Source organism: Pristiophorus japonicus, chromosome 4 (genome assembly GCF_044704955.1).
Source record: "Pristiophorus japonicus isolate sPriJap1 chromosome 4, sPriJap1.hap1, whole genome shotgun sequence".
Lineage (NCBI taxonomy): Eukaryota > Metazoa > Chordata > Chondrichthyes > Pristiophoridae > Pristiophorus > Pristiophorus japonicus.
This window is the reverse complement of record NC_091980.1, coordinates 162,357,366-162,501,544: the sequence shown is the minus strand read 5'-3', so window position 1 is coordinate 162,501,544 and position 144,179 is coordinate 162,357,366. Positions and strand designations below refer to the sequence as shown.

The 144,179-nt window shown below is 49.4% G+C and overlaps 2 protein-coding genes across 2 annotated transcripts; one reads left to right on the top strand and one right to left on the bottom strand.

Moving 5' to 3' along the window:
* Positions 1 to 39,672: 39,672 nt before the first annotated feature.
* LOC139262249 (probable G-protein coupled receptor 139) lies at positions 39,673 to 51,786 on the top strand. Its single transcript, XM_070877394.1, has 2 exons — positions 39,673 to 39,745; positions 50,885 to 51,786. The coding sequence occupies exons 1-2, from the start codon at positions 39,673 to 39,675 to the stop codon at positions 51,784 to 51,786; spliced, it is 975 nt and encodes a 324-aa protein (XP_070733495.1).
* Positions 51,787 to 70,412: 18,626 nt separating this feature from the next.
* On the bottom strand, positions 70,413 to 113,658 carry LOC139262248 (intelectin-1a-like). Its single transcript, XM_070877392.1, has 9 exons — positions 113,617 to 113,658; positions 110,787 to 110,862; positions 103,605 to 103,711; positions 102,514 to 102,639; positions 89,737 to 89,984; positions 84,333 to 84,491; positions 78,266 to 78,386; positions 71,147 to 71,250; positions 70,413 to 70,779 (listed from the first exon to the last, which is right to left on the bottom strand). The coding sequence occupies exons 3-9, from the start codon at positions 103,672 to 103,674 to the stop codon at positions 70,627 to 70,629; spliced, it is 981 nt and encodes a 326-aa protein (XP_070733493.1). The 5' UTR covers positions 103,675 to 103,711; positions 110,787 to 110,862; positions 113,617 to 113,658; the 3' UTR covers positions 70,413 to 70,626.
* Positions 113,659 to 144,179: the final 30,521 nt, after the last annotated feature.

Here is a 144,179-nt window from a genome sequence, read left to right as displayed (position 1 = left end):
TTTACAGCACATTCTGTCAACATGCACCCTTCTACCAGCAGTCGTCAGATAGTGATCAGGTGCTGGAATATTTCCTCACCAACCCAAAGAGGATGAATTAATCAAAACAGTTCAGAATGTTCAACAGTTTAACATTTGACACTGAGGCAGAAGTTGGTGAATGATCTTGAACTTAAACTTGCTTGATAATTTAGGTGACTTTTGTGCCTTGCAAATGGACTACTACAGCAGATGGACAACCAAATAGATTTGAACTATTTGTTCTTCAAGGTGGTAAAGATGGATTATAAACCTGTATCAGACTGAGCATTTCGAGAAATTTGAGCTGATTACAGAGAGCCAACATGGATTTATAAAGGGTAAATCAAGTCTAAGGAACCTAATTGAATTTTTTGAGGAGGTAACTAAAGTAGCTGACAGGGGAATGTCTTTGGATGTAGCTTATATGGACTTTTTGAAGACATGCGATAAGGTTCTACATAAGGGACTGTTGGCTAAAATTAAGTTCATGGAATTGAAGGTAAATTATTGACTCCGTTAGGTGATTGGTTGGGAGGTAGAAGACAGAGGGTAGGGAATAAAAGCAGAAAGTGTGGCAGCATCAGTGGAGAGAGAAACAAAGTTAACGTTTCAGGTCGATGACCTTTAGTCAGAACTGCCAATGGTTAGAGATATGACATGTGTTAAGCAAGTACAGGGGCAGGGAAAAGTGGGGAGGGGAGGAAAGAACAACAGGGAAGGTCTGTGATAGGGTTGAAGGCAGGCGTGATTGAATGACAAAGGGGATGGTGGTGCAGGGCTAAAGGGGGTGGAAATTGGACAAGTAAAGATACAAGATGGGTCTACAGGAGCTGTAAAAGGCAACAGCAGGATATTAACCAGCACCTCCCGTCTGAAAGAATGGGAGCAGTGGTTATGGTCTGAATTTGTTGAACTAGATGTTGAGCCCCGAAGACTGTAAAGTGCCTAATCAAAAGATGAGGTCCTGTTCCTCGAGCTTCTGTTGAGCTTCATTAGAACAGTGTAGGAGGCTGCAGAGAGAGGTCAGAGTGGGAATGGGATGGATATTTAAAATAACAAGTGATCAGAAGCTCAGGGTCACGCTTGCGGACTGAACTGAGGTGTGCAGCAAGGTGATCACCTAATCTGCATTTTGTCTCCCAAGGGTAGAGGAGACTGCATTGTGAGCAGCAAGTACAGTATACTAAATTGAAGAAGTGCAAGTAAATCGCTGTTTCATCTGGAAGGAGTGTTTGGGGCCTTGAATGCTGGGAAGGGAGGAGATGAAAGGACAGATGTTGCATCGTCTGCGCCTGCCTGGGAGGGCACCGTGGGAAGTGGAGGGGGTGTTGGGGGTGATTGAATAGTGGACCAGGGTGTCACGGGGGGAATCACTCCCTTCAGAATGCTTAAAGAGGAGGAGAGGGGAAGATGTGTTTGGTGGTGGCATCCTACTGGAGGTGGCAGAAATGGCAGGGGATGATCCGTTGAATGTGGAGGCTGGTGGGGTGGAAGCTGAGGACAAGGCGAACCCTATTGTGGTTCTTGGAGGGAGGGGTAGGGGCGAGGGCAGAAGTACAGGAAGTGGAACGGACACAATCGAGGGCCCTATCAACCACGGTGGAGGAGAATCCTCGGTTGAGGAAAAAGGAAAACATATTGGAGGCACTGTTGTGGAAGGTGACAGTATTTATTGTCTCTTGAACAACTCTTAGGTTAAATTTAACTCTCTTTATCCTGGAGCTCAGTCAGCAATGTGCAGTTAAAATGGCGATCCTCATTCACACGAGGTTTCCCGCTGCAGTTCGAGGGTGATATGCCTCCTAGCTAGAGGACGCTGTACCTTCTATCGTTACACCTTTCCTTTCAGAAGAAACAAAGTGGATTACAGTGAAGTTCAATATAAACCAGTAATTAACTTTTTATGAATACATGTAGTAAACAACTACAAGTTTAGCAAACAACAAATACAACCTTGTCTTACTGTTTTTTTATCCAAGTTTCCAGTGTCCATGATTTCTTATTTCTGTACATAATGATCCAGGTATTTTGGTGTTGTGCAGATTCTGCTGCTTTGCCTCAAACTGTTTCAGTGGTGTTCTGTGCACTGATCACTTTAGTCCCTTTTTCAGTGTTTTCGTGTGTTGTCGTTGAAGTGCTGTTTCGTGTGTTAGTTGGCTGTGTTGGCAGCGGAACATGTGTGGAACACTGAGATCTCTGGAGTTTCGATGAATGTCTCAGCGCTCTTTCTCAGATGTTTCCTATGTCGGTGATACTCACAGCCATCTTCTGTAATGACCTGATATGACGAATGCAGACGTGTTTCTGAACCTGAGCTTTTTGCCAAACTTTGCTGTCTTGCGTTTGTTTGAGTCTCACTGTTTCTCCTTCCTGCAGTGTAGGAAGTGCTGTAGCACCTCTGTTGTAGGAGTGTGCTTGTTTGGCACCGTTCTTTTCTTTGTTGATGTTGATGCCCTGTATGATTCTTGGTTTGAGTAGTTCATTTGCGATTGGAATAGAAACATAGAAACATAGAAAATAGGTGCAGGAGTAGGCCATTTGGCCCTTCGCGCCTGCACCACCATTCAATAAGATCATGGCTGATCATTCCCTCAGTACCCCTTTGCTGCTTTTTCTCCATACCCCTTGATCCCCTTAACCGTAAGGGCCATATTTAACTCCCTCTTGAATATATCCAATGAACTGGCATCAACGAGTCTCTGCGGCAGGGAATTCCACAGGTTAACAGCTCTCTGAGTGAAGAAGTTTCTTCTCATCTCAGTCCTAAATGGCCTAGGCCTTATCCTAAGACTGTGTGCCCTGGTTCTGGACTTCCCCAACATCGGGAACAATCTACCCGCATATAACCCATCCTATCCCGTCAGAATCTTGTACGTTTCTATGAGATCACCTCTCATCCTTCTAAACTCCAATGTATAAGGGCCCAGTTGATCCAGTCTCTCCTCATATGTCAGTTCAGCCATCCCGGGAATCAGTCTGGTGAACCTTGGCTGCACTCCCTCAACAGCAAGAATGTCCTTCCTCAGATTAGGAGACCAAAACTGAACACAATATTCCAGGTGAGGCCTCAATAAGGCCATGTACAACTGCAGTAAGACCTCTCTGCTCCTATACTCAAATCCCCAAGTTATGAAGGCCAACATGCCATTTGCCTTCTTCACCGCCTGCTGTACCTGCACACCAACTTTCAATGACTGATATACCATGACACCCAGGTCTCGTTGCACCTCTCCTTTTCCGAATCTGCCACCATTCAGATAATATTCTATCTTCATGTTTTTCCCCCCAAAGTGGATAACCTCACATTTATCCACATTATACTGCACCTGCCATGCATTTGCCCACACACCTAACCTGTCCAAATCACTCACCGTGCAGCCTCTTAGCATCCCCCTCACAGCTCACACTGCCACCCAGTTTAGTGTCATCTGCAAACTTGAAGATATTACACTCAATTCCTTCATCTAAATCATTGATGTATATTGTAAAGAGCTGGGGTCCCAGCACTGAGCCCTGTGGCACTCCACTAGTCACTGTCTTTAATTGTGAAAATGATGCATTTATCCCGACTATCTGCTTCCTCTCTGCCAACCAGTTCTCTATCCACATCAGTACATTACCCCCAATACCATGTGCTTTGATTTTGCACACCAATCTCTTGTGTGGGACCTTGTCAAAAGTCTTTTGAAAGTCCAAATACACCACATCCACTGCTTCTCCCTTGTCCACTCTGCTAGTTACATTCTCAAAAAATTCCAGAAGATTTGTCAAGCATGATTTCCCCTTCATAAATCCATGCTGACTTGGACCGATCCTGTCACTGCATTCCAAATGCGCTGCTATTTCATCCTTACTGATTGATTCCAACATTTTCCCTACCACTGATGTCAGGCTAACCGGTCTATAATTACACACATTCTCTCTCCCTTCCTTTTTAAAAAGTGGTGTTACATTAGCTACCCTCCAGTCCATAGGAACTGATCCAGAGTTGATAGACTGTTGGAAAATGATCACCAATGCATCCACTATTTCTAGGGCTACTTCCTTAAGTACTCTGGGATGCAGACTATCAGGCCCTGGGGATTTATCGGCCTTCAATCCCATCAATTTCCTGAACACAATTTCCCATCTAATAAGGATTCCTTCAGTTCCTCCTTCTCACTAGCCCCTCAGTCCCCTAGTACTTCCAGAAGGTTATTTGTGTCTTCCTACGTGAAGTCAGAACTAAAGTATTTGTTCAATTGGTCTGCCATTTCTTTGATCCCCATTATAAATTCACCTGAATCCAACTGCAAGGGAGCTACGTTTGTCTTCACTAATCTTTTTCTCTTCACATATCTATAGAAGCTTTTGTAGCCAGTTTTTATGTTCCCAGCAAGCTTCTTCTCATACTCTATTGTCCCCTTCTTAATTAAACCCTTTGTCCTTCCCTGCTGAATACTAAATTTCTCCTAGTACTCAGGTTTGCTGCTTTTTCTGGCCAATTTATAAGCCTCTTCCTTGGATTTCACACTATCCTTAATTGCTCTTGTTAGCCATGGTTGAGCCACCATCCCCATTTTATTTTTACTCCAGACAAGGATGCACAATTGCTGAAGTTCACCATGTGATCTTTAAATGTTTGCCATTGCCTATCCACCATCAACCCTTTGAGAATCATTTGCCAGTCTATTCTAGCCAATTCACACCTCAAACCATCAAAGTTACCTTTCCTTAAGTTCAGGACCCGAGTTTCTGAAGTAACTTTGTCACTTTCAGGTTGGCAATCGATGGTTGGTGGTGTGCCACAGGGATCGGTGCTGGGACCACAACTGTTTACAATATACATAGATGACCTGGAAGAGGGGTCAGAGTGTAGTGTAACAAAATTTGCAGATGACACAAAGATTAGTGGGAAAGCGGGTTGTGTAGAGGACACAGAGAGGCTGCAAAGAGATTTAGATAGGTTAAGCGAATGGCCTAATGTTTGGCAGATGGAATACAATGTCGGAAAATGTGAGGTCATCCACCTTAGGAAAAAAAAACTGTAAAAGGGAATATTATTTGAATGGGGAGAAATTACAACATGCTGCAGTGCAGAGGGACCTTGGGGTCCTTGTGCATGAATCCCAAAAAGTTAGTTTGCAGGTGCAGCAGGTAATCAGGAAGGCGAATGGAATGTTGGCCTTCATTGCGAGAGGGATGGAGAACATAAGCAGGGAGGTCCTGCTGCAACTGTACAGGGTATTGGTGAGGCCACACCTGGAGTACTGCGTGCAGTTTTGGTCACCTTACTTAAGGAAGGATATACTAGCTTTGGAGGGGGTACAGAGATGATTCACTAGGCTAATGCCAGAGACGACGGGGGTTACCTTATGATGATAGATTGAGTAGACTGGGTCTTTACTCGTTGGATTTCAGAAGGATGAGGGGTGATCTTATAGAAACATTTAAAATAATGAAAGGGATAGACAAGATGGAGGCAGAGAGGTTGTTTCCACTGGTCGGGGAGACTAGAACTAGGGTGCACAGCCTCAAAATACGGGGGAGCCAATTTAAAACCAAGTTGAGAAGGAATTTCTTCTCCCAGAGGGTTGTGAATCTGTGGATTTCTCTGCCCAAGGAAGCAGTTGAGGCGAGCTCATTGAATGTATTCAAATCACAGATAGATAGATTTTTAACCAATAAGGAAATAAGGGTTATGGGGAGCAGGCGGTAATGTGGAGCTGAGTCCACGGCCAGATCAGCCATGATCTTGTTGAATGGCGGAGCAGGCTCGAGGGGCTAGATGGCCTATTCCTGTTCCTAATTCTTTTGTTCTTATGTTCTTATGGTCTCTCCATCCGAATAAAGAATTCTACCATATTATGGTCACTCTTCCCCAAGGGGTCTCGCACAACAAGCTTGCTATTAGTCCTTTCTCATAGCACATCACCCAGTCTAGGATGGCCAGCCCTCTAGTTAGTTCCTCGTCATATTGGTCTGGAAAACCATTCCTAATACACTCCAAGAAATCCTCCTCCACCGCATTGCTACCAGTTTGGTTAGCCCAATCAATATGTAGATTAAAGTCACCCATGATAACTGCTCTACCTTTATTGCTTGCATCTCTAATTTCATGTTTGATGCTGTCCCCAAACTTGCTACTACTGTTTGGTGGTTTGTACACAACTCCCACTAACGTTTTCTGCCCCTTGGTATTCCGTAGCTCCACCCATGCCGATTCCACATCATTCTACATGAAAAAGAAGGGCGGCAAGAGAAGGGATAACCAGCCGTGGATAACCAAGGAAATAAAGGAAAGTATCAAATCAAAGACCAATGAGTATAAGGTGGCCAAGATTAGTGGGAAACTAGAGGACTGGGAAAATTTTAAGCAACAGCAAAGAATGACTAAAAAAGCAATAAAGAAAGGGAAGATAGATTCCGAAGGTAAACTTGCGCAAAACATAAAAACAGATAGTAAAAGCTTTTACAGATATATAAAACGGAAAAGAGTGACTAAAGTAAATGTTGGTCCCTTAGAAGATGAAAAGTGGGATTTAATAATGGGAAATGTGGAAATGGCTAGGACCTTAAACAATTATTTTGCTTCCGTCTTCACAGTGGAAGACACAAAAACCATGCCAAAATTTGCAGGCCACAGGAATGTGGGAAGTGAGAACCTTAAGACAATCACTATCACTAGCAGGGTAGTGCTGGACAGGCTAATGGGACTGAAGGTAGACGAGTCCCCTGGTCCTGATGAAATGCATCCCAGGGTATTAAAAGAGATGGCGGAAGTTATAGCAGATGCATTCGTTATAATCTACCAAAATTCTCTGGACTCTGGGGAGGTACCAGCGGATTGGAAAGCAGCTAATGTAACGCCTCTGTTTAAAAAAGGGGGCAGGCAAAAGGCAGGTAACTATAGGCCGGTTAGTTTAACATCTGTAGTGGGGAAAATGCTTGAAACTATCATTAAGGAAGAAATAGCGGGACATCTAGAAAGGAATAGTGCAATCAAGCAGACGCAGCATGGATTCATGAAAGGGAAATCATGTTTAACTAACTTACTGGAATTCTTTGAGGATATAACGAGCATGGTGGATAGAGGTGTACCGATGGATGTGGTGTATTTAGATTTCCAAAAAGCATTCGATAAGGTGCCACACAAAAGGTTACTGCAGAAGATAAAGGTACGCGGAGTCAAAGGAAATGTATTAGCATGGACAGAGAATTGGCTGGCGAACAGAAAGCAGAGAGTCGGGATAAATGGGTCCATTTCCAGTTGGAAATCAGTGGTTAGTGGTGTGCCACAGGGATCAGTGATGGGACCACAACTGTTTACAATATACATAGATGACCTAGAAGAGGGGACAGAGTGTAGTGCAACAAAATTTGCAGATGACACTAAGATTAGTGGGAAAGCGGGTTGTGTAGAGGACTCAGAGAAGCTACAAGGAGATTTGGATAGGTTAAGCGATTGGGCTAAGGTTTGGCAGATGGAATACAATGTCAGAAAATGTGAGGTCATCCACCTTGGGAAAAAAAACAGTAAAAGGGAATATTATTTGAATGGGGAGAAATTACAACATGCTGTGGTGCAGAGGGACCTGGGGGTCCTTGTGCATGAATCCCAAAAGGTTAGTTTGCAGGTGCAGCAGGTAATCAGGAAGGCAAATGGAATGTTGGCCTTCATTGCGAGAGGGATAGAGTACAAAAGCAGGGAGCTCTTGCTGCAACTATATAAGGTATTGGTAAGGCCGCACCTGGAGTACTGCGTGCAGTTTTGGTCACCTTACTTAAGGAAGGATATACTAGCTTTGGAAGGAGTACAGAGACGATTCACTAGTCTGATTCCAGAAATGAGGGGGTTACCTTATGATGATAGATTGAGTAGACTGGGTCTTTACTCGTTGGAGTTCAGAAGGATGAGGGGTGATCTTATAGAAACATTTAAAATCATGAAAGGGATAGACAAGATAGAGGCAGAGAGGTTTTTTTCATTGCTGGGGAGACTAGAACTAGGGGGCACAGCCTCAAAATACGGAGGAGCCAATTTAAAACCGAGTTGAGAAAGAATTTCTTCTCCCAGAGGGTTGTGAATCTGTGGAATTCTCTGCCCAAGGAAGCAGTTGAGGCTAGCTCATTGAATGTTTTCAAGTCAAAGATAGATAGATTTTTAACCAATAAGGGAATTAAGGGTTACGGGGAGAGGGCGGGTAAGTGGAGCTGAGTCCACGACCAGATCAGCCATGATCTTATTGAATGGCGGAGCAGGCTCGAGGGGCTAGATGGTCTACTCCTGTTCCTAATTCTTATGTTCTTATGTTCTTACCCAAGCTAATGTCCTTTCTTACTATTGCATTAATTTCCTCTTTAACCAGTAATGCCACCCCACTCCTTTCCCTTTCTGTCTATCCTTCCTAAATGTTGAATACCCCTGGATGTTGAGTTCCCAGCCTTGGTCACCCTGGAGCCATGTCTCCGTGATGCCAATTCCATCATACCCATTAACTGCTATCTGCGCAGTTAATTGTCCACATATTCCGAATATTCCTTGCATTGAGTCACAGAGCCTTCAGGATTGTCTTTCTAATACACTTTGCCCCTTTAGAATTTTGCTGCAATGTGGCCCTTTTTGCTTTTTGCCTTAGGTTTCTCTGCCCTCCACTTTTACTTTTCTTCTTTATATCTTTTGCTTCTGCCCCCATTCTACTGCCCTCTCTCTCCCTGCAGAGGTTCCCATCCCCCTGCATGTTAGTTTAACTCCTCCGCAACAGCACTAGCAAACGGTCACCCTTGGACTTTGGTTCCGGTCCTGCCCAGGTGCAGAGCGTCCGGTTTGTACTGGTCCCACCTCCCCCAGAACTGGTTCCAATGTCCCAGGAATTTGAATCCCTCCCTTCTGCACCACTCCTCAAGCCACATATTCATCTGAGCTATCCTGTGATTCCTACTCTGACTAGCACGTGGCACTGGTAGCAATCCTGAGATTACTACTTTTGAGGTCCTACTTTTTAATTTAATTTAATGTTTGTCTTTGTGCAGCGACTGACTAAGCATTGTGCTGGCGAACTATCAAGGCCTTCACTTAGTGTGTTTTGCCAGATGAGAAGGTTCATGTAGAAGTCTCCGCAGTCTTTTTTTGCCTTCTTGATTCAACACTTTGCGAGCTTAACCACATTCTCAACCTTTCCATTGCTTTGGGGATATTCTGGGGAGCTTGTTATGTGATCGAATCCATATTTTGTGGCAACTTTTGTGAACAGTTGTGAGTTGAAGGGAGATCCATTGTCAGATTGAACCGTGTCTGGAATACCATGATTGGAGAAGTGTTTCTTGAGGTGTTTGATGATAACAGTGGCATCCTTCTTTTGGTGCAGATTGTCTATCTCGAAATAGTCCGAGTAGTAGTCCACTGTGCATAAGTCGTTGGCCATCGAGTGTGAATCTGTCGATTCTTAACCCATGTTCACTGAGGGAGGTCGTGACTTAGCAATGGCTCTTTTGTTTGACTCGATTGATAGGTGTTGCATGTTTCACACTTTGAAACATAGTCTTTTATGTCACTGTTCAGTCTTGGCCAGTAAACGTGTCATGTATTCAACTGTCATTGTAACCCATGTATAAACTGACCTAAGCTGTACACTGAGAACATTGACCACTAGGTGGTGAACTTGTGGGAGGCACTCCTAACCTGGACTTTCAGGTATAAAAGGGGAAGCCCCACCCACCTTCATCACTTCAGTGCTGGCTGAAGGTTACTGGTCACAGAGTGACCTTCTCTCAAGTATGGGCCTCGTGTGCATTTATATTGTATAGTAAGAACATATTATTGGCGATGAGAAATTGGGATTTAAACCACATTAGCATGGCAACTAGCAGCACAGACGAGAGGTACTGTGTTGGTGATGATTGGGACGATTTCATTGAGAGACGACAGCAAAATTTCGTCACTAAGGAATGGCTGGGACAGGATTTGGCCAACAAACGCAGGACTCATCTCCTGACGGTTTGTGGATCCAAAATGTACTCCCTGATGATGGATCTTCCAGCGCCAGAGAAGCTGGCAGACAAGACTTTTGAAGAGCTCAGTAAGTTGATCGGGGAACACTTTAAAATGGGGAGCAGCATGCACATGGCGAGACACCGGTTTTACACACACCGGTGGCGAGAAGGGCAAAGCATTCCAGACTTCATGACAGACCTCCAGTGACTGGCGAGCCCATGTAAGTTCCCAGATGCATGCAGAGCGGAGATGCTGCGAGACTTTTTTATTGAGGGCATCGGGCACGCTGGGGTTTTCAGGAAACTGATTGACACCAAAGACTTGACCCTGGAAACGGCGGCTCTAATAGCCCAGACATTTATCTCAGGGGAGGAAGAGACCAGAATGATGTTTGACAAAAATCTTGGTTTAAATGCAGCAAATGGACAGTGAGTCAACATTGTTAACGCGACACACAGTTCTCCAGGCAGACAGGGGCAATCGGACATGCCCGAGCATGCAGTCGAACCTAAAGGGGGAATTCAACAGAGACAATGGCTAGCTGAACAGCGATTCATGCCATCGCAAGGGACAATGCAGCCAGTAATGGGGCCATCAACACCTGTCAATGGGGCACTTAAGAACAGTTACAGAGACAGTCAGAGACGATCGACTGGTAACGGACCTTTTGTTTCCAACAACAGCTCATGTTGGAGGTTTGGAAGCAAACACACAGCAAGAGCTTGCAGGTATCAGCAATATACCTGCAGAAATTGCAACGTCAGCGATCATTCGGCGCGTATGTGCAGGAAGCCTGCAGCCAGGTTGATGTACGAGAAGGATGGGGACGATGTAAGCCCTCCGAGGCCAAATAGACACTGGGGGAAATGGCTGGAAGCTGAAGTTCAGCGAGTTCATGTGGAGCACATGTACAGTTCATACACCAGGATGCCACCGATAATGATGAAAGTGCTCCGCAATAGCATCCCAGTATCAATGGAGCTAGACACTGGGGGCCAGCCAGTCCCTGATGAGTATCAAACAGTTCGACAAGTTGTGGGCGTCCAAGGCCAGGAGGCCAAAATTATTGCCAATTGACGCAAAGCTTTGGACATATACAAAGGAGATCATTCCGGTGCTAGGCAGCGCCACGGTAGTCGTTACCCACAAAGATTCGGAGAATAGGTTGCCACTCTGGATTGTCCCGGGGGACGGTCCTGCACTGCTGGGGAGGAGTTGACTGGCTGTCATGAACTGGAAATGGGGCTATGTCAATGCAGTTTCTTTCGTGCAGCGAATATCATGCTCACAGGTCCTGGACAAATTTGACTCACTATTTCAATCCGGCATTGGCACTTTCATGGGGACCAAGGTAGTGATTCACATAAACCCGGACGTCAGGCCAGTACACCACAAGGCCAGAGCGGTGCCGTACTTGATGCGGAAAAAGATAGAAGGCGCATTGGACCGCCTGCTGAGGGAAGGCATCATCTCGCCAGTCGAATTCAGTGACTTACCGAGCCCGATTGTGCCGATGCTCAAGGCGGATTGGTCGGTCAGAATATGTGGTGATTACAAGGCCACCATCAATCGGGTGTCACTCCAAGACCACTATCCGCTACCGAAAGCAGAAGACCTCTTTGTGATGCTATCCGGTGGCAAACGTTTATCAAAATTGGACCTGACCTCAGCTTACATGACCCAGGAGCTGGTGAGTGAGTCGAAGAAGCTGACCACCATCACGACACACAAGAGGTTGTTTGAGTACAACAGATGTCCGTTTGGGATTCGCTCAGCCGCCGCGATCGTTCAACAAAATATGGAAAGTCTCCTCAAGTCGATTCCAAGGACAGTGGTTTTTCAAGACGACATCCTCATCACGGGTTGTGATACTGAAGAACAACTCCGCAACCTGGAGGAGGTGCTACGCAGACTGGACCGGGTAGGTCTGCAATGAAAAAGGCGAAGTGTGTCTTCCTAGCTCCAGAGGTAGAATTCCTGGAGATGAGGGTAGCAGCAGACGGGATCAGACCTACTGCGTCCAAAACGGAAGCGATCCAGAGAGCACCCAGACCCTGTAACACGACGGTGCTGCATTTGTTCCTGGGGCTCCTGAACTCTATTGGAAACTTTCTTCCTAAATTGAGCACGCTGTTCGAGCCACTACACGTGCTCCTACGCAAAGGTCGCAAATGGGTCTGGGGGGACAGCCAGGAAAAGGCTTTTGATAGAGCACCAAATTTGTTATGCTCCAACAATCTGTTAACGCTATATGACCCATGTTTTAACATGCGACTCGTCGTCCTATGGGGTCGGGCATGTGTTGCAGCATGTTAATGCCAAGGGTCAGTTACAGCCGGTAGCTTATGCCTCCAGAAGTCTGTCCCAGGCAGAACGGGTTACGGGATGGTAGAAAAGGAAGCGCTTGCATGTGTATATGCTGTAAAAAAAATGCACCAGTACCTGTTTGGCAGGAAATTTGAGCTGGAGACAGATCACAAACCCCGAACGTCCCTTTTGGCTGACAACAAGGCCATAAATGCAAATGCATCAGCCCACATACAGAGGTGGGCACTCACATTAGCCGCCTATGGCTACACAATTCGGCACAGGCCGGGCACTGAAAACTGCGCCGATGCCCTCAGCAGGCTCCCACTAGCCACCACTGAGGGGTCTACCGAGCATGCTGCTAAGATGGTCATGGCTGTTGAAGTTTTGAAAGCGAAGGCTCACCCGTGACAGCCCGTCAGATTAAAGTTTGGACAAATAGAGACCCGTTACTGTCTATAGTCAAGAAATATGTCCTGAATGGGGACTGAGCAGCCACGTTCAAACCATTACACAGGCGCAACGATGAACTCTCGATTCAGGCTGATTGCCTACTATGGGGAAACCGCGTAGTCATGCCCCCAGATGGGCAGAGAGATGATGATCAGAGAACTCCACAATGAGCACCCGGGCATTGTCATGATGAAGGCAATTGCAAGGTCACACGTTTGGTGGCCAGGGATAGATGCAGACCTGGAACTTTGTGTTCACTGGTGTAACACGTGTGCTCAGCCGGGCAATGTGCTCAGGAAAAAGAATGGCAAAGCGTTCCAGACATCGTGGCAGGCAATGGAATTAACCATGTCAGAACGGTACCATTCAAGCCGGCCTCAAACGGCCAGGCAGAACGAGCAGTGCAGATAATCAAACACGGGATGCTCAGAATCCAAGGGGGTTCCCTATAAAGCCGCTTATCACGCTTCCTGTTGGCCAATAGATCCCGACCACACTAGCTCACAGGGGTTCCACCCGCAGAGCTGCTAATGAAAAGGACACTCAAAACCAGGTTATCCCTTGTACACCCCACCATGAAAGAAATTGTTGAGAGCAGGCACCAGTCACAATGTAAATACCATGACAGGAATGCGAGGGCGCGATGTATTGATGTCAATGACCCTGCCTTTGTCCTCAACTACACTGCAGGGTCTAAATGGCTCGCAGGCACTGTGATTGCCAATGAGAGGAATAGGATTCTGGTAGTTAAACTTACCAATGGACAAATCTGCCGCAAACACGTGGATCAAACAAAAAGGAGATTCAGCAACTCCACAGAAGAAGCAGAGGAAGAACACGATGTAGAGTTCACTCCTCCACAGGTGACCGAACACCGGAACCAAGCGGAGGAGAGCCCAGTCACTGTGGGCAGTCCGGACAGGCCTGAGGCACCGCAAACAGCAGACACTCAAGCCAGCGCCCAACAACCGGAGCCCGAACTCAGGCGCTCGACAAGGGAGCGTAAACCACCAGAGAGACTTAACCTGTGATCCCAATAAGACTTTGGGGGGGGAGGTGATGTCATGTATTCAACTGTCATTGTAACCCATACATAAACTGACCTAAGTTGTGCACCATGAGAACATTGACCACAAAGTGGTGCACTTGTGGGAGACACTCCTAACCTGGACTTTCAGGTGTAAAAGGGGAAGCTCCACCCACCTTCATCATTTCAGTGCTGGCTAATAAAGGTCACTGGTCACAGAGTGACCTTCTCTCAAGTATGGGCCTCGTGTGCATTTATACTTTATAGTAAGGACGTATTAAACCGGATTCCCTGGCACGTCGAAGAGTGCTCTCGATGCCAGTGTGAGCAGCATGAAGTCGCTGATGAATGTCGGATCTCAGGGTTCTTGGTATGACACAGTGATAGCCTTTGAAGACTATGCCATCCTGTGTTGTGAGTTTGTCACAAACTTAAAGTATGCATGTATTTCAGGTGGGCATTCATGTGTCGTTTCTGGCCAACCCGTGGTGATTTGTTGTATGAACAGTTGTAGTGTGGAGTCGCTTGCAGTTGCGCATTGTATGGTAGTCAGTCCTTGTTTGGAGTGTGGGAGAAAGTCCACCACGTGGATGCATTCCACTGCAATTTCAGTTGGTGATCTCTCCATGTTTTTGAGGTATGTGCATGAGACGTGTCTGCTAGGTACATTTATTTTCCTGGTTAATACTTTATTTCGACGTCATATTGGTTGAGCCGAATCGGCAAATGTTGTAGCCACTTGGGTGCTGCAGATAACAGTTTGCGTTGTATGGCAACCACAGGCTTATGGTCTGTCCATAGCCTAATTTTGCGACTGTATACATATTGATGGTTTTGTTCCATTTCGAAGACTTCAGCGAGCAGCTCCTTTTCAATTTTAGACTACCGTGTTTCTGCTGGAGTGAACGCTCAGCTCGCGTATGCAATTGGTTGACCCTGTTGCAGAAGGACAAACCCAAGACCCTTGCTCAAAGCATCTCCTTGACCTTCGGTTGCAAGCACTGGCGAATCTGTCGCGCGTTGTTTGATAGCTTCAAACGCTTTGTCTTGTTCTTCAGTCTATTTCCAGACATTGTCTTTATGAGTAAGCTGTCACAGAGGCTCGCTGAGGTCTAAAAGATCTGGCAAGAATTTTGCAAGGTACTTTGTCATGATGACAAATCGTTGTACACCTGCGACATCCTGCGGTTTCTGCATTTCATTGATTGCGATCACATTGCTTGGGTTGGCTTTGAGTCCATCATTAGACAATATGTGTCCCATGTATTTCACTTGGGAGCTCTAGTATTTGAACTTATCGAAGTTTAGTTTGATGCTTCACTTTCTACATCTCTGCATGAATTTGCGTAAGTTTGCATCATGATTGGCCTCTTTGTCTCAGTGCGTCTAGTGATCAAGATATTGTCTGCAATCTTGTCGACTCCATCTAAACCCTCAAGATTCTGGTCTAGTTTCTGCCGGAAGATTTCCGAGGCAGGACTGGCATTCTATTATATCGATATCATTGCAGTGGAGTCTGGAAGGTCGTGAGGTAGGAGGATTCTGTGTCTAGTCCACATTGCAAGAAACCTTCCTTGCAGTCTGCTTTAGTGAAGACCCTTACATTTGACATCTGTGGCAAGATGTTATTGATCACAGGAAGTGGATAGTGTCCATGTTTCAGGGCATTGTTCAGATGTTGAGGGTTGATACATACTTATAGCTTTCCATTTGGCTTTTGTATAGTCACCAGACTGGATACCCAATCTGTCATTTCAACAACTTTCGTGATGATTTGTTGTTCTTCCAAATGATCGAGTTCCTCTTTCAGTGTTTGTTTGATCACTATTTGCACCTGTCTGGGTAGCAGTACATCTGGTGTCGCTGATTCATTAAGTTCAAGGTGAACTGTGCCTGACATGTGTCCATGTCTCTTAAATACATCCAGATGCACATTGTTGACATCAGTTTTTGACACGAGTGAGATGTTTGCATTATGCATAATTTGCGACTTGCATGGTTCATTTATCACCACAATATTCTGATGCTGTAATTGTATCAGTTGCAGTGGTTGAGTAGTGCGTGAGCCAATCAGTGGTGCACTTTGGCCCTCAATGATCACAAAGGGCACAACACACTTTTGCTTGTTCTTTGTATTCTCCAGTAGCACCTTACAAGTTCCTACCACAGGAATAGTTGCATGGTTGTCATATAGTGACAGTGTTGTCTTAGATTCATTTACCTTTAAGCCTTTAGGTAATTAGCGATGACATAGTACATTGCATGTGGCCCCACAATCTATTTGCATTTTTACCATTTGACCTTAAATGGAGAAGGTAGCCATAATCTTGTTAGGATACTTTCTATCAGCTTTGTCCTCGAATTTGTGATTAATTTTAACAAGCATCTCCACAGTCATGACTTCAAAATCAGAATTATCACTGTCTTCATATAGTGCATGAACTTTTGACTTGCCCTATATTTAGGCGTATCTGTAGACTTCTGCCTCAATCCATTCTACCTGCACTTTTGAGAAAAGTGATTTTGTTTGCTGCAACTTGTGCAGGTCTTCCCATATGCTGGGCATTTAGTTTTTTGACTCATGTCTTTTGCCACGATGTTTACAATTGTTTGTGAACTCTTTGTCTGTGAACTCTTTCTTGGGTCGGCATTTCTGTCTGACAACTTTGACATCTTCAGAGTCTAAATCTGTTCTAGTGAGCTTCATGGCTTTCATTTGTGCAACTGTGGCCTCTGTAGCTTTACAGAGCATCGCACACTTATCTCGTGTTAGGCTTGATTCTTGCAACAGCCTCCTATGCAGAGTGTTATCAGATATTCTGTAGACTATCCCTTAAATTGTCAAAATCACATGACGATGCCAGCTCCCTCACTTTATTGAGATATCTGTCAAAACGCTCGTCCCCTTGTACACGGTTATTAAACTGGTACCGTTCATGGATGATGTTGGTTTTACCTATACAGTCTCTTCCCAGAGCTTCAAAATAATCTCAATTTCCAGTTTGGCTTCCTCTGATTTGTCGGGAAGATTATTGTGTAAATCTAGGGCATCTCTGCCAATGGCAGTGATAAACGTTGCAACCCTAATTCTATCTGGTTTTTCCATAATATTCATGATAATTTAATAGCTGTCCCACAGCTGTTTGAATTTTTTCCAGTTGGCTTTCAAATCGCCAGTCACCTGCAATGAGAATGTGTGCGGAAGTTGGCACTATGGTGGTCATGATAGCACACTACTGTTTAGGACTTTGAATATGTCACTTAAATGTAAACATTTCAAATAACCAGAGGACAAGAACAAGTCTAATTAGTAAAATATCATGGCCATGTAGTTGTAGAAATACTTTTTCAATCGAGGCTCTACAATATCTTATGCTACCTTAAGTTTATTTTACTAATACTTCTAGAATACTCTACAAGCTTATGCCAACTTATCGTCCTTTGAGTCCATTGATGTTGTTCATTTTGCAACCATTCCATCCATCATGGAATAGGTACATACAGTTTCATGGTCTCACGAGCAATGTCTACGACGCACGCTTTGCACTGCACTGCTCAACGTTGATTTTGACCGGCTCGAAAATGTCTTACAGTTCCAATATATTGATCGTCGATGCGTTTGTCGAAAGATCGGAAGTATCTGCTTCTGATACCATGTATTTTGTTATCTCTTGAACAACTCTTAAGTTCAATTTAACTCTCTTTATTCTGGAGCTCAGTCAGCAATGTGCGATCCTCATACACATACCAGCTTTTCCGCTGCAGATCGAGGGTGCTATACCTCCCAGCTAGAGGGCGCTATACATTCTATCATTATAGTTACATCATCAGAACAGATGCGACAGAGACTGAGAAACTGGGAGAATGGAATAGAGTCCTTGCAGGAAGTGGGATGGGAGGATGTGTAATCAAGATAGCTTCGGAGTCAGTGGGCTTATTGTAGATATTTATTGACAGCCTAGCCCCAGAAATCGAGATAGAGACATCGAGGAAGGGAAAGGAAGAGTCGGAGATCGATCATGTGAAGGTGATGGGGGTGTGTGGAATTTGGAATCAAAGTTGATGAAATGTTTTAGTTTGGGGTGAGAGTAGGAAGCGGCACTGATACAATCATTACTGTAATGGAAAAAGAGATGAAGGAGTGGACTTGGGTAATACTGGGCCAAAGAATGTTCCACTTATCCCACGTAAAGGCAGGCAGAGCTAGGAGAGTAAGGATAATGGGTATGTACTCGAATTGAAAGGAAGTAGTGAGTGGTGTCCCACAAGGATCTGTGCTGGAGCCTCAACTATTCACTATATTTATTAAAGACTTAGATAACACCATAGAGAGTCATATGTCCAAGTTTGTCGATGTTACAAGATTTGGTGGTATAGTAAGTAGTGTAGTCGGAAGCATAAAATTGCAAAGAACCATTGATGGATTAGTGAGTGAGCAAAACTGTGGCAGATGGATTTCAGTGCAGGTAAGTGTGAGGTCATCCATTTTGGACCATAAAAGCTTATGGAGCCAAGGCGAATCAATAGAGTTAAGATACAGATCAGCCATGATCTCAATGATTGGCATAACAGGTTCGAGGGGCTTAACGGCTGACTCCTGTTCCTTTGTTCCTTCCGATGTTGCCTTTGTCGCACAGATTTGCCAGATTTTCCTATGCTACAGATGACTAGCCTTTTGTGAATTGCAGCTGTAGTTCCTCTGCCTGCTGATCAAACTATTTCAACTCACTCCTGGCTGGCCTCCCACATTCTACCCTACGTAAACTTCAAGTGATCCAAAACTCGGCTGCCCATGTCCCAACTTGCACCAAGTCCCATTCACCCATCACCTCTCTGCTCGCTGACCTACATTGGCATTTAAGCAACGCCTCAATTTCAAAATTCTCATCTTTGTTTTCAAATTCCTCCATGGCCTCACCCCTCCCTATCTCTGTAATCTCCTTCAGCCCTACAACCCCCTGAAATATCTGCGCTCCTCTAATTCTGCCCTCTTGAGCATCCATGATTATAATCGCTCAACCATTGGTGGCCATACCTTCTGTTGCCTAAGCCCTAAGCTCTGGAATTCCCTGCCTAAACCTCACCACCTCTCTACCTCTCTCTCCTCCTTTAAGATACTCCTTAAAACTTACTTCTTTGACCAACCTGCCCTAATTTCTCCTTATGAGGCTCAGTGTCAAATTTTTGTCTCATAATACTCCTGTGAGATGCTTTGGGACATTTCATGATGTTAAAGGCGCTATATAAATACAAGTTGTTGTTGTAGGTTGAATGATGTTTACATTGTGAAGACATCTGTCGAATGGTCCCAATTATAAAATGGAAGCAAGCACAGGTACAAACAGCAATCAAAAAGGCTAATGGAGTGCTGGCCTTTGGGCTAGATTTTATACTTTTGGCCAGATCGCCCAAAAATGGGCGGTATTTCCGGCTTTGGTGGTAAAAATGGGTTTTCAGATAGCCAGCTTCTCACCCATTCTCAAAGCCCCTAGTCTCCATTTTTGAAATTTGGCATTACTACGAGCGATATGACATGGGCGGTAGTTTTAAATCTCTCTGTCCTTGTGCCGTAAAGTGTCACCATCCTTAGCAATGGCATGGCAACGCTCGATTCCCATGATTCAGGAGGTCAAGGGTCATCATGACATGTGTAGAAGAGGAGACCGAGAGAGATTGAGCTGAGAGGGACTGAAAGCATGTGTGGCTGTGGTGTGTGCTTGTTTGGCTGTTGTGGGAGGTGTGAGGGAGATTCACCAGCAGCAAAAAGCTTACTAAGCACCAAGAACATAGTTTGCACCGAGTTTTTGTCCAAGAAATAATATATAACATGGAAGGGATGGAGGAGGCCCTGGAGCTGGTAGCCAGGAACACTGGTGGCAGAGGGCTCCCAGTGGTCCCGGAGCGCGGCACTGCACCCCAAGGTGCCACACCCCCATTGCTAATGACACATGAGAGCCAGGAGCAACATCTTGCTTCTGGCTCGAAGCACGTTCCCACCTCGGGACAGTCCTCTCCCGTATCCATCCAAGCACCGGATCGGCCGTCATCTCTCCCCCTCCCCCAATGAAGCATTGCCTGAGAAGCTCCTCGGCCAGGCAGCTTGGAGTCAGGATGGGAAGGGGAAGGGGTAGAGATGGGGAGGAGAAGCGGGGTGGGGTGGGGCAGGGGTGGGGGCAGTGGGGAGGGGAAGGATTGTTTTTTACAGATATACTTATGATTTCAGACAAATGTTCAGTTTAAATGTTTTTTATTGAACAAAACCCTGTTACGCATTGGCTCATAAATCTGCACCGTTACACACTGGTGATTCCTTCACATGAAAGGGTATAATTACACTTAACCTCAACTTTATACTGCTGAGGATTCATTGTCATCGAGTTGTTTAACATGATAAATGGATTCAATAGGGTAGACACAGAGAAACTATTTCCTCTCGTGGCGGCACAATCTTAAAATTAGAGATAGGCGCTACAGAAGTGAAATCAGGAAGCATTTTTTCACACAAAGTGTAGTGGAATCTTGAACTGTCTCCCTCAAATGGTTGTTGATACTGGGTCAATTGATATTTTTAAGACTAAGATTGATTGATTTTTGTTAGGTAATGGGTATTAAAGGATATGGAACAAAGACAGGTAAATTAATTTGAGTTACAAATCAGCCATGTTGGGACAGGCTTGAGGGGCTGAATGGTCTGCTCCTGTACCTATGTTTCTATGTTCTATGAGGGCAATTATAGTGACCCTACTACAATCCTCGCTGAGATCAGTCAACTCAGGACAGAGCAGGGATTGAATTATGGGACCATCCTGGACGTTATGGCTCAAATAGCTGAGCCATCAGTGACGTGAGCATCAGATAATTGGGGACCCCTCGTTGGTGTTCCTTGAAGAACTTTGAAGTCGAGGTAGAATTACTGATTCCTAACATTGAGTATTTTAAACTGTAAATGGATTCAACAAACAGATACAGGCCTAGAAATTCGGTTCCGTATCGCTCGTTGTTCGGTGCTTTTGGTGCGGGCCGCGCCGGATGCCATCTTGGTGGGGGCAGTAGGGCAGCCATTAGAAGTGTGCGCGAGAAGCATTGTGACGTCAATCAGGGTACAACGTTGATTTGACACCATTGCTGCCATTTTCATCATCATTGCTGGAGCTAACGGTCTCTGAACATCGCACAGCTAAACTTACATTCAGCAGCAGGAAGGATTCTCGCTAATGTTCCCTTTAAGCTGTGCAGCGGCTCAGTGTTCTGGAGGTCCCGTGCAGACAGCTCACGCTTTTAAATGGACAAACTGCACATGCGCGGAATTCTGAAAGGGCCGTACAGCCTGTTAAAAAATAATTAGGGGGAATATTCACCCTCACCGGCGCTAATTAAGGGGATAATCAACAATATTCACGTAACTTGCTTTTTGATTTCGAATGGCTCTGCGTAAGTTTCTGGAACTGTTTGGAGCTTTCTAGAGATCTTCAAAGTTAATCAGGGGACAGGGAGTGGTGCTGCAAGTGGAGAAGGCTTTGTTTCTGACTTCAAGGCTTCTGGTCAACCACTTGCTCCCAGCTCTTGTTATCCCCTGCTGCCTGCAGCATAACAGGGATCTCGAGCAGAGGCAGCAAGGAAGAGGACAAGCTGATCGTAGAGGAGTGGAGGAGGAGGGGGAGAAGGTCTCAGCAGGAGGCCTTACCACAACCTGAGCTAGGAGCAGTGGGTGAGACGTCTGTGTTTTACGAAGGAGGTGCCCACAGAACTCTGTTGCCTCTTGCAACCAGACCTGCAACCTCCAGGGCAAGGTCAGCGCTGCCAGCAACTGTGAAGTAAGCATGGCCCTGAATTCCTTCACGTCGGGATCCTTCCAGGCTGGAGCAAGCAACATCTGTAACATCTAGCAGTTCACCATCCACTGCTGCATAATATCATTATTGAAGCGGGAAATAAAGAGTAAAACACGTTTTAGATTAGAAAGGCAAAAACACAATTGGCTGATGTGGTGAAATTGGCAATTGCAACTGTAGGACAATGGTGCAATTCCTGTTATTCAGAGCTAATGTCATAGGCCTACAAAGTGACTTCTTGTGGCTCTCGTATTGGACTGTTCAGCCACCTAAGGACTCATTTTAAAAGTGGAAGCAAGTCTTCCTCGATTCCGAGAGCCTGCCTCTGATGATAATAATAATGAAACACATGCCTGCATGACCCCTGACCTCCCGAAATGCAGGAAAATCTTTTTACCAAAAAAAACATTTGCACAGAATGCCGTTGTTAGGGAAGCTTTGCCTTCCACATCACTGGGCTATCACTGGTCCTGTTTCACATCACTGGGCAATCACTGGTCCTGTTTCACATCACTGGGCAATCACTGGTCCTGTTTCACATCACTGGGCTATCACTGGTCCTGTTTCACATCACTGGGCAATCACTGGTCCTGTTTCACATCACTGGGCTATCACTGTCCTGTTTCACATCACTGGGCAATCACTGGTCCTGTTTCACATCACTGGGCAATCACTGGTCCTGTTTCACATCACTGGGCAATCACTGGTCCTGTTTCACATCATTCGGCTATCACTGGTCCTGTTTCACATCACTGGGCAATCACTGGTCCTGTTTCACATCACTGGGCAATCACTGGTCCTGTTTCACATCACTGGGCTATCACTGGTCCTGTTTCACATCACTGGGCTATCACTGGTCCTGTTTCACATCACTGGGCTATCACTGGTCCTGTTTCACATCACTGGGCAAATCACTGGTCCTGTTTCACATCACTGGGCAATCACTGGTCCTGTTTCACATCACTGGGCTATCACTGGTCCTGTTTCACATCACTGGGCTATCACTGGTCCTGTTTCACATCACTGGGCTATCACTGGTCCTGTTTCACATCACTGGGCTATCACTGGTCCTGTTTCACATCACTGGGCAATCACTGGTCCTGTTTCACATCACTGGGCTATCACTGGTCCTGTTTCACATCACTGGGCAATCACTGGTCCTGTTTCACATCACTGGGCTATCACTGGTCCTGTTTCACATCACTGGGCTATCACTGGTCTTGTTTCACATCACTGGGCTATCACTGGTCCTGTTTCACATCACTGGGCAATCACTGGTCCTGTTTCACATAACTGGGCAATCACTGGTCCTGTTTTACATCACTGAGCTATCGCTGGTCCTGTTTCACATCACTGGGCAATCACTGGTCCGGTTTCACATCACTGAGCTATCGCTGGTCCTGTTTCACATCACTGGGCAATCACTGGTCCTGTTTCAATCACTGAGCTATCGCTGGTCCTGTTTCACATCACTGGGCAATCACTGGTCCTGTTTCACATCACTGGGCTATCGCTGGTCCTGTTTCACATCACTGAGCTATCACTGGTCCTGTTTCACCTCACTGGGCTATCACTGGTCCTGTTTCACATCACTGGGCTATCACTGGTCCTGTTTCACATCACTGGGCTATCACTGGTCCTGTTTCACATCACTGGGCAATCACTGGTCCTGTTTCACATCACTGGGCTATCACTGGTCCTGTTTCACATCACTGGGCAATCACTGGTCCTGTTTCACATCACTGGGCTATCACTGGTCCTGTTTCACATCACTGAGCTATCACTGGTCCTGTTTCACATCACTGGGCAATCGCTGGTCCTGTTTCACATCACTGGGCAATCACTGGGTCTGTTTCACATTACTGGGCTATCTCTGGTCCTGTTTCATATCACTGGGCAATCGCTGGGTCTGTTTCACCTCACTGGGCTATCTCTGGTCCTGTTTAACATCACTGGGCTATCACTTGTCCTGTTTCACATCACTGGGCTATCTCTGGTCCTGTTTAACATCACTGGGCTATCACTGGTCCTGTTTCACATTACTGGGCTATCTCTGGTCCTGTTTCATATCACTGGGCAATCGCTGGGTCTGTTTCACATCACTGGGCTATCTCTGGTCCTGTTTCACATCACTGGGCTATCTCTGGTCCTGTTTCACATCACTGGGCTATCTCTGGTCCTGTTTCACATCACTGGGCAATCGCTGGTCCTGTTTCACATCACTGGGCTATCTCTGGTCCTGTTTCACATCACTGGGCAATCGCTGGGTCTGTTTCACATCACTGGGCTATGGCTAGTCCTGTTTCACATCACTGGGCTATCACTGGTCCTGTTTCACATCACTGGGCTATCACTGGTCCTGTTTCACATCACTGGGCTATCACTGGTCCTGTTTCACATCACTGGACTATCACTGGTCCTGTTTCACATCACTGGGCAATCACTGGTCCTGTTTCACATCACTGGGCTATCACTGGTCCTGTTTCACATCACTGGGCTATCACTGGTCCTGTTTCACATCACTGGGCAATCACTGGTCCTGTTTCACATCACTGAGCTATCACTGGTCCTGTTTCACATCACTGGGCAATCGCTGAGCTGAAAGTGGCTGTTATGTATGCAATAAAGGTACAAACTGAGTCCTGTTTAACTAAACAAGGTACAATCTTGTTTTGATTTATTATGGCCCAAATTGCCTGACTCTCAAAATGGCTGGCCTTTTATACCAGAGCAGCACCAAGTGCATGCTGCTCAGTGACCTCCAACAATGACACCATCTGGTGGCTACAAACAGCACATACATACATGACAATACCCTCCTCTGAGATTTTATCAGTCTTTCACAGGTTGAGATGGTCCGGTGCTTTATGCTCCTGGGTTGACCGTCTCAGTTCGATTCCGGCCTTGGGTGAATGTGCGGAGTCTGTTGTGGCTGGTGGCTGGATACCTGACTTGTTGGGGGTGGCAGTGGCCATGTCAGGGATTGCAAGTCCATTTTTATTGAACAAGTCCGTGCTGGAAATTCCGGGTTCACTGATGACCCTTGAGTCCACTGAAGGCTGCTGGTAGGTTGGTTGGTCATCGATGGTTTCTTCGTCCGACTGCTCTGGCTCATCTGTATACCTGAGCTTTGTTTGATCCATGTATTTCCTGCAAGTTTGCCCATTATTCAGCTTAATAACAAATACTCTGTTGCCCTCCTTGGCCATGACCATACCAGTGATCCATTTGGGACCCTGACCATAATTCAACACGTATACAGGATCATTAACAGAAATCTCACGTGACACAGTTGCACGATCGTGGTACCCTTGTTAACTCTGGCTTCTGTATTCAACGTGATTACTTAAATCTGGGTGTACAAGAGATAACTTGGTCTTAAGACCTCTTTTCTTCATGAGTTCAGCAGGCGAGACTCCTGTGAGTGTGTGGGATCTTGTCCTGTAACTCAGCAGTATGCAAGACAAACGGGTCTGCAGTGACCCTTGGGTTACTCTCCTCATTCTTTGCTTGATAATTTGTACTGCACATTCTGCTTGCCCATTGGATGCAGGCTTGAACAGTGCTGACCTTACATGTTTTATGCCATTAAATTTTACAAACTCCTGAAACTCCTGACTGTAAAGCACGATCCATTGTCACTCACCACTATGTCAGGCAGACCATGTGTCGCGAACATGACATTGAGATTCTCTATGGTTGCCGTGGACATACTGGATGACATGATTATGGATTCTATCCACTTCAAATAAGCATCCACCACCACTAAAATCATCTTGCCCAGGAAGGGACCTGCAAAATATATATGGATCCTGGACCAAGATTTGGATGGCCATGACCACAAACTCAGCAGCGATCCCGCTGGTGCTTTGCTGAGCTGCATGCAGGTGTTGCACTGATGCACGCATGCTTCCAGCTCAGAATCAATTCCTGGCCACCATACGTGGGACCTGGCGATGGCCTTCATCATCACTATACCAGGATGTGTGCTGTGTAACTCATGCACAAACTTCTCTCTCCCTTTCTTAGGCATTACAACTTGATTGCCCCACAATAGAAACAAAGAAACATAGAAAATAGGTGCAGGAGCAGGCCATTCAACCCTTCTAGCCTGCACCGCCATTCAATGAGTTCATGGCTGAACATGAAACTTCAGTACCCCATTTCTGCTTTCTCGCCATAACCCTTGATCCCCCGAGTAGTAAGGACTTCATCTAACTCCCTTTTGAATATATTTAGTGAATTGGACTCAACTACTTTCTGTGGTAGAGAATTCCACAGGTTCACCACTCTCTGGGTGAAGAAGTTTCTCCTCATCTCGGTGCTAAATGGCTTACCCCTTATCCTCAGACTGTGACCCCTGGTTCTGGACTTCCCCAACATTGGGAACATTCTTCCTGCTTCTAACCTGTCTGAACTCGTCAGAATTTTAAATGTTTCCATGAGGTCGTCTCTCATTCTTCTGAACTCCAGTGAATACAAGCCCAGTTGATCCAGTCTTTCTTGATAGGTCAGTCCCACCATCCCGGGAATCAGTCTGGTGAATCTTCGCTGCACTCCCTCAATAGCAAGAATGTCCTTCCTCAAGTTATGAGACCAAAACTGTACACAATACTCCAGGTGTGGCCTCACCAAGGCCCTGTACAACTGTAGCAACGCCTCCCTGCCCCTGTATTCAAATCCCCTCGCTATGAAGGCCAACATTCCATTTGCTTTCTTAACCGCCTGCTGTACCTGCATGCTAACCTTCAATGACTGATGTACCATGACACCCAGGTCTCGTTGCACCTTCCCTTTTCCTAATCTGTCACCATTCAGATAATAGTCTGTCTCTCTGTTTTTACCACCAAAGTGGATAACCTCACATTTATCCACATTATACTTCATCTGCCATGCATTTGCACACTCACCGAACCTATCCAAGTCACTCTGCAGCCTAATAGCATCCTCCTCGCAGCTCACACTGCCACCCAACTTAGTGTCATCCGCAAATTTGGAGATATTGCATTTAATCCCCTCGTCTAAATCATTAATGTACAATGTAAATAGCTGGGGCCCCAGCACAGAACCTTGCGACACCCCACTAGTCACTGCCTGCCATTCTGAAAAGTGCCTATTCACTCCTGCACTTTGCTTCCTGTCTGACAACCAGTTTTCAATCCATGTCAGCACACCACCCCCAATCCCATGTGCTTTAACTTTGCACATTAATCTCTTGTGTGGGACCTTGTCGAAAGCCTTCTGAAAGTCCAAATATACCACATCAACTGGTTCTCCTTTGTCCACTTTACTGGAAACATCCTCAAAAAATTCCAGAAGATTTGTCAAGCATGATTTCCTTTTCACAAATCCATGCTGACTTGGACCTATCATGTCACCATTTTCCAGATGCACTGCTATGACATCCTTAATAATTGATTCCATCATTTTACCCACTACTGAGGTCAGGCTGACCGGTCTATAATTCCCTGTTTTCTCTCTCCCTCCTTTTTTAAAAAGTGGGGTTACATTGGCTACCCTCCACTCCATAGGAACTGATCCAGAGTCAATGAAATGTTGGACATTGACTGTCAATGCATCCGATTTATCGGCCTTCAATCCCATGAATTTCCCAACACAATTTCCCGACTAATAAAGATTTCCCTCAGTTCCCCCTCCTTACTAGACCCTCTGACCCCTTTTATATCCGGAAGGTTGTTTGTATCCTCCTTAGTGAATACCGAACCAAAGTACTTGTTCAATTGGTCTGCCATTTCTTTGTTCCCCGTTATGACTTCCCCTGATTCTGACTGCAGGGGACCTACGTTTGTCTTTACTAACCTTTTTCTCTTTACATACCTATAGAAACTTTTGCAATCCGCCTTAATGTTCCCTGCAAGCTTCTTCTCGTACTCCATTTTCCCTGCCCTAATCAAACCCTTTGTCCTCCTCTGCTGAGTTCTAAATTTCTCCCAGTCCGCAGGTTCGCTGCTATTTCTGGCCAATTTGTATGCCACTTCCTTGGCTTTAATATTATCCCTGATTTCCCTAGATAGCCATGGTTGAGCCACCTTCCCTTTTTTATTTTTACGCCAGACAGGAATGTACAATTGTTGTAATTCATCCATGCGGTCTCTAAATGTCTGCCATTGCCCATCCACTGTCAACCCCTTAAGTATCATTCGCCAATCTATCCTCGCCAATTCACGCCTCATACCTTCAAAGTTACCCTTCTTTAAGTTCTGGACCATGGTCTCTGAATTTACTGTTTCATTCTCCATCCTAATGCAGAATTCCACCATATTATGGTCACTCTTCCCCAAGGGGCCTCGCACAATGAGATTGCTTATTAATCCTCTCTCATTACAGAACACCCAGTCTAAGATGGCCTCCCCCTAGTTGGTTCCTCAACATATTGGTCGAGAAAACCATCCCTTATGCACTCCAGGAAATCCTCCTCCACCGTATTGCTTCCAGTTTGGCTAGCCCAATGTATGTGCATATTAAAGTCACCCATTATAACTGCTACACCTTTATTGCATGCACCCCTAATTTCCTGTTTGATGCCCTCCCCAACATCCCTATTACTGTTTGGAGGTCTGTACACAACTCCCACTAACGTTTTTTGCCCTTTGGTGTTCTGCAGCTCTACCCATATAGATTCCACATCATCCAAGCTAATGTCTTTCCTAACTATTGCATTAATCTCCTCTTTAACCAGCAATGCTACCCCACCTCCTTTTCATTTTATTCTATCCTTCCTGAATGTTGAATACCCCTGAATGTTGAGTTCCCAGCCCTGATCATCCTGGAGCCACGTCTCCGTAATCCCAATCACATCATATTTGTTAACATCTATTTGCACAATTAATTCATCCACTTTATTGCGGATACTCCTTGCATTAAGACACAACGCCTTCAGGCTTGTTTTTTTAACACCCTTTGTCCTTTTAGAATTTTGCTGTACAGTGGCCCTTTTTGTTCTTTGCCTTGGGTTTCTCTGCCCTCCACTTTTCCTCATCGCCTTTCTGTCTTTTGCTTTTGCCTCCATTTTGTTTCCCTCTGTCTCCCTGCATTGGTTCCCATCCCCCTGCCATATTAGTTTAAATCCTCCCCAACAGCACTAGCAAACACTCCCCCTAGGATGTTGGTTCCAGTCCTGCCCAGATGCAGACCGTCCGGTTTGTACTGGTCCCACCTCCCCCAGAACCGGTCCCAATGCCCCAGGAATTTGAATCCCTCCCTGCTGCACCACTGCTCAAGCCACGTATTCATCTGCGCTATCCTGCGATTCCTACTCTGACTATCACGTGGCACTGGTAGCAATCCTGAGATTACTACTTTTGAGGTCCTACTTTTTAATTTAGCTCCCAGCTCCTTAAATTCATTTCGTAGGACCTCATCCCTTTTTTTACCTATGTCGTTGGTACCAATGTGCACCACAACAACTAGCTGTTCTCCCTCCCATTTCAGAATGTCCTGCACCCGCTCCGAGACATCCTTGACCCTTGCACCATCCTGGAGTCTCGGTCGCGGCCGCAGAAACGCCTATCTATTCCCCTCACCATTGAATCCCCTATCACTATTGCTGTCCCACTCTTTTTCTTGCCCTCCTGTGCAGCAGAGCCAGCCACGGTGCCATGAACTTGGCTGCTGCTGCCCTCCCCTGATGAGTCATTCCCCTCAACAGTACTCAAAACAGTGTATCTGTTTTGCAGGGGGATGACCGCAGCGGACCCCTGCACTACCTTCCTTACACTACTCTTCCTGCTGGTCTTCCATTCCCTATCTGGCTGTGGACCCTTTCCCTGCAGTAAGACCAACTCACTACACGTGATACTCACGTCATTCTCAGCATCGTGGTTGCTCCAGAGTGAATCCACCCTCAGCTCCAATTCCATAACGCGGACCGTACGGAGCTTGAGGTGGACACACTTCCCGCACACATAGTTGTCAGGGATACCGGAAGTGTCCGTGAGTTCCCACATGGTACAGGAGGAGCATAACACCCGACCGAGCTCTCCTGCCATGACTGAACCCTTAGATACACTTAAATTGGCAACAACAATGTTAAAAGTTACTGACTAATATAAGAAGAAAAAGAAAAACTACTCACCAATCACCAGCCAATCACTTACCCCCTAGGCTGTGACGTCACCTTTGTTTCTTTCTTTGCCTTCTCCCTGTAGCTGCACCGGTATGCCTCTCGCCGACCCCGGACTCGCGCTGCTCCGAGCTCCCGCCTCCTCGACCTGCTCGACTCCCGCTGGCCTTTATAGGCCTCTCGCCGACCCCGGACTCGCGCTGCTCCGAGCTCCCGCCTCCTCGACTGACTGCTCGAACTGCTCGACTCCCGCTGGCCTTTATAGGCCTCTCGCCGACCCCGGACTCGCGCTGCTCCGAGCTCCCGCCTCCTCGACTGACTGCTCGAACTGCTCGACTCCCGCTGGCCTTTATAGGCCTCTCGCCGACCCCGGACTCGCGCTGCTCCGAGCTCCCGCCTCCTCGACTGACTGCTTGAATAGACAGTTCGTCCTTGCGACAAATTTACGGTTTGGCCTCCTCGTACATTGGCTTGGGTATGGCAGACCAATCCCCTTTGAGGATGCAACCTTTTACCACCGATAAGATCGGATCCTGGCTGGTCCAGGTCTTCACTTGTTGAGCCATGACAGGGGTACCTTCACTCTCAAAAGCATCCATGATTAACATTAAATCTGCCGGTTGTGGCGTTACTACGTCCGGTGTGGGCAACAGCAACCGGCTCAAAGGATTGGCACAATTCCCTGTGCCAGGTCTGTGGTGAATGACATAATCATACGCAGATAATGTCAGCGCCCACCTTTGGATGCAGGATGAAGCGTTGGTATTGATACCTTTGCTCTCGGAAAACGATTAAATGAGCGGCTTGTGATCGGTCTCTTATTCAAACCTCAGACCGAACAGGTATTGATGCATCTTTTTAATACCATACACACAAGCTAAAGCTTCTTTTTCTAACATACTGTAGGCTCTTTCTCCTTGCGACATACTTTTGGACACATACACGACAGGTTGAAGTTTCCCCGACTCATTGGCTTGTTGTAACATGCAACCAATTCCATAAAACGATGCATCACAGGCCAAAACTAAATGTTTACATGGGTCATAATGAACCAGCAGCTTGTTCAAGCAAAACAGATTGGTGGCTTTCTCGAAAGCACTTTCTTGCAATGCGCCCCACACCCAGTTGTTGCCTTTTCTCAATAGCATGTGCAGTGGTTCAATTTAGGTAGGAAGTTACCAAAGTAGTTGAGTAGACCCAGGAAGGAACGCAGCTCCATCATATGCTGCGGCTTGGGTGCATTCTTGATGGCCTTGGTTTTCACGTCAGTAGGTCTGATGCCACCAGCGGTGATTTTCCTCCAGAGGAATTCGACTTCTGGTGCCATGAAGACACACTTCGAGCGGTTAAGTCTGAGTCCCACTCTGTCCAAATGCAGTAGAACCTCTTCCAGGTTTTTCAGATGTTCCTTGGAGTCATGACTGGTGATCAGGATGTCATCTTGGAACACAACGGTTCTGGGAACGGTCTTCAGTAGACTTTCCATATTCTTCTGGAATATTGCTGCAGCTGAGCGAATTCCAAACGGGCACCTGTGGTTAATAACCAATCCTTTGTGTGTGTTAATGCATGTAAGTCTCTTCGACATCTTTACCAACTCCTGCGTCATATAGGCCGACGTTAATCCAGTTTTGTGAACAACTTCCCTCTGGCTAGCATCGCAAACAAGTCATCAGCCTTCGGTAACGGGTACTGATCTTCTTTCAAAACCCTGTTTATCGTAGCCTTGTAGTCGCCACAGATTCTGACTGTGCCATCACTTTACAGCACAGGAACAATGGAGCTGGCCCATTCATTAAATTCGACTGGTGATATGTTCCCTTCACGCTGGAGTCTGTTCAGTTCAATTTCGACCTTCTCCCTCATCACTGCTCGAGCTTTATGATGGACGGGTCTTGCATCTGAGTCCACGTGGATCTGGACCTTGGCTCCAGTGAAGTTGCCGATACCCGGTTCGAACAGCGAGGGGAACTTGCTCAATACTTAGCCACATGTATCTTCCTCCGATGACAACAGCTTTATGTCGTTCCAGTCGCATCTGATTTTCTCCAACCAGCTCCTGTCGAGCAGCGTTGGGCCATTGCCTGGAACAATCCACAGTGGTAACTCGTGAACTGCACTGTCATATGACACATTAATTTCTGCACTGCTGATCACCTTTATCAGTTCTTTGGTGTACGTGCACAGCTTGGCATTAACAGGGCTCAGCCGGGGCCTCACAGTATCCCACAGTTTATTAAATGCCCTCTCACATGATCGATTGACTTGCCCCTGTGTCCAGTTCCATCGATACTGGTATCCCGTTAAACTTCACGTTAATCAAAATTGGTTTACTCTTGGTTATGAAAGAGTACAATCCATACACTTCCTCCTCTGACATCTCGGATTGCGTAACCGGATCCACGCTTGTCTGCCTCTCATCCTCCATGTGGTGTGTCGCAGCTTGCTTGTTCATCTGCGGACACTTGCGCTGGAGATGCCCCACTCTCAGACAGCCTTTGTAACTATTTTGCTAAAATCGGCACTGCTGATGCCGATGATTTCCCCCACAATGCCAACATGGAGAAGTCGGATACATTCCCGCTGCCAGACTTTGGGCAGCCACGGGTTTCGCGACCACAGCCGGTTAGACCCTGCCATGTGCCGCTCTGCCGAACACCGAATCAATCGCATTTACAGTACTTGCCGCGGTTCGGTTCTTCGCCGATATTTGCTTTAAACTCCTGTCCGTCATCATACATGATGGAGCGATCTGGATGGCCCTTTTTAAATCCAACTCCTCCACAACCAGAAATTGGCGCATTATCACCTCGTGGTTGACTAAACGGTGGCACAATTGAGGAACAGTGGAGGACTTTTAAGGAGTTCTTTCATAGTGCTCAACAAAAATATATTCCAGTGAAAAAGAAGGGCGGTAAGAGAAGGGCTAACCAGCCATGGATAACAAAGGAAATAAAGGAGAGTATCAAATTAAAAACAAATAAGGTGGCCAAGGTTAGTGGGAAACTAGAAGATTGGGAAACTTTCAAACGACAGCAAAGAATGACTAAGAAAGCAATAAAGAAAGGAAAGATAGATTATGGAAGTAAACTTGCACAAAACATAAAAACAGATAGTAAAAGCTCTTACCGATATATAAAACGGAAAAGAGTGACTAAAGTAAATGTTGGTCCCTTAGAAGATGAGAAGGGAAATGTGGAAATGGCTGAGACCTCAAACAATTATTTTGCTTCGGTCTTCACAGTGGAAGACACAAAAACCATGCCAAAAATTGCTGGTCACTGGAATGTGGGAAGGGAGGACCTTGAGACAATCATTATCACTAGGGAGGTAGTGCTGGACAGGCTAATGGGACTCAAGGCAAACAAGCCCCTGGTCCTGATGAAATGCATCCCAGGGTATTAAAAGAGATGGCGGAAGTTATCGCAGATGCATTCGTTATAATCTACCAAAATTCTCTGGACTCTGGGGAGGTACCATCGGATTGGAAAGCAGCTAACTTAATGCCTCTGTTTAAAAAAGAGGGCAGACAAAAGGCAGGTAACTATAGGCCGGTTAGTTTAACATCTGTAGTGGGGAAAATGCTTGGAGTTATCATTAAGGAAGAAACAGTGGGACATCGAGATAGGAATAGTGCAATCAAGCAGACGCAACATGGATTCATGAAGGGGAAATCATGTTTAACTAATTTACTGGAATTCTTTCAGGATATAATGAGCATGGTGGATAAAGGTGAACCGATGGATGTGGTGTATTTGGATTTCCAAAAGGCATTCGATAAGGTGCCACACAAAAGGTTACTGCAGAAGATAAAGGAACGTGGAGTCAGAGGAAATGTATTAACATGGTTAGAGAATTGGCTAACTAACAGAAAGCAGAGAGTCGGGATAAATGGGTCCTTTTCAGGTTGGCAATCGGTGGTTAGTGGTGTGCCCACAACTGTTTAGAATATACAGAGATGACCTGGAAGAGGGGACAGAGTGTAGTGTAACAAAATTTGCAGATGTCACAAAGATTAGTGGGAAAGCGGGTTGTGTAGAGGACACAGAGAGGCTGCAAAGAAATTTAGATAGGTTAAGCGAATGGGCTAAGTTTTGGCAGATGGAATACAATGTCGGAAAATGTGAGGTCATCCACCTTGGGAAAAAAAACAGTAAAAGGGAATATTATTTGAATGGGGAGTAATTACAACATGCTGTGGTGCAGAGGGACCTGGGGGTCCTTGTGCATGAATCCCAAAAAGTTAGTTTGCAGGTGCAGCAGGTAATCAGGAAGACAAATGGAATGTTGGCCTTCATTGCGAGAGGGATGGAGTACAAAAGCAGGGAGGTCCTTCTGCAACTGTACAGGGTATTGGTGAGGCCGCACCTGGAGTACTGCGTGCAGTTTTGGTTGCCTTACTTAAGGAAGGATATACTGGCTTTGGAGGGGGTACAGAGACGATTCACTAGGCTGATTCCGGAGATGAGGGGGTTACCTTATGATGATAGATTGAGTAGACTGGGTCTTTACACGTTGGAGTTCAGAAGGATGAGGGGTGATCTTATAGAAATATTTAAAATAATGAAGGGGATAGACAGGATAGAGGCAGAGAGGTTGTTTCCACTGGTCGGGGAGACTAGAACTAGGGGGCACAGCCTCAAAATAAGGGGGAGCCAATTTAAAACTGAGTTGAGAAGGAATTTCTTCTCCCAGAGGGTTGTGAATCTGTGGAATTCTCTGCCCAAGGAAGCAGTTGAGGCTAGCTCATTGAATGTATTCAAATCACAGATAGATAGATTTTTAACCAATAAGGGAATTAAGGGTTACGGGGAGCGGGCGGGTAAGTGGAGCTGAGTTCACGGCCAGATCAGCCATGATCTTGTTGAATGGTGAAGCAGGCTCAAGGGCTAGATGGCCTACTCCTGTTCCTAATTCTTATGTTCTTATGTTCTCTTACTGATAACAAAGAAATCCCGCAGCATGTCTGCCAACACCGTCCCGAACTTGCACGGTCCCGCTAGACATCTCAGGTCAGCAATGAATTCCGCCGCGCTCTGGCCCTCCGATCGAACGTGTGTGTAAAACCCATATCTCGATATGATGATGCCGTCATCTGGTTTGAGGTGCTCCCATACCAATGTACACAACTCCTCGTACGTTTTGTCTGTTGGATCATCCGGCATGAGTAGATTACTTGACACGTGCAATTTACAGTAAAAACTCCCACGCGACAGATGATCACTTTCCTCAGCAGAAGCTGTTGTTTAGTCCATTTCCAGCACAGATTCTGCAGGCTGCAAGTGTTTCCAACGAAGTCTCCATCCAGTATCACCTCATTGGAAGAACTCTCTCACCATTGACAGAATGCTTCTGTCATGTACTTCACCTGCCATCTGCTCCATCAACATGGATGCCATCTATCCTGGCTGACCTTGGTCTAGCGCTGACTTTGCCGGCGGGGCTCCAAAGCACGGCCCTGGACTCAGTGCTGCCCTACCGCCCCAGGAATGCTCCTCCATGGACAAGGAGTGCCTCTGATAGCGCTGTGCCTCCATTGAGGGGCGAAAGAGCGGAATTCCGTGTTGGGGGCGGAACCTCCGGGCTGAGCAATAAATGTTCTGGCCCCAGAAGGTTACCGCCTCCAAACTGGATGCGGGGCAATTTTGCTCCTTGGTTTAGGAGGGGGGTCTGCACTGGGTGAAGCACTGGGTCCTAGCTGACTGCTGCCTGGTGAAGGGCCAAGGAAACCTCGGCTGCAATCTCTCCGGGGGGGCGAGTACGCAGCCGAGTCCTGCTGAGGAGGACTCAGACAAGCCCATTGTTGTCGGGGCCTACGAACAAAGGGTGGATGCTATGGAAGCAGAACTGTTGGCAGCAATGCAAGGGCTGCCCGAGGGCTGTCGCAAGTGTTGAGGAGGATGGAGGAGTCCGCCTCCCACATTGTGGACAGCTCTGTGTACACCATTGGGACCATCATTGCCAGTGTGCAGTCTGCCAGCACTGCCCCCATTTGAAATCTCCCCAAGCCCAACCTCCTCCCAGTGGCCTCCCTGTTCTGCAGGTGGAAGGCGCCTTCAGCACTCGCAAAGCAGCACGCAGTTTATCCTTGCACTGCTAGTGAAACAATGGGAAAAAGTCGCCGATACAAAATCAACACAAAGCAACACACATTTAAGGCACTCCGGCGGTGTGCATCAGGAACTATATGCACCACCCGAAAAAAGCAACTCTTGGCACCGCCGAGCGGTGGGATGATTTTTATCGGGCAACGTGGATTCCGGCCTGGGACCTCGGTGGTGCGCGCAGTGATGACGCACTTAGGACCGCTGCCCAGCACTGCCGTGGAACTCAGGGGGAAGTGGGATGCTGATGGTAATTGTCGGAATACCTCGGGAGGGCAATTGGGCTATGGGCGCCATTGAACGGAAAGTCGGCGGCCAATCCACTCCGCAGCGTGGCCGCCGATTACCGGTGGTAACACGCCTGAAGGAAAGGACAATTTCGGCCACAAAGAAGTTCAACTGTTAATGAGATGCTAACCTGGGGAAGGTACAACAAAGGACTACATGCATGCTAAAGAGCAGAAGCAGCATGCTATAGACAGTGTTAAATGATCCAACAATCAATCGATCCAGTCAAAGCTCTGCAGTCTTGCCACATCCAGTTGCACATGTAGGTGTACAATTAAACAACGAATGGGAGGAGGAGGCTCCATGAACGACAATCTTCAGCCAGCAGTGACGAGTGGATGATCAATCTCGGTCCCCACCATCACAGATGCCGATCTTCAGCCAAATCGAATCACTCCAGGTGATATCAAGAAACGGCTAAGTGCGCTGGACATGGCAAAGACGATGGGTCTTGACCACATCCCGGCTATAGTGCCGCAGACTTGTGCTCTTGAAGTGGCTGCACGTCCAGTACAGCTACAACACTGGCATCTACCCAAAAAAGTGGAAAACTGCCCAGGTATATTCTGCTCACAAAAGGCAGGACAAATCCAATCCAGCAATTAGCGCCCCATCAGATGACTCCCAATCATCAGCAAAGTGATGGAAGGTTTTGTTGACAGTGCTATCAAGTGGTATTAAATGCCCAGTTTGGGCTCCGTCAGGACCACTCGGCTCCAGACAGCATTTCAGCCTTGGTTCAAACATGGACGAAAGAGCTGAATTCCAGAGGTGCGGTGAGAATGACTGCCCTTGGCATCAAGGCAGCATTTGACCGAGTGTGGCATCAAGGAGCCCTAATATTCTGAAGTCAGGAAGGAACAAGGCACACGATAGGTTTGTGGTGCGAGGAGGAGGGAAAGTAAAAGGTACATGCTTGCACCATCGGCAGCTTTTAAATCAAAGGACATTAAATCAAAGGCCATGGCTGCAGTGATCACCGCTCCAACGATGGCGACCACCATCTCCTCCATTGGGGATAGGGCATGCAGCTGTGCCTGACCCACTGATCAGCTCCTGCTGCCTTTCTTTATGTGCCAACTTGTTCTGCCACAGAAAGGCAAGTGTGTCAGTGAGTGTCGTGCAATCTGTTTAGGTGATAAGCCTGTCATGGGTGAATAACTGGCAGTTTGTGCAAGCTGTGAGATGTGGGTGTGAGCTGCAGCAGTGTTAAGTTTGTGAGGGTGAGGTGAAGCTATAATGTGAGGTATGAGTCTTGATTGTTGGGGATTGGTGGTGGGCGAGTGATGGGGGTGTGTAACATTGAGCAATGGCTGAGGCTGGTGGTGCAGTTGGTAGGATATGGCACTTGAAGATGAATTCACTGACCTTGACCACTCGTGTGAGGTTATTGAACTTCTTGCAGCATTGCATCCAGGTCCTTGGGATTTGACTCCTGCCATCGACCACCATGGCAATCTGCTCCCATTGACTTTGCAGAGTTTATCTGTAGGACCACCTGAACCCTGTGCATCGAGGACCTCTCTCATCCTCTGCACCTCCTCCACCAAGTCCTCCAGTGCAATGTCAGTGAAGGCTTTTCCACCATTTGCACCACAATTCACTTTTCTTGCTACTCAAACTATCTTCCACAAATGGTTCCAGCATCTGCTTCAGCCAGAATGCACCACCCTTTTCAGAGGTGCAGTCTGGCTTTAATTAGCACAGACCGGCTTGAAGTAGTGCTGACCTCGACCAATCTTGGGCCCCCTGCTGAGACGTGTAGTCACTCAACAGCACAGTTATCGCTGGCTCCACTCAGCAATCATGTAAATGAGCAGGCAGCACAAAGTTAGCATCCTGCCTGCATCCAATGCAAGGAGCGCATGTTAACTTCACATCGTGATCCCTGCACGCGTTTTCAGTGGAAATCAACTTTAGCCCCAAATCATTTTTCACTGCTATTGGTTGAGTCATAAAGACTGGTCAGGATGCTAGGAGAATGCAAATAATAGCAGGGGAGCACTTAATTATATTTAAATCGCTTTGGGACACCCGAGGTGATGAAAACTACTGTATGAATGCAAGTGCATTTCTTTAACTTCGCTGCTGCTCTTGAAAAGATGCCATGGGTTCTTTTACATGCACCTGAGACGGCAGACAGGGGCTCGGTTTCTCATCACATCTGAAAGACAGCACCTCTGGCAGTGCAGCTCTCCCTCAGTACTGTACAGCAATACAAGCCTGGATTTTGTGCTCAAGTTCTAAAGTGGGGTTTGAACCCACAACCTTCTGACTGAAAGATGAGAGTACTACCAATGAGCCAAAGCAGACACTTAACATAACAATAATCACTTAAACAACGTCATTTATACAACACCTTGAACATAGAAAAACATGCTCACGAGGTGTAATCAAACAGAAATTAAACCTGAATAAAGTTGGAGAAATTCAGAGGGGTGACAAAAAGCTTGGTCAAAGAAATGGATTTTAAGGAAGGCAGAGAGGGAAGTAGAGATGCGGAGGGGTTAGGGCAATGGTGACTGAAGGCTCGGCCACCAATGGTGGTTTAAAGGGAGAGGGATGTACAAAAGACCAGAGTCAGAGAAAAGGCCCATTGTGGGATGGGTTGGAAGGGTTGTATGAGGTTACAGAGATGGGGACTGGTAAAGCTGCAAAGGGATTTAAATATGGGGATGATCATTTTCAATTTAAACCATTGGAGTACCAGAGATCAATGGAGGTCAACAGAGGCAGGGGTCATAGGTGCCTGGGACTTGGTGTTGGGTAGGGTCCGTGCTGCAGAGTTTTGGATGAGCTGACGTTTGTAGAACGTGGAGCACAGGAGGCCAGCTGGGGGAACATTGGAGTACTTGTGAATAGAAGTGACAAAGGCATAGACCCTCTTTAAAACACATGCATTTGGTCACCCGTCCTCATCTCTCATTCCTTTGCTGAGTGCCATCTTCTTTATGTCTCTGTGAGGCACCTTGGGACAGTGTTGTATATTATAGGTGGGTGTATAAAGGCAAGTTGTTGTCCCAACACGCAGGTGTCCACAGGTATCATCATCTATAATGTGTACGTCCTGTATGATTTATAATCTCAATACAAAAAGAGGTTAGAAGAAGTTTAGACTTTTTTAATACCTAAGCTCATAGATTTCAAAGCATAGAAAATAAGGAGGTTTTTTTTTTAACTCTTTCAATGTCAAATACACTAGACAAATACTTGAAAAACTGTCTAAAAATCACAGACGTTTAATAGTGAATTAATAGGACATGGTCCATAGATAATATTAATACCATAGATGAAACTGCCTATGTTTGATGGGTGAATAATACTCTTCTAACAGGATCATATTCACAGATATTTTCTATGGAATATCTTGTTTTGAGACTGTGTAAGCCCCAGTTAATTATAATCACATGATTGTCTCCACTTGTTTGTTCCATGAACTGTAAGTAATATTAAAAATGATGTAACTGAATTATCTCACTGGAGATTTCCCTCCTGTATAAATACGAGGCTCCTCTCGATGTATCATGTAATCAGGCAGAGTTGTTGCTTCCGGCATCTACAGAAACCATCACACCTCACGGAAAATGCGTGAACCAACAACACTCCATCAGATAGAAGACATTTACTACCCTGTTCTTGCAGTTATTGGAGTTCCTGGTAAGCCAACAAACCATTTAATGCAAGCAACTTACTTTTGACATGTAAATTTATTCATGTTATTTTGAAATGTATCATTTCTTTGAACTTTAAAATTCTGTTTAATACCTAAGAACATAAGAAATAGGAGCAGGAGTAGGCCATTTGGCCCCTCAAGCCTGCTCCATCATTCAATAAGGTCATGGCTGATCTCCGACCTCAACTCCACATTCCTGCCCTATCCCCATATCTCTTGATTCACTTAATGCCCAAAAATCTGTTGAACTTCCTTAAATATACTCAACGACTGAGCATCCACAGCTCTTTGTGGTAAAGAATTACAAAGATTCACAATGCTCTAATTGAAGACATTTCTCCTCCTCTCAGTTCTTAATGCCTGGCCCATGACCCTGAGACTACAGCCCCGAGTACTAGCCTCTGCAGCCAGATGAAGCAGCCTCCGAGCATCTACCCTATATAGCCCTCAAGGAATTTTATACATTACAATGTGATCATGTAAGATTTAGGATCACAGGTCACACACAGATACCTAATGGGGCTTAGGAGTTTTAAGGTATTTTATTAAGGATCTACAGTTTAAAGCATAATCAGATATTACATGTAGTTAGGATAAGTATAATAGATATACAACCTGTAACAAAGAGCGATGTATGACCCCCGAAGCGGAATGCCATGACCGGACGGATGGATGGGCTGACAGAGGGTTAGATGCCCAATGAGACAGCGCAGAGGTCTCAGTTCAGCAGTCACATCTCCTGGTCCGTCCCTCGAGCTGTTGGGGATGTTAGGTTATTCACCAGCATGGATCTATCCCGGGGGATAAACTTGATCAGGGTGTTGAGTTATTCACCAGCATTTGTCCACCCCAAGGAAGCCTTTGCCCCTCGCTGACTGACCATTTCACTCTCGGCCTTCTATCTTTATACTCTATTTCGGTGGGGTGGTGATTGCCTGGTGTCAATCATTTTGTCCCTCAACTATGATCTAATTGTTCCTCCCTTTCCTAGCTGACAAGGCCTTTTCTCTTATCTTTCTGGGAAAATGCCTTATGTTTTTGAGGGTTCCATGCTGTCTGGATATCCGGTCTTCTCCAGAGCAGTCCCATGATTTCTTAACATCCTGTGCTGTCTTGCATTTTGCAACCCTCTTCTCACTCTTGTGTTTTGGCCGAGAGGCCATCTGTCTCGATATTTGTTATCTTACCTTGCTGACATTCTTGTCATCTGTTCACAGTTGCATTTTATCATTTCTGTTCTTTCAGAATTTTTGTATTTAATAGCTATTTCTTAAAATAACCCCATTTTGGGTCCAATAACTATTTTCCCTCTCATTCTACTGATCTCCAGAGAATATAAACCCATTCTACTCAATTTCTCCTCATAGGACAACCTTCTCATCCCTCGAATCAATCTAATGAATCTTTGTTGCACTCCCTCTAAGGCAAATATATCTTTCCTTGGATAAGGAGACCAAAACTATGCACAATAATCCAGGTGTGGTCTCACCAAAGCCCTGTACAATTGCAACAAGCTTTCCTTACTCTTGTCCTCCAACCTCCTTGCAATAAATGCTGACATACTATTTGCCTTCATAACTGTTTGCTGTTTCTGCAAGTTAACTTTCTGAGATTTGTGTGCAATGACACCCAAATCCAACTGAATACCAACATTTTCTAGTCTCCCACCTTTCAAAAAAATACTCGACTTTTCTATTCTTCTTTTCAAATTGGATCATTTCACATTTTCCCTCTTCTACTCCAATTGCACTTTCTATATCCAAATGCAGCCCCCTCACTTGCCCACCTAACTTTGTAGCCAGAACCCTTGGATACATTACACTTGGTCCCATCATCTAAATCATTGCTTTAGATTCATGCTACTCCCAATCCCATGAGCCTAAATCTCTTACATGCAGGTGATAAAACAGCGCCAGCATCAGTGTGAGACCAGTGGGAGATAAAAGCTGGGAGCTGGGAGCAGTGAGGGATAAAAGTTGGGAGCTGGGAACAGCAGGGGATAAAAGCTGGGAGCTGGGAGCAGCGGAGGATAAAAGCTGGGAGCTGGGAACAGCGGAGGATAAAAGCTGGGAGCTGGGAGCAGCGGGGGATAAAAGGTGGTATTTGGGAGTAGCGGGGGATAAAAGCTGGGAGCTGGGAGCAGCGGGGGATAAAAGCTGGGAGCTGAGAGCAGCGGGGGATAAAAGCTGGGAGCTGGGAGCAGCGGGGGATAAAAGCTGGGATTTGGGAGTAGCGGGGGATAAAGGCTGGGAGCTGGGAACAGCGGGGGATAAAAGCTGGGAGCTGGGAGCAGCGGAGGATAAAAGCTGGGAGCTGGGAACAGCGGAGGATAAAAGCTGGGAGCTGGGAGCAGCGGGGGATAAAAGCTGGGAGCTGGGAGCAGCGGGGGATAAAAGGTGGGAGCTGGGAGTAGCGGGGGATAAAAGGTGGGATTTGGGAGTAGCGGGGGATAAAAGCTGGGAGCTGGGAACAGTGGGGGATAAAAGCTGGGAGCTGCGAACAGCGGGGGATAAAAGCTGGGAGCTGGGAGCAGCGGAGGATAAAAGCTGGGAGCTGGGAACAGCGGAGGATAAAAGCTGGGAGCTGGGAGCAGTGGGGGATAAAAGGTGGGATTTGGGAGTAGCGGGGGATAAAAGCTGGGAGCTGGGAGCAGCGGGGGATAAAAGCTGGGATTTGGGAGTAGCGGGGGATAAAGGCTGGGAGCTGGGAACAGCGGGGGATAAAAGCTGGGAGCTGGGAACAGCGGGGGATAAAAGCTGGGAGCTGGGAGCAGCGGGGGATAAAAGCTGGGATTTGGGAGTAGCGGGGGATAAAGCTGGGAGCTGGGAACAGCGGGGGATAAAAGCTGGGAGCAGCGAACAGTGGGAGATAAAAGCTGGGAGCTGGGAGCAGCGGAGGATAAAAGCTGGGAGCTGGGAGCAGCGGGGGATAAAAGGTGGGATTTTGGAGTAGCGGGGGATAAAAGCTGGGAGCTGGGAACAGTGGGGGATAAAAGCTGGGAGCTGGGAGCAGCGGGGGATAAAAGTTGGGAGCTGAGAACAGTAGGAGATAAAAGCTGGGAGCTGGGAACAGCGGGGGTTAAAAGGTGGGATTTGGGAGTATTGGAGGATAAAAGCTGGGAGCTGGGAACAGCGGGGGATAAAAGGTGGGATTTGGGAGTAGCGGGGGATAAAAGCTGGGAGCTGGGAACAGCGGGGTATAAAAGCTGGGAGCTGGGAACAGCGGGGGATAAAAGCTGGGAGCTGGGAGCAGCGGGGGATAAAAGCTGGGAACTGGGAACAGCGGGGGATAAAAGCTGGGATTTGGGAGCAGCAGGGGATAAAAGCTGGGAGCTGGGAGCAGCGGGGGATAAAAGCTGGGAGCTGGGAGCAGCGGGGGATAAAAGCTGGGAGCTGGGAACAGCGGGGGATAAAAGCTGGGAGCTGGGAGCAGCGGGAGATAAAAGCTGGGAGCTAGGAGCAACGGAGGATAAAAGCTGGGAGCTGGGAGCAGTGGAGGACAACATTTGGGAGCTCGGAGCTTCACCAACGGACGGACCTGTGAGGGGAGAGAGAAAAAAAAAATCAAAGTGTGACATCACAGGAAAGCAGGCAAGTGATTGGCTGGTGAATATTTCTCTATTTCTCTCTTTCTTCTAAACTTGTGAATTGATTTAAATTAAGAGCCATGGTACAGGTTAAAAACTATACGTAGATGATGTGATATTTCAAAATGTGAAATCTGTTCAGTTAAATAAACTACAATAGAGATGGAAGGGTAAGGCGATGACCCAGCTGTGGAGGCTGGGTCATTGAATATATTTAAGGTGGAGATGGACAGATTTTTGAGCGATAAGGGAGTCAAGGGTTATGGGGAGTGGGTGGGGAAGTGGAGTTGAGGTCAGAATCAGATCAGCCATGATCTTATTAAATGGCGGAGCAGGCTCGAGGGACCAGATGGCCTACTCCTGCTCCTATTTCTTATGGCACCTTATTGAATGCCTTCTGAGAATCCAAACATACCATATCCACTGGTTCCCACTTTTCTACCCCATCAGTTACACCCTCAAAAAACTCTAATAGATTTGTCAAACACAATCTCCCTTTCATAAAACTGTGGTGCCAATGCCGAATCATATTATGATTTTTTAAGTGCTGTGTCCCTCATAATAGATTCTCGCATTTTCCCTTCTTCTGATTTCATGCTAACTGACCTATAGCTCCCTGTTTTCTCTCTCCCTCCTATCTTGAACAGCAGGGCTATTTCCAATCCACAGGAACCATTCTAGAATCTAGAGAACTCTGGAAGATCAAAGCCAATGCATCCACTATCTCCGCAGCCACCTCTTTTAAAACCCATGGGTGCAGGCCAGCAGGTCCAGGGGATTTGTCGGCTTTCTCAGGACCCGTTCATTTTCAGAACTCGAGTTAGACATAGAATATAGGTGCAGGAGTCGGCCATTCAGCCCTTCTAGCCTGCACCGCCATTCAATGAGTTCATGGCTGAACATGCAACTTCAGTACCCCCTTCCTGCTTTCTCGCTATACCCCTTGATCCCCCGAGTAGTAAGGACTTCATCTAACTCCTTTATGAATATATTTAGTGAATTGGCCTCAACAACTTTCTGTGGCAGAGAATTCCACAGTTTCACCACTCTCTGGGTGAAGAAGTTTCTCCTCATCTCGGTCCTAAATGGCTTACACCTTAACCGTAGACTGTGTCCCCTGGTTCTGGACTTCCCCAACATTGGGAACATTCTTCCTGCATCTAACCTGTCTAACCCCGTCAGAATTTTAAACGTTTCTATGAGGTCCCCTCTCATTCTTCTGAACTCCAGTGAATACAAGCCCAGTTGATCCAGTCTTTCTTGATAGGTCAGTCCCGCCATCCCGGGAATCAGTCTGGTGAACCTTCGCTGCACTCCCTCAATAGCAAGAATGTCCTTCCTCAGGTTAGGAGAACAAAACTGTACACAATATTCCAGGTGTGGCCTCACCAAGGCCCTGTACAACTGTAGCAACACCTCCCTGCTCCTGTACTCAAATCCCCTCGCTATGAAGGCCAACATGCCATTTGCTTTCTTAACCGCCTGCTGTACCTGCATGCCAACCTTCAATGACTGATGTACCATGACACCCAGGTCTCGTTGCACCTCCCCTTTTCCTAATCTGTCACCATTCAGATAATAGTCTGTCTCTCTGTTTTTACCACCAAAGTGTATAACCTCACATTTATCCACATTGTACCTCATCTGCCATGCATTTGCCCACTCACCTAACCTATCCAAGTCACTCTGCAGCCTCATAGCATCCTCCTCGCAGCTCACACTGCCACCCAACTTAATGTCATCCGCAAATTTGGAGATACTACATTTAATCCCCGCGTCTAAATCATTAATGTACAGTGTAAACAGCTGGGGCCCCAGCACAGAACCTTGCAGTACCCCACTAGTCACTGCCTGCCATTCTGAAAAGTCCCCATTTACTCCTACTCTTTGCTTCCTGTCTGACAACCAGTTCTCAATCCATGTCAGCACACTACCCCCAATCCCATGTGCTTTAACTTTGCACATTAATCTCTTGTGTGGGACCTTGTCGAAAGCCTTCTGAAAGTCCAAATATACCACATCAACAGGTTCTCCCTTGTCCACACGACTGGAAACATCCTCAAAAAATTCCAGAAGATTTGTCAAGCATGATTTCCCTTTCACAAATCCATGCTGACTTGGACCTATCATGTCATCTCTTTCCAAATGCACTGCTATGACATCCTTAATAATTGATTCCATCATTTTACCCACTACTGATGTCAGGCTGACCGGTCTATAATACCCTGTTTTCTCTCTCCCTCCTTTTTTAAAAAGTGGGGTTACATTGGCTCCCCTCCACTCCATAGGAACTGATCCAGAGTAAATGGAATGTTGGAAATTGACTGTCAATGCATCCACTATTTCCAGGGCCACCTCCTTAAGTACTCTGGAATATAGTCCATCAGGCCCTGGGGATTTATCGGCCTTCAATCCCATCAATTTCCCCAACACAATTTCCCGAAATAAGGATTTCCCTCAGTACCTCCTCCTTACTAGATCCTCTGACCCCTTTTATATCCGGAAGGTTGTTTGTATCCTCCTTAGTGAATACCGAACCAAACTATTGGTTCAATTGGTCCGCCATTTCTTTGTTCCCCGTTATGACTTCCCCTGATTCTGACTGAAGGGGACCTACGTTTGTCTTTACTAACCTTTTTCTCTTTACATATCTATAGAAACTTTTGCAATCCGTCTTAATGTTCCCTGCAAGCTTCTTCTCGTACTCCATTTTTCCTGCCCTAATCAAACCCTTTGTCCTCCTCTGCTGAGTTCTAAATTTCTCCCAGTCCCCGGGTTCGCTGCTATTTCTGGCCAATTTGTATGCCACTTCCTTGGCTTTAATACTATCCCTGATTTCCCTTGATAGCCACGGTTGAGCCACCTTCCCTTTTTTATTTTTACGACAGACAGGAATGTACAATTGTTGTCGTTCATCCATGCGGTCTCTAAATGTCTGCCATTGCCCATCCACAGTCAACCCCTTATGTATCATTCGCCAATCTATCCTAGCCAATTCACGCCTCATACCTTCAAAGTTAGCCTTCTTTAAGTTCTGGACCATGGTCTCTGAATTAACTGTTTCATTCTGCATCCTAATGCAGAATTCCACCATATTATGGTCACTCTTCCCCAAGGGGCCTCGCACAATGAGATTGCTAATTAATCCTCTCTCATTACACAACACCCAGTCTAAGATGGTCTCCCCCTTAGTTGGTTCCTCGACATATTAGTCTAGAAAACCATCCCTTATGCACTCCAGGAAATCCTCCTCCACCGTATTGCTTCCAGTTTGGCTAGCCCAACCTATGTGCATATTAAAGTAACCCATTATAACTGCTGCACCTTTATTGCATGCACCCCTAATTTCCTGTTTGATGCCCTCCCCAACATCACTACTGCTGTTTGGAGGTCTGTACACAACTCCCACTAGCGTTTTTTGCCCTTTGGTGTTCTGCAGCTCTACCCATATAGATTCCACATCATCCAAGCTAATGTCCTTCCTAACTATTGCATTAATCTCCTCCTTAACCAGCAATGCTACCCCACCTTCTTTTCCTTTTATTCTATCCTTCCTGAATGTTGAATACCCCTGGATGTCGAGTTCCCAGCCCTGATCATCCTGGAGCCACGACTCTGTAATCCCAATCACATCATATTTGTTAACATCTATTTGCACAGTTAATTCATCCACCTTATTACGGATACTTCTTGCATTAAGACACAACGCCTTCAGGCTTGTTTTTTTAACACCCTTTGTCCTTTTAGAATTTTGCTGTACATTGGCCCTTTTTGTTCTTTGCCTTGGGTTTCTCTGCCCTCCACTTTTCCTCATCTCCTTTCTGTCTTTTGCTTTTGTCTCCTTTTTGTTTCCCTCTGTCTCCCTGCATTGGTTCCCATCCCCCTGCCATATTAATTTAACTCCTCCCCAACAGCACTAGCCAACACTCCCCCTAGGACATTGGTTCTGGTCCTGCCCAGGTGCAGACCATCCGGTTTGTACTGGTCCCACCTCCCCCAGAACCGGTTCCAATGCCCCAAGAATTTGAATCCCTCCCTGCTGCACCACTGCTCAAGCCACGTATTCATCTGCGCTATCCTGCGATTCCTACTCTGACTATCACGTGGCACTGGTAGCAATCCTGAGATTACTACTTTTGAGGTCCTACTTTTTAATTTAGCTCCTAGCTCCTTAAATTCGTTTCGTAGGACCTCATCCCTTTTTTTAACCTATGTCGTTGGTACCAATGTGCACCACGACAACTGGCTGATCTCTCTCCCTTTTTAGAGTGTCCTGCACCCGCTCCGAGACATCCTTGACCCTTGCACCAGGGAGGCAACATACCATCCTGGAGTCTCGTTTGCGGCTGCAGAAACGCCTATCTATTCCACTTACAATTGAATCCCCTATCACTATCACTCTCTCACTCTTTTTCCTGCCCTCCTGTGCAGCAGAGCTAGCCACGGTGCCATAAACTTGGCTGCTGCTGCCCTCCCCTGATGAGTCATCCCCCCCAACAGTACCCAAAGCAGTGTATCTGTTTTGCAGGGGGATGACCACAGGGGACCCCTGCACTACCTTCCTTGCACTGCTCTTCCTGGTGGTCTTCCATTCCCTTTCTGGCTGTGGACCCTTTCCCTGCGGTACGACCAACTCGCTACATGTGCTACTCACGTCATTCTCAGCATCGTGGATGCTCCAGAGTGAATCCACCCTCAGCTCCAACTCCGCAACGCGGTCCGTCAGGAGCTGGAGGCGGATACACTTCCCGCTCACGTAGTTGTCAGGGACACTGGAGTCATCCCTGAGTTCCCACATGGTACAGGAGGAGCATAACACATGACCAAGCTGTCCTGCCATGACTTAGCCCTTAGATAAGCAACAACAATGCTAAAGTTTACTCACTGTTATCGAAGAGAAAAAGAAAAACTACTCACCAATCATCAACCAACACCAATTCTTCCATCACCCCAGCTTCCTGCTCCCTCACACACTCTCAACTCTGTCACTGCAGAAAAATCTGAATGAATTCTGATGTTCACCTTCTTCAGCTTACAGCGGGCCCTCATCTGCTCTTTTCCACTTTTCTTAGGTTTCATGCAATTCATTTATTTACTAATTTCCAAGGTAATGAATGATGTTTGACATATATTTTCAGAACAAGTTACTGACACAGTTTAAAAGATTGAATTGCATTGTATTTGTGGTCAGTGAAGCTTGTGAGTATTAAATTCCACATACATTCATCTCTATCTGTAATTCCTTTGCACTCTGGATTCATGGCTCGAGAGGTCGAATGGCCTACTCCTGCTCCTAATTCTCATTTTCTCTTATGTTCTCTTATGTTCAACTACTTTTTAAATGTGATAAGGGATTCTGCCTCTACCAACCTTTCAGGCAATGAGCTCCAGACCTCCACCAGCCTTCTGGGTGATTTTCTCCCCCCTCTTCTTCCCTTTAATCCTTCTACTAACTACTTTAAATCTATGCCCCCTGGTTATTGACCCCTCTGCTGAGGGAAATACATCCTTCCTATCCACTCTATCAAGGCCTCTCATAATTTTATACACCTCAATAAGGTCTCCCCTCAGCCACTCTGTTCCAAAGTAAACAACCACAGCCTATCTAATCTTTCCTCCTAGATAATATTTTCCAGTCCTGGCAACATCCTCGTAAATCTCCTCTGCACCCTCTCGAGTGCAATCACATCCTTCCTGTAATGTGGTGACCAGAACTGCATGCAGTACTCAAGCTGTGGCCTAACTAATGTTGTATAGAGTCCTAGTATAACTTCCCGTCTCTTATATTCTATGCCTTGGCTAATAAAGTAAAGCATTTCGCATGCCTTTTTAACTACGTTATCGACCTGTCCTGATACCTTTAACGATCTGTGGACATAAACTCCAATGTCCCTCTGTTCCTCTACACCTCTCAGTATCCTTCCATTTATTGTGCATTCCCTTGCCTTGTTGCCCCTTCCCAAATGTATTACCTCACACTTTCCCAGATAGAATTCCATTTTCCACTTTTCTGCCTAACTGACCACTTCTTCGATATCTTCTTGCAGGCTAAATCTTTCCTCCTCACTGTCAACCACACGGCTAATTTTTGTGTCATCTGCAAATTTCTTTATCATGCCCCCTACATTTAAGTCTAAATCACTAATATATATTTCCAAAAGCAAGGGGCCGAATACTGAGCCCTGTGGAACCCCACTGGAAACAGCCTTCCAGTCGTAAAAGCACCCGTCAACCATTACCCTTTGCTTCCTACCAGTGAGTTAATTTTGCATTCAATTTGCCACTCTCCCTTGGATCCTGTAGGTTTTTACTTTTTTATCAGCCTGCCATGTGGGACCTTATCAAAAGCCTTGCAAAAGTCCATGTAGATTGCATCAAAGGCAGTGCCCTCATCGATCTTCTGTGTTACCTCCTGAAATAAATGCCATCAAGTTAGATGGCAACAGAAAGTTGCAAAAGGACATTGACTGATTGAGAGAGTGGACAAAACTGTGGCAGATGGAGTTCAATGTGGGGAAGTGTGAATCCATCCACTTGGGACCTAAGTAAGACAGATCAGAGTATTTTCTAAATGGCGAGAAGCAAGGAACTGTGGATGAGAAGAGAGAATTTGGGGTCAAAATACACGAATCGCTAATAGCTCCTGGACATCTACAAAAAATAATTAAAGAGGTCAATGGAATGATGGCCTTTATCTCAAGATTGGAAGGATATATTAGCCTGGGAGTGGGTGCAGCGCAGATTCACCAGAATAATACTGGGGCTGCAACGGTTAAACTATGAGGACAGGTTGCATACACGAGACTTTTATTCCCTCGTGTATGGAAGATTAAGGGGTGATCTCATTGGGGTGTTTAAGATGAATAAAGGAGTTGATAGGGTCGATAGAGAGAAACTATTACCTCTGGAGGGTGAGTTCAGAATAAGGGTGCATAACATCAAAATGACAGCGAGGCAGTTCAGGGGTGATGTCAGGAAGTACTTGTTCACACAAAGGGTAGTGAAAATCTGGAACTCCCCACCCCACCTCCAAAAAGCTGTTGAGGCTGGGGGTAAATTGAAAAGTTCAAAACTGAGATTGATAGATTTTTGTTAGGCGAGGGTGTTGAAGGTTACGGAACCAAGGCAGCTAAATGGAGTTAAGATACAGAGCATCAATGATCTAATTGAATGGCGGAACAAGCTCGAAGGGCTGAATGGCTGACTCCGCTTCTAAAGTTCCTATGTCCCGATGTAATTCCCTTGCTCCCTAGGATTCTCAGCAAAGACCAGGAACCCTCAGGGAGGAATTCCCAAAAGGGCATCTCTGTGACTTTCAGAGCACCACAGAATGTTGAAAGAGTTGGTGCAGAGGAAATCTTTAATGATAAAAGCATTAACCTCGGGTAGAAGTCAAAGATATGGGGAAGGTAGATTGAGGTAAAAGATCAGCCATAATCTTATTGAGTGGCGGAGCAAGCCTACTCCTGCTCCTATTTCTTGCCTTGCTCTCTGGGATGTCTATGTATAATTACCTTGTTTTCTCTATTTATTCCAGTTAACTCAGTGGCCATTCTGATCCTGTCCCGAGGAAAGTGTGGTCTCTCCAAATGTATCACCCGTTACCTGGTGGCCATGGCAGTGGCAGATCTGCTGGTCGTTTTCACTGACGTGATACTGTTTACCGTTATTCCTTTTCACTTCCCAGGTACTTACCTGGACACCACTCCTGCAGGTTCTGTCTCACATGTCCTGCTTTCTGCAGCCACAGACATTTCAGTCTGGTTCACCGTCACTTTCACCTTTGATCGATTTGTCGCAATTTGTTGCCAGAAACTGAAAACAAAATATTGCACAGTACAAACTGCGGCTGTGGTTATAGCGTCAGTGAGTGTACTATTCTGCTTGAAAAACGTGCCTTGGTACTTTATATATAAACCTGACTATATAATTGACAATGTACCCTGGGGCTACACCACATCACCCAGCTTTCACACCAATGCTGCATGGGTAGCATTTGACTGCCTCAGTGTTATTTTAACCCCTTTCCTTCCATTTGTTCTGATTTCATTGCTCAATGCTCTGACTGTCAGACACATTTTAGTGGCCAGCAGAGTCCGCAGGAGACTACTGGGCAACAGCAATAGTGAGAATCACAATGACCCAGCGATGGAGAACCGAAGGAAATCCATCATTTTACTCTTCACGATATCTGGAAGCTTTATACTGTTATGGATGACAAATGTTCTATATTTCTTTTATTGGCGAATTACTGACATTTATGATTACACAGGTCCCCATGATCCTGCATATATCACTGAACAAACTGGCTACATGCTGCAGCTTTTGAGTTCCTGCACCAACACCTGTATTTATGCAGTGACCCAGACCAAATTCAGACAGCAGTTGAAGCTTTCAATTAAATATCCATTCAGTGCAATCGTTAAATTAGTTAAATAATGAAAGCAGCTCACCTTAAACCAGAGCTTCCTTTCTAGCATTGCAACTCAGTCTCTGCTTATTTATCATCCCACTCCCTCTCCATGTGAATCGGTAATGGGAGATCACTGACTCTGTTTACAGTGTGTCTTTACCATCCTATTGAAACTCCACACAATTCTGCAACAGATCGATTTTGAATGATCTGATGGTTGAACATTGAATTGAACAATATCTGACTACAGTTATTGCGTGAGATATTTCTGTATTGTGCGGCTAAATGGTCTCAAGTACAATTCTGATGCTGAATCTTTTACAGTAATCATGATTTATATGGAGGTACCGTCTTTCAGATGAGGTATTAAACCGAGGCCCCATTTGCTCTCTCAGGTGGATGTAAATGATCCCATGGCACTATTTTGAAGAAGAGCAGGGCGCTATCCCCAGTGTACTGGCCAATATTTATCCCTCAATCAACATCACCAAAACAGATTGTTTGGTCATTAACAAATTGCTGTTTGTGGGAGCTTGCTGTGTGCAAATTGGCTGCCACCTTTCCTACGTTACAAAAGCGACTTCACTTCAAAAAGTACTTCATTGGCTTCAAAGCGCTTTGAGACATCCGGTGATCCTGAAAGGTGCTATCTAAATGCAAATCTTTCTTTCTTTGTACGTTTACATATTATAATAAAGCCTGTACAACCCCGTCACATGATTATCCGATTATTGCTCATGGGCTTTCATTGAAAGAGCGAGTGGTGAAAAATACAATGAGCCTGAAATTGGGCAGCAGTTCTCCCACTGTAAAATGGGTGGAAGGTCGGCAGGCAGCTGGAGAAACCACCTATATGGCTGGACATGGCCACACGCCATTTCTCGGGTGGTCCTGGGGTCTCTCTCCGACATTGCAGCACAAACCAGGAGATCCCCCCTGGGGATTTCCAGGTCTGTGTCATCATTAGCCCCAGGAACTGAGGACATGGATTGCTAACAAATGGAGAAGGTCACTAGTCCCCAAAATCCAATCTCATTTTGAATCCTCAAGCCCACATACCCACGAACCTTTCACCATATCTCTCCTTCATATCTCTCTCTAGCCTTTACTAGGTGGCAAGTTTCCGAAGAGTACAGGGCACAATAGATGACACCCATGTGTTCAGCATATATCTTGCCTTGTGCGAATGGGTTCCATTGCACCAGGTAACTGAGCTCACCACTCAACATTTATGCTTCACAAAACAAGCTCACTGTGTGCCCCACAAAACATGATACACTGCAGTGTTCCTGCAGGCAGGGTGTGTATAGACACTGATGCACACATAGAGGGTATTGCAGCACAGTGGTTATGTTGCTGCATGAGTTTTCCAGAGGCCTGGGCAGATGATCCAGAGACATGACATCAAATCCGATCATGGCAGTTTGGGAATGAAAATTGATTCAATTAAACCAATCTGGAATACAAAGATAAGATCTAGAAATCTAGTATTTGTAATGGTGAAAATTAAACTACCGGATTGTCATAAAAACTCAACTGGGCCTTGAGGGAAGGGGACCTACCATCCTTACTCAGTCCGGCCTATATGTGACTACAGACACAGCAATAAGTTTGACTGTGAAATGACCTAGTGGGCCACTCAATTGTATCAAACTATGGAAAAATATATTTGGAATAAAACCAGATGGATCGACCTGAGCATCGTTCTCGGACACGACAAAGGTACACCCCGCCCAGACAACGCTGAAAAGTCCCCCACACTAACATATGGGGTGTTGTGATAATAGCTGACCTAGTCATATGCACAGAAATGTAACTTTCAGCCAACATCCCAGACTCCTTCATCAGCACCCACCAGCAGGAAAGAGCTGGTCACGCCGTGGTATTCAGGAGGCAGTGGCCCTGTGTCTTCTCAGTCCCATAGCATCATGGGCAGCGAAACCGCTGTCAGATTTCTAAATCTCTGGCATTAAATTGACAGCAAGACTGATTCTTTTAAAACAATTTGGAATAGTTTATTAAGCACACACACATGCACATCTATCAGAGAAATAGCAGTCCCCAGCTATCCTACAGATCTACTTAGTTACAACAGATACAATGATGTTACAATAAAAAAGGTATAAACAGGTATATTCCACTTCCCTCTGGCAAAGCACACGTCCTGCTCCTTTGTCTGTAGAGGAAGGTTCCTGCTTTGCCGTGTGCTAAGGAGAAGAAAGACCCAGCAATCTTTGCTTGGATTATTATAGCCCTTACGGCCATTGTTTCTCAGAAAGCCTCAGGATTGGGTATTATTTTCAAGGCCATTCCTGATTGGCTTCTCCTCATACATGTGTCTGTCTGGAGGGCCATGCCATTCCTTGATTAGGTTAATGGCTTTCCAATTAACATCTTTTCTGGTTTGGCAAGTTTCAAAGCCATGCTGACATGAACTTGGGAAACTCATCCATTTTGTTTATTTTAACACAGCAGCCTTTCCATATAATCTACATGTTTAAAATTTATATATATACAGAATCAATGTTATCATTACTAAACACTTTTATTCCTACACCGCCTGCTGATTATGACTTACGACCTTCCCTCCACTGATGAACCAATACTCCTCCATGTTCAACACCACTTGGAAGCAGCACTGAGGGTAGCAAGGGCACAAAATGTACTTCAGTGTCCATCACCAAGTCCCATCTTCACACTGAGGACATCCTCAGCTGTGTTAAATGAGATAGATTCAGAACAGATCTAACAGCAGAAAACTGCGCATCAATGAGTCACTGTGGGCCAGCAGCAGCAGAATTATATTCCACCACAATCTGTAACCACATGGCTCGGCATATCCCTCACTCTACCATTACCATTAAAACCGGAGACCAACCCTGGTTTAATGAGGATTGCAGAAGAGCATGCCAGGAGCAGCACCATCCATACCAAAACATGAGATGCTTACCTGGGGAAGGTACAACACAGGACTACATGCGTGCTAAAGAGCAGAAGCAGCATGCTATAGACAGTGTTAAATGATCCAACAATCAATCGATCCAGTCAAAGCTCTGCAGTCTTGCCACATCTAGTTGCACATGTAGGTGTACAATTAAACAACTAACGGGAGGAGGAGGCTCCATGAATGACAATCTTCAGCCAGCAGTGACAAGTGGATGATCAATCTCGGTCCCCACCATCACAGATGCCGATCTTCAGCCAAATCGAATCACTCCAGGTGATATCAAGAAACGGCTAAGCACGCTGGACATGGCAAAGACTATGGGTCTCGACCACATCCCGGCTATAGTGCCGCAGACTTGTGCTCCTGAAGTGGCTGCACATCCAGCCAAGAGGTTCCAGTGCAGCTACAACACTGGCATCCACCCAAAAAAGTGGAAAACTGCCCAGGTATATTCTGCTCACAAAAGGCAGGACAAATCCAATCCAGCAATTAGCGCCCCATCAGACTACTCCCAATCATCAGCAAAGCGATGGAAGGTTTGTTGACAGTGCTATCAAGTGACATTAAATGCCTAGTGTCGGCTCCATCAGGACCACTCGGCTCCAGACAGCATTTCAGCCTTGGTTCAAACATGGACGAAAGAGCTGAATTCCAGAGGTGGGCTAGAGTGACTGCCCTTGGCATGAAGGCAGCCCTAATAAAACTGAAGTCGGGAAGGAACAAGGCACACGATAGGTTTGTGGTGCGAGGAGGAGGGAAAGTAAAAGGTACACGCTTGCACCATCGGCAGCTTTTAAATCAAAGGACATTGTGGGATGAGGGGGCAGTGGGATGTGAGAAGGAGGATTAGGTTCGAGGATACCGTCATCTCCGATGGTTTCAGCCCCGCCGCTGGCCATGGCTGCAGTGATCACCGCTCCAATGATGGCGACCACCATCTCCTCCATCGGGGTAAGGAGATGCAGCCGGGCCTGACCCACCGATCAGCTCCTGCTGCCTCTCTTTATGTGTCAACTTGTTCTGCCACAGAAAGGCAAGTGTGTCAGTGAGTGTCATGCAATCTGTTTATGTGATAAGCCTGTCATGGGTGAATAACTGGCAGTATGTGCAAGCTGTGAGATGTGTAAGAATAAAAGTGGTTTATTAATGATTAAAATTGATTCTGTGCATGTATAAATGTTAAAAGTGTAGATTATAAGGAAAGGCCTGTTTGTGTTGAAACAAAATGAAAGCCCATGGGTTGCCAGCACGGGCTGAGTTTTGTAAGAAACAAAATGGAAGCCCACAGAGCTGCCGCATGGGTTTTGTGTATTGGAAAGGCATTTAATCTAATCAAGAGATGGCTGAGCCAGGCCAGACAGTCACATGTGTGAGGAGAGCCAATAAGGAACTGCCCTGGAACCAAGGTCCAATCCTGAGGCTTTGTGAGGGACAACGTCTTTGAGAGGTATAAAAACTCAGCCAAAGATTCTTCTCTCTCTCATGAACCAGACAGCCAAAGGGAAGTAACATATATCACTCTTTATCATAACCTCATTGTATCTGTTGTAACTAAGGTGGATGTGCGTGTGTGTGTGTGTTTAATAAACTGTTCCAGTTGTTTTAAAATAATTGTATCACTGTCAAATTTAATGCCAGAGAATTAGAAATCTTACAATTGGTGGAGAATGTGGGCACCTGTTGGAGACAGCTTTTTGATGATTCTTTTGAAAAATTGGAAATCTCGGGAGTTGCAATTCTAATCTGTGTTGCGAAGTATAAGCTTGAAACGATTAAACGGATCGGGAGAAATTGCATCTTAAGGAGCAGTCATCTCAATAGTTGTAACTGTTTAAGTGGGGACCCATCAGTAGTTATATTCAAAAGACACAGGATGAAGGGATCGCTCATGAACAGAAAGCCAACAGTGAAAAGAAATGTTGAGCTAGTTTATCAGGAGAAGTTGTCCAAAAATTTCCCGATACAAGACATAGAAGAGTTAAAGGCACAGGCACGGCACATCCATGAGGATCAACCTGCGTCCTTCGTGGAGATGGTGAAACTTATCCAGGAGAGAGTAGATAAGGGAGAGCTGAGGCCAAAACAGACAAACAGTCTCGTGGCATTCAGCACATTTTAGTGTGCCCGGAGAGATGAGGAATTAATGAGACAGGATGCCAAAGTGATACAAGATTTGAAAGAATTGCAAGTAAAAGAGATTCAACTAAAAGAAAGAGAGAATGAAGGTATAAAACAACAAAATGAAGAAGACCTTCAACTTGTAAAGTAGTTAAAAGAGGGTGCAATATTGCATTTAAGACAAGAAATTGGCCAATTAAGCCACAGTATTAAGCAATTAGAAATAGGGGCTGAACAGGCAGCTTCATTGCTGCAACAACAGTCTCTCAAACTTAAATGCCACAGCAACCATTTTGAAGCAAATGAAAACAAATTAGAGTTAAAAAAAATACAAAATAGAAAACTTGAGGCTCCAGCAAGAGATAGAAGATGCTGGGGGCCGTTAAGGGAAGTCATTAAGAAGCCACATAGGGAGGCAGATCACTCCCAGTGCCAACTAGAAATAGCGAGGCTAAAAAATAAGTTAGGGGAGCAGCAGGCCCTGGTATCCGCAGTAACACGGGGAGCCGTAACAGAGACAGCAGAAGGGGATGAGGGGGAGACAGATTGGGAAGAGGAAGGAAGTCAGTATAATCCCCAGGATAGTGGTGTAGAATGGGATACCTTGGAGACACAAGAGCCAATTGTAGCCGTAGTAACCACTTTTTCACGATATAATGCGCACGAACACATCACGAGTAACCATACCGACTCACAGACCATATCTGGTGCTGACGCCACGGCGTGTAGCCACGAGTTGGGGCCCATTAATGATGGGGATGACCCACTGGAAGTTGATAGGAGGGGGGCACATTTCAGGAGTTGGAAGAGAGAGACTAAACACAAGTCCTCCTCTTGGCTTGTTTCACTTCCCTAAAAGATAATCTGCCAGACTCAGTCCTCCAACTTGGCACAGTGGCCGATGCACTCATGACCGAGATCCTAAAGCATTTAGGGATCCGAAACTTGAACTTAGTGGTTCTGCTTAATCAGACCAAGCAGCACCCAGAAGAGACCCCTGGAGCCTTCAGTAATCGCCTGTACTATATCTATCAAAGCACGCAGAACCAGGCACCTGCAAATGCTACAGTAGGAAAGAATCAGGAACAATTTAAATCGATGTTCCTGACCCAACTCCACCCTTTAGTTAAAACCACCCTGGGATAAGCCATGAGGCCCACCAATCAGTGGAGAGATATAGAGACCAGCGCTCAAAGAGCCTGGAAGATGGTAAAAGACCAGTTAAAGGGGAAGTCACCACCCATTGCAAATAAACCAGTCAATGGTGGAGGGATCTCGAAATTATCCCTTTAAGGGACAGTGCTTTAGTTGTAAGAAGATAGGCCACCTAGCAAGCGACTGCAGGAGATCCAGACCAGCACCGAACCATGATGCAACGCATAGATACCTCCCGAGGGATGAATCCAAGCCCACTGGGACAGATCAAAGATTGGATCAATTGATAACCATTATACAAACCCAAATTGCCATGGGGAGGATGCAAAATCATTTACTGGTGCATGCAATCGCCGATGCACACTCATTAGAGAGACCCATTCAAGGACCGATCCTGTGACAAGGTTCGGCCCCCAAAGATTGGTCGGAAGTGAGGTTCCGATGTGATGGTAGTGGGAGCCCTGTAGTCCATGTTGTCTTAAAAGGGGGCAGACAGCAGATTATGCTTATCGATACTGGCTCAGCCATTACCATCATCCACACCCCATACCCTGAACGCCATGCAGTGGCGGGCGAGGGTTATATGACCCTGTTTTGGATCGATAATAGTAGACCCAGGTTCGGGATTTGGATGAATGTTAAATAAGAGACAAGTCAAATGAAGTAAAGATAAAACAACGTTTACTGAGAGAAAAGAAACATAATACAGTTCACGAAGAAGAGAGAAGTATGATAAGATGCAACAAAGCTCACAGCCTGCGGCCTGTCGGGAACTCCGCAACGATGGCTGGTCAGGAGCCTTGGGGGTCCCGGCACCGCTCGTGAATCACGGTCCAAGGTGAAGTTCAAAGAGCTACGGGACAGTTCCGTTCCTTTATACTATTGAACAAACATGGGTGCATGTGGCTTATGGCCAACTCCTAATCTGTAAGGCCCCAGCTGTTCTTCCACAAAGCATGAGACCTCGAGGCGCCAACCGTCCCATAAACAAGACGTTGTGCGCATCAAGGTCTCTCTCTCTCTGCATCAACAACATTCCACGAGGCATGAAGCAGAAAACACACTGTAAATGACTAAATATCATAATTAACCCTATGTGATTAACCCTATACAATACAATCCACCCTTGATATTTAGACATTCTAAGTAATATAATCGCGTTGAAGGCATAATGCATCAGTTACATGTTGAGTATGCGCAAGCAACGCCCGCAATCTATACCTAAGAATACATACAAGCAGTAATATCAGTAATAACGCGATGAATAAATCAACGATCAGTGTTAGCTAACCGCCACCCTATACGGCCATCCCATGCTGTGTTTGAGGATGGAAGTAGCACAGTCACAGACAACGAGACACAGAGAATTGCCGGCACGAGTTGGTAAGTCGCCATTTTGGGCAGAATTCCTGTGGGAGGAAGCATAAATATATTAATTCAGCCCCGTTTAATCAATTTACCCTTGTCAACACAGAGAGGAATATCTTGACCAGTCAGGAGCACTCTAAGTGTTTCCTTCTCCTTTCGCTAAGATTTCCCCTACTTGTAAGGGTTTCTGGGGGTACTGCACCCACACTTTTCCTCCTTCACAAACTGTGTCCTGAGTCTGATTTTCTTTTTCAATAGTAGGGACACTAACTTTGCCTAACACGTGGCTTATGGGAGTTCCCCCCCGCAATGGTCGGTGATTCACATTGCGCACTGCTTGTGGTAAGACCTTTAACCACCCTTCCAATATGTTAGTGGGAGTTAATATTTTAATCTGTTGCTTAAGTAGTCCATTCTTGCATTCTATTAACCCTGCAGCTTGCAGATAGTAAGTTATGTGAAACGTCCAATAGATCCCGCTGTCTACTGCCCACTGTTGTACTGTTTGACCTGTGAAGTGCGACCCATTATCGGACTGTACTTCTGCTGGCTCATTGTAGTATGTGATTAAATTCTCCAGTCCTTTAATCGTACTTTGTTGATTCTCTTTAGTCACTGGATAAGATATCAAAAGTCCAGAATAGGTATCAACAGCAGTGAGCAAATATTGGAACTGTTGTTGCAATGATAAAGGTCCTACATAATCAACTTGCCATATTTGTGCTGGTTGAGTCCCTCTCTTAATATGGGCACCGGGTTGTCATTGTAGGGAAAAATGCTTCACCTTTTGATAAATTTCACAGGTGTTTATGATCTGTTTAACACCGTCCATAGTCAAATGTAACCCCCTATTTCGTGCCCATTGTATCGTACCCTGAATGCCCAAATGTCCAGATTTGTGATGGGCCCACTTGCCTATGCCATATTCTTCCTCTTCCGCCTCTTTGACAGTCTGTACCCGGGCTATATTACCAATGGTGTTATTATATTCAGAGGTCTTTGAAGTGTTTTTCACGTGAGCGTCCATATGATATACAGTTATCTTCTGGGCTTTGGACCATATTTGTTCCCATAGGTGCGTTCCCCACAAGTCTTTCCCAGTTAGTTGCCAGTTATGTTCATACCAGTTTCGCATCCAACTCGCCATGCCATTGGCTACTGCCCATGAGTCAGTATATATGTACTTGTTGCTGTTCCTCGTCTAATGCAAGAACTACAGCTGTTAGTTCTGCTAGCTGGCTGGAGCCTCCCATGCCTTCATCATGCACAATTGTCTGGGTTTTTGGATTGAAGGCAGCGGCTCGCCATTGTCGAAGGCCGCTTCGCCAGACCGCTGAGCCATCTGTGAACCAGGCATGGCTACGTTCTTCAGGTGTTAACTGTTCAAAAGACACGCCCCAGGAGATCGGTGACTCCTGGGTTAAACTGACAGACAACTGCGTAAGTTTACTCTCAGCTGTTTGTGGGTATTCAGCCACATGCTCATGTAGTCGGGTGATGCCTTCTTTTCCTTTACTTGCTCTGTCTGCAATATACCATTTCCAGCGCACTATGGAGCTTTGCTGCACTCGCCCGACCTTGTGTGTCTCATTTTCTGAGAGAACCCAGAATAATATGGGTAGGTCTGGTCTTAAACTGACTTTGTCGTCCCCTGTCTGTCCTTCTGTTTCTGTTAGCGCCCAATAACATGCTAATAATTGTTTCTCAAATGGAGTGTAACGAGTAGCAGCATTTGTCACTTTTCTAGACAGACCCCTAATGGTATGCGAGTGCCATGTTGAACCTGCCACAAACTCCATACTGCAGTATCATTGGTAACGGATACCTGTAGCTCAAAAGGCTGCCCAGGCACTCGTGGGGCTAGGGGTAAAGCATGAGCTACGGCTTCTTTGGCTGCATCAAAAGCCATCTGCTGTTCCTTTCCCCACTCGAAGTGGGCCTTTTTTCGTGTTATGGTATACAGCGGTTTTAATAACATCATGAGGTGAGGTATGTGTCTCCTCCAGTAACCCAATAGTCCCACGAACCGTTGTATCTCAGTTTTATTCGTGGGGGTGGCCATTTCTTGAATTTTACTCCTCACAGGCTCGGGTTTGATGCGCTCAGCCCGAGACCATTGGATCCCCAGAAACTGGACAGTCTGGCTAGGGCCCTGCACCTTCTTCGGATTTATCTCCCAGCCCCTGTCTCGCATGTGTTGGACTAAAGTAACTAGGGCTTCTGACACTACTGCCTCGGTGGGACCCCTTATTAGTACATCATCGATGTGATGTGCCAGTGAGACATTAGAAGCCAACGTGCACATGTCCAGGTCCCGGGCCACTAATCCGTGGCATAGGGTAGGGCTATGTAGGTAACCTTGAGGTAGGCATTTAAATGTGTATTGCCTCTCTTCCCAAGTGAATGCAAACTGGTCCTGGGATTCTTCCGCTATTGGAATGGAGAAAAAGGCATTGGCCAGGTCGACTATCGCATACCACTCTGCACCTTCTTCAGACAGCCGCTCTGTTATAGTTACTACATCTGGGACAGCGGTTGCCAAGGGAAGGGCAAATTTGTTCAGTTGTCGGTAGTCCGCAGTCATCCTCCAACTTTTGTCGGGTTTCTGCACAGACCAAACAGGGCTATTGTAGGAGGACACCACATGTCTAATGATACCCGCCTCCTGGAGCCCTTGTATGGTTTCCCCTATTTCTTTGTGTCCCCCAAGTATTCGGTACTGTTTCATAGTCACTATACGCGATGGCCATGGTATTACCACTGCTTCCCACTTTGCTTCCCTTGCAATTACAGTGATCGCCCATATTCCGAATGAGAATCGCCCGAATGAGGTGTTGTGTGTGATTCGCGTTAAAAGGTCCATCCCAATAATATGTTCCTTTACTGCCGATATTAATACTGTTACCCAGCGCGGAGGCCCATTTCCCAACGCCATTCTGATAGTTGTTCGGACAGCGGGCGTTTCTGCCCCTCCGAACCCATTAATCATCATACGGGTCCCTGTGTGTTTCCTAGGATTTCCATGGATAATAGAAACTTTTGCCCCTGTGACTAGTAAAGCAACATCTCTTTGTATATTCCTCCCTCCCCGCCAATGTATCGTAATAAGAATGTGTGCCCTCAGATCCCCAGTAACTTGGGTTGATGTGGTTCTAACGGGGAGTACTCCCAAATCCCGGCCACACCCCTAGTTGAGGGGATTACTAGCCTTCCACAGCTCTTCTACGTTGGGGTATAGTCTAGCGGGAGGTGGTTTCTCCGCATCCGCAGATTATCGCTGTCTGACTTAGTCTCCCTCACCTCCCTCCTTTCACCCTTCCCTGTTCCCGGGACGCAGTGTTGCTTCCACATAGAATACATCGCTCCTGTTGGGATTCCATCAATTTTTTCCTTGGGGACCCCTGCCTTCAGTAAAGCCGTGAACATGTCCCTCTGCATAATTCTTTTATTTGTCTTTCCTGACCCTGTACCTTTCCCAGACGTCGAACCTTGTCGCTGGTCCCGATCCCCCTCTACATTAGCCGTTCTCGACTCTCGCATCTTCTACATCCTCTAACTGTCCTAACAATAGGCAGGCGAGCCCCACCCGCTGCCCTTGGGCTGGTCCCAATAATGCGAGTAGCACGCCCCTCATCATAGGAGGGCCACTCTTCCTCAGCCTGCTCCGCATTCCTGCCGTAAAGAGCTCCTGATCTGGCCCCCCATATGGTTGGTGATATAATCCTCCCTGTGTTGCCATGTTGTGCATCTGTATCGCACCCTCCACCATATTATTCCAAGGTTTTACCTCCCCTTGCCAATCAACGGCAGAGGGATATTTTTGCCGGACCCCTATAGTAACCATGTCCCATAGCGAACCTGTGCCCTGGACATTCCGTAGCACTGCTGTGATATGGTGGTCCGTAGTCACAGTCCCCATTTTTGTTAACTCTTCGGAGTTAAGTATTACTCCTGATACTCCCTGGTCCCAAATCCGGGTTAGCCATTCTGACAATGATACCCTGGGTTTTTGGTGAAATCGAGACCCTATTTCTTGTAACTCATTAGTGGTGAAGTCATGCACCCCTGTAGTGGTTCCCGGCTGTTCCCCATCTTGCTGTTTCATCTTATTTGTCATAAGGGGTCTAGCTTCCGTACTCGGAGTGTATGGGGGAGGGTCTTTAGTTTCCTCCCATTCCACCCCCCCCTCTCCATCTGTCCACTCATATTCTGAGTCAGAGGAGTACCAGATGTCTCCGTCCCTCAAGCCGGATCCCAAGTGGGTCCAGCTACCAATGCACATACCTTTGACCGATCTATCTGTAATTTCCGTCGTCTGGCTTTCTTTTTATTTTGTACTGTCGCCAGACATCATGTTAAAGTTTCTGATTGTTCATTAACTTTATCCATCTGTTCTTGTGCAGTGCGGACCGCTTCAGTCAGAGTTGAGTTTTGACTTTCCAAAACCTTAACAGCTGTTTTTAACTGCAGGTTTTCTGCCTCACTTTCCTTCAGTTGTTTACACATCGCCCTTAATGCTGTCAACAAAATCCATCCCATTTCTGGGGGACTACTTTTCTTCTGTAGGAAGCTCGCTTCCTCCAGGAGAGACAGTACCGTGTGGGGTACGGTTCTATCTTTGCTCTGTTCCGATAACTGCGTATCCCCATGTTGTGGGGGTCCAAACCGGGCTAGCACCTTGGCAAGAGAGCCAAAACCCTCATCCCTCGTGCTCCACCCTGGTATTCTACACTTATCTCCCACAGGAGGAAACTGATTCTTGTCTTTTCTCTTAAATATTTTACCAGATCCTGTTCGTGATGCCAAAATGTTTTGGATCAATAATAATAGACCCAGGTTCGAGATCTGGATGAATGTTAAATAAGAGACAAGACAAATGAAGTAAAGATAAAACACCGTTTACTGAGAGAAAAGAAACATAATACAGTTTATGAAGAAAAGAGAAGTATGATAAAATGTAACAAAGCTCACAGATTTCGGCCTGTCGGGAACTCCGCAACGGTGGCTGGTCAGGAGCCTTGGGGGTCCCGGCACGACTCGCGAATCACGGTCCAAGGTGAAGTTCAAAGAGCTACGGGACAGTTCCGTTCCTTTATACTATTGAACAAACATGAGTGCATGTGGCTAATGGCCAACTCCTAATATGTAAGGTCCCAGCTGTTCTTCCACAACACATGAAACTTCGAGGCGCGACCATCCCATAAGCAAGAAGGTGTGCGCATCAAGGTCTCTCACACTCTCTCTCTCTCTGCATCAACAACATTCCACGAGGCATGAAGCAGAAAACACACTGTAAATGACTAAATATCATAATTAACCCTATGTGATTAACCCGACACAATACAGACCCTTAAAGGATTTAACGGTGATAAAACCACCGCATATACAGGGAAGGCCACTGAACGTCAGTTGGGAGGCCTCACCTGTAAGGGCCCAGCACCTATGTTGATGACCACCCCAGACAGAAGGGGAATTTTAGGAACTGATGTGTTGGATCAGTATGGCGCGGTGATAGATTATATTCAGGACTCTGTTTGGATGGGATTGAGAGATGAGGCAGGAGTGATAGAAATTTCAGATGTTCACTCAGTTTTTGCGATTAAAAAGCCATCTGAGTATGACGGTCCAGGGAGCGTAAATGAAGCTGTGGCAAAACTAATTCAGAAACACCTGCAAGCATAACTGTGGAAAAATGATAGGTGAGAAATCTATTGAGGGACCCTCCCACTCATTCACTAAACAGTACCCCATCCCAAGGGAACGTCACCCTTACATCCGAGACACCATAAAATCTCTAGTCGAGCAGGGTGTTCTTAGGACAGACACTTTCACAACCAATTCACCCACATGGCCAGTTAAAAAGCCTGATAGCAGCTGGCGACTAACTATTGATTACAGAAAGTTAAATTCTGGAACACCAGCCTGCTCACCGCCAATAAGAGAAACTCCTACCATATTATCTCAAATTCCTGCTGGTTCCAAATACTTCTTGACCCTCGACTTCACCAATGGATTCTGGAGTATCCCTGTTAAAGTGGAAGACCAGTGCAAATTTGTGTTCACATTTGAGGACCAGAGCTACTTCTGGACATGCTTCCCTCAGGGGTTCCACAATGCCCCCACGATATTCCATAAAAGAATGGTTGCAATTTTAAAAGACTTTTTCCACCCTACCTATTTGCTGCAGTCCATAGACGACCTACTACTGTCAACCAACAGCATGGAGGAGCAGCTGTCCCTTTTGCACGAACTTTTGACATTGTTGGCTCAGGCGGGACTAAAGGTGAATCCCCGTAAGGCTCAATAGTAAAAGAATGGGTCACCTTTCTCGGAGTGTCCATTTCTCCAGAGGGATCATCTCACGACTCTCACAAGGTGGAGATAATACCGCGACTGCCATTACCCACTTCCAAAACAGCCCTACGATCACTCTAGGGTTTGGTGGGGTACCAAAGGTACTTTATCCCAGGATTTGCAGAGTGCGCAAAGCCCCTGTATGATTTCATAAAACTGCAGGGTGATGACATATGCCCAGCATGGACTGATGCCCACACCCAGTCCGTGGCTAAATTAAAAAGTGATACAGGCCACATGTCTGATCCCACACAGCCCGTCCATTTGGAGGTCGGGGCCACAGAACAAAGCTTCACTGCAGTTCTGTACCAAATGCGAGCTGATCGACTACAGACCATTGCATATGCGTCTTGAATCCTGCAGGGGGCACAAAAGATGTATGCTGCATGTGAGCACCACCTACTGGCCATCGTCTGGTCGGTACATGACTTTACTTTTATTACTGGGTTGCAGGCGACAATCCTGCACAGCGGACACACACCTCTGAAACTACTGATGAAACCTGGAGATTCACGAGTTTCCTCGCAATGCTTCAGCAAATGGATATTGGAATTTATGGAAGAGAGACATTAATACCAATTCAAAACCCACCACATAGCTGCCACAATTTCTGATCTATGAGGGGGACCCACATGTATGTCCGTTACCCCTGATTAACTTTGAGACACATCCTGTGCAGAAAGAGCCCATTAAGGGTATCCCAGATGTCTATATCGATGGGTCCTCATATCACATTGAAGGATCCCCTCACAGCGGATATGCTGTGCTATTGCCAGAAAGAACCATCCAGCGAAGATGCAACAGACAGTCTTCACAATATGCAGAAATCACCACACTTCTAACTGCTGTAAAGGTGACCTCAGATAGACCCGTGAATATTTGGTCCGATAGTGCCTATGCTATAAACACCATGCTCTCCCTGCCCCTATACCACAAAAATGACTATTGTACGATAGACGGTAAGGCCCTGGTCCATGGGTCCTGGTTACACCTGCTCTGGTCATACCTTAAACATACCAGCCCTGCTTCATAGGAAAGGTAACAGCCCATAGAAAAGGGGTCCCACATAGTGAGGGAAATTCCAGAGCAGACAGAGCAGCCAAGGACACTGATTGATGGGGAGATTGAGGATATAGTTGTTGAGCCCTGCAATGTTGTTAGCAAGGCCTCCCCAACAGATCACCTAGATTTAAAATCCCTGCAGCAGCAATACTGGTCATATGCTGTTGTAAGCGCCTGGTACATGAAAGGCAGACCCCTTCCTCAACCAACAGCCTGGGCTCCCAATATCATACTAGCCACTGCCCCTGACTCAGTGAGCAGTTGCTGATGTTCAAAAGAAAGCCAAACGCCTGTCCGATGGTGTGTGTTCCACCAGAGATGGGTTAAGAACTGCTCATCCTCTTTCACTCCCACCCCACAGCAGGGCATTATTCGGCCTTGGTATCCTTAAAGTAACATCCACAGCTTGGTGGTCTTCCATGAGGGAAATAATCAACCAATACATGGCACGATGCCTACCATGCCTACAACACAATCCTCCCGCATGCACTAACCGAGCCTTGCTTCAATGCGCACCCCCACCTCAAGGGCCATGGTCTCACCTCCAGATAGACTTCATTGGGCCACTTCCACAGGCGCAAGGCAATTTTCAGCATGCCCCAGTGGTGGTGGATCAATTCACTAAATGGATCGAAGCATTCCCCTACCCCAATCACAGCTGCCAAAACACTATTGAATCATGTGTTTTGTAGGTGGGGAGCACCAGTGCAAATGGACAGCGATCAGGGTTTACACTTTACTGGTAAAATTTTTACCCACCTGCAGAAAATTATAAAACACAAATTACACCACCCCCAGTCATCCGGAGGGTTCAAAAGGGGAACAGGACCCTTAAGTTAATGTTAAAAAAATTGAGTGCAGACCACCCCACAACGGGCTAACATGCTGCCAATGTGCTTAATGGCAATGAGGTCCACACCTCACAGAACAACAGGGGTCTCCCCTTATCAGGCCATGATGGGAAGGCTCATGAGAACAACAGGCCAGCTAACACTAACAGGGATGAGTCCCCTGACAATGAAAACGTGTAGTTCCAAGTGGCTGGAACAAGTGGTAGATCACACCGATCAGATCAATCGATTTGTGGTCACTAAATTGGAGAAGTCAAGAAGACACGTTAAAAAGTACTTTAAGAAGAAAGTACGTCCTGTTGAATAGGAGGTGGGAGACTCAGTAATGATTCCAAATTATGGGAAAAAGAAGCTGCCTTTGGGCCCAGGTTGTGGGGACCACATAAGTTTATAGACCGATTGAACCCCGCGGTTTATTTGATTCAGTTACCGGGGAAAAGGGTGTTAAATACAAGAAGTGGTTTCACATTAATCAGTTAAAAGCTGCCAAAGAGTAAATACTGCACTGATTTGTTTCCCACAGATCATGTTACGGATCCTCACGATTGTCAGGACAATACCGGCCACGACCGAAGCCGAGGGAAGATGGAGAAGTGGGAGCTGCAGCATGACTCACGGACATCATCAATCATCAATGTGTTCTGAGAAGCGACGGTGCACTGAAGATACGGGAGATGTGAGATGTGATTGGACTATAATAAATCCCCGACGTGTCCTACACCTTACGAGGTGGGGACCAAGTCAGGCTATCCACTTCTCTCTCTCTCCCTCGCAATGTCTATGATATGTAATCCCTGAGGAGATAAACTATATGAAGGGTCAATAAGGATATTTCCCCCTCAAGGTGGGGACTTTGTAAGAATAAAAGTGTTTATTAATGATTACAATTGATTCTGTGCATGTATAAATGTTAAAAGTGTCGATTATATGGAAAGGCCTGTTTGTGTTGAAACAAAATGGAAGCCCACAGAGCTGTCGCATGGGTTTTGTGTATTGGAAAGGCATTTAATCTAATCAAGAGATGGTTGAGCCAGGCCAGATAGTCACATGTGTGAGGAGAGCCAATAAGGAACTGACCTGGAACCAAGGTCCAATCCTGAGGCTTTCTGAGGGACAATGTCTTTGAGAGGTAGAAAGAACTCAGCCAAAGGTTCTTCTCTCTCTCCTGAACCAGCCAGCCAAAGAAAAGTAACGTATATAACTCTTTATTATAATCTCATTGTATCTGTTCTAACTAAGGTGGATGTGCTTGTGTGTGTGTGTATTTTTAGTAAACTGTTCCAATTGTTTTAAAAGAATTGTCTCATGTTTAAAATTAACCAAAGTGGAATTTAATTAATTATTTAAAACATTCATTTAATTTTTTGAAAAATAAAGATACATAATTTAAAGGGTTTAAAAATAAACTTACCTTATTTAATAATTTTAAATGTTCAAATTATTAAGTAAAATGTATTTTTGTGTCCTTTAAAAGTCTTATGCTGACAACAGCAGTCCTTGCGCCTTACGCCTGCTTTTATCAGTTGTAAGAATTTCAAGGGCATTTGCTGGGCAGAAAGTGGGCAAATAGCCCAGGTCTCCGCCCGCAGAGGCCCTTTTCTTCTGAATGCTTATGATGTTAGAAAGATTCTTGTCAGATCGCAAGTTGTGGGTTTAGGCGCATGTGCATGTATCTGCATGTACATGTGAAACTCACCGCAGCTTTGGGATTTGGCACAGGCACAGGTCGAAATCGTGAAGTTGCGTTCTGTCATTGACAGCTCTGAAACAGGCCCCTACCCCAACAAAGCCAGCAATCTGTGTAATCATCCAAATCAAGGAAACTGATGAGAAATTCAGCTCTTCCGCAGTAATTACACTGTTAAATTCCCCACTAAATGTTGGAGCTAAAGGGATTAGGTGTAACTGGGGTTTTGCCAGTGTTATTACTGCTAAACAAATGTTAAGGGCCTGGAAAACTCATTTTAATTTTGTGCAGAGTGAAGTTTGTCCATTTTAATAACAATTAAAATGTTTCAGAAATTTTATTAAAATATATTTTTTAATTTGTCTATCGTTATTTCAGATTTGCCTTTTCCCCATGTGAGAACCTAATCTTTGTTTTGCTCTCTCTAACACTTTTAAAAAGTAGAATTTTAAGAGCTTACTCACTACCTTGTCCACTGGCTGTGAGAATTCTTCATTTTGATTGGCTGCTTAAACAGTTTGTTGACATCACAGCAGTTTGCACAAGGGAATCCCCATTAAGTTCCGTTGATTAGAATTGAAGGTTAGTAAACCCAAAGTTCTCGACACAGAGATTGTGAGATCCTTGTGTGAAGCGTGCTTCGGGGCCAGTGGTGAACACCTTTGCTTCGCCGCTGAGCACAAATTCCGGGCCATTGAAACTCTGGAGGCAGTTCAGAGAAAAGCTTAAAGATCAGAGGCATGAAGCCTGAGGGAAGATGGAGAAACTCAGGCTTTTCAACATTGAAAGGAAGTGTTCTTCTAAACTGAGATGTGGGCAGCAATCTCTGCTGTCTGTCCTTATTTAGGGTTAGGGTTAGGGTAACAGGCAGTTTAGCTTTGATAGGTATCTGTCACCAAAATCCATTTCCTGAAATCTCCAGCATTCCTAAGAAGACTTTTTGTGCCGAGTCACTAAATATTAGAATGTGAATGGTACAGTAAACTGCTGACACAATCTGACAGAAACATGGCAGCATTTACAATTCCAGTTTATTGAGACAATCAGGAATCTGGTGAAGAGTCACTTCCGCGTTAAATACAAGATGATTGCCAGAAATCCCTGGCGTGATCAGTGATTAATGATTTCTCCCCCGCACCAAACATTAAATATTGTACAATTGGCCCCTTCAATCAATTCTGGGATTATGCTCATTCCTGAATGCAGAATAGAGCGGAGGACCACATCAAATCCAATTTTTTAATGTTTAAATGCTAAATGCTGTGCAGTTGCCTTCAATCATTCAGTGTACTAGGAAGAGAGATCCGTGAAGATGTGGATTGTGTTAACGGTAGAAGATCAGCACAGCTGCTTCTGTGATCACTTTTGATGCACTGTAAGCCCTTCCCGTGCCGTACCCATTCCAGTCAAATGCTGCAAAATCTCCACACTGCCTCGGCCGTTTCTGAGGAAAGTATCCTCCGCCTCCGATACAGAACTACAAAAAAATAATTTGAAATATTTTAACTGTCAGGTACAGAGATGGCCCAGTGGGCTAAGGCACCAGTCACTGCAGTATTGAGGCAAACCCTGAACTGTGCAGATCAAGAAAGCCCCAGGCTCAATTCCCCCAATGTTAGTTGATCTCAGTTGGGGCAGTGTTAGGTTAGAGAGGAGAAAATTAGCCTGGGTTGTCTCCTGGTCACTGTCTAGTGACTCCTGCTGGAACATCTGTGTGTGGATCAGCCTCAGCTGTGATGCCCCCACCCTGCGTCCACTGACTTTTCCTATTTTCTATTGGCTCATCCCTAGTTACATCTATTCACTCCTCTATCATCCCTCTCTAATGCAGTACCCGTACTTACATGTTCTGAATCGCAACCTTTGGTTTTCATTCCAGAACACATGGCGAGTGCTGCCTTTTCATTGTTGAACACCCTGAATTGCACAAAGCCAGGTTCAAATTCTCCTGTAAACACATATCAGAACACATAATGATTTATATATAAACAGGTTAGACATCCAGCACACACCTGCCACGCTTCAGATCTCACACTTCAAAGAATCACAAGTAAAAAAAAAGGGACAACATCCAATCATTCTTTGCTGTTTCCTGACCTTGATAACTGTGGCTTTCAAACAGTTGCATATGAGTCCAGGATGTGCCTATGAAACCATTTCCACATAGGGAGCAGTGGTCTTATAGGGACAAGTCAGGTTAATCAAAGCTCCAGTTTAGAAGACAGGCACTTAGAGCCTTTTTTCACTTGCCCGAAATGGCCACGGGATTCACGCAGCTCGGGAACCACGTCTGTCAATCTGAGATGGGAGTTTCGTGGCCATTGCTCCAGCTGATTACTTGACACATGCAATGGACAGTAAAAGTTTCCACCTAACAGATGATCAATTTCCTCAGCAGAAGCTGTTGTTTAATCCATTTCCAGCACAGATTCTGCAGACTGTAAGTGTTTCCAGCAAAGTCTCCATCCAGTTTCACCTCATTGGAAGAACTCACTCACCATTAACAGAATGCTTCTGTCATCTGTACTTCACCCGCCATCTACTCCATCAACATGGATGCCATCTATACGATCTCACCTTGGCCTAGCACTGATGTTGCCGGCGGGGCTCTGGAGCACAGCCCTGAACTCAGCACCCCGCTACCACCCCAGGATGCCCCTCCATGGACGATGAGCGCCTCCAATAGTGCTCTGCCTCCATTGAGGGGTGAAAGGTCTGAATTCCACTTTGGAGACTGAACTTCCGGGCCGAGAGATAAATGTTCCGGCCCCGGAAGGTTACCGCCTTCAAACGGGGGATGTGGCAATTTCGCCCCCTTTAAGCTTGACACATTAACAGAAACTTTACATAAACATTGGTTAAAGCACACAAGTGGCTTCCCTTATATGTTGTTAGTTGGTATGATTGCACTAGGGTGGGGGTGTGTGTGAGGGGTGGCTAGTGAGAGGGGGATGTAATAATGAAGATAGAGAGAGATGGATGGATGGAGGTGCAAGGTATGGTGTGAGTAAGGATGTTCAGGAGTAGGACTCGGAAGGCAGAGTGATGGGGATGTGATGAGAGGTTTCCTGATTTAATGAGATCATTGAAACTTTTGCAGCACTGCACCCAGGTCCTCCTGACCACATCACTGCTTGTGACATCATCTGCAATCTGCAACCAGGCTGCCTTGTCTCCTGGGGAGGTGTCTTCCACCCATCGGAAGGGAAGAGGAGCTCCTTGTCTGCTATGCCTCCCTCCATAAGCATATGGAAGGAGACATGAGAGAACCTGGGTCAGCCCTCTGCCTCTGTGCAGTCATTGTCGGTGTTTGCAGCAGTCCAATGCTGTAGTGCACTGACAGCACGATGTTAGATTACACTTCAAATGTAATGTGGTCGGGGTCACTTTAAAGATCCCGGCTGAAAACGCATCATGACTGACATCACCAGACGTGCTCCATCTCATTGGGCCAGGTAATGAGTTGGGTGGACTTAATAGGCCCTATTAAGGTAAGTTCATTTTCAACAGTGGAATGGAGTCAGCAGTGGGGTCATGACCCACCACGGACAGCGCCCGCACCGGATCCGCCCAGGTAGGCTTGCAGAAGACTATGGCATCTAATAGAAATGAACAGACATAAACTAGAGGAGAGTTCAAAGCTCCATTTGTCAAGGTCACCTTGGACATAAAAACAAAAAGAAAATACTCAGCAGTTCAGGCAGCATCTGTGGAGAGAGAAACAGAGTTAACGTTTCAGGTCAATGATCCTTCGTCAGAACTGACGTATGTTCGAAAAGAACAGAGCCTGAGGATCACTGAAAGGGGGTGGGGAAGAAAGAACAACAGGGAAGGTCTGTGATAAGGTGGAACACAGGAGAGATTAGAGACAAAAGGGACGATGAGCCGAATTCAAAAGGTATTGGCAGAAGTTAGTAAAAGATTAGTCTTGATAGGGTGTGAATGGCAGAATAATTAAACAGCTGCCATTGGGGAGAAAGAGAAAAGAAACACATAAGATTCTGTGGGAGTGGGGGGGCGGCGGAATGGAGCCAAAAATGGGCACAGGTTATCTGATTGTTGAACTCGATGTTGAGTCGAGAAGGCTGTAAAGTTGCTAAATGAAAGACGAGATGTTGTTCCTCGAGCTCACGTTGAGCTTCACTGGATCAGTGTAGGAGGCCGAGGACGGAGATGTCGCAGTGGGAATGGAGCAGGGAATTAAAGTGACAGGCGACCGGAAGCTCAGGGTCTTGCTTACGGACTGAATGGAGGTGCTCCGCAAAGCGGTCACCCCATCTACGTTTGTTTTCCCCAAAGTAGAGGAGACCACATCGTGAACAGCGAATACAGTAGACTAAAATTGAGAGAAGTACATAAATCATTGTTTCACCCTGGATAGTGGGAAGGGAGGAGGTAAAAGAGCAGGTGTTGCATCTCCTGCGCTTGTACGGGAAGGTGCCGTGGGAAGGGGAGGGGGTGCTGGGGGTGACTGCGGAATAGACCAGGGTGTTGCGGAGGGAGCTGTCCTTTCGGAACGCTGAGAGAGGAGGGGAGGGGTAGATGTGATTGGTGGTGGGATCACGCTGAAGGTGGTGGAAATGACAGTGAATGATCCGTTGAACGTGAGGGCTGATAGGGTGAAAGTTGAGGAGATTACATTGGAGGCAGTTCAGCGAAGGTTCATTAGGTTGATTCCGGAGATGAAGGGGTTGACTTATGAAGATAGGTTGAGTATGTTGGGCCTATACTCATTGTAGTTCAGAAGAATGAGAGATGATGTTATCAAAATGTATAAGATAATGAGGGGGCTCATCAACGTGGATGCAGTGAGGATATTTCCACTCATCGGGGAACTAGAACTAGGGCCATAGTCTTAGAATAAAGGGCCACCCATTTAAAACTGTTGAGGAGGAATTTCTTCTCTCAGAGGGTTGTAAATCTGTGGAATTCTCTGCTCCAGAGAGCTGTGGAGGCTGGGTGATTGAATATATTTAAGGCAGAGATGGACAGATTTTGAAGCGATGAGGGAATAAAGGTTTATGGGTAGCGGGCAGGGAAGTGGAGCTGAGTCCATGATCAGATCAGCCATGGTATTATTAAATGGTGGAGCAGGCTCGAGGGGCCAGGTGGCCTACTGCTGCTCCTATTTCTGATGTTCTTATGACAAGAGGAACCCTGTCGTGGTTCTGAGAGGGAGGGGAAAGGGTGAGAGCAGAGGTGCGGGAAATAGAACGAACACGGTCGAGGGCCATCTTAACCATGGTGGAGAGGAATCCTCGGTTGAGGAAAAAGGAAGACATGTCAGAGGCACTAGTGTGAAAGGTGGCATTGTCAGAGCAGATGTGAGTGAGATGGAGAAACTGGGAGATTGGAATGGAGTCCTTACAGGATGTGGGGTGGGAGGAAGTGTAGTCCAGGTAGCTGTGGGAGTCAGTGGGCCTATAGTGGATACTGGTCGATAGCCTATCCCCAGAAATGGATTCAGAGAAGTCGAAGAAGGGAAGGGAAGAGTCAGAGATGGACCAATTAAAGGTGAGGGAAGGGTGGAAATTGGATGCAAAGTGAGTGACATTTCCTAGTTCAGGGCGAGAGCAGGAAATGGCACCGATTTCATTTGAACAGTTCATCATCAAAGTGTACCTCCTCAGGTGGATGTAAAACATCCTATGGCACTTTTTGAAGAAGTGCAGTGGAGTTCTGGGGCCATTGGCATGATTTATCCCTTAGTCAACACTGTCATGGTCACTGTTTAGAATCCTGGGGGGGAAATTGGGCTCTGTAACACCCATTGTTTTGTCGGTATGTGGCTTTCAGATGGGTAGTGCACTGGACAGCAGCTTGGTAAAAGGGTATGCGCGTGTGCACCTAACGTTCGTCGCTAACTTGCAGAGCAGGCAAATTATAATGTCAATCACTATGCAATGCTAATTTGATGCCAACACTGCAATTTATGAATACCATGTTCCAGCCTCGACCTTGTCTTAACCTGACACTGCTGAACACAACAGTAATCGGCACGAAGGGCCCCCACCAGTGCTATTTAATCGAATCATGAACTACTTACAGGTTAGTTACTGGATTATTTCTTCTGAATTCTGATGCAATTTACACGTTGTTGGAGCTTTCCTACACTTGCTGAAAGTTTCAGTAATCTACAAGGAGTGGTCTGGCTAGTGCTGGCACTTTTTTATTCATTTAAAAGCTTGTGCTGAACAAGTTGCTGTCAGACATGAGTGGCCTGGTAGGCCTTCCTCTTGTAATTAAGCATGACTGGGAGAATGAAGAGAGGCCAAGCAGAGCAGGTCAAGCTGCTGTAAGAGGGAGGAGAAGGGGGAGAAGGTTTATCCGCAGGAATCTGTATGCACAGAGAGTTTTTAATGAGCAATTACCTTATCCCAACTTCAGTAACGACCAATGTTCGAGATGTCTTCACTTTGCCCTGGAAGCCCCTTTGAACAGTGGTATCCAGAGCCACGATAGCAGCAGACTGAGTTTGCAAGTCAGCAGTTTGAGCTTCCCCTGCTCCTTTCAAACATTCAGTTGAAGCTGTTTGTGCTGCAATGGAAGCTGTGACATCGGCCAGCAGACACTGCATCATGGAGGGTTCTACAGATGTGCTGACAGAGATGACCATCTGCTCTGTGTTGGCAAGGTCTGCACAAAGCTCTCTGCCAAGTTGATGCTGGACTCCTCCATGCTCCATTGACATCGAGCGCAGGCGCCTGGTTCTGTACACCCATCAGCCTTTTTCTGTAGCCTGGCCCATCGATGTCCTCACCTGAGTCCTCTGCAGCAGAACTAGTGTGTGACCTTGCCCTTTGGTGAGCTGTAACCTGCGCTATCCTTTCCCTCTGCCTGGCTCCTGTGTACTGAAGCTCGGTGTCTCATTACATGCAGAGTCCCTTCTCAAACCTAGCATCTAAAATACTCGCAGTGTCAGTCTCTAAGCTGTTGGCTGGAAGTGCAAGATCGAGTAATGGTGTGTCTTCATCTTCACTGTTTTTTTCTTCTTCCTCCACTGATTACTAAAGCTCCAAGGGTTTGGTGTGGGGAGAGGAGAAAGTAAGAAGTGTGTGCTTACACTCTCTGCAGCTTGTGAGTCAGAAGAGATTGTGGGATGAGGGTGAAGTTGAATGAGAGCAGGAGGATTGAGTATGTAGATACCCTCATCGCCAATCCCTCCAGTCCCTCCAGTGGCCATGGCCTCAGTGATGCCCCTTCCCATAATGGTCAGCACTGTCTCTTCAATAGAGGTTAAAACTTGGTTGAGTAGATGCCAGTGTGTGTGAGCTGTCAGTTGTTGGTGCGAGACTTGCAACAGTGCTAAGTGTATGAGGATGAGGTAATGCATCAGGATTTTAGGATTGAGTGCTCGATGATAGAGAGATGAGCGATAGGGGTATAGTGAATTGAGCAGTTGATGAAGTTAGTGGTGCAGTTGTTGGGATCTGCCATTTGAAGATGAACTCACTCACCTTGATGACTTGTATGAGATTGTTAACCTTCTGCCTGCACTGCATTATGTTCTTGGAGCCACACTCCTGGCATTGACCTCTGACACTACTTGTTTCCACTGCCTCCTGAGCACATGTCTGGAGACCTGCTGCCCCCTGCAGATATAGGAGATCTCTCCTTCTTTCCACCACATCTACCAAGACCTCCAGTGCATTTTCTGAAAACCTTTGTGCTCACTCTCTCACATGTTTAGCCATTGCTCAAGTATCACAGCCCAGATAACCTTTAAAATAATCCCACCACTTCTTGCAGCCACAATGCACCTCCCCTTTAAGAGGTGCAGGCAGCCTTTAAATAGCATTGGCCACTCGAGATATCGGGCCCCTGCTGATATGTGCAGCCAATGAACAGTGGGGTTCGTGCTGGCTGCATGCAGTGATCATATAAAAGAGCATCAGGCACCAACTTACCGTGCTGCCTGCAACACATTGAACAGGTGCGGGTTAATCACACACTGAAATCCCCAGGCACGTTTTCGGGGTTTGTCAATTTCTCCCCCCTGGTGTCCTGGCCAGGATTTATCCTTTAGTCATTGTTTAGAATCATAGAATGATACAGGAGGCCAATCGCCCCATCGCACTTACGCCGGCTCTTTGAAAGAGCTCTCCAATTAGTCCCACCCCGCTGCTGTTTCCCCATTGGCCAGCAAATGTTCACCTTCCAATATTTATCCAATTCCATTTTGAAGATTATTATTGAATCTGCTTCCTCCACCTTTCAGGCAGTGCATTCCAGAACATCACAACTCACTGCGTAAAAAATAAAGTCTTCATATCGCCTCTGATTCTTTTGCCAATTACCTTCAATCTGTGCCCTCTGGTTACCAACCCTTCTGCTCCTGGAAACAGTTTCTCCTTATTTATAACCCTTCATGAGTTTGAACACTGCTATCAAATCTCCCTTAACCTTCTCTGCTCTACGGAGAACAACCCCAATTTCTCTAGTCTCTCCACTTAACTGAAGTGTTTCAGCCCAGGTACCATTCTAGTAAACCTCCTCTGCACCCTCTCCAAGGCCTTGACATCCTTCCGAAAGTACAGTGCCCAGAATTGGCCACATTATTCCAGTTGGGGCCTGACCAGTGATTTATGAAGGTTCAGCATAACTTCCTTGCTGTATGTGGGACTTTGCTGTGTTCAACTTAGCTGCTGCTTTTGCTCACAAAACAATATTTCAAAAAGTTTGAATTATCAGCTGTGAAATACTTTAGGATGTTCTGAAGATGCAGAAATGCAAAATAAATGCAAGTTCTTTCTTTTAGATACAGCCTCTGCTCATTCAAGAGCTGCTTTGCAATACCTACTACAGATCAGTAAGCAGTTTCATGGCCCTTGCCTGACTTCTCCACGGCAAATGGACTGATTCCACCGACCAGAAATCTATGTTTTTGTTTCAGAAGACAATGCTCTTGAAGCTTGAATATTAGAATAGAGTAATTCACTTAAACCCCTGCACATTGCACTTACCTCGAACAGAAGGCCCGTAAAAATTGCGTATCTTCTGACCATCGCCGAAGTCATAGTTGATGGGAGTGAAAGGTCCGTTATCACCTGGGCATTTCCCTTTGTTGTATTCTACAGGGTAACGCTGAAATAGAACATATTGTCCACACATTGAAAGACCATCCGCTTGGCCGTCTCGTCCCTCTATGCCCCCTCCTCTCCCTGCGCCCACTTCTTCCAGTCCTCCTCCTAACTTTGCAGTTCTTTTCCCCCACAACCCCCAACATCTTCCGACCCAACGCTTTTCAAACTCATCTCTTCCATGAAAAGCTCACCACCTGCTCTATTGGAACCCTGCCAACACAATTCCAGATTATCAGCCTGGCGCAGTGGTAATATTCTTATCTCTCAGTCAGAACATTGTAGATTCAAGCTTTACTGCAGGGACTTGACTGCATGATCCAGGCTGCTACTTCAGTGCAGTACTGAGGGCATGTTGCATTGTTGGAGGGGCATCATTTGGATAAGATGTTAAACCAAAGCCTTTTTTTGCCAGTCCTGGAGGATGTAGCGGATCCCAAGGCTCTATTCAAAGAAAAGCAGGGTAGTTCTCCCAGTGTCCCGGCCAAAATTTATCCCTCAGTCAACTCTTCCTGAAACAGAGTAACTGATTATGTATCCCAATATTGTCTGTGGGTGCTTGTTGTGCCTACCACGTTTGCCTACTGTAATGTATTTGCTTCATTGGTTCTTGGCTTAAGAATTCATAACCAAGGTTTAACAATCATACTGCACTTTACCAATTCATCCATTAGGCTCACAAGTGCATGCCTCATCATGGCTGACCTAGACTGAACTGACTGGGGTTTTATTGAATCTTGTGGACATCACGTGACTGGCTAAGACACTTACAATGTAACAACTCTACAACTATTTCAAGTTGATCTGTAAATCACGTGCCCCCTCCTTAAATGGGGCACTAAAACTGACACATTAAACAAAATAAACTTTGGACAGCGACTTAAATCAAATTAATATTTGGTTGCCGGGAGTGATGATGCACTCCAGTCCCTCTGGCGCCCACCTCATGCGGAAGGCCGCGAGTGTACGGGTGGACACCATGTGCTCCATCTCCAGGGACATCCTGGCTTGGATGTAACCGCGGAAGAGAGGCAGGCAGTTGGGCTGAACGACCCCCTCGACCGCCCGCTGCCTGGACCGGTTGATGGCCACCTTGGCCATGCCCAGGAGCAATCCCACGAGGTGGCCTTCCGACCTGCACGCTCCCCTCCGCACAGGAGCGTGGGACTAAAGTGCAGCCGGAATTTGAGCAGTAGCCCATTCAAGTTATGGAAGAGGGGCTGCAACCTCATACACTCAACATAAGCATGGAACACGGACTCTTGTAGACCGCAGAAATTACAGGCGGCCTGGGAGTCCGTGAACCGATTTAAAAACCAATTGCTCAGGACTGCTCCGTCCAACACCCTCCAGGCCAAGTCCCCAATAAATAAAGGGAGTACTCCCGCGTAGAGAGCACTCAATTGGGGACCCCGCCTCCTCCGGATGGCAAGATGGTGTGCCATGGCGTGTCCAGACAACAGACGAGGCAAAGTGGAGAGTGTGCAAGAGCAGCCTGTACAGGCATCCCCTCCGTGCAGAACTGAAAGGCACGGAGGGGATTTCCCGGAGGAGGCTCAAGTTGTGAGGCACCAGCTCCCGAGGGAGGTTTTGGGGCCTGGCGCCGATGGGGAACTCTGTCCAGACGGGGGTCAGTTTGGATGGAATTGCCCCAAGTGCTTGAGCATCCTCGACACACCTAACGGAGTCAGGGCCCAGTGCTGTTTTTAGCGACTCGATGGCATTGGCCGTGCGCTGGACGTTGCCCCAGGATAGGCACCATGCCAGCTCCTCTGGCGACATCCAGCCCGCTCCTCCTACATCGAGCAGGTCCCTGACCCTGGTCACCTCGCCAACCACAGCCCTCTCGTCCGCCTGCCACCTAAAACCGCGGTCGTGGAGGTACGGATTCCTGAGCAGCGGCTTCCGAAGGACAGCCACCACTCCAGATGGGGCAGAATTGCATTTGGTGGCGTCTCTGTTCCAGACCCTGATGAGTTCTTGGTAAAAGACAGGCAGCCCCCACATGGCAGTCCTGGTGTCCCCCCAGGCTCACAAACAGGAGCAGCGTGTCATAATTAAGGCAGTACTGTTGGCAGAAGAAAGACGTTGTCAGCGAACACCATCTAGGAGGGTGCTCGACGTACAGGTATCTGAAGACAGAAAGTCGCAGCCTGGATGCTCACGCACACCAACGCCGAACCGCCCTCCCTCAGCAGGAGACTCAGAACTGCAGCACAGACCCAGTGCTTCCTGTTGTTCCAGAAGAAGTCCACCAGCTTTTTCTGTATCTTGGTCACAAACTCAGGGAGAGGGGTCCAAGTGACCAACTGGTAGCACAGCATAGCGGCCAACAGCTGGTTTATGACTAGCGCTCAACCCCTGTTACAGAGCACTCGGAGCAGTCCTGTCCAGCGTCCTAGGTGAGCGGCAAATTTAGCCTCCAGCTCTTGCCAGCTCGCCGGCCAGGCTTCCTCGTCAGGGCTAAGGTAGACTCCCAGATAGAGGAGATGGGTCATGCTCCAGGCAAAAGGCCTGAGCTCCTCCCGTAGGGAGTCCACCCGCTACTGACCCAGCAGGAGTCCGGAACATTTCTCCCAGTTGATCCTGGCGGAGGATGTAGCCGAGTAAATCTCCTGGCACTCACGCATCTCCACAGGTCAATGGGGTCCTCGACCTTGAGGAGCATGTCATCAGCGTAAGCCGAGAGGACGATCTCCACGCCTGGCCCTTGCAGAGCCAGTCCCGTCAACCTCTTCCGCAAGAGGTTCCATGCATATGGCATATAACTGGCCGGACATGGGGCATCGCTGGGGCACACTTCTCGCAAAGTGAAGGGGCGCCGTCAAAGACCCGTTAACCTTAATCAAACACTCCACAGTGGCATACAAAAGTCGGATCCGGGCGACGAAATGCATCCCAAACCCAAAAGTGCGCAGAGTTCCGAACAGATACTCATGATCCTGTCAAACGCCTTCTCCTGGTCCAGGGAAAGGAAGGCGACCGACAGACCAGCCTCCTGGGAATGGTGGACCAGATCCCAGACCAGATGGGTGTTGCCGTGGATTATCCGGCCCGGGACCATGTAGGACTGATCGAGGTGGATCATGTGGTCCAGCACGGCACCAAAGCAAGCAGATATAGCCGTGGCAAAAATTTATAATCTGTGCTGAGGAGGGAGACCAGGCGCCATTTCTTAAGTAGGCAGAGATCGCCCTTTTAGGCAGCAGGACGATGATTGCCCTGCGCCAGACTTTCCCCCAGGACCCATGCATTGTCGCCCCTCAAGGAAGTCCTAGAAGCCCCTGTGGAACTCCACGCTCAGCCCGTTCAGCCCCGGGAACTTTCCCCTCGCGAGCTGGTCGAGGGCACCGGTCAGCTCCGATAGGCTTAGAGGAGTGTCCAGATTTTCGGCACCCTCAGGGCCGACCTTCATCAGGTCCTTCCACAAAACTCTATGCGCTTCCTCACTGGGCGGATCAGGAGAGAACAGAGTCCTGTAGTAGTCGTGGGCCCTGTTACTGATGCCCTCCAGATCCGAGACCAGAGATCCGTCGTCAGCCAGCAGCGCCAAGAGCTGCTTACGGACCCCCTGTCTTTTTTCCAGTGAGTAGAAGAACGGGGAGCTGTGGTGCAGGTCCTGGAGGAACTGGATCCGCAACCTCACGAATGCGCCTCGGGACCTGACAAGTTGAAGGTGCTTCAGCGCGGCCTTCTTCACTTTATGCACCACCACAGGGCCGGGTCCTCAACGACTTGACCGAGACGGGACTCCAGGTCGAGCACCTCCATCTTCAGACGTCCCACCCTGGCCTCCCGCCTCTTGGTCGACCCCTTCGCATATTCTTGACAGAAGATACGAACGTGAGCCTTGTCCTCGTCCCACCATAACCTCAAGGAGGGGTAGCCCCCGTGCTTCCTTTTCCAGTCGGCCCAGAAGCGACGGAACAAATCCTGGAGCCACTCGTCCTCCAGCAGCAGGTTGTTAAAATGCCAGTACGTGGACCCCACCCACGCGCAGAGTGAAGCAAGCTCCGCCCACACCAGGTGGTGGTCCGAGCACAGCGCCGGCCGCATGGAAGTCGCTGGAATGCAGCATACATATGCCCGGGATATGTGCAGGCGGTCGATTCTGGACCATCCTCTTCCAGGCCTCACCCAAGTGAAGGCGCTGGAGTCGGGATGGAGATTTCGCCAGATGTCCACCAAGTTGAAGGACCCGACCAGGTCCCTCAACTTCTCCATCGCGGTCATGCTCTGCGGGGCACCGGAGCGGTCCCTCGCCTCGAGGGTGCAGTAAAAATCCCTCGAGGGCAATGCAGTCGCCAGTGTCGATAGAGCCTAGAGGAGTGGAAACTTCTTCGAAGAAGCGCACTTGCTGCGGACAGGGCTGGGGGGGCGTACACGTTCACTAAATGGAGCGGCCGTCCCCCAGGTGAACCATGACATGCAGCAAGCGGCCTGGCACAGGCTCCTCGACCCCCAAGATCTCCGGCTAAAAATGTGGGGCCAGCAAGATAGCCACCCCACAAGAAGTGGCAGTGAGGTGGCTCATGTGGACCTCTCCTTGCCATTCCAGGAGCCACGTAGCCTCGTCTCCTGGAATGGTGTGGGTTTCTTGCAGGAAGCACACTGCATATTTCCCCACCTGTAGGAGCGAAAAATTGTTAAATCTACGGCGTGCCTCTCTGCTGCCGTTGATGTTGAGGCTGGCTATTGTCATCTTCATGTGTACTGACCTCCACTCCCTCAGCAAACCAGTGAGGAATGTTTTGAGCCGGCGCAGCTCAAGACTACCTTTTTTTGGTAAGGTCCTGTCCGCGCCCATGGTTTTGACAATGGTGCGGACGGACCTGATGAGCAGCGCCAGCTCGGACTATTTGTCCAGGGCCAGCTGGGCTCTATTGCGGTGACCCTGGCATTCCGCCAAATAATCCCAGAGTTCCTTGTCAGGAATGAGGGGGGACTCAGCGGCAGGAACAAGGAGATCAATCGCCTCACTGGCGATGAACTCTACATCCTCTCCCGCACCGACCACCAAGTCCCCGTCCTCGTCCGGCTGGTTGCCATCAACGGCCAGTCCATCGACTGCATGGGGTATGGCGAATGGCCCGGCTCTACCATGCGGCCCTACTTCTGTCATGATCCCACCCCCAAGATCGTTGGCAGAGAAGTCCTCCCTGGGCTCCTCCTGGGATGTCGGGTCGGGAAGTGGCAGTTGGGGAAGTCCAGAACCAAGGGTCACAGTCTAAGGATAAGGTTAAGCCATATAGGACCGTGATGAGGAGAAACATTTTCACCCAGAGAATTATGAACCTATGGAATTCTCTACCACAGAAAGTTGTTGAGTCCAGTTCGTTGGATATATTCAAAAGGGAGTTAGATGGCCCTTACGGCTAAACGGATCAGCTATGGAGAGAAGGCAGGAGTGGGGTACTGAAGTCGCATGATCAGCCATGATCATATGGAATGGTGGTGCAGGTTCGAAGGGCCGAATACCCTGCTCCTGCACCTATTTTCTATGTTTCTATGTAAATTGGCCTGGGTTTTTATCTGGTTTTTGCCTCTCCCAGGAGGTTGGGGTGGACTGTAGAATGGTTCAGTATAAGGGGCGTCGCAGTTGTGTGAGGCGGACTGGTTGGGCTGGGTGCTCGTTGCCTTTCCGTCATTGTTCAGAGGTTTATATGTAACCTTTGGGGCTGCTGATCAAGGGCTGTGCGGCTCTTTGTCGGCCGGAGTGGACACAATGGGCCGAAATGGCCTCTTTCTGCGATGTAAATTTCTATGTTTCTATATTTCTATGTTTTAATTTTGTGATTGTGCAGATGAATATTATCAGAGACTTGAACTTTAACCTAACCAGCACAATTTTGAGTGCGTTTCGGGGCAAATTCACAACTGCACCCAAAGCGGAAACTCTACATCATTTTCAAATGTCACACTGCACTTTAGACAATGCTGGAACACTCACCTTGTAAAGCTCGAACAGATTCCCCCCGTACTGATGCAGGAACTTGGTCTGGGTGTGATAGCGGAGGATTGCCGCATGTCTCCAGCTCGTTCTGGGCGTGTCGTTGGGCACGTGCCACACGGATATGTCTGAGGCCATGATGTCATAGTAACCCGGGTTCTGTTTGGAAGCAGACAGAGTTTGTAAGGACGATTGCAAGCAGAGTTCAGGAGCATCAAAAAGCATGTGTTACTGAGAGTGACCTCTCTAAGAATCAGATCCAGCTGCACAGTATGGAGTTGATAACATGGTTTTTGGAGCCCGTAGCATTGCTGCTCATTGTATGCTGGCTCAATACACTGTGGAATGCTGAGTCCTACAGAGTGCCCCTTACAATTAAAAACAAGGGCATACAAAGTGACCAAAACTACTGGGAGGACAAAAATCTGGGAAGCTTTTAAAAGCCAGCAAAGGACGATTAAAAAAATGATTAAGAAAGAGAAGATAGACGATGAAAGTAAACTAGCACAAAATATAAAAACAGATAGCAAGAGTTTCTATAGGTATATAAAAAGTAAAAGAGTGGCTAAAGTAAATGTTGGTCCCTTAGAGGATGAGACCGGGGAACTAGTAATGGGGAACATGGAGATGGCAGAAACTCTGAACAAATATTTTGTATCAGTCTTTACAGTAGAGGACACTAACAATATTCCAACAGTGGATAGTCAAGGGGCGATAGGGGGGGAGGAACTTAACACAATCACAATCACTAAGGAGGTGGTACTCAATGGGATAAAAATAATGGCAGATAAAAATCCCCTGGACCTGATGGCTTGCATCCCAGGGTCTTAAGAGAAGTAGCGGCAGGGTTTGTGGATGCATTGATTGTAATTTACCTAAATTCCCTGGGTTCTGGGGAGGTCCCAGCAAATTGGAAAACTGCAAATGTAACGCCCCTAATTAAAAAAGAGAGCAGACACAAAGCAGGGAACTATAGACGAGTTAGCCTAACATCTGTGGTTGGGAAAATGTTGGAGTCCATTATTAAAGAAGCAGTAGCAGGACATTTGGATAAGCAAAATTCGGTCAGGCAGAGTCAGCATGGGTTTATGAAGGGGAGGTCATGTTTGATAAATTTGCTGGAGTTCTTTGAGGATGTAACAAACAGGGTGGATAAAGGGGAACCAGTGGATGTGGTGTATTTGGACTTCCAGAAGGCATTTGACAAGGTGCCACTTAAAAGGTTACTGCACAAGATAAAAGTTCACGGGTTTGGGGGTAATATATTAGCATGGATAGAGGATTGGCTAACTAACAGAAAACAGAGAGGCAGGACAAATGGTTCATTCACTGATTGGCAACCAGTAACTACAGTGCTGGAACCCCAATTATTTACAATCTATATTAACGACTTGGAAGAAGGGATGGAGTGTAACGTAGCCAAGTTTGCTGACGAGACAAAGATGGGAGGAAAAGCAATGTGTGAGGAGAACACAAAAAATCTGCTAAAGGACATCGACAGTCTAAGTGAGTGGGCAAAAATTTGGCAGATGAATTATAATGTTGGAAAGTGTGAAGTCATGCACTTTGGCAGAAAAAAATCAAAGAGCAAGGTAATATTTAAATGGAGAAAGATTGCGAAGTGCTGCAGTACAGCGGGACCCAGGGGTACTCGTGCATGAAACACAAAAGGATAGGATGCAGGTACAGCAAGTGATCAGGAAGGCCAATGGTATCTTGCACTTTATTGCAAAGGGGATGGAGTATAAAAGCAGGGAATTCTTCTACAGTTATTCAAGGTATTGGTGAGGCCACACCCGGAATACTGTGTGCAGATTTGTTTTCCATATTTACAAAACAATGTACTTGCTTTGGAAGCAGTTTAGAGAAGGTTCACTCGGTTGATTCCGGGGATGAGAGGGTTGACTTATGAGGAAAGGTTGAATAGGTAGGGCCTCTACTCATTGGAGTTCAGAAGAATGAGAGATGATCTTATCGAAACGTATTATGAGGAGGCTTGACAAGGTGGATACAGGGAGGATGTTTCCACTGAGGTGGGAGACTAGAACCAGAGGGCATGATCTTAAACTAAGGAGCCGCACATTTAAAATAGAGATGAGGAGGAATTTCTTCTCTCAGAGCTTTGTAAATTGGTGGAATTTGTTGCCTTGGAGAGCTGTGGAAGCTGGGACAATGAATAAATTTAAGATAGAAATAGACAGTTTCTTGAGCGATAAGGGGATAAGGAGTTATGGGGTGCAGGCCATGAAGTGGAGCTGAGTCCATGATCAGATCAGCCTTGATCTTATTGAATGACGGAGCAGGCTCGAGGGGCCGTATAGCCTACTCCTCTTCCTAGTTCTTATGTTCTTATCTTCATGTTCTTACATGTTTGATAATGCAATCCAAGAGCATCTCAGGCTCATTAAAGACCCAATTTCACAATAAGTGAGAGGAGGTAACAAGAGTACAATTGATGCACCTGACTGGTGTTGTAAGCGATTGTACAACAAGTGTGCAATAAGGTGTAGCACTGCCCCTTAGTTGCATGGCAGTGTGAAATGCTGCAATGCCTGCCTGTATGTGCGAAGTGAATGAATGAGTGAATAAGGAAGGAAGAAATGAAAATCAAATATAAAAGCCGCAGGTTAAGGGGAGACCTCTAACCACACCTGCTTCCTATCCAGAATCTGCATGGTCCTTTGCTTATGAAGTTAATGGTCAGAGCATTGGTGGCCCTTTCCAGTCTGCATACATTGCCTTTTGTTATGTGCAGCATTCTCCTACAAACAAGTAGTGTAAAGGGATGTACATTGCAAAGTGGAACATGAGGGAAGATGTATGCCACTCAAGTGACCAAGTTACTAGGCACCTTCTAGGAGTGTGTCAACATTCAGCGTGCAGGGCCCTTATGCTGGCTGTGCACTTGATGATTACACATGGAAGCTGACTCCATGTCTGCCCATGATATTGTCAAGAGGCAGCATGCAGATGTGGAAGAGGAGTGGGCCAAGGATGGATCTTTCAGGGACTCTGAAGGCAATGGTGCAGGGCTGGGAAGAGAAGCCATTGCTGGAAATGCCCTGGCTATAACAGAACAGGAAGGAGGGGAAAATCAGAAACGGTGTGGAAAAGATAAACCTGGAGCATCGCTTCAAACTAAACAGAATGACAGAGCTTCAAATTAGAAAAACGGGAAATTTAAGACTCATGTGAGGAAGCACTCCTTCAAAAAGAGCGATTAACGTAATGGAATGGATATCTGGGTAGGGTAATGTAGGGATTACCTTAGAATGATTTGGATGTGGTGCGATGAGAGGAGTGTAACTTTTTACTTTCTGGATTGATGATCTAAAATCAGGACAAATGGACTCATTGCTATTTATCGATCTTGTGATTCTTTTGTACAGTTGGTGGCAAAACAATAGGGCAGCCAATATGAGCTGCCTTAGTGGTGTTTGCACTGATGCTCTTCTCTGTACTGCCTGCACTATGCTGGTGGTGGGGGCTTTGATATTCCTCCAAGCTTCAGTTTCGCTGAGTCTTTATTCATTTTGTCCTTTTCCCCAGGTCTCGTGTACAGGATCTAAGTTAACTGAGCATCCAACTGATTCATTCCCCTAAACATTTGAACAATTTTAATCCTTCCGCATTTCTTTTGCCCAATGAAAACGAATTACTTTCTGTGAATCTCTCGTCACTGACTCCTAAATTCCGGCATCATGCTGGTCATTCTGCCCTCACGCGCTCCAGTGCCTAAAACCAATTTCCTTTTTAAGGACGAGTTCCCCATAACTCCCCCGATGTGCAGTCTAGTGATCTACACAGGTTAGAAAACATGTTCCAGCTTATAGTTACATTCATTCCTGTCCATGAAGGGTCCTTTCAGTCAGTGATCAGTAATGATGACCAGGTATATTTCTCCTTTGTTCATTCACTTCCCTTCACCTTGCCTGTGCTCTGTGTTTCCTGTTCCAGTTTGTAGAACCTTGGCCTAGATATTCGGTAACGCCCCGGTTGGAAAGTTGGAAAAGTAGCGGCAGGCACTAATCATTCTCTCCACCAACGATATTCAGCTTTAGCGCTCCAAGAGGGAAGTGGAGCACGAAATCAAGCTCTAACCACTTCTCTTAGTGTGCCAAGGTCCGAGAGTGAGGTGGAAGCGGCAAAGCGCAGAACAATTTTGAGCACATTGGTAACGGCATGAGAGGCTGCTTCCCTCGCGTAAAGGGCAGGATCAGTGATGCTGCACAAGCTCATTGTTGGCAGTTCTGTTTTTCAAGGTGACCTGCGCGACTGCCATTACAGCCCCAAACACTCACACAGTGGAGGCCTTGGATATCTTGCACTGGTTAAACATGAAAAGCTTTGCGCAGTGACCAGACTGGTGAAAATAATAAAGGTTGCGCTAACTGGAAAACTTTCCCTTAAATTACCACTCCCCAATTGGCCAGCCATGTACACAATGCCTCCTCTTCCTGGGGTTGTCGACATGAGGCGTTACAGCAGGGGGCGAGAGTTAATTTTACATCCGGGACGATAACGGAGCGTAGCGCACTTTATGACATGATGATCAGTGAGGCACTAGAGGCCCAGGCACTACGGGTTAGCACCAGCGCTAAACCAGCACTGAAGTTCATGGGCATTGCTGCATTCGCCGCGTCCGGTCGCTAACCCCTTCGTGTTCCGTTAGCGCCCCAACCAGGCACTAACGGGTGGCACTAAACTACCAAATTTCTAGTCCTAATAATGTCAACATTAAAACCCCCCTGCCCTCCCTTAGCCCACCCATTTAATTGTCAATCTCACTTGGATTTGCCACTTGCTCACACAGCTAGCTATCATCAGCAAATTAGATATTGGTACAAGGATAACTCTTCCCCATTCAACTTGTTAATAGTGTGAACAGCAAGTGGTTCTTATGAAACTTTACTTATTACTAACTCCCAGGAGGGGTTCAATTTGTCTTCTACCTTCAATTGATCATAAACACAATTCGTTAATAATTTGCGAGCCTTGATCTTCTTCAGAAGACTCCTAAGTCCAGTGTTAGAACATGAGGAAGTCCCATTCTGGTTATTTAGCAGGCAGAGTGGGCTGAGGGCAGCACTCACCAATCACATCGTCATCTCACGGAGTCAAATAGGAGGGACTTCTCTGCACAATATCTGTCAACCATCAATCAACCAGGCAACAAAAGGCAAGATACCACAATATCTTCCCTCACACGGCTGCAAATTGAACGGGGCAGTTCAGTAGATGTCCTTTCTCTTTAATTACAAGCTACACTCAGCTCCTCCAGTTAGACTTCTCCTTCTTTGCACATTTGTCTTAATTGCCTCAGCTCTGGTCAGTGCTCCATTAGCCCCAGTCACGACAAACCATGCATTCTTTTAAGCAAAGACATGTCACAAAAGTTCATCACCTTCAAATCGTCACTTGTCGCTCCCTCTGTTGAACCAAATGTTACACTGTTGGACCATGACCCGTCTCCTGCCGGACGTCGAGCATCATTCCCTTGTTGGCTGGACCAGCGGTCCCCAGTGGTGCATTTCCCGTACATGTTGTTCTCGTGGACGCTTGCGACAAGAGTCCAACCACCGCCATTGGTGGTCATGTCACAGAAGGCCTGATAGAGTAAGCCATCTTTGGTGCTCAACATCTGGATACCATCTGTGGTAAGGAGTATAATATAAGGTAAATCAATTGAATCAGAGAGTTGGAGAACAGCAGTGTCTCTGTACATGAAGGGTTTGGAACCACTACCACAACTGGAAGGATATATTGGGCTCGATTTCCCTGTATTGTGCCTGGGTGTATTGGATCACCTTGAGGACAATCAGGTGGAGGGGATTGAATGCAGGTAATGGTGATCATTCGATATTCAATGAATGTCAGTCAGAGGCTACTCATAATAAAGAACTTGTATTTATATAGCGCCTTTCAAACTCAAGAGTGTCTCAACAACAACAACAACAACAACTTGTATTTATATAGCGCCTTTTAGGTAGTGAAACGTCCCAATGCGCTTCACAGTAGTATTATGTGATAAAATTTGAAATCGAGCCGTATAAGTAGAAATTAGCGCAGGTGACCAAAGGCTTGGTCAAAGAGGTTTGTTTTAAGGAGCATCTTGAAGAAGGAAAGAGCGATAGAGAGGCAGGCTGGTTGAGGCAGCAAGTTCCACAGCTTGGGGCCTAGGTAACAGAAGGCACGACCACCAATGGTTGAGCGATTATAAGCAGGGATGCACGAGGGCAGAATTACAGGAGCGCAGACATCTCGTGGGTTGTGGGGCTGGAGGAGATTACAGAGATAGGGAGGGGCAAGGCCATGGAGAGATTAGAAAATAAGAATGAGAATTTTGAAACTGAAGTGTTGCTGAACCAGAAGCCAATGTCGGTCAGCGAGCACAGGGGTGATTGAGGGAGCGGGCAGCTGAGTTTTGGATCACCTCTAGTTTACATAGGGTAGAATGTGGGAGGCCAGTCAGGAGTGCGTTGGTGTAGAGGTAACAAAGGCATGGATGAGGGCTTCTGCAGCAGATGAGCTGAGGCAAGGGCGGAGACGGGTGATGTTACGGAGGTGGAAAGAGGCGGTCTTAGTTATGCTGAGGATATGTGGTCAAAAGCTAATTTCCAGGTTAAATATGACCACAAGGTTGCGAACAGTCTGGTTCAGCCTCAGACAGGAGTTGGGGAGCCACGGAGTCAGTATCTCGGGAACGGAGTTTGTGGTGGGGACCGAAAATAATGGCTTCGGTCTTCCCAATATTCAATTGGAGAACATTTCTGCTCATACAGAACTGGATGTTGGATGAGCAATATGACAAGTTAGAGATCGTGGATGGGTCGAGAGAAGTGGCAGTGAGGTAGAGCTGGGTGTTATCAGCGTACATGTGGAAACTGAGGCTGTGTTTCCGGATGATGTCACCAAGAGGCAAAGTAGATGAGAAACACTCCACAGCTAATGTAAGTTTAATCACTATTGTACTGTTGGGAACAATTATATCGAGGTCAGCGATCACCCCTGCTTGATTTTCCTCTATGCACTGTACCCACCCGATCCAATAAATCCCAACGCAGCAACAGGAAACTCTATCCCATTACTTTATTTTTCTTTGCACCTTCCTATTTTCTGCTAAATTTGCCTCTCCCAATGTCAGACTCTGCTCTTGGGTTGTGGTTCCATGGGCAGCAACTCTGTGCTTCTTCACTGAAGTTCCCATTCTCAGGGTATTTTTCAGACTTTGTAGTACTGGCGGGGAGCTCGCTGGTGTGTACCACATCTTTAAATTAAGGCTCGGAAGCATTGCACACTGCGCCCGTGCTGATTTCTGACACCCGCTTCCAGCACTCGCGTCTCCCACCACCAGAGTGAAGTCCAAACATCAGCTGCTTTTAATCGTGGGACCTCAGCAGCACAGTGCAACCTCTCTCCTTTTTTGTCATCCTTAGAGACACAATAAGGTCACATGATAAAGACAGGAGGAACCCAACTAACTTTATCCTTCACCAAGCTGGAGACGGCCCCTGTGAGACCCTCTGGAGATGGCCCCTGTGAGACCCTCACAGCCACTCTGGTCTACACTCATCTACAATGCTCTCACTTCATGAATAAAACATGATAGAGTTTGGGCTTTGCGGGTAATCGAGAGAAAGGACATTTCTCCTTATTTCCCGACCGGATTCATTAATAACAATCTTGTATTAACTGCCTCTAGTTTTGGAATCTCCCGCAAGGGGAAACATTCACTTCACAACTACCCTGACCAACCCATTCATAATGTTAAAGATCGCGATCAGGTCACCTCTAGGTCTTTGCTTTTCAAATAAAATCCCCAACTTGTTCAATCATTCCCGGTAGCTGTAATCTCTCAGTTCTGGTACCCTCTTGTAAATCTTTTTTGAACTTTTTCCAGTACTATGAAGTCATTTTTCTAGCATGGAGACCAGAACGGAGCACAGTGCTCCAGTGGCCTGACCAGGGTCCGATACAAGTTCAGCATAACTCCAGTACTTCTGAATTCTATACCCCGAGAAATAAATCCCAGTGCTTTGTTAGCATTTGAATTGCTTTGCTGACATGTGATGCTGCTTTTAATGATTTGTTCACCTGTATCTCTAGATCCCTTTTGATATTCTACCCCATTGAGTTTCTTATTTTAAAAGGTGTCGGTGATATTTCTATTTTCCCAGCAGAGTGCATCACCTCACAGTGATCTATATTAGAGTTTATTTGCCACTTAGCTGCCTAAGTTTTCTAAAGCCTTTTATTTTGTTGCATTCTCCCTCAGTATTAGCTATACTCACAGTTTGGTATCATCTGCAAATTGTGATATTGGGTTACTTATTCCTGAAACCAAATTATTGCTGTAAATTATGAATGACAGTGGTCCCAGCACTGATCCTTGTGGGACACTGCTTTCTACCTTCCTCCAATCTGATTGACGACTCTCTGCTTTCTATTTTTTAGCCAATTTGCTATCCATTTGTCCTCAGCCTCCACATGCTGTAAGCTTTGTCATGAGCCCGAATTCCTCCCGTTTCTCTGTAAGTTTGAGACAACTATTCACCATTTTAAATGTAGTATCTCCAAATTTGCGGATGACACTAAGTTGGGTGGCAGTGTGAGCTGCGAGGAGGATGCTGTGAGGCTGCAGAGCGACTTGGATAGGTTAGGTGAGTGGGCAAATGCATGGCAGATGAAGTATAATGTGGATAAATGTGAGGTTATCCACTTTGGTGGTAAAAACAGAGAGACAGACTATTATCTGAATGGTGACAGATTAGGAAAAGGGGAGGTGCAAAGAGACCTGGGTGTCATGGTACATCAGTCATTGAAGGTTGGCATGCATGTGCAGCAGGCGGTTAAGAAAGCAAATGGCATGTTGGCCTTCATAGCAAGGGGATTTGAGTACAGGGGCAGGGAGGTGTTGCTACAGTTGTACAGGGCATTGGTGAGGCCACACCTGGAGTATTGTGTACAGTTTTGGTCTCCTAACCTGAGGAAGGACATTCTTGCTATTGAGGGAGTGCTGCAAAGGTTCACCAGACTGATTCCCGGGATGGCGGGACTGACCTATCAAGAAAGACTGGATCAACTGGGCTTGTATTCACTGGAGTTCAGAAGAATGAGAGGGGACCTCATAGAAACATATAAAATTCTGACGGGGTTAGACAGGTTAGATGCAGGAAGAATGTTCCCAATGTTGGGGAAGTCCAGAACCAGGGGTCACAGTCTAAGGATAAGGGGTAAGCCATTTAGGACCGAGATGCGGAGGAACTTCTTCACCCAGAGAGTGGTGAACCTGTGGAATTCTCTACCACAGAAAGTTGTTGAGGCCAATTCACTAAATATATTCAAAAAGGAGTTAGATGAGGTCCTTACTGCTAGGGGGATCAAGGGGTATGGCGAGAAAGCAGGAATGGGGTACTGAAGTTGAATGTTCAGCCATGAACTCATTGAATGGCGGTGCAGGCTAGAAGGGCCGAATGGCCTACTCCTGCACCTATTTTCTATGTTTCTATGTTTCTTCTCTTGCTGCCATTTTCTAAACGTAATTCTAAGTTTAAATAGATGATTCATGAAATATTTCTGATTCAGCTCCACTTCGACTATGTTGAAACATAACCTGGACGGACACTTCGGTGCCACACTGAGCAAATGTTGTATTGTGAGATAGTTACAGGGAGGCGAGGTGGGTGTGAGTGAGGTCGAGGATACAGAGGCCCTGACGACCTTACTGACAGGACCTCAGTTACATATTTAGCTGCGTTTCCCACCCGGCTGATGGATAGGGGGAAGACCAGCAGCAAGAGGCCACAGCCGTGGGCCCTTGGGAATGGTCTCGGGAAGTCAGCGACGCCGACAGCCGTAACATTGGGTGAAGCCTGAGATTGGGAGGGGGAGGGGCCCAGGATCGGGATGGGGAGAGCCCCAGTGTCATGTATTCAACTATCATTGTAATTCATGTATAAACTGACCTAAGTTGTACACTGTGAGAACACTGACCACTAGGTGGTGAACTTGTGGGAGACACTGCTAACCTGGACTTTCATGTATCCACTCATCTTCTTCATTTCAGTGCTGGCTGATCAAAGTTACTGGTCACAGAGTGACCTTCCCTCTAGTATGGGCCTCGTGTGCATTTGTTTTGTATAGTAAGTAGCTAATATTGGCGACGAGAAACTGGGACTTAAACCATGTGAGCATGGCCACTAACAGCACAGACGAGAGGTACTGTGTTGGTGATGATTGGGACGACTTTATTGAGAGACTACAGCAAAGTTTCGTCACTAAGGAATGGCTGGGACAGGATTCGGCCGACAAACGCAGGGCTCATCTCCTGATGGTTTGTGGATCCAGGACGTACTCCCTGATGAAGGACCTTCTAGTGCCAGAGAAGCCAGCGGACAAGACTTTTGAAGAGCTCAGTAAGTTGCTCGGGGAATACTTTAAACCGGCGAGTAGCATGCACATGGCGAGACACCGGTTTTACACTCACCGTCGGTGAGAAGGGCAAAGCGTTCCAGATTTCGTGGCAGACCTCCGGTGACTGGCGAGCCTATGTAATTCCCAGATGAATGCAGAGCAGAGATGCTGCAAGATATTTTCATTGAGGGCATTGGGCACGCTGGAGTTTTCAGGAAACTGATTGAGACCAAAGACTTGACCCTGGAATGGGCGGCTTTGATGGCCCAGACATTTATCTCAGGGGAGGAAGAGACCAGAATGAAGTTTGACAAAAATCTTGGCTTAAATGCAGCAAATGGACAGGGAGTCAACGCGACACACAGTTCTCCAGGCAGACAGGGGCAATCGGACATGTCCGAGCAGATAGTCGAACCCAAAGGGGGAATTCAGCAGAGACAATGGCAAGCTGAACGACGATTCATGCCATCGCAAGGGACAATGCGGCCAGTAATGGGGCCATCAACACCTGTCAATGGTGCGTTTAAGGACAGTTACAGAGAAAGTCAGAGACGATCGACTGGTAATGGACCTTTTGTTTCCAACAATGGCTCATGTTGGAGGTATGGAGGTAAACACACAGCCAGATCTTGCAGGTGGCAGCAATATACCTGCAGAAACTGCAACGTCAGCGGTCACTTGGCGCGTATGTGCAGGAACCCTGCAGCCAGGTTGATGTACGAGGAGGACAGGCCTGATGTAAGCCCTACGAGGCCAAATGGACACTGGGGGAACTCGCTGGAAGCTGAAGTTCAGCGAGTTCATGTGGAGAGCATATACAGTTCATACACCAGGACGCCACCGATAATGATGAAAGTGCTCCTCAATTGCATCCTAGTATCAATGGAGCTAGACACGACGGCCAGCCAATCCCTGATGAGTATCAAACAGTTCGACAAGTTGTGGGCATCCAAGGCCAGGAGGCCAAAATTATTGCCGATTGACGCACAGCTTTGGACATATACAAAGGAGATCATTCCGGTGCTAGGCAGCGCCACGGTAGTCGTGACCCACAAAGATTCGGAGAACAGGTTGCCACTCTGGATTGTCCCGGGGGACGGTCCCGCACTACTGGGGAGGAGTTGGCTTGCTGTCATGAACTGGAAATGGGGCGATGTCAATGCAATTTCTTCTGTGGAGCGAGTATCATGCTCACAGGTCCTGGACAAATTTGACTCACTATTTCAACCCGGCATTGGCACTTTCATGGGGACCAAGGTAGTGATTCACATAAACTCGGACGCCAGGCCAGTACACCACAAGGCCAGAGCGGTGCCGTATGTGATGCGGGAAATGATAAAAGGCGAATTGGACCGCCTGCTGAGGGAAGGCATCATCTCGCCAGTCAAATTCAGTGACTGGGTGATCCCGATTGTGCCGGTGCTCAAGGCGGATTGGTCGGTCAGGATATGTGGTGATTACAAAGCCACCATCAATCGAGTGTCACTCCAAGACCAGTACCCGCTACCGAGAACAGAGGACCTCTTTGCGACGCTATCCAGTGGCAAATCTTTTTCAAAATTGGACCTGATCTCAGCATACATGACCCAGGAGCTCGTGAATGAGTCGAAGAAGCTGACAACCATCACGACACACAAGAGGTTGTTTGAGTACAACAGATGTCCATTCGGGATTCGCTCAGCCGCCGCGATCTTTCAATGAAACATGGAAAGTCTCCTCAAGTCGATTCCAAGGCCGATGGTTTTTCAAGCGACATTCTCATCACGGGTTGTGATACTGAAGAACACCTCCACAACCTGGAGGAGGTGCTACGCAGACTGGACCAGGTAGGTCTGCAACTGAAAAAGGCGAAGTGCGTCTTCCTAGTTCCAGAGATAGAATTCCTGGGGATGAGGGTAGCAGCAGATGGGATCAAACATACCGCGTCCAAAACGGAAGCGATCCAGAGAGCACCCAGACCCCGTAACACAACGGAGCTGCATTCGCTCCTGGGGCTCCTGAACTATTTTGGTAACTTTCTTCCCAAATTGAGCACGCTGTTAAAGCCGCTACACATGCTCCTACGCAAAGGTCGCGATTGGGTCTGGGGGGACAGCCAGGAAAGGGCTTTTGATAGAGCACGCAATTTGTTATGCTCCAACAATCTGTAAACGTTATATGATCCATGTAAGAAACTTGTTTTAACGTGCAATGCGACGTCCTATGGGGTCGGGCGTGTGTTGCAGTATGTTAATGCCAAGGGTCAGTTACAGCCGGTAGTTTATGCCTCCAGAAGTCTGTCCCAGGCAGAAAGGGGCTATGGGATGGTAGAAAAGGAAGTGCTTGCATGTGTATATGCAGTAAAAAAAATGCACCGGACCTGTTTGGCAGGAAATTTGAGCTGGAGACAGATCACAAACCCCTAACGTCCCTTTTGGCCAACAACAAGGCCATAAATGCAAATGCATCGGCCCGTGTACAGAGGTGGGCACTCACGGTCGCCACCTATGACTACATTATTAAGATGGAGAGTGACAAAGTTAATTCGGAAACTAGGGTCCTGAACTTAAGGAAAGGTAACTTCGACGGTATGAGACGTGAATTGGCTAGAATAGACTGGCAAAGGATACTCAAAGGGTTGACAGTGGATAAGCAGTGGCAAACATTTAAAGATCACATGGATGAACTTCAGCAATTGTTCATCCCTGTCTGGAGTAAAAATAAAACTGGGAAGGTGGCTCAACCATGGCTAACAAAGGAAATTAAGGATAGTGTTAAAGCCAAGGAAGAGGCATATAAATTGGCTAGAAAAAGCAACAAACCTGAGGACTGGGAGGAATATAGAATTCAACAGAGGAGGACTAAGGGTTTAATTAGGAGGGGGAAAATAGAGTACAAGAGGAAGCTTGCAGGGAATATAAAAGCTGACTACAAAAGCTTCTCTAAATATGTGAAGAGAAAAAGATTAATAAAAACAAACGTAGGTCCCTTGCAATTGGATTCAGGTGAATTTATAATGGAGAACAAAGAAATGGCAGACCAATTGAACCAATACTGCGGTGCTGTCTTCACGAAGGAAGATACAAATAATCTTCCAAAGGTACTAGGAGACAGTGGGTCTAGTGAGAAGGAGGAACTGAAGGATATCTTTATTAGGCGGGAAATTGTGTTAGAGAAATTGATGCGATTGAAGGCCGATAAATCCCCGGGGCCTGATTGTCTGCATCACAGAGTACTCAAGGAAGTGGCCCTGGAAATAGTGGATGCATTGGTGATCATTTTCCAACAGTCTATCGACTCTGGATCAGTTCCTATGGACTGGAGGGTAGCTAATGTAACACCACTTTTTTAAAAAGGAGGGAGAGAGTAAATGGGTAATTATAGACTGGTTAGCCTGACATCAGTAGTGGGGAAAATGTTGGAATCAATCATTAAGGATGAAATAGCAGTGCATTTGGAAAGCAGTGTCAGGATTGGACCAAGTCAGTATGGATTTATGAAAGGGAAATCATGCTTGATGAATCTTCTGGAATTTTTTGAGGATGTAACTAGCAGAGTGGATAAGGGAGAACCAGTGGATGTGGTGTATTTGGATTTTCAAAAGGCTTTTGACAAGGTCCCGCACAAGAGATTGGTGTGCAAAATCAAAGCACATGGTATTGGGGGTAATATACTGACGTGGATAGGGAACTGGTTGGCAGACAGGAAGCAGAGAGTCGGGATAAACGGGTCCTTTTCAGAATGGCAGGCAGTGACTAGTGGAGTGCCGCAGGGCTCAGTGCTGGGACCCCAGCTATTTACAGTATACTTTATAACGATTTAGATGAAGGAATAGAGTGTAATATCTCCAAGTTCGCAGACGACACTAAACTGTATGGCAGTGTGAGCTGTGAAGAGGACACTAAAATGCTACAGGGTGACTTGGACACGTTAGGTGAGTGGGCAAATACATGGCAGATGCAGTATAATGTGGATAAATGTGAGGTTATCCATTTTGGTGGAAAAACAAGAAGGCAGAATATTATCTGAATGGCGGCAGACTAGGAAAAGGGGAGGTGCAACGAGATCTGGGTGTCATGGTTCATCAGTCATTGAAAGTGGGCACGCAGGTACAGCAGGCGGTAAAGAAGACAAATGGTATGTTGGCCTTCATAGCTAGAGGATTTGAATATAGAAGCAGGGAGGTCTTAATGCAATTGTACAGGGCCTTACTGAGGCATCACCTGGAATATTGTGTTCAGTTTTGGTATCCTAGTCTTGCTATTGAGGGAGTGCAGCGGAGCTTCACCAGACTGATTCGAGGGATGGCTGGGCTGTCATATGAGGAGAGACTGGATCAACTGGGCCTTTATTCACTGGAGTTTAGAAGGATGAGAAGGGATCTCATAGAAACATATAAGATTCTGACGGGACTGAACAGAACAGATGCGGGAAGAATATTTCCGATGTTGGGGAAGTCCAGAACCAGAGGACATAGTCTTAGGATAAGGGGTAGACCATTAGGACTGAGATGAGGAGAAACTTCTTCACTCAGAGAGTTGTTAACCTGTGGAATTCCCTGCCACAGAGAGTTATTGATGCCAGTTCACTGGATATATTCAAGAGGGAGCTAGATATGGCCCTTACGGTTAAGGGGATCAAGGGGTATGGAGAGAAAGCAGGAAAGGGCTATTGAAAGAATGATCAGCCATGATCTTATTGAATGGCATTGCAGGCTCGAAGGGCCGAATGGCCTACTCGTGCATCTATTTTCTATATTTCTATGTTACACAATTCGGCACAGACCGGGCACTTAAAACTGCGCCAATGCACTCAGCAGGTTCCCACTAGCCACCACCGAGGGGGCAACGAATCATGCTGCTGAGATGGTCATGGCTGTTGAAGCTTTCGAAAGCGAAGGCTCACCCGTGACAGCCCATCAGATCAAAGCCTAGACAAATAGAGACCCGCTACTGTCATTAGTTCGGAAATGTGTCCCGAATGGGGACTGGGCAGCCACGTACGGGGCATGCCATAAGGAATTTAAACCATTTCACAGGCACAAGGAGGAACTCTCGATTCAGGCTGGTTGCCTACTATGGGGAAACCGAGTAGTCTTGCCCCAGATGTGCAGAGAGGCATACATCCGAGAACTCCACAATGAGCACCCGGGCATTGTCATGATGAAGGCAATTGCCAGGTCACACGTTTGGTGGCCAGGGATAGATGCAGACCTGGAACTTTGTGTTCGCAGGTGCAACACGTGTGCCCAGCTGGGCAATGCACCCAGGGAAGCCCCCCTCAGCCCCTGGTCCTGGCCCGCCAAGCCATGGTCACGCATCAATGTGGACTATGCAGGTCCTTTCGTGGGTAAAATGTTTTTGGTTATAGTAGACGCCTACTCCAAATGGATCGAGTGTGATATTCTTAATTCAAGCACATCCTCTACCGCGATGGACAGTCTATGGGCAATGTACGCCACCCATGGTCTACCGGACGTCTTGATCAGCGACAATGGCCCGTGTTTTACAAGCATTGAATTCCAGGACGTCATGGCAGGAAATGATATCAACCATGTCAGGACGGCACCGTTCAAGCCGGGCTCAAACGGCCAGGCGGAACGAGCAGTGCAGATAATCAAACAAGGGATGCTTAGATTCCAAGGGGGTTCCCTACAAAGCCACTTATCACGCCTCTTGTTGGCCAATAGATCCCGACCATACAGAGCTGCTAATGAAAAGGACGCTCAAAACCAGGTTATCCCTTATACACCCCACTATGAAATAAATTGTTGAGAGTAGGCGCCGGTCACAATGTGACTACCATGACGGGAATGCGAGGGCACGATGTATTGATGTCAATGATCCTGTCTTTGTTCTCAACTACGCTGCAGGGCCCAAATGGCTTGCAGGCACTGAGATTGCCAAAGAGAGGAATAGGATTCTGGTAGTTAAACTTACCAATGAACAAATCTGCCGCAAACACGTGGATCAAACAAAAAGGAGGTTCAGCAACCCCATAGAAGAAGCAGAGCAAGAACTCTTTGTCGAGTTCACTCCACCACAGGTGACCGAACACTGGAACCAAGTGGAGGAGAGCCCAGTCACCGTGGGCAGTCCGGACAGGCCTGAGGCACCGCAAACAATAGACACTCAGGCCAGCGCCCAACAACCGGAGCCCCAACTCAGGCGCTCTACAAGGGAGTGTAAACCACCAGAGAGACTTAACCTGTGATCCCAATAAGACTTTGTGGGGGAGGTGATGTCATGTATTCAACTATCATTGTAATCTACGAATAAACTGAACTAAGTTGTACACCATGAGAACACTGACCACTAGGTGGTGAACTTGTGAGAGACACTCTTAACCTGGACATTCAGATATAAAAGGGGAAGCTCCAACCATCTTCTTCACTTCAGTGCTGGAATAAAGGTTACTTGTCACAGAGTGATCTTCTCTCTGGTATGGGCCTCGTGTGCATTTGTACTGTATAGTAAGGACCTAATACCCAGGATCGGGAGGGGGAGAGGCCCAGGATCGGGAGGAGGAGAGGCCCAGGATCGGGAATGATAGAGGCCCAGGATCGGGAGGGGGAGAGGCCCAGGATCGGGAGGGGGAGAGTCCCGTGGTTGGGAGGGAGAGAGAAAGGGAGGAGACCAAAGGCTTCCTTGAGGGGCTGTGGGAGGTGATGCAAACCTGATCCCCCTGGCCCACTTGCACTGTGGGAGCCTGATTTAAATATGTTCATTAAATGTCTCACTTCTCCACAGTTGCACACTCGGAGACCCTGATATCTACCGCCGTAAAAAAGGCTTTGGGCACATGGGTGGCATGCTGTGCTCGCATTCTGTAATTTAATTTTTTCCTGGGATGTGGGCGTCGCTGGAAAAGCCAGCATTTATTGCCCATCCCTAATTGCCCTTGTGAAGGTGGTGATGAGCCACTTCCATGATATATTTCCAAGTCAGGGTGGCGTGTATTTTGTGGGGAATTTGCAGGTGATGGTGTTCCCAAGCACCTGCTGCCCTTGTCTTTCTAGGTGGTAGAGGTCGCGGGTTTGGGAGGTGCTGCTGAAAAATCCTTGGCGAGTTGCTGCAGGGCATCTTGTAGATGGTACACACTGTAGACACAGTGTGCCAGTGGTGGAGGGAATAAATGTTTAAGGTGGTGGATGGGATGCCAATCAAGTGCGCTGCTTTGTCATGAATGGTGTTGAACTTCTTGGGTGTTGGAGCGGCATTCATCCAGGCAAGTGGAGAGTATTCCATCACACTCCTGACTTGTGCCTTGTAGATGTGGAAATGCTTTGGGGAGTCAGGAGGTGAGACACTCATCGCAGACTGCCCAGTCTCTGACCTGCTCTTGTTGCCACAGTATTTCTGTGGCTGATCCAGTTATGTTTCTGGTCAATGGTGACCCCCAGGGTGTTGATGATGGGGGATTGGGCAATGGTAATGCTGTTGAGTTTCAAGGGGAGGTGGTCAGACTCCCGTTGGTTGAGTGAGTCATTGCCTGACACTTGTGTGGTGCAAATCTTACTTGCCACCTATCTGCCCAAGCCTGAATGTCGTCCAGGTCTTGCTGCACGTGGGCACGGACTGCTTCATTTTCTGAGATGTTGCGAATGGAACTGAACACTGTGCAATCATCAGCGAACATCTCCAGTTCCTCATATTTAAATCTTGAAGCCCCATCCTGACCCTCTCCCACCCATCGTTGTGTGTGGTTGGGAAGAGGGAGTTCATCTCCAGGCCATTGTCTTTTGGATCAAATAGAGACTGTATGAAAAATGACAAATGAAAACATTTACCTTGGGTGATGTTATGTTTCTCTTTGAGTTTCCTGCAGCTCCTGGGTAAATTATTGAAGCTATTTTCCTCAAAGTTTGCAGCTTTATTGTCAATTGTAACATTCTGCTTCGCGAATTCAATTTCATCTGAAAACCAAAAGAAAGATATACTTAGTACCATTGGATACAGCGAGACAATGAGAGAAAGAGGCAGAAGGAGACACAGAGAAAGTAGGACAGGAACAAAGAGAGTTACCGAGAGAGACACAGCGAGAAAGAAACAGAGGCAAACACAGAGATAGAGAGAGAGAGGGACAAAGAGAGACATTGAGAGGGACAGATATTTGGAGGAACAAAGATTGAAAGAGAATAAGTCAGATAATCAGGGAGCCAGTAAAAGAGGTATGAGGTACAGGGAGAAAGATATAGATGGAGAGGAAGACACACAGATGACGAGAAAGGAAAACAGAGAGAAGTCGACAGAGACAGAAAGAAAGAAACAGACATCACAGACAGAGAGAGGGGAAAGGAAATCATAGAGAGAGGCAGCATGACAAAAACACAGACACAGTGTGACAGAAAGAAGAGAGATACAAAGACGGGGAAGGAGACAGACAGAGCCAGAAAGATAGACTTAGAAACAGAGAAATAGAGAGAGAGACAGAGTGAGCGGGCAAGAGATGGGAGAAAGATTCAGTACTAGATTGACAGAGCCACACATGCAGACAGACAGGAAGAGAGCCACACGGACAGAAGGACAGAAAGAAGTGAGAATGAAGGCAGAGATTTATGTTACGATGCAGCTCAGAGGCACCACCAGCCTCTGGTACATTGCTGAATTGACGATTCTTCCAGTGTGAATCAGACAAGCGAATGTCGTGCAGCTCATCTCTTGGGAGCCAAACTCTTGGGAATTGCAGGAGGAGCAGGATCCCTGGGCTGTACATCTCTTCCTAGCTCTGGGGAATAGGGGACAGCCAGACTGAGAAAGGACCAAACTGTACACACCACAATCCAACCTGATCTGCACAGTTTGTCCAATATCTTAGTTACCCCAGTTTGAATTCAATAAAGTAAACAAAGTGCAAGAATATGATGGAATCGTCACTTACCACCAGAACCAAGATTGGAGGATTGCTCAATATTGAGAATGACAAGGAGGAGAAAAAGGGCGGCCTTCATGTCTTCACAACAGCTTTCCCGGGGCAAGTGTCAAATCCTGGGAAGATTAAGTTGACAAGATAAAAGGGTCTGATGAAGAGCACATTAACTGCTGACATTTTGAATATTGAATGAACTCATTAATTCTACATATTGTGAGATTCCAGTCAGTTCCTGCCCATAGATTTTAGAAACCATGTTGTATAAAATTACTCATGGATAATAATGGAAATTTAAGTCATGTTTAGGTTTAAAAGTAGAAGCAATCAGAGAATCACAGATTAATGCAGCACAGAAAGAGGTCATTCGGCCCATTGAGTTTCTGCCGGCTCTTTTGAAGAGCAATCCAGTTAGTGTCGCTCCCCCGCTGTCCGCGTATATCTGCAATTTTTTCTCCTTAATTTATCCAATTCCTTTTTGAAGTTTACGATTGAATCTGTATCCACCATCCTATCAGGCAGTGTATTCCAAAACCTAACCACTCGCTGCGGGAAAAAGTTACTTCCTCATGTCGCCTCTGGTTCTTTTGCCAATCACCTTAAATCTGTGCCCTCTCGTTATCGACCCACCAACCATTGGAAACAGTTTCTCTTTATTTACTTTATCTAAACCTTCATAATTTTAAACACCTCCATCAAATCTTCTCTTAGTCTTCTCTGCTCCAAGGAGAACAAACCCAGCTTCTCATGTCTATCCACATAATTGTAATCCACTAACCCTGGAACCATTCTCGTAAATCTCTTCTGCACCCTCTCTAAAACGTATACATCTTTCCTAAAGTGTGGTGCCTAGAATTGGCACAATACTTCAGCTGGGGCTGCACTAGGGTTTTATATAGGTTTAGCATCACTTCCTGACTTTTATACTCAGTCCCTCTATTTATAAAGCCCAGGATCCTATATGCTTTATTAACTGCTTTGTAAACCTGTCCTGCCATCTTTAAAGATTTGTGCACAAAGACCCACAGCTCTCTCTGTTCTTGCACCCCCTTTAAAATTGTACCATTTAGTGTGTATGGTCTCTCCTCATTCTTCCTCCCAAGATGTATCATCTCACTCATCGTTGCATTGAATTACATCTTCCATGTATCCACCCATCTTATATGTCATTGTGACGGATGTTACTGCAGTTTAATCTGGGAGCCATTCATCTGCTCCTGGCACAGGTCTGCTCCCCTGTCAATCCTCCCTTGGCTCAGATCCCCCCGTATCCCACTCTCTTTCCTCAGTCTCACACTTCCCTCTCCCTCAATTCCCATTTCCCATTCCATGCTCCGCCTTCCAGATTCACACTCCCCTTTTTCAGGCTTATGTTTCTGTCAGTTCGGTTTCCAACTTCTTTGTCCCCGACCTAGAACATAAGAACATAAGAAATAAGAGCAGGAATAGGCAATTTGGCCCCTCGAGCCTGCTCCGCCATTTAATAAGATCATGGCTGATCTGATCATGGACTTAACTCCACTTCCCTGCCCGTTCCCCATAACCTTTTATTCCCTTTCCGCTCAAAAATCTTTCTATCTCCCCATTAAATATATTCAATGAGCCAGCCTCCACGGCTCTCTGGGATAGAAAATTCCACATATTTACAACCCTCAGAGAGATGAAATTCCTCCTCATCTCAGTTTAAAATGGGCAGCCCCTTTTTTCAGAGACTATGCCCTCTAGTTCTAGTTTCCCCTATGAGTGGAAATATCCTCTCTGCATCCACCTTGTGAAGCCCCCTCATTATCTTGTATGTTTCGTTAAGATCACCTCTCAATCTTCTGAATTCCAATGAGTAGAGGAGGAACCGACTCAACCTTTCCTCATAAGTTAACCCCCTCATCTCCGGAATCAACCTAGTGAACCTTCTCTGAACAGCCTACAATGCAACTATGTCGTTCCTTAAATACGGAGACCAAAACTATATGCAGTACTCTCAGTATGGCCTCACCAATACCCTATATAGTTGTAGCAGGACTGCTCTGCTTTTGTGCTCCATTGCCATTGCAATAAAGGCCAACATTCCATGTGCCTTCCTGATTACTTACTGTACCTGCATATTAAACTTTTTGTGTTTGGACCACCAGGTCCCTCTATACTGCAGCACTTTGCAATTTTTCTCCATATAAATAATAATTTGCTTTTCTAATTTTTCTGCCAAAATGGATAACCTCACATTTTCCCAAATTGTACTCCATCTGCCAAGTTTTTGCCCACTCACTTAGCCTGTCTATATCGCTTTGCAGATTTTTTGTGTCCACCTCACAATTTGCTTTCCCACCCATCTTTGTAGCATCAGCAAACTTGGCTACACTACACTTGGTCCCTTCATCCAAGTCATTAAATATATTGTAAATAGTTGAAGCCCCAGCACCAATCCCTGCGGCACCCCACTAGTTATTGTTTGCGAACAGAAAATTATCCATTTATCCCGACTCTCTGTTTTCTGTTTGTTAGCCAATCCTCTAGCCATGCTAATATATTACCCTCAAGCACGTGAACTTTTATCTTGTGCAGAAACCTTTCATGTGGCAACTTATCGAATGCCTTCTGTAAATCCAATTACACCACATACACTGGTTCCCCCTTATCCATCCTGCATGTTACATCCTCAAAGAACTCCAGCAAATTAGTCAAACATGATTTCCCTTTTTTTAAACCATGATGACTCTGCTTGACTGAATTATGCTTTTCCAAATGTCCTGCTACTGCTTACTTAACAATGAACTCCAGCATTTTCCCAATGACAGATGTTATGCTAACTGGTCTATCGTTTCCTGCTTTCTATCTGCCTCCTTTTTTAAATAGGGGAGTTACATTTGCGGTTTTCCAATCCGTTGGGACCTCCCCAGAATCCAGGGAATTTTGGTCGATTACAACCAATGCATCCACTATCACTACAGCCATTTCTTTTAAGACCCTCAGATACAAGCCATCAGGTCCAGGGGACTTGTCTTCCTTTAGTCCCATTATTGTGAATGTTTTAAGTTCCTCCCTCCCTAAAGCCCCTCATTCCCTAATTTCATACTTCTTGGTTTCCTATTCGCTCCTCCATTTCTGATTCGCAGAGTTCTAGTTCCCATTCCCCTCTCTCAGGCTCCAAATCTCCCGCACCACTTAAATTCCCAGTCTCCCGCTGACCTCCCTCACATTCCCAGTCTCCCGCTGACCTCCCTCACATTCCCAGCCTCCTGCTCTCCTCTCTAACATTCCCAGCCTCCCGGTCGCCTCTCTCACATTCCCAGCCTCTTGCTCTCCTCTCTCACATTCCCAGCTTCCCACTGACCTCTCATCAGATTCTCAGTCCCATAGGAACAGGAGAAGGCCATTCAGTCCCTTGGCCTACACCGACATTCACTTGGATCGTGGTTGAGTTGCACCTCAACTTCATTTCCCGCCTGTGCTCCATATCCCTTTATAACCCTAGTTAACAAAAATCTAACTAACTCAGTCTTGAAAAGGCCAATTCTCCGAGTACCACAGCCTTTTGGGTGGAAGATTTCCAGATTTTTACTAGCTTTTATGTGAATATTTCATCCTAATTTGACTCCTGATTGGCCTGTCACTAATTGTTACCCCACTTTGTTCTGGACTCGCCCACCAGAGTAAATAGTTTCTCTTTATCTACCCTCTCAATTTCTTTAATCATCTTTAACACCTCGATCACATCACCCCATCATTTCCTATATTTAAGGGAATACTGCCCAAATTTATATAACGTGTCCTCACAGTTTAACCCTTTTAGCCCCGGTATCATTCTGGTTTATTTCACTCGATGGAGGACCCCCGGGGGGCGGTCGGGGGAGTGGGAGGGAATCAGGACCGCTGTTGAGCTCGCCAATGACAGGAGTGCAATGGGAGGGAGGGGACACCGTGTCCATGGGCTGTGCTCAGAGACCTCGGTGTGGCCCGAGCTAATGTCCCAAAGTGTCGCAGGGCAGACAGTGAGCTGTCAGATATCGTCTATTGACAGGTGTTAGAAGTTAGAATTAAGAAGCTTATTTTAAACGTCTTTAATTAATGAATAACCTTCTGTGCCGGGGCCCCAGCTGTTTACATTGTACATTAATGATTTAGACGAGGGGATTAAATGCAGTATCTCCAAATTTGCGGGTGACACTAAGTTGGGTGGCAATGTGAGCTGCGAGGAGGATGCTATGAGGCTGCAGACTGACTTGGATAGGTTAGGTGAGTGGGCAACTGCATGGCAGATGAAGTATAATGTGGATAAATGGGAGCCCTTATCCACTTTGGTGGTAAAAACAGAGAGGCAGACTATTATCTGAATGGTGACAGATTAGGAAAAGGGGAGGTGCAAGGAGACCTGGGTGTCATGGGACATCAGTCATTGAAGGTTGGCATGCAGGTACAGCAGGAGGTTAAGAAAGCAAATGGCATGTTGGCCTTCATAGTGAGGGATTTGAGTACAGGGGCAGGGAGGTGTTACTACAGTTGTACAGGGCCTTGGTGAGGCCACACCTGGAGTATTGTGTACAGTTTTGGTCTCCTAACTTGAGGAAGGACATTCTTGCTATTGAGGGAGTGCAGCGAAGGTTTACCAGACTGATTCCCGGGATGGCGGGACTGACATATCAAGAAAGACTGGATCAACTGGGCTTGTATTCACTGGAGTGCAGAAGAATGAGAGGGGATCTCATAGAAGCGTTTAAAATTCTGACGGGTTTAGACAGGTTAGATGCAGGAAGAATGTTCCCAATGTTGGGGAAGTCCAGAACCAGAGGTCACAGTCTAAGGATAAGGGGTAAGCCATTTCGGACCGAAATGAGGAGAAACTTCTTCACCCAGAGAGTGGTGAACCTGTGGAATTCTCTACCACAGAAAGTTGTTGAGGCCAATTCACTAAATATATTCAAATGGGAGTTAGATCTAGTCCTTACTACTAGGGGGATCAAGGGGTATGGCAAGAAAGCAAGAATGGGGTACTGAAGTTGCATGTTCAGCCATGAACTCATTGAATGGCGGTGCAGGCTCGAAGGGCTGAATGGCCTACTCCTGCACCTATTTTCTATCTTTCTATGTTTGTAACTTGCTTTATATGCATTGATTGTATGTAAAACTCACTTATAAATGATAGAAAATGACTGTATAACATTAAATGGGTTTTAAAAAGGCCAACGGCTGAGAAGCAAAGCATTATGGTAAATTGAACCATTATTATGTTAACCATTTTTGTAACTGCTGATACAGCTTCATTTAGAACTAGAATGATCAAGGCCAAATTTATCAATCAATAAGATAAAGGTATGCAGCATATACCATTTCATATCATAATTTTGTAAAGCCAGGCTCAGAATTCTGTGTGACATGGTCTGTATAATTGTTCTCAGATAAGTGATTCCTGCCACAGGGAGGGGAGGGGCGATAGAGATAACACAGAAGGTCAAAAGCAGTAGACACAGTATGATCTATTGTAAGGCTGAAACAGCTGTGAATTTTCACAGCATTTGAATGGGAAGAAAAGGGTATAAAGTAACAGCTCTTCTACCAGGAAGGCAGTGCGAATCAAGACAACAGGAAGAAAGAATCTCCAGAATAAAGAGACGGCACCATGGTCTCTCGAGAGCACGCTGTCGAGAACAGGCTGTGACTATCATTTGTTAATTATTACTTTTTGTAACAGAACGTAATTTACTTAATAGATCGCTGTTGTTTTTACTCAATATACCTGTATGAAAAGCATTTGTTATCATCTGAACAAGAGTCTCTTAGTTTGAATTAAATATAAACCCTGAGAATAGTTGAACTGCTATAATTAGCAAAGTGGCAAAAAGCTGCGAAGTAGTTAAAAACTACATCTGGCGACCACAAAGTGACTAAACAAAGAGATATTGTACAAAATACAATATACTCATTAAACAAGTTAATTGGGGACTCTTTTAATTTTTTATTCTTCATTTGAAAACAGCAGACGCAAGACAGATCGTTTGATCACTGATCGAACCTTGTGGTGTGTTGATTTACAGCAACTGATAGTGACTATTATCTTCTTTAAGGAAGCTTAAAGTCAGGGCAGCTCTCCCCCAGTCCAGGCTGGGTCACTGTGTGAGTGACAGCAGCTGGAGAGACTGACACAGTCTGGGTAAAGGTGACCGGACCCTCATTGCTCAGTCATGCCCCATCCATCAACGTAACCCAAAAGGAAACGGTGCCCAAGTTAGACTTAAAGGACACAGGTTCTAACCCCAGTCCAAATCTTAGCAGGGAAACTACGCAAGATTACCCAGCTTCATTACAATCCGGCAGATTTACATATTCAGTGGACCATTACAATTTAAAATCTATTTAATACTTACTCTTGCGGAAGCAGCCAGGCTGTTCCGCCTCTTGCGGCACTGGTCAGATTCACGCCGATCATGGAACACTGACGACACTACATCAGCAATCTCACCCCATATTTTCTGATACATCCGGGGTGGAGGTGTCCCACACCCACCCCGGGTTAATTGGCCCCACCGCATCTTGATGTCATTGACCAATGTGTCATTTGCTTCGTCAGAGAAGGGTTTTGCCCTCCTTCTCCCTGCAACCTCCTACAGACTCTTTCCCGAGTCCTCGGGCGACATCTCCATAATTTTTATCTTTCTAATGATTTACAACAATCTTTCCACTTCACAACTAACTCCTCCACAGATATAGCATTAGAAAAATCAGGATTCCTTCACTCCTTCAAAAATCAGCAATCCTTCCCTCCTTCACAAAACCTCTTCTCTATCTCCACAACAAACACTCTCTCTCCCTCTCTTTGTCTTCTGAGCAAGCGCAGATGACCAGTGACCTCCCAAATCGCAAGAAAAATTCTTTGCTTAAAAAAAAGGCGCATGCGTAGAACGACCGTTGCTATGGATGCCAGCCTTGCACGACTGAAAACATCGTAAAGCCCATTTCACATCGCTAAGGCTATCGCCCAAAATAAAGAGCCGAAACTAACGGTTTTTAAAATGGGCGATCCTGAAAAATAAAAATTCACTAAGGCTGGAAATATCACCCATTTTTTGGGCGATAGCGATCTTACTGGAAATTCTAACCCACGGACTCTTCCTGCCCTGAGTGGGGCTCAGTACCACTGGACTAAAATATATTTTGAATGATGTTTGCACACTGTAGCCTATGTAATTCAGTACTATTACATACCTCCGCGGGCAGATGCTGACAGGTAAATACACACCACAAGCACGGAGAGAACCAAGATTGTTATCCTGTGTCCAGCCTGAAAAATATAATAATCAATGAGAAATTTCATTTTATTTGGTACTGATATAAATCCATTTAAAATCAGAACTACTGCCCAGTTTCAGGTGAATTACCAACACACAATCAGCCACCCTGGTACTCACTGCGATACTTCACCAAACGAGTCTCGCCCTGAGCTGATGCAATAACCTGGGCACAACCTGCTACAATTTATACTCTGCTGAGCTCAGTGACAGCCCACTGCATTGAAGTAAATAAGGAGGCGGTGCTGACACTGCTGTCCATCCAAACACTCAGAGAGCTTTCATTGCCAGTACTTTCTGACATCACCGATTTGTACAATGATCACAAGATAATTAGGAGGAGGGAGTCCACTCGCCCATCTTAATCCATCCGCCCAGAAAGATGAACGGGCTGGATTTTCCGGCCTTCTCCGCTCCATTTGTTGGCACAGAGCGGCGGCAATGGTGACGGTGAGATGTTTTGGTCGGGCGGTGAGATGTTTTGGTCGGGCGGTCAGCCTCCAGCGCCCTGCAGCGATCCTCGGGTCCGGTTTTACGGTGGCGCGGAGCAGCACCGCCCGGAAGATCTGCGCCGGTGAGCAATGGCCCTGGTTGCGACACCGGCACGAGTTTGAGCTCCTGCCCGACCTGTCCGCCCAGAAGCATGCCCCACAATGACCGCCTGGGAAATCAGGGCGCTCCAACCATCCCGTCGGCGAAGAGGTGAGTAATGGACTCCTGAGGTTAGTGTGGAGTGTTTTTTCTTTTAATGTTTGTTAGCGATTTGTGTTGTGGTGGAGTGGGCAATGTTTTGGGATGTTTTTGTGTTTAGGTTTCCCTCCCCCCCACCCCTCAGACGTCTCTCGGAGCGCTCCTGTCCCAGCCCTTTAGCTCGGGAGTTTCCCATCCTTGTGCCAAGAGAGGTGTACAATGCCTCCATTAGCACGGTGCCTCCAGACACAGGGCCCAGCTTCCCAAACTTAAATACTGAGGCCCAAACTATTCCAGGCCGCTAACTTTCCCGCCCTGCCGACATTATCGCCTCAAAAACAGTAAAGCCTAAAATCCAGCCGGATAATTCCACCCTCCCCCACCCGACTGTTCCTTCAATGATCACAAGTAATTCCCTCCCCAACTCAGGGAGAGCATCCGGTGAGTCGATCGCTCACTCCTGATCTCAGTCCGAATTTTCCCTTTCTTAGTTTGACGATGACTTTTGCACAAACATAATCTCAAAAATTAAGAACTGCAGGTGACTGTTGTGGCGAAGAGCACTACCTCAGATACGAAGGGCCGGATTGTACTTTTAAACTCGACGTTTCATTGACTTTCAGCCTGTGAAGCTTCACTTGATATTCATGGGGAGAATGGCAATAATTTCAACATAAAATGAAGGCTCGAAACAAACAACTTGGGCAATGTGGGCTTAGATCAGTAAACATCGGTTTAATGTTGGCAGAGAGGGAGAAGTTGAAGATTCTGGTTTAGTCTGTTGGCCCTTCTTGGAAATGAGATACTGAATGTGCATCTGTTGACAACAGATTTCATGCAATTCTGGTGTTTAGTGGGAGGGTGTTTGGTCACTTCCCAAAAAATGAGCTACCTGGAATTACAACACGAAATCTGGCCATTTGGCCCAAACAGTCTGGACTGGTGTTTCTCCTCCACATGAGTCGCTGTCCTAATCCCACGTACCATACACCTTTGAGTCTTGTTCAATTTCCTTTATTATTCTGTCCTTCTTCCCATCAGTCTGAAAGTGAGTGTGCACTGTGTGCAATAACTGAGTGTCCAGTTTTCTTCACAATGAGAGACAAACCCATGTCACGTGGTCTCTGATCTGGTAAGCAACGGCGGTGTTTGTTGGGGGTGGAATGTTGGCTGAACTTGCTTTTCTTAGAATAGTGGAAACTTTTAGAATTAGCTGAATAGGCAAACAAGGCTATAAGAGATGGTGGGTTGACACAGGGCAGTGAAGGAAAATAATGTTTGTGTGAATTTAGGCCATTAATTGAAAACAAACGATCAATACTGAAACGCAGTTTAGTGACCGAATAACCCTCGGGGATGACAGGTTTGAAGCACAGTGATGAGTTTTAGGCAACTGCTGACAGAGATCAGTGAAACCAACATTGAGCGAAGATTAAACCCAGAGAAACCTGGACAAGGGAGAACAGCAAAGTGAACATTCTTGGTACAGTTCACTCTCCAGTAAAGGACGCTCTCCCAGCACGGGACGCTCTCCCAGCATGGCACGCTCCGCCAGCACGGGACGCTCCCCCAGCATGGGATGCTCTCCCCAGCACAGGGCACTCTCCCAGCATGGGGTGCTCTCCCCAGCACGGGACGCACTCTCCCCAGTATTCTGAATTTAACAATTAGTGTATAATGGATATTTTTCAGCTTTGGAAATGACTGGTCACTTCTTGATGGCAGGAGTGACATCAGGAACTTACTCCAAATGAATTGTAGAGAAATTGGTTATTCTAAAACACACTATAGACATTCTGTAAAACATAGGGCTAACATTAGAATTCGATAAAGCTGGAACTAGGGTAAATGCATGTACATTATTTTATTATTTTCAGCCTCTAATAATAGCACATACTATTTCAGATGAGGCCTTTGTAGAAGTTGTAAATGTTCAACTTGTAGAATAGTGGAATAATTAACATGCTCTTGATTTTGCAAGACTAACAAGAAAGGAAGTCTTGAAAGACAATTGATAGTATTATGTCTGTAATGTACCAATGAGGCAATGTGTTGACCTCAAACTGTAGTGACCTTTGTCCCTTATTCGTAACTGCAGAGTGAGGCAGCTGCATCGGAGCTCCCCTTTTTGCAGCCCCTGCCACCAGGGCAGGAAACTCCGGTCTCCACCAGTTGCCCCCTCTAGTGGTGCCAGCATGTATATACACAGTGTAAACCGTATTGACAGTATATCGGGTAAACAAGTCTCCATCTTATGCAACTATACAATGACTGCACAGAGAGTATATTTATAGTCTGCATATATAACATCACTCTCACCCAAGTCCTTTGTGCCAATTACCTTTGCACTATGCGCTCTGGCTTAGCTCTCCCCAAACTTAAGTGCCAATAGCCCTTGCACTTTGGCTGTGCTTTGGCTTGGCTCTCTCCCTGTTAACCCCCAAGTGCTTTTGCCACAACGTTTGGTTCGATGATGCAGTGGAGGTTCCAGCGGGTTCTGGGTGTGATCCATGTGTGTGTCCATGGCTATATACATCCATCCCCCACACCCCCATCCCCACACCCCCACACCCCAAGTACAAAGAAAGGAAGAAAAAAAAAGTATTTTACACTGTGTTACGTTTTACGGTTGTGTGCCAGGATTGGGTAGATTGCATTCATGGTTCAGTCACGGTCAATACTAAGGTAACAGTACAGGTAAGCGAGGACGCTAGTTCCAGAGCAACAGGACGGGGTCCAAGTTGTCTGATGGCGGTGCTGCGCTCCCTGCTAGCGGGGTGGGCTTGGTTCGCTCACCTTGCCAGGATTCAGGGCCTTTGCCATTGCCTGGTGCTGGGCAGAGCCTCCCTGTCCTCCTTTGAGGGCTGCAGAATCTTCTACCTGCTCTCTAATGGTGTTGGGAACCTGGCTGTTCCAGGTCCCGTTTGGGGAACTCGTTGGTTCTGAACTTTCACTCCCGGACATGGCTGAGGTAGCAACTGGGTCAGAGGGCTACACCGTCTCCACCAGAGTGGTGGGCAATGGCGGTCGACTGTGCATATTGGCACTGTTTTTGTTTCCAGGTCCATGGCGAATAGTGCCATTGGGTGGCTGCAGCATGGGATAGACCTGGGGTAGGGTATCAGGATCAGTGCCTTCACGCTACTGAGGTCACTGGCCTATAACTTGAGGGGACACCTGGGGCAGGGCATCAGGATCAGCGTCTTTACCTTCCCGAATTTGCTCAATTGCTACTTTTGGGGACACTCTATTCCCGACATCTCGCAACAACATTTTGTTCTTTACATTCTTAATCGGTTCATTACATTGATTTCCATGCATACAATGTCTCTAAGTTCAGTTGGTTGCAGGTCTCCTTTAAATGAACCTTGATAGTTTTACCCCAATCAAATCCTTTGTTAGACACGTGTTGGTCCCTCAGCGTCGTGGTCTGGCCGTGGCCATCTTTTTTTCCAGCCACGCTGCACCTCGCTGCAGCAGGGACGCCATCTTGCCTCTGTCCTCGAGGTCGACTGCCTTGATCCTTCTCTCCCGTGATTCTGCCACAAAAGCTGGCAGAGTGCCAGTGAATTCAATCTTCCTCCCCAGGAGTCCTGCCACTGCAGCCGGGAAGGTACTTTTAGGTCGTTCCGGTCAGATCATTGCCACGCAGTCGTGATGGGCGGTCTGTGCCTCAGGTACTGCGCTGGTCTGTTCTCTGGTGCCTGGCCCAAGCGAAGGTGAGGTTTTGCTCTGCCTCTGAGCACGGGGGACATCGCTTGATGGAGTGAAGAGGTCTTCCCATTTCCACTTGATCTTCCCCATCCACCTTCTTCCGAGTAGCGTTGGACCATCACCTGCAACAATCCACAGAGGTAACTTGTGCACCACGCCATTATGGATTAAATTTACATCCGCATTGCCAAGGACTGGGATCAGCTCCTTGGTGTAGGTGCGCAACTTTTCCTGTATTGGAACCAGCTCAGGTCGTTTTACGTTCCGTTGCCTCTAAAGGCATCCTGGCTCATCACTGAATGGCATGCTCCCGTGTCCACTTCCATGAAGACTGAAACGTCGTTTATCTCAACTTCCATCTTCACTGGAGGACAATCGGTGGTGCAGGTATACACTCCATAAACTTCTTCTTGGGGCTGAACTGCCTCTCTGGCCAAATCATCATACTCCCCGCTGGATTCAAAGTCATCTACCGACTCCTCTGCTAGATGGTGAGTCCTATTTCTTTTACACAGGCGCTGGAGGTGGTCCTTCATGTTACTGGCTTTGCATACATACTCAGCAAACCGACACTGGTAAGCCCTATGGTTTCCTCCGCAACGCCAGCATGGTGCTACACGATTAGCACCCGCCGGCGGACTCTGAGTTCTGGAACCCTGAGGTCTGTGCTCTCTGCCCTGGGCAGAGCCACATTCTACAGTCTACAGTTCTATAGCGGATTGGAAAGCAGCTAATGTAATGCCTCTGTTTAAAAAAGGGGGCAGACAAAAGGCGGGTAACTATAGGCCGGTTAGTTTAACATCTGTAGTGGGGAAAATGCTTGAAACTATCATTAAGGAAGAAATAGCAGGACATCGAGATAGGAATAGTGCAATCAAGCAGATGCAGCATGGATTCATGAAGGGGAAATCATGTTTAACTAATTTACTGGAATTCTTTGAGGATATAACGAGCATGGTGAATAGAGGTGTGCCAATGGATGTGGTGTATTTAGATTTCCAGAAGGCATTCGATAAGGTGCCACGCAAAAGGTTATTGCAGAAGATAAAGGTACTCGGAGTCAGAGGAAATGTATTAGCATGGATCGAGAATTGGTTGGCTAACAGAAAGCAGAGAGTCGGGATAAATGGGTCCTTTTTGGGTTGGAAATTGGTGGTTAGTGGTGTGCCACAGGGATCGGTGCTGGGACCACAACTGTTTACAATATACATAGATGACCTGGAAGAGGGGACAGAGTGTAGTGTAACAAAATTTGCAGATGACACAAAGATTAGTGGGAAAGCGGGTTGTGTAGAGGACACAGGGAGGCTGCAAAGAGATTTAGATAGGTTCAGCGAATGGGCTAAGGTTTGGCAATGGAATACAATGTCGGAAAGTGTGAGGTCATCCACCTTGGGAAAAAAAACAGTAAAAGGGAATATTATTTGAATGGGGAGAAATTACAACATGCTGCGGTGCAGAGGGACCTGGGGGTCCTTGTACATGAAACTCTTTTGAGTTTACCTGCAAAAACATAAACATTAAAACCATGCCACCCGACCTGGGTGACACAGCAGACATTTTCAAGGCCCCTTTTTTTTTTATTTATTTATTTTTTTGGTTTTTTTGGGGCGCTAAAATCAAATTTTCCAGTGCCCCCTATAAAAGGGGAGGGGGACACTAAAAGCACCGGCAATGAAAACAAATTAAACTTTAAAACATAAAATCAAATTAAAATTTGGTTGCCGGGCGTGATGATGCACGCCAGTCCCTCCGGTGCCCACCTCTCGCGGAAGGCCGCGAGCGTACCGGTGGACACCGCGTGCTCCATCTCCAAGGACACCCTGGACCGGATGTAAGAGCGGAAGAGAGGCAGGCAGTCAGGTTGAACGACCCCCTCGACCGCCCGCTGCCTGGACCGGCTGATGGCACCCTTGGCCGTGCCCAGGAGCAGTCCTACGAGGAGGCCCTCGGACCTACCCGCTCCACTCCGCACAGGGTGCCCAAAGATCAGGAGAGTGGGACAGAAGTGCAGCCAGAATTTCAGGAGCAGCCCCTTCAAATAATGGAACAGGGGCTGCAACCTCGTGCACTCAATAAAAACATGGAACACGGACTCCTCCAGACCGCAGAAATTGCAGGCGGCCTGGGAGTCCGTGAACCGGCTTAAAAATTTGTTGCACGGCACTGCTCCGTGCACCACCCTCCAGGCCAAGTCCCTGATGAATAGTGGGAGGACCCCTGCGTAGAGTGCCCTCCATCGGGGACCCCCGCCTCCTCCGGACGGCAAGATGGTACGCCATGGCGTGTCCGGACGGCCGGCGAGGATGGCAAAGTTGAGGGTGTGCAGGAGCAGCCCGTACAGGAAACCCCTCCGCGCGGAACTGAAAGGCACGGAGGGGATTTCCCCGAGGCGGCTCAAGTTGTGAGGCGCCGGCCCCCGAGGGAGGTTCCGGGGTTTGGCGCCGATGAGGAATTCCGTCCAGACGGGGGTCAGTTCGGACGGGATCTCCCCACGTGCTTGAGCCTCCTCGATGCACCTAACGGAGTCAGGGCCCAGAGCTGTTTTTAGCGACTCGATGGCATCGGCCGCGTGGCGGACGTTGGCAGAATTTAGGCGCCGCGCCAGTGTGTCTGGTGCCATCCAGCACGCTCCTCCGCCATCGAGCAGGTCCCTGACCCTGGTCACCTCACCAGCCACAGCCCTCTCTTCCGACCGCCACATAAAACCTCGGCCGTGGAGGTACGGATTCCCGAGCAGCGGTTCCTGCAGGACGGCCGCCACTCCAGCCGGCGGAGAGCTGCGCTTGGTGGAGACTTTGTTCCAGACCCTGATGAGTTCCCTGTAAAAGACAGGCAGCTCCCGGAGGGCGGTCCTGGCACCCCCCAAGTTCACAAACAGGAGCTGCGTGTCATAATTGAGGTCGCGCTGCTGGCGGAAGAAATACCTCGCCAGAGCACACCACCGAGGAGGGGGCTCGATGTAAAGGTATCTCTGCAGGGTCTGAAGACGGAAAGTCGCAAGCTGGGCGCTGACGCACACCAACGACTGACCGCCCTCCTCAAGCGGGAGACTCAAGACCGCGGCAGAGACCCAGTGCTTCCTGTTGTTCCAGAAGAAGTCCACCAGCTTCTTCTGTATCTTGGCGACAAACGCAAGGGGAGGGGTCAAAGTGACCAGCCGGTACCACAACATTGCGGCCACCAGCTTGTTTATGACTAGCGCTCGACCCCTGTAGGACAGCACTCGGAGCAGTCCTGTCCAGCGCCCTAGGCGAGCGGCGACCTTGGCCTCCAGCTCCTGCCAGTTCGCCGGCCAGGCTCCCTCGTCGGGGCTAAGGTAGACTCCCAGATAGAGGAGATGGGTCGTGCTCCAGGCAAAAGGCCTGAGCTCCTCCGGCAGGGAGTCCACCCGCCACTGACCCACCAGGAGTCCGGAACATTTCTCCCAGTTGATCCTGGCGGAGGACGCGGCCGAGTAAATCTCCTGGCACTCACGCATCCTCCCATCCTCCGCAGGTCAGCGGGATCCTCTATCGCGAGGAGCACGTCATCGGCGTAAGCCGAGAGGACGACCTCCACGCCCGGCCCTTGCAGAGCCAGTCCCGTCAACCTCGTCCGCAAGAGGCGCAGGAAAGGCTCCACGCAAACGGCGTATAACTGGCCGGACATGGGGCATCCCTGGCGCACCCCTCTCCTAAAGCGAAGGGGCGCCGTCAAGGACCCGTTAACCTTAATCAGACACTCCGCTGCTGCGTACAAAAGTCGGATCCGGGCGACGAAATGCGTCCCGAACCCGAAAGCGCGCAGAGTTCCGAGCAGATAGTCGTGATCCACCCTGTCGAACGCCTTCTCTTGGTCGAGGGATAGGAAGGCGACCGACAGACCAGCCTCCTGGGAACAATGGATGAGGTCCCGGACCAGATGGATGTTATCGTGGATTGTCCGGCCCGGGACCGTGTAGGACTGGTCGGGGTGGATCATGTGGTCCAGCACGGCACCAAGGCGAGCAGACATCGCCCTGGCGAAGATTTTGTAGTCCGTGCTGAGGAGGGAGACCGGGCGCCAGTTCTTAAGGAGGCGGAGATCGCCCTTCTTAGGCAGCAGGATGATGACAGCCCTGCGCCAAGAGAGGGGCATCTCCCCGGTCGCCAGACTTTCCCCCAGGACCCGCGCGTAGTCGCTCCCCAGGACATCCCAGAACGCCCTGTGGAACTCCACGGTCAGCCCGTCCAGCCCCGGGGATTTTCCCCTCGAGAGCCGGGCGAGGGCACCGGTCAGCTCCGCCAGGCTTAGCGGAGCTTCCAGATTTTCGGCGCCCTCCGGGCTGACCTTCGGCAGGTCCTCCCACAAAACTCTACGCGCTTCCTCGCTGGACGGATCCCGAGAGAACAGAGCCCCGTAATATTCACGGACCCTGTTGTTGATGCCCTCCGGATCCGAGACGAGAGAGCCGTCGTCGGCCAGCAGCGTCAAGAGCTGCTTACGGACACTCTGCCTTTTTTCCAGCGAGTAGAAGAAGGGGGAGCCGCGGTCCAGATCCCGCAGGAACCGGATCCGCGACCTCACGAACGCGCCTCGGGACCCGACGAGCTGCAGGTCCTTCAGCGCGGCCTTCTTCGCTTCGTACACCGTCCGCAGGGCCGGGTCCTGGACGACTTGACCGAGACGGGCTTCCAGGTCGAGCACCTCTTTTTCTAGGCGCCCGACTCTGGCCGCCCGCCTCTTGGTCGACCCCCTCGCGTACTCTTGACAGAAGACACGGACGTGAGCCTTGCCCACGTCCCACCATAGCCTCAAGGAGGGGAAGCCCCCCTGCTTCCTTCTCCAGTCGGACCAGAATCGACGGAACGAGTCCTGGAACCGCACGTCCTCCAGCAGCCGGTTGTTAAAGTGCCAGTACGCGGACCCCGTCCTCGCGCGGAGCGAAGCGAGCTCCGCCCACACCAGGTGGTGGTCCGAACACGGCACCGGCCGCATGGAGGCCGCCGGGACGCAGGAAACGTACGCCCGAGACACGTAAAGGCGGTCGACTCTAGACCATTCTACTCCAGGCCTCACCCAAGTAAAGGCGCTGGAGTCGGGGTGGAGATTTCGCCAGACGTCCACCAAGTCGAAGGACCCGACCAGGTCCCTCAACTTCTCCATCGCCGTCATGCACTGCGGGGCACCGGAGCGGTCCCTCGCCTCGAGGGTGCAGTTAAAATCCCCCCCGAGGACAATACAGTCGCCGACGTCGACGGAGCCAAGAAGAGCGGACACCTCTTCAAAGAAGTGCGTTTGCTGCGGGCCGGGCTGAGGGGCATACACGTTCACGAGATGGAGCGGCACGTCCCCCAGGCGAACCGTTACGTGCAGCAAGCGGCCTGGCATGGGCTCCTCGACCCCCAAGATCTCCGGCTGAAAATGCGGGCCCAGCAAGATGGCCACCCCACTAGAAATGGCGGTGAGGTGGCTCATGCGGACCTCTCCTTGCCATTCCAGGAGCCACGTGGCTTCGTCTCCCGGAACGGTGTGGGTTTCTTGCAGGAAGCACACCGCATATTTCCCCTCCCGCAGGAGCGAAAAATTGTCAAATCTACAGCGTGCCCCTCTGCCGCCGTTGATGTTGAGGCTGGCTATGGTTATCTTCATGGCAAAAGCATAGTGCAACCTCTACCTTAACCTATTGTGGGGGGAGGGAGCGGAGTCTTTTGTTGAACTCCGCTCCCTCCGCAGCCCAGCGAGGAGTCCCTCGAGCTCGCGCAGCTCAAGGTGTTGCGCCTTTGTCAAGGGCCCGCCCGCGGCCAAGGTTTTGACGGCGGCGCGGACGGACGCCTTGATCAGCTCTGGCTCGGACCATTTTTCCAGGGCCAGTCGGGCTTGGTTGCAGCGACCCCGGCTCTGGGCCAAAAAGTCCCGGAGTTCCTTTGCAGGAATGAGGATGGTCTCGGCGGCAGCCGCGAGCAGATCCACCGCCTCGCTGGCGGTGGTCTCTAGGTCTTCACCCGCGTCCCCCACCGAGTCCCCGTCCTCCTCCGGGAGGTGGCCGCCAGCAGCCGGCCCATCGACCGCACAAGGTACGGCAAATGAACCGGCCGCTCCAACCGGCCCTGGCACTGCCCCGATCCCACCCCCAGGATCGTCGGCAGAGGAGTCCCCACTGGGCTCTTTTAAAAATGGTGCTGGGTCGGGAAATGACAGCGGAAGGGGTTCCCCCTCCGCCCCAGGAACTGGGGAACAAGGAGAGACCCGGCCATAGGAAATCCCCAGGCTCCCCAAGTGCACCAGCTCCAAAGTAAGGGGCGAGGGTGGGTGTTCCTCCCCCTCCCCGCTGCCACCCCCCGGCCCAGCATCTACAGTGTCATAAATATTTGTTTGTGTTTCTGCCGGGTCGAGCGACTCCCGGGGGAAGTTGGGTATTGGCTGGGCGGACTCAGGTTCGGCCTTTTCGGCCCCGCCCGCCTCGGTCCCCGGGACGCCCGGCCCGGCGGCTACGCATTCTTCCTCTGGCCCCACGCCCCCCACGACAGGCAGATCTTCCACGCCCTCCCCAGGAGGCAGCGGCTGGGCAGCCTCGACTGCCTCACCCTCCCCGGGGAAAGACTCCTCGCGCCTGCAGCGCAATTTGGGGGCGCTGGTGGGGGACGCGGGACACGCGGCGGGCACCGCCTCCTCCGCGGAGGGATGTTGCTCCCCCTCTGCCTCATTGGGGCGGTGCCTCTTTTTGTTCCTGGGGGCGCGCGGAGTCAGGGAGACCTCCATATCTGCCGAGGCCTCCCGCTCCGCCCCCCCCCCCTTTTCCTTTTCTTGCCCGCGCCCGGGCCCCTCTGTGGTGTTGTTCAAGGGCTCGGGCACGGGCTCGGGGCACCCCGCGCTCGCCGGTGACGGGGTTGGGCTGAGCGCGGTGGTCAAATTATCTGGCGCACTGAGGGGACCCGCCTCTTGATGTTTTGCCTTCTTCCGCGCCTTCTTTCCGGTCGGACGCTCTCCCTCCCCCCCGCCGGAGGCCCTGAAAACAAAGGCCTCCGACGATGCCCGCGCACCTACGGCTCCCGGCACGCGGACGCAACTAGGGGGAGGGGTGGCGGCGGCGCCAGCCTTGGCCGCCTTTGGTGGTTTGGCGGCCTTGGAGGCGGGGCAGTTCTTGCGAATGTGCCCCACCTCTCTGCAGGCATGGCACCGCACGCCGTCCGACGTCCAGAAGACGCCGTAGGCAGTCCCCTTGTGCACCACATTAAAAGACCCCTCCGTCGTCTCCTCCCGCGCCAGCCGGACAAAGAGCTGGCGGCGGAAGGAGAACACGTGGCGCAGGCTGCTCTCCCTGAGGCCGAGCGGTATGGGGTTGATCCCCGACCTTACCTCCCCCAGTTGTTGTAGGTGAGGGAGGAGGAGCTCAGCGGGAACAAAGGGCGGGACGTTCGATATGATGACCCTCTGCGCGGTGGCCTCGAGAGGGTCCACGGGCAGGAACGTCCCGCCCACCGTGAGCCCCTTTTCAAGGGCCAGGGACACCGCCCGCTCCGACCCCAGGAAGAAAACAGCCTTCCCAGACATCTTGGAGGCCGCGACAATGGCCGAGGGGCCAACTACCCCAGCCATCGCCCGCACGCACTCCTCAATGCTCATTGTGGGGTGAGTGTAGCTCTTGACCCTGTGTTTCCTGGTTATAAGTCTGAAAGGTGGCAGGGCAGCGGGTGGCGCAGGAGGTGCCGTGGAAGCGGTTGCCACCTGCGCATACGTCTTCGCTGGCCCTGCCACCGGCGTGGATGGGGTCGCCATCACGGGGTCCCTTTAAGGGCTACACCCACCCCAAAGTCACAGGCCTTAATGGTCTTGATTGGCCTCGTTTGGTTTGACTGAGCAGAGGAGCTCTTAATGAGGCACCTCTCCCCTAGTTGGTAATTGGGGAGGGGCCTTGCTCCCTCTGCTCAGTTGTCTTCATTGTTTTTTTTTAAATTAGGAAGAAAGGGCTCTCAGAGAGAGAGGGGAGAAACAGAGGGTAACGGAGAAAGAGAGAGGGGGGTGGGAAGGGGGGGGGGGCTGCGAGGGCAGGTCTCCCCTCGCAGCTGTGGGTGGGTGCACTCCCCAGATGGCAAAACACACAAGCACAGTCTTTGGGTTGGTCTTCAGGTGGGGGGAGAAGACGTCTTCACCTGGGGTAGCTAGAGCCACCAGGCACACACTCCTAACGATGTTAATTGGTGATTTAAAGTAACTTCAGCCTGCTAGCTCCAGCTATCCCAGGCTAGGCAAATGTGGGGGGTGGGGGGTTGGGGGGGGGGGTCCAATTGTGGGGGGGGCCTAGTTGTAAGCACGGCCCCCACGCACACTACCACACACACACACACCCCCCGCGATGTTCCGGCCCTCAGTGGTCTTCTTTCCTCCCCCCACCGATACAACAAAGTCTTTTTGGGAAATGCACCCACACCCACCTGTAGAAGATGTAGAGTCTCCCTCCTTCCACACTGGATGTTGTTGGTTTTTCCCCCTCTCTCCAACTCCTTGCAGAATGGTAAAAAAGTTGAAATGTTTTCTTTTCTCCTCCTCTCCCTCTGGGTAAAAGTTGGTGGTGAAGCCCCTTCCTTCCTTCTCTTCCTGGGCTGGTCTCAGGGCTCTCCAGGCAGGAGCTCAAGTTGATAGCTCCTTTTCTCACTGCTCACAGCTATAACTGTGCAGGACACGCCTCCACTGCTCCACAATTGGTCCTTGTGCATGAAACTCTTTTGAGTTAACCTGCAAAAACATAAAACATTAAAACCATGCCACCCGACCTGGGTGACACAGCAGACATTTTCAAGGCCCCTTTTTTTTTTTGGTTTTTGGTTTTTTTTTGGGGCGCTAAAATCAAATTTTTCCAGTGCCCCCTATAAAAGGGGAGGGGGACACTAAAAGCACCGGCAATGAAAACAAATTAAACTTTAAAACGTAAAATCAAATTAAAATTTGGTTGCCGGGCGTGATGATGCACTCCAGTCCCTCCGGTGCCCACCTCTCACGGAAGGCCGCGAGCGTACCGGTGGACACCGCATGCTCCATCTCCAAGGACACCCTGGACCGGATGTAAGAGCGGAAGAGAGTCAGGCAGTCAGGTTGAACGACCCCCTCGACCGCCCGCTGCCTGGACCGGCTGATGGCACCCTTGGCCGTGCCCAGGAGCAGTCCTACGAGGAGGCCGTCGGACCCTCCGCACAGGGTGCCCAAAGATCAGGAGTGTGGGACTGAAGTGCAGCCAGAATTTCAGGAGCAGCCCCTTCAAATAATGGAACAGGGGCTGCAACCTCGTGCACTCAATAAAAACATGGAACACGGACTCCTCCAGACCGCAGAAATTGCAGGCGGCCTGGGAGTCCGTGAACCGGCTTAAAAATTTGTTGCACGGCACTGCTCCGTGCACCACCCTCCAGGCCAAGTCCCCGATGAATAGTGGGAGGACCCCTGCGTAGAGTGCCCTCCATCGGGGACCCCCGCCTCCTCCGGACGGCAAGATGGTATGCCATGGCGTGTCCGGACGGCCGGCGAGGATGGCAAAGTTGAGGGTGTGCAGGAGCAGCCCGTACAGGAAACCCCTCCGCGCGGAACTGAAAGGCGCGGAGGGGATTTCCCGGAGGCGGCTCAAGTTGTGAGGCGCCGGCCCCCGAGGGAGGTTCCGGGGTTTGGCGCCGATGAGGAATTCCGTCCGGACGGGGGTCAGTTCGGACGGGATCTCCCCACGTGCTTGAGCCTCCTCGATGCACCTAACGGAGTCAGGGACCAGAGCTGTTTTTAGCGACTCGATGGCATCGGCCGCGTGGCGGACCTTGGCAGAATTTAGGCGCCGCGCCAGCGTGTCTGGCGCCATCCAGCCCGCTCCTCCGCCATCGAGCAGGTCCCTGACCCTGGTCACCTCACCAGCCACAGCCCTCTTTTCCGACCGCCACATAAAACCTCGGCCGTGGAGGTACGGATTCCCGAGCAGCGGTTCCTGCAGGACGGCCGCCACTCCAGCCGGCGGAGAGCTGCGCTTGGTGGAGACTTTGTTCCAGACCCTGATGAGTTCCCTGTAAAAGACAGGCAGCTCCCGGAGGGCGGTCCTGGCACCCCCCAAGTTCACAAACAGGAGCTGCGTGTCATAATTGAGGTCGAGCTGCTGGCGGAAGAAATACCTCGCCAGAGCACACCACCTAGGAGGGGGCTCGACGTAAAGGTATCTCTGCAGGGTCTGAAGACGGAAAGTCGCGAGCTGGGCGCTGACGCACACCAACGACTGACCGCCCTCCTCAAGCGGGAGACTCAGGACCGCGGCAGAGACCCAGTGCTTCCTGTTGTTCCAGAAGAAGTCCACCAGCTTCTTCTGTATCTTGGCGACAAACGCAGGGGGAGGGGTCAAAGTGACCAGCCGGTACCACAACATTGTGGCCACCAGCTGGTTTATGACTAGCGCTCGACCCCTGTAGGACAGCACTCGGAGCAGTCCTGTCCAGCACCCTCGGCGAGCGGCGACCTTGGCCTCCAGCTCCTGCCAGTTCGCCGGCCAGGCTCCCTCGTCGGGGCTAAGGTAGACTCCCAGATAGAGGAGATGGGTCGTGCTCCAGGCAAAAGGCCTGAGCTCCTCCGGCAGGGAGTCCACCCGCCACTGACCCACCAGGAGTCCGGAACATTTCTCCCAGTTGATCCTGGCGGAGGACGCGGCCGAGTAAATCTCCTGGCACTCACGCCAGACTTTCCCCCAGGACCCGCGCGTAGTCGCTCCCCAGGACGTCCCAGAACGCCCTGTGGAACTCCACGGTTAGCCCGTCCAGCCCCGGGGATTTTCCCCTCGAGAGCCGGGTGAGGGCACCGGTCAGCTCCGCCAGGCTTAGCGGAGCTTCCAGATTTTCGGCGCCCTCCGGGCTGACCTTCGGCAGGTCCTCCCACAAAACTCTACGCGCTTCCTCGCTGGACGGATCCGGAGAGAACTGAGCCCCGTAATATTCACGGACCCTGTTGTTGACGCCCTCCGGATCCGAGACGAGAGAGCCGTCGTCGGCCAGCAGCGTCAAGAGCTGCTTACGGACACTCTGCCTTTTTTCCAGCGAGTAGAAGAAGGGGGAGCCGCGGTTCAGATCCCGCAGGAACCGGATCCGTGACCTCACGAATGCGCCTCGGGACCCGACGAGCTGCAGGTCCTTCAGCGCGGCCTTCTTCGCTTCGTACACCGTCCGCAGGGCCGGGTCCTGGACGACTTGACCGAGACGGGCTTCCAGGTCGAGCACCTCTTTTTCTAGGCGCCCGACTCTGGCCGCCCGCCTCTTGGTCGACCCCCTCGCGTACTCTTGACAGAAGACGCGGACGTGAGCCTTGCCCACGTCCCACCATAGCCTCAAGGAGGGGAAGCCCCCCTGCTTCCTTCTCCAGTCGGACCAGAATCGACGGAACGAGTCCTGGAACCGCATCGTCCTCCAGCAGCCGGTTGTTAAAGTGCCAGTACGCGGACCCCGTCCTCGCGCGGAGCGAAGCGAGCTCCGCCCACACCAGGTGGTGGTCCGAACACGGCACCGGCCGCATGGAGGCCGCCGGGACGCAGGAAACGTACGCCCGAGACACGTAAAGGCGGTCGACTCTAGACCATCCAACTCCAGGCCTCACCCAAGTAAAGGCGCTGGAGTCGGGGTGGAGATTTCGCCAGACGTCCACCAAGTCGAAGGACCCGACCAGGTCCCTCAACTTCTCCATCGCCGTCATGCACTGCGGGGCACCGGAGCGGTCCCTCGCCTCGAGGGTGCAGTTAAAATCCCCCCCGAGGACAATGCAGTCGCCGACGTCGACGGAGCCAAGAAGAGCGGACACCTCTTCAAAGAAGCGCGTTTGCTGCGGGCCGGGATGAGGGGCGTACACGTTCACGAGATGGAGCGGCACGTCCCCCAGGCGAACCGTTACGTGCAGCAAGCGGCCTGGCACGGGCTCCTCGACCCCCAAGATCTCCGGCTGAAAATGCGGGCCCAGCAAGATGGCCACCCCACTAGAAATGGCGGTGAGGTGGCTCATGCGGACCTCTCCTTGCCATTCCAGGAGCCACGTGGCTTCGTCTCCCGGAACGGTGTGGGTTTCTTGCAGGAAGCACACCGCATATTTCCCCTCCCGCAGGAGCGAAAAATTGTCAAATCTACGGCGTGCCCCTCTGCCGCCGTTGATGTTGAGGCTGGCTATGGTTATCTTCATGGCAAAAGCATAGTGCAACCTCTACCTTAACCTATTGTGGGGGAGGGAGCGGAGTCTTTTGTTGAACTCCGCTCCCTCCGCAGCCCAGCGAGGAGTCCCTCGAGCTCGCGCAGCTCAAGGTGCTGCTCCTTTGTCAAGGGCCCGCCCGCGGCCAAGGTTTTAACGGCGGCGCGGACGGACCCCTTGATCAGCTCCGGCTCGGACCATTTTTCCAGAGCCAGTCGGGCTTGGTCGCGGCGACCCCGGCTCTGGGCCAAAAAGTCCCGGAGTTCCTTTGCAGGAATGAGGAGGGCCTCAGCGGCGGCCGCGAGCAGATCCACCGCCTCCCTGGCGGTGGTCTCTAGTTCTTCTCCCGCGTCCCCCACCGAGTCCCCGTCCTCCTCCGGGAGGTGGCCGCCAGCAGCCGGCCCATCGACCGCACAAGGTACGGCAAATGAACCGGCCGCTCCAACCGGCCCTGGCTCTGCCCCGATCCCACCCCCAGGATCGTCGGCAGAGGAGTCCCCACTGGGCTCTTTTAAAAATGGTGCTGGGCCGGGAAATGACAGCGGAAGGGGTTCCCCCTCCGCCCCAGGAACCGGGGAACAAGGAGAGACCCGGCCATAGGAAATCCCCAGGCTCCCCAAGTGCACCAGCTCCAAAGTAAGGGGCGAGGGTGGGTGTTCCTCCCCCTCCCCGCTGCCACCCCCGGCCCAGCATCTACAGTGTCATAAATATTTGTTCGTGTTTCTGCCGGGTCGAGCGACTCCCGGGGGAAGTTGGTTAATAGCTGGGCGGGCTCAGGTTCGGCCTTTTCGGCCCCGCCCGCCTCAGTCCCCGGGACGCCCGGCCCGGCGGCAATGCATTCTTCCGCTGGCCCCACGCCCCCCACGACAGGCAGATCTTCCACTCCATCCCCAGGAGGCAGCGGCTGGGCAGCCTCGACTGCCTCACCCTCCCCGGGGACAGACTCTTCGCGTCTGCAGCGCAATTTGGGAGCGCTGGTGGGGGACGCGGGACACGCGGCGGGCACCGACTCCTCCGCGGAGGGATGTTGTTCCCCCTCCGCCTCATCGGAGCCGCGCCTCCTTTTGTTCCTGGGGGCGCGCGGAGGCAGGGAGACCCCCATGTCTGCCGAGGCCTCCCGCTCCGCCCCCCCTTTTCCTTTCCTTTCCCGTGCCCTGGCCCCTCTGTGGTGTTATTCAAGGGCTCGGGCACGGGCTCGGGGCACCACGCGCTCGCCGGTGACTGGGTTGGGCTGAGCGCGGTGGTCAAACTTTCCGGCGCACTGAGGGGACCCGCCTCTAGATGTCTCGTCGTCTTCCGCGCCTTCCTTCCGTTCGGACGCTCTCCCTCCCCCCCGCCGGAGGCCCTGAAAACAAAGGCCCCCGACGATGCCCGCGCACCCATGGCTCCCGGCACGCGGACGCAACTAGGGGGAGGGGTGGCGGCGGCGCCAGCCTTGGCCGCCTTCGGTGGTTTGGCGGCCTTGGAGGCGGGGCAGTTCTTGCAAACGTGCCCCACCTCTCTGCAGGCATGGCACCGCACGCCGTCCGACGTCCAGAAGACGCGGTAGGCAGTCCCCTCGTGCACCACATTAAAACTTCCCTCCGTCGTGTCCTCCCGCGCCAGCCGGACAAAGAGCTGGCGGCGGAAGGAGAACACGTGGCGCAGACTGTTCTCCCTGAGGCCGAGCGGTATGGGGTTGATCCCCGACCTTACCTCCCCCAGTTGTTGTAGGTGAGGGAGGAGGAGCTCAGCGGAAACAAAGGGCGGGACGTTTGACACGATGACCCTCTGCGCGGTGGCCTCGAGAGGATCCACCGGCAGGAACGTCCCGCCCACCGTGAGCCCCTTTTCAAGGGCCAGGGACACCGCCCGCTCCGACCCCAGGAAGAACACGGCCTTCCCAGACATCTTGGAGGCTGCGACAATGGCCGAGGGGCCGACTACCCCAGCCATCGCCCGCACGCACTCCTCGATGCTCATTGTGGGGTGAGTGTAGCTCTTGACCCCGTGTTTCCTGGTTATAAGTGTAAAAGGTGGCAGGGCAGCGGGTGGCGCAGGAGGTGCCGTGGATGTGGACACCGCCTGCGCATACGTCCTTGCTGGCCCTGCCACCGGCGTGGATGGGGTCGCCATCACGGGGTCCCTTTAAGGGCTACACCCACCCCAAAGTCACAGGCCTTAATGGTCTTAATTAGGCCTCGTATATTAACTGAGCAGAGGAGCCCTTAACGAGGCACCTCTCCCCTAGTTGGTAATTGGGGAGGGGCCTTGCTCCCTCTGCTCAGTTGTCTTAATTGTTTTTTTTTTATTAATTTGGAAGAAAGAGGCCTCAGAGAGAGAGGGGAGAAACAGAGTAGCAGAGAAAGAGAGAGGGGGGTGGGAAGGGGGGGGGGGAATGCGAGGGCAGGTCTTCCCTCGCAGCTGTGGGTGGGTGCACTCCCCAGATGGCAAAACACACAAGCACAGTCTTTGGGTTGGTCTTCAGGTGGGGGGAGAAGATGTCTTCACCTGGGGTAGCTAGAGCCACCAGGCACGCACTCCTAACGATGTTAATTGGGTAAATCTTCAGCCTGGTAGCTAGGCTAGGCAAATGTGGGGGGTGGGGGGGGTTCCAATTGTGGGGGGGGCCTAGTTGTAAGCAAGGCCCCCACACACACTTCCACACACACACACACCCCCCGCGATGTTCCGGCCCTCAGTGGTCTTCTTTCCTCCCCCCACCGATACAACAAAGTCTTTTTGGGAAATGCACCCACACCCACCTGTAGAATGTAGAGTCTCCCTCCTTCCACACTGGATGTTGTTGGTTTTTCCCCCTCTCTCCAACTCTTTGCAGAATGGTAAAAATGTTGGAAAGTTTTCTGTTCCCCTCCTCTCCCTCTGGATAAAAGTGGTGGTGAAGCCCCTTCCTTCCTTCTCTTCCTGGGCTGGTCTCAGGGCTCTCCAGGCAGGAGCTCAAGTTGATAGCTCCTTTTCTCACTGCTCACAGCTCCGACTGTGCAGGACACGCCTCCACTGCTCCACAATTGGTCCTTGTGCATGAAACTCTTTTGAGTTTACCTGCAAAACATAAAACATTAAGACCATGCCACCCGACCTGGGTGACACAGCAGACATTTTCAAGGCCCCTTTTTTTTTTTTTTAATTATTTTTTTTTGGGTTTTTTTTGGGGCGCTAAAATCAAATTTTCCCAGTGCCCCCTATAAAAGGGGAGGGGGACACTAAAAGCACCGGCAATTAAAACAAATTAAACTTTAAAACGTAAAATCAAATTAAAATTTGGTTGCCGGGCGTGATGATGCACTCCAGTCCCTCCGGTGCCCACCTCTCGCGGAAGGCCGCGAGCGTACCGGTGGACACCGCGTGCTCCATCTCCAAGGACACCCTGGACCGGATGTAAGAGCGGAAGAGAGGCAGGCAGTCAGGTTGAACGACCCCCTCGACCGCCCGCTGCCTGGACCGGCTGATGGCACCCTTGGCCGTGCCCAGGAGCAGTCCTACGAGGAGGCCTTCGGACCTACCCGCTCCCCTCCGCACAGGGTGCCCAAAGATCAGGAGAGTGGGACTGAAGTGCAGCCAGAATTTCAGGAGCAGCCCCTTCAAATAGTGGAACAGGGGCTGCAACCTTGTGCATTCAATAAAAACATGGAACACGGACTCCTCCAGACCGCAGAAATTGCAGGCGGCCTGGGAGTCCGTGAACCGGCTTAAAAATTTATTGCACGGCACTGCTCCGTGCACCACCCTCCAGGCCAAGTCCCCGATGAATAGTGGGAGGACCCCTGCGTAGAGTGCCCTCCATCGGGGACCCCCACCTCCTCCGGACGGCAAGATGGTACGCCATGGCGTGTCCGGACGGCCGGCGAGGATGGCAAAGTTGAGGGTGTGCAGGAGCAGCCCGTACAGGAAACCCCTCCGCGCGGAACTGAAAGGCACGGAGGGGATTTCCCCGAGGCGGCTCAAGTTGTGAGGCGCCGGCACCCGAGGGAGGTTCCGGGGTTTGGCGCCGATGAGGAATTCCGTCCGGACGGGGGTCAGTTCGGACGGGATCTCCCCACGTGCTTGAGCCTCCTCGATGCACCTAACGGAGTCAGGGCCCAGAGCTGTTTTTAGCGACTCGATGGCATCGGCCGCGCGGCGGACGTTGGCAGAATTTAGGCGCCGCGCCAGCGTGTCTGGCGCCATCCAGCCCGCTCCTCCGCCATCGAGCAGGTCCCTGACCCTGGTCACCTCACCAGCCACAGCCCTCTCTTCCGACCGCCACATAAAGCCTCGGCCGTGGAGGTACGGATTCCCGAGCAGCGGTTCCTGCAGGACGGCCGCCACTCCAGCCGGCGGAGAGCTGCGCTTGGTGGAGACTTTGTTCCAGACCCTGATGAGTTCCCTGTAAAAGACAGGCAGCTCCCGGAGGGCGGTCCTGGCACCCCCCAAGTTCACAAACAGGAGCTGCGTGTCATAATTGAGGTCGAGCTGCTGGCGGAAGAAATACCTCGCCAGAGCGCACCACCTAGGAGGGGGCTCGACGTAAAGGTATCTCTGCAGGGTCTGAAGACGGAAAGTCGCGAGCTGGGCACTGACGCACACCAACGACTGACCGCCCTCCTCAAGCGGGAGACTCAAGACCGCAGCAGAGACCCAGTGCTTCCTGTTGTTCCAGAAGAAGTCCACCAGCTTCTTCTGTATCTAGGCGACAAACGCAGGGGGAGGGGTCAAAGTGACCAGCCGGTACCACAGCATTGCGGCCACCAGCTGGTTTATGACTAGCGCTCGACCCCTGTAGGACAGCACTCGGAGCAGTCCTGTCCAGCGCCCTAGGCGAGCGGCGACCTTGGCCTCCAGCTCCTGCCAGTTCGCCGGCCAGGCTCCCTCGTCGGGGCTAAGGTAGACTCCCAGATAGAGGAGATGGGTCGTGCTCCAGGCAAAAGGCCTGAGCTCCTCCGGCAGGGAGTCCACCCGCCACTGACCCACCAGGAGTCCGGAACATTTCTCCCAGTTGATCCTGGCGGAGGACGCGGCCGAGTAAATCTCCTGGCACTCACGCATCCTCCGCAGGTCAGCGGGATCCTCTACCGCGAGCAACATGTCATCAGCGTAAGCCGAGAGGACGACCTCCACGCCCGGCCCTTGCAGAGCCAGTCCCGTCAACCTCGTCCGCAAGAGGCGCAGGAAAGGCTCCACGCAAACGGCATATAACTGGCCGGACATGGGGCATCCCTGGCGTACCCCTCTCCTAAAGCGAAGGGGCTCCGTCAAGGACCTGTTAACCTTAATCAGACACTCCGCGGCGGCGTACAAAAGTCGGATCCGGGCGACGAAATGCGTCCCGAACCCGAAAGCGCGCAGAGTTCCGAGCAGATAGTCGTGATCCACCCTGTCGAACGCCTTCTCTTGGTCGAGGGATAGGAAGGCGACCGACAGACCAGCCTCCTGGGAACAATGGATGAGGTCCCGGACCAGATGGATGTTATCGTGGATTGTCCGGCCCGGGACCGTGTATGACTGGTCGGGGTGGATCATGTGGTCCAGCACGGCACCAAGGCGAGTAGACATCGCCCTGGCGAAGATTTTGTAGTCCGTGCTGAGGAGGGAGACCGGGCGCCAGTTCTTAAGGAGGCGGAGATCGCCCTTCTTAGGCAGCAGGACGATGACTGCCCTGCGCCAAGAGAGGGGCATCTCCCCGGTCGCCAGACTTTCCCCCAGGACCCGCGCGTAGTCGCTCCCCAGGACGTCCCAGAACGCCCTGTGGAACTCCACGGTCAGCCCGTCCAGCCCCGGGGATTTTCCCCTCGAGAGCCGGGCGAGGGCACCGGTCAGCTCCGCCAGGCTTAGCGGAGCTTCCAGATTTTCGGCGCCCTCCGGGCCGACCTTCGGCAGGTCCTCCCACAAAACTCTACGCGCTTCCTCGCTGGACGGATCCGGAGAGAACAGAGCCCCGTAATATTCACGGACCCTGTTGTTGACGCCCTCCGGATCCGAGACGAGAGAGCCGTCGTCGGCCAGCAGCGTCAAGAGCTGCTTACGGACACTCTGCCTTTTTTCCAGCGAGTAGAAGAAGGGGGAGCCGCGGTCCAGATCCCGCAGGAACCGGATCCGCGACCTCACGAACGCGCCTCGGGACCCGACGAGCTGCAGGTCCTTCAGCGCGGCCTTCTTCGCTTCGTACACCGTCCGCAGGGTCGGGTCCTGGACGACTTGACCGAGACGGGCTTCCAGGTCGAGCACCTCTTTTTCTAGGCGCCCGACTCTGGCCGCCCGCCTCTTGGTCGACCCCCTCGCGTACTCTTGACAGAAGACGCGGACGTGAGCCTTGCCCACGTCCCACCATAGCCTCAAGGAGGGGAAGCCCCCCTGCTTCCTTCTCCAGTCGGACCAGAATCGACGGAACGAGTCCTGGAACCGCACGTCCTCCAGCAGCCGGTTGTTAAAGTGCCAGTACGCGGACCCCGTCCTCGCGCGGAGCGAAGCGAGCTCCGCCCACACCAGGTGGTGGTCCGAACACGGCACCGGCCGCATGGAGGCCGCCGGGACGCAGGAAACGTACGCCCGAGACACGTAAAGGCGGTCGACTCTAGACCATCCAACTCCAGGCCTCACCCAAGTAAAGGCGCTGGAGTCGGGGTGGAGATTTCGCCAGACGTCCACCAAGTCGAAGGACCCGACCAGGTCCCTCAACTTCTCCATCGCCGTCATGCACTGCAGGGCACCGGAGCGGTCCCTCGCCTCGAGGGTGCAGTTAAAATCCCCCCCGAGGACAATGCAGTCGCCGACGTCGACGGAGCCAAGAAGAGCGGACACCTCTTCAAAGAAGCGCGTCTGCTGCGGGCCGGGATGAGGGGCATACACGTTCACGAGATGGAGCGGCACGTCCCCCAGGCGAACCGTTACGTGCAGCAAGCGGCCTGGCACGGGCTCCTCGACCCCCAAGATCTCCGGCTGAAAATGCGGGCCCAGCAAGATGGCCACCCCACTAGAAATGGCGGTGAGGTGGCTCATGCGGACCTCTCCTTGCCATTCCAGGAGCCACGTGGCTTCGTCTCCCGGAACGGTGTGGGTTTCTTGCAGGAAGCACACCGCATATTTCCCCTCCCGCAGGAGCGAAAAATTGTCAAATCTACGGCGTGCCCCTCTGCCGCCGTTGATGTTGAGGCTGGCTATGGTTATCTTCATGGCAAAAGCATAGTGCAACCTCTACCTTAACCTATTGTGGGGGAGGGAGCGGAGTCTTTTGTTGAACTCCGCTCCCTCCGCAGCCCAGCGAGGAGTCCCTCGAGCTCGCGCAGCTCAAGGTGCTGCTCCTTTGTCAAGGGCCCGCCCGCGGCCAAGGTTTTAACGGCGGCGCGGACGGACCCCTTGATCAGCTCCGGCTCGGACCATTTTTCCAGAGCCAGTCGGGCTTGGTCGCGGCGACCCCGGCTCTGGGCCAAAAAGTCCCGGAGTTCCTTTGCAGGAATGAGGAGGGCCTCAGCGGCGGCCGCGAGCAGATCCACCGCCTCCCTGGCGGTGGTCTCTAGTTCTTCTCCCGCGTCCCCCACCGAGTCCCCGTCCTCCTCCGGGAGGTGGCCGCCAGCAGCCGGCCCATCGACCGCACAAGGTACGGCAAATGAACCGGCCGCTCCAACCGGCCCTGGCTCTGCCCCGATCCCACCCCCAGGATCGTCGGCAGAGGAGTCCCCACTGGGCTCTTTTAAAAATGGTGCTGGGCCGGGAAATGACAGCGGAAGGGGTTCCCCCTCCGCCCCAGGAACCGGGGAACAAGGAGAGACCCGGCCATAGGAAATCCCCAGGCTCCCCAAGTGCACCAGCTCCAAAGTAAGGGGCGAGGGTGGGTGTTCCTCCCCCTCCCCGCTGCCACCCCCGGCCCAGCATCTACAGTGTCATAAATATTTGTTCGTGTTTCTGCCGGGTCGAGCGACTCCCGGGGGAAGTTGGTTAATAGCTGGGCGGGCTCAGGTTCGGCCTTTTCGGCCCCGCCCGCCTCAGTCCCCGGGACGCCCGGCCCGGCGGCAATGCATTCTTCCGCTGGCCCCACGCCCCCCACGACAGGCAGATCTTCCACTCCATCCCCAGGAGGCAGCGGCTGGGCAGCCTCGACTGCCTCACCCTCCCCGGGGACAGACTCTTCGCGTCTGCAGCGCAATTTGGGAGCGCTGGTGGGGGACGCGGGACACGCGGCGGGCACCGACTCCTCCGCGGAGGGATGTTGTTCCCCCTCCGCCTCATCGGAGCCGCGCCTCCTTTTGTTCCTGGGGGCGCGCGGAGGCAGGGAGACCCCCATGTCTGCCGAGGCCTCCCGCTCCGCCCCCCCTTTTCCTTTCCTTTCCCGTGCCCTGGCCCCTCTGTGGTGTTATTCAAGGGCTCGGGCACAGGCTCGGGGCACCACGCGCTCGCCGGTGACTGGGTTGGGCTGAGCGCGGTGGTCAAACTTTCCGGCGCACTGAGGGGACCCGCCTCTAGATGTCTCGTCGTCTTCCGCGCCTTCCTTCCGTTCGGACGCTCTCCCTCCCCCCCGCCGGAGGCCCTGAAAACAAAGGCCCCCGACGATGCCCGCGCACCCATGGCTCCCGGCACGCGGACGCAACTAGGGGGAGGGGTGGCGGCGGCGCCAGCCTTGGCCGCCTTCGGTGGTTTGGCGGCCTTGGAGGCGGGGCAGTTCTTGCAAACGTGCCCCACCTCTCTGCAGGCATGGCACCGCACGCCGTCCGACGTCCAGAAGACGCGGTAGGCAGTCCCCTCGTGCACCACATTAAAACTTCCCTCCGTCGTGTCCTCCCGCGCCAGCCGGACAAAGAGCTGGCGGCGGAAGGAGAACACGTGGCGCAGACTGTTCTCCCTGAGGCCGAGCGGTATGGGGTTGATCCCCGACCTTACCTCCCCCAGTTGTTGTAGGTGAGGGAGGAGGAGCTCAGCGGAAACAAAGGGCGGGACGTTTGACACGATGACCCTCTGCGCGGTGGCCTCGAGAGGGTCCACCGGCAGGAACGTCCCGCCCACCGTGAGCCCCTTTTCAAGGGCCAGGGACACCGCCCGCTCCGACCCCAGGAAGAACACGGCCTTCCCAGACATCTTGGAGGCTGCGACAATGGCCGAGGGGCCGACTACCCCAGCCATCGCCCGCACGCACTCCTCGATGCTCATTGTGGGGTGAGTGTAGCTCTTGACCCCGTGTTTCCTGGTTATAAGTGTAAAAGGTGGCAGGGCAGCGGGTGGCGCAGGAGGTGCCGTGGATGTGGACACCGCCTGCGCATACGTCCTTGCTGGCCCTGCCACCGGCGTGGATGGGGTCGCCATCACGGGGTCCCTTTAAGGGCTACACCCACCCCAAAGTCACAGGCCTTAATGGTCTTAATTAGGCCTCGTATATTAACTGAGCAGAGGAGCCCTTAACGAGGCACCTCTCCCCTAGTTGGTAATTGGGGAGGGGCCTTGCTCCCTCTGCTCAGTTGTCTTAATTGTTTTTTTTTTATTAATTTGGAAGAAAGAGGCCTCAGAGAGAGAGGGGAGAAACAGAGTAGCAGAGAAAGAGAGAGGGGGGTGGGAAGGGGGGGGGGGAATGCGAGGGCAGGTCTTCCCTCGCAGCTGTGGGTGGGTGCACTCCCCAGATGGCAAAACACACAAGCACAGTCTTTGGGTTGGTCTTCAGGTGGGGGGAGAAGATGTCTTCACCTGGGGTAGCTAGAGCCACCAGGCACGCACTCCTAACGATGTTAATTGGGTAAATCTTCAGCCTGGTAGCTAGGCTAGGCAAATGTGGGGGGTGGGGGGGGTTCCAATTGTGGGGGGGGCCTAGTTGTAAGCAAGGCCCCCACACACACTTCCACACACACACACACCCCCCGCGATGTTCCGGCCCTCAGTGGTCTTCTTTCCTCCCCCCACCGATACAACAAAGTCTTTTTGGGAAATGCACCCACACCCACCTGTAGAATGTAGAGTCTCCCTCCTTCCACACTGGATGTTGTTGGTTTTTCCCCCTCTCTCCAACTCTTTGCAGAATGGTAAAAATGTTGGAAAGTTTTCTGTTCCCCTCCTCTCCCTCTGGATAAAAGTGGTGGTGAAGCCCCTTCCTTCCTTCTCTTCCTGGGCTGGTCTCAGGGCTCTCCAGGCAGGAGCTCAAGTTGATAGCTCCTTTTCTCACTGCTCACAGCTCCGACTGTGCAGGACACGCCTCCACTGCTCCACAATTGGTCCTTGTGCATGAAACTCTTTTGAGTTTACCTGCAAAACATAAAACATTAAGACCATGCCACCCGACCTGGGTGACACAGCAGACATTTTCAAGGCCCCTTTTTTTTTTTTTAAATTATTTTTTTTGGGGTTTTTTTTGGGGCGCTAAAATCAAATTTTCCCAGTGCCCCCTATAAAAGGGGAGGGGGACACTAAAAGCACCGGCAATTAAAACAAATTAAACTTTAAAACGTAAAATCAAATTAAAATTTGGTTGCCGGGCGTGATGATGCACTCCAGTCCCTCCGGTGCCCACCTCTCGCGGAAGGCCGCGAGCGTACCGGTGGACACCGCGTGCTCCATCTCCAAGGACACCCTGGACCGGATGTAAGAGCGGAAGAGAGGCAGGCAGTCAGGTTGAACGACCCCCTCGACCGCCCGCTGCCTGGACCGGCTGATGGCACCCTTGGCCGTGCCCAGGAGCAGTCCTACGAGGAGGCCTTCGGACCTACCCGCTCCCCTCCGCACAGGGTGCCCAAAGATCAGGAGAGTGGGACTGAAGTGCAGCCAGAATTTCAGGAGCAGCCCCTTCAAATAGTGGAACAGGGGCTGCAACCTTGTGCATTCAATAAAAACATGGAACACGGACTCCTCCAGACCGCAGAAATTGCAGGCGGCCTGGGAGTCCGTGAACCGGCTTAAAAATTTATTGCACGGCACTGCTCCGTGCACCACCCTCCAGGCCAAGTCCCCGATGAATAGTGGGAGGACCCCTGCGTAGAGTGCCCTCCATCGGGGACCCCCGCCTCCTCCGGACGGCAAGATGGTACGCCATGGCGTGTCCGGACGGCCGGCGAGGATGGCAAAGTTGAGGGTGTGCAGGAGCAGCCCGTACAGGAAACCCCTCCGCGCGGAACTGAAAGGCACGGAGGGGATTTCCCCGAGGCGGCTCAAGTTGTGAGGCGCCGGCCCCCGAGGGAGGTTCCGGGGTTTGGCGCCGATGAGGAATTCCGTCCGGACGGGGGTCAGTTCGGACGGGATCTCCCCACGTGCTTGAGCCTCCTCGATGCACCTAACGGAGTCAGGGCCCAGAGCTGTTTTTAGCGACTCGATGGCATCGGCCGCGCGGCGGACGTTGGCAGAATTTAGGCGCCGCGCCAGCGTGTCTGGCGCCATCCAGCCCGCTCCTCCGCCATCGAGCAGGTCCCTGACCCTGGTCACCTCACCAGCCACAGCCCTCTCTTCCGACCGCCACATAAAGCCTCGGCCGTGGAGGTACGGATTCCCGAGCAGCGGTTCCTGCAGGACGGCCGCCACTCCAGCCGGCGGAGAGCTGCGCTTGGTGGAGACTTTGTTCCAGACCCTGATGAGTTCCCTGTAAAAGACAGGCAGCTCCCGGAGGGCGGTCCTGGCACCCCCCAAGTTCACAAACAGGAGCTGCGTGTCATAATTGAGGTCGAGCTGCTGGCGGAAGAAATACCTCGCCAGAGCACACCACCTAGGAGGGGGCTCGACGTAAAGGTATCTCTGCAGGGTCTGAAGACGGAAAGTCGCGAGCTGGGCGCTGACGCACACCAACGACTGACCGCCCTCCTCAAGCGGGAGACTCAAGACCGCGGCAGAGACCCAGTGCTTCCTGTTGTTCCAGAAGAAGTCCACCAGCTTCTTCTGTATCTTGGCGACAAACGCAAGGGGAGGGGTCAAAGTGACCAGCCGGTACCACAACATTGCGGCCACCAGCTTGTTTATGACTAGCGCTCGACCCCTGTAGGACAGCACTCGGAGCAGTCCTGTCCAGCGCCCTAGGCGAGCGGCGACCTTGGCCTCCAGCTCCTGCCAGTTCGCCGGCCAGGCTCCCTCGTCGGGGCTAAGGTAGACTCCCAGATAGAGATGGGTCGTGCTCCAGGCAAAAGGCCTGAGCTCCTCCGGCAGGGAGTCCACCCGCCACTGACCCACCAGGAGTCCGGAACATTTCTCCCAGTTGATCCTGGCGGAGGACGCGGCCGAGTAAATCTCCTGGCACTCACGCATCCTCCGCAGGTCAGCGGGATCCTCTATCGCGAGGAGCACGTCATCGGCGTAAGCCGAGAGGACGACCTCCACGCCCGGCCCTTGCAGAGCCAGTCCCGTCAACCTCGTCCGCAAGAGGCGCAGGAAAGGCTCCACGCAAACGGCGTATAACTGGCCGGACATGGGGCATCCCTGGCGCATCCCTCTCCTAAAGCGAAGGGGCGCCGTCAAGGACCCGTTAACCTTAATCAGACACTCCGCGGCGGCGTACAAAAGTCGGATCCGGGCGACGAAATGCGTCCCGAACCCGAAAGCGCGCAGAGTTCCGAGCAGATAGTCGTGATCCACCCTGTCGAACGCCTTCTCTTGGTCGAGGGATAGGAAGGCGACCGACAGACCAGCCTCCTGGGAGCAATGGATGAGGTCCCGGACCAGATGGATGTTGTCGTGGATCGTCCGGCCCGGGACCGTGTATGACTGGTCGGGGTGGATCATGTGGTCCAGCACGGCACCAAGGCGAGCAGACATCGCCCTGGCGAAGATTTTGTAGTCCGTGCTGAGGAGGGAGACCGGGCGCCAGTTCTTAAGGAGGCGGAGATCGCCCTTCTTAGGCAGCAGGACGATGACTGCCCTGCGCCAAGAGAGGGGCATCTCCCCGGTCGCCAGACTTTCCCCCAGGACCCGCGCGTAGTCGCTCCCCAGGACGTCCCAGAACGCCCTGTGGAACTCCACGGTCAGCCCGTCCAGCCCCGGGGATTTTCCCCTCGAGAGCCGGGCGAGGGCACCGGTCAGCTCCGCCAGGCTTAGCGGAGCTTCCAGATTTTCGGCGCCCTCCGGGCCGACCTTCGGCAGGTCCTCCCACAAAACTCTACGCGCTTCCTCGCTGGACGGATCCGGAGAGAACAGAGCCCCGTAATATTCACGGACCCTGTTGTTGACGCCCTCCGGATCCGAGACGAGAGAGCCGTCGTCGGCCAGCAGCGTCAAGAGCTGCTTACGGACACTCTGCCTTTTTTCCAGCGAGTAGAAGAAGGGGGAGCCGCGGTCCAGATCCCGCAGGAACCGGATCCGCGACCTCACGAACGCGCCTCGGGACCCGACGAGCTGCAGGTCCTTCAGCGCGGCCTTCTTCGCTTCGTACACCGTCCGCAGGGCCGGGTCCTGGACGACTTGACCGAGACGGGCTTCCAGGTCGAGCACCTCTTTTTCTAGGCGCCCGACTCTGGCCGCCCGCCTCTTGGTCGACCCCCTCGCGTACTCTTGACAGAAGACGCGGACGTGAGCCTTGCCCACGTCCCACCATAGCCTCAAGGAGGGGAAGCCCCCATGCTTCCTTCTCCAGTCGGACCAGAATCGACGGAACGAGTCCTGGAACCGCACGTCCTCCAGCAGCCGGTTGTTAAAGTGCCAGTACGCGGACCCCGTCCTCGCGCGGAGCGAAGCGAGCTCCGCCCACACCAGGTGGTGGTCCGAACACGGCACCGGCCGCATGGAGGCCGCCGGGACGCAGGAAACGTACGCCCGAGACACGTAAAGGCGGTCGACTCTAGACCATCCAACTCCAGGCCTCACCCAAGTAAAGGCGCTGGAGTCGGGGTGGAGATTTCGCCAGACGTCCACCAAGTCGAAGGACCCGACCAGGTCCCTCAACTTCTCCATCGCCGTCATGCACTGCGGGGCACCGGAGCGGTCCCTCGCCTCGAGGGTGCAGTTAAAATCCCCCCCGAGGACAATGCAGTCGCCGACGTCGACGGAGCCAAGAAGAGCGGACACCTCTTCAAAGAAGCGCGTTTGCTGCGGGCCGGGATGAGGGGCGTACACGTTCACGAGATGGAGCGGCACGTCCCCCAGGCGAACCGTTACGTGCAGCAAGCGGCCTGGCACGGGCTCCTCGACCCCCAAGATCTCCGGCTGAAAATGCGGGCCCAGCAAGATGGCCACCCCACTAGAAATGGCGGTGAGGTGGCTCATGCGGACCTCTCCTTGCCATTCCAGGAGCCACGTGGCTTCGTCTCCCGGAACGGTGTGGGTTTCTTGCAGGAAGCACACCGCATATTTCCCCTCCCGCAGGAGCGAAAAATTGTCAAATCTACGGCGTGCCCCTCTGCCGCCGTTGATGTTGAGGCTGGCTATGGTTATCTTCATGGCAAAAGCATAGTGCAACCTCTACCTTAACCTATTGTGGGGGAGGGAGCGGAGTCTTTTGTTGAACTCCGCTCCCTCCGCAGCCCAGCGAGGAGTCCCTCGAGCTCGCGCAGCTCAAGGTGCTGCTCCTTTGTCAAGGGCCCGCCCGCGGCCAAGGTTTTAACGGCGGCGCGGACGGACCCCTTGATCAGCTCCGGCTCGGACCATTTTTCCAGGGCCAGTCGGGCTTGGTCGCGGCGACCCCGGCTCTGGGCCAAAAAGTCCCGGAGTTCCTTTGCAGGAATGAGGAGGGCCTCAGCGGCGGCCGCGAGCAGATCCACCGCCTCACTGGCGGTGGTCTCTAGGTCTTCACCCGCGTCCCCCACCGAGTCCCCGTCCTCCTCCGGGAGGTGGCCGCCAGCAGCCAGCCCATCGACCGCACAAGGTACGGCAAATGAACCGGCCGCTCCAACCGGCCCTGGCACTGCCCCGATCCCACCCCCAGGATCGTCGGCAGAGGAGTCCCCACTGGGCTCTTTTAAAAATGGTGCTGGGTCGGGAAATGACAGCGGAAGGGGTTCCCCCTCCGCCCCAGGAACCGGAGAACAAGGAGAGACCCGGCCATAGGAAATCCCCAGGCCCTCCAAGTGCTCCAGCTCCAAAGTAAGGGGCGAGGGTGGGTGTTCCTCCCCCTCCCCGCTGCCACCCCCCGGCCCAGCATCTACAGTTTCATTAAAATCAATATATTGTGTTTCTGCCGGGTCGAGCAACTCCCGGGGGAAGTTGGGTAATAGCTGGGCGGGCTCAGGTTCGGCCTTTTCGGCCTCGCCCGCCTCAGTCCCCGGGACGCCCGGCCCGGCGGCTACGCATTCCTCCGCGGTCCCCACGCCCCCCACGACAGGCAGATCTTCCACTCCATCCCCGGGAGGCAGAGGCTGGGCAGCCTCAACTGTCTCACCCTCCCCGGGGAAAGACTCCTCGCGCCTGCAGCGCAATTTGGGGGCGCTGGTGGGGGACGCGGGACACGCGGCGGGCACCGACTCCTCCACGGAGGGATGTTGTTCCCCCTCCGTCTCATCGGAGCCGTGCCTCCTTTTGTTCCTGGGGGCGCGCGGAGTCAGGGAGACCCCCATGTCTGCCGAGGCCTCCCGCTCCGCCCCCCCCTTTTTCTTTTCTTGCCCGCGCCTGGGCCCCTCTGTGGTGTTATTCAAGGGCCCGGGCACGGGCTCGGGGCACCCCGCGCTCGCCGGTGACTGGGTTGGGCTGAGCGCGGTGGTCAAACTTTCCGGCGCACCGAGGGGACCCGCCTCTAGATGTTTCTCCTTCTTCCGCGCCTTCTTTCCGCTCGGACGCTCTCCCTCCCCCCCGCCGGAGGCCCTGAAAACAAAGGCCTCCGACGATGCCCGCGCACCCATGGCTCCCGGCACGCGGACGCAACTAGGGGGAGGGGTGGCGGCGGCGCCAGCTATGGCCGCCTTCGGTGGTTTGGCGGCCTTGGAGGCGGGGCAGTTCTTACGAACGTGCCCCACCTCCCTGCAGGCATGGCACCGCACGCCGTCCGACGTCCAGAAGACGCGGTAGGCAGTCCCCTCGTGCACCACATTAAAGTGCCCTTCTGTCATGTCCTCCCGCGCCAGCCGGACAAAGAGCTGGCGGCGAAAGGAGAACACGTGGCGCAGGCTGTTCTCCCTGAGGCCGAGCGGTATGGGGTTGATCCCCGACCTTACCTCCCCCAGTTGGTGTAGGTGAGGGAGGAGGAGCTCAGCGGAAACAAAGGGCGGGACGTTTGACACGATGACCCTCTGCGCGGTGGCCTCGAGAGGGTCCACCGGCAGGAACGTCCCGCCCACCGTGAGCCCCTTTTCAAGGGCCAGGGACACCGCCCGCTCCGACCCCAGGAAGAACACGGCCTTCCCAGACATCTTGGAGGCTGCGACAATGGCCGAGGGGCCGACTACCCCAGCCATCGCCCGCACGCACTCTTCAATGCTCATTGTGGGGTGAGTGTAGCTCTTGACCCCGTGTTTTTTTGTTATAAGTGTAAATGGTGGCAGGGCAGCGGGTGGCGCAGGAGGTGCTGTGGAAGCGGTTGCCACCTGCGCATACGTCTTCGCTGGCCCCGCCACCGGCGTGGATGGGGTCGCCATCACGGGGTCCCTTTAAGGGCTACACCCACCCCAAAGTCACAGGCCTTAATGGTCTTTATTGGCCTCTTGTATAATGACTGAGCAGAGGAGCCCTTAATGAGGCACACCTCTCCCCTAGTTGGCAATTGGGGAGGGGCCTTGCTCCCTCTGCTCAGTTGTCTTAAATTGTTTTTTTTTTTAAATTAAATTTGGAAGGAAGGGCTCTCAGAGAGAGAGGGGAGAAACAGAGTAACAGAGAAAAGAGAGAGGGGGGTGGGAAGGGGGGGGGGCTGCGAGGGCAGGTCTCTCCTCGCAGCTGTGGGTGGGTGCACTCCCCAGATGGCAAAACACAA

What these genes read in the sequence shown, in the direction of transcription:
- LOC139262249 (XM_070877394.1), top strand. Translation starts at nt 39,673, where the DNA reads ATGCGTGAACCAACAACACTCCATCAGATAGAAGACATTTACTACCCT. An exon ending in TGCAGTTATTGGAGTTCCTG is followed by an intron (nt 39,746 to 50,884) that starts GTAAGCCAACAA and finishes TATTTATTCCAG; the next exon opens with TTAACTCAGTGGCCATTCTG.
- LOC139262248 (XM_070877392.1), bottom strand. Translation starts at nt 103,674, where the DNA reads ATGAAGGCCGCCCTTTTTCTCCTCCTTGTCATTCTCAATATTGAGCAA. An exon ending in CTCCAATCTTGGTTCTGGTG is followed by an intron (nt 102,640 to 103,604) that starts GTAAGTGACGAT and finishes TTTGGTTTTCAG; the next exon opens with ATGAAATTGAATTCGCGAAG. An exon ending in AAGGTTGCGATTCAGAACAT is followed by an intron (nt 70,780 to 71,146) that starts GTAAGTACGGGT and finishes ATTTTTTTGTAG; the next exon opens with TTCTGTATCGGAGGCGGAGG.